This window comes from Takifugu rubripes, chromosome 4, assembly GCF_901000725.2.
Source record: "Takifugu rubripes chromosome 4, fTakRub1.2, whole genome shotgun sequence".
Taxonomy (NCBI): domain Eukaryota; kingdom Metazoa; phylum Chordata; class Actinopteri; order Tetraodontiformes; family Tetraodontidae; genus Takifugu; species Takifugu rubripes.
Window position 1 is genome coordinate 9,547,108 of NC_042288.1, and position 120,815 is coordinate 9,667,922.

Sequence of the window (120,815 nt, forward strand, 5' to 3'; positions counted from 1 at the left end):
ACGTCCACCGGCGTTCACATAGCAGCCCGCCTTTCTTGAAATATTTAATTTGGCTGTCAGAGTTGAAGCTAATGCTCCCTTTTATGCCCCGTCAAAGTGACCTCCTCAAACCTAATTCAGCTCCCATGGGTTCAAGACGAAGTGGAGAATCTTCACTCTCCTCTTGCCTGACGTCCGAGGCCATTAAGGTCAAATGTCAGCGCCATTACCGGCCTAACGCTCTCTCCTGTCCACACATCTGATCACGAGTTTCACAGGTCGCTCTTTTCACTCAGTTTGGGAACTGTTTCGTGAGTCGGGCGCTTCAGACTAGCGGAGAAATGTGGGATGAACACGTGGTGATGATTTCCATTTGGAGCTGATCCCGTCCCTCTGGGGCTCGGCTCTGGGATTATGGTTCTGGCATCTGCATAAACCCAGAGTCCTGAGCTTCCGGATCCGACAACAGACAGAATAATGGATGCGGCTAACATGAGGGATGTGGCTAACATGAGGGATGCGGCTAACATGAGGGATGTTCAGGGTGACTCGTCCGAGGGTTGCTGGAGGTGTTGCTGTCTCGACCCACGTCTCCCCCGTCTCCCCTGTTACCTGGACGTCTTGGCGGACACAAAGCTCCATCTGATCCAGTTTAAGAACCCAATCATGCCATCGTCATAGCAACATGCTAGTGCGATTGTACGTCACTCTGGAAGCGTGCGTGGCTCGGCATGTTCTTGATTTTCGCTCATATTCCTTAGCTCCGCCCCCTCCACGCTTCACTAACCACTGCTGGTTACTCTGCACCTCCGTTATTACCTTTAACAGGTTAAACACATTCATTCAAAGACAGGTTAATTGTCCTGCGTCAAAATATCCGGCTCAAAATAACCAGCACGTTTTCACGCTGCAGAGCTTCCAGCTTGTTCTTCAATATTGTCTTTTAAACATCTTATTCGCTGAGCAAGACTGCAGATAATACAGACATCACATTGAGTCAATTCCAACTAGTGACTCATTCAGTGGAGTCGAGCTTCTCTTCCTGCGTCCTGGCGTCACATGCCTGAGGAGCGAGTGGGGGAGCCCACCTCCAAACGTAGAAAAACAAATGGATTCTGAAGGGAAATGGATAAGGGGGGGGTTGGGAAACTTTCTTTTTAAATTCCAGCCTCGGGACACAAACGTGCCACGATGATAAAAGCATTTTACTCAAAGAGGCGTAAAGAATCGGGGAGAGGACTCCTGAGCAGGTCCTGAGCCTCGGGGCCCAGAAGCAGCCGCACAATTTAAAACTGTGGAAATGTCACAATTTATTAACCAGTAATAGCACTTTATTGGCCATGTCTCATTAATGATGCATGTGTGTGTGTGTGTGTGCGTGCGTGTGTGTGTGTGTACCAAACAGTTTTTATACGGTTGAGGTGCAGCTGAGGCCTGAAATCAACCTTATTTTGAAGCTAAATACTGAACGTTGGACACACAGGTGTGTGGCTGAGAAAGACCTGCGCTCTGTTACCGTGGTGACACCTGAATGTCAACACACCCAGATGAGATTGATCATGGTTCGATCATGGAGATGTGATTAATGCGGCCCCTCCTGTAAAGTTTTAAATGCTGGTGTTTGTACAGGAAAATCCCTGGAACGCAGGTGATCCTCATCAATTCCTCAGTGATCAGTTGTTGTGTGTTTTCAGGGCCACGAGCCGTCACACTGGCCGGGGCCGTGGAGGACTCAGGACCCCGGCTGGAGCTCCGGCGGCGGCCCCAGATGCTGCGGCACTTCCCCCAGCTGAGTTTGTTTTGCTGTTGTTCTCCAGGAGCTCAGCTGTGCAGCGTCCTGGTGCTCGCCGATGCGTCACAAACACGGCCCGTTCTGTCAGAACAAGTCGCGCTTCTGTTAAAGTGGAAATTCATTTAGGTTCCCGTCAGCTTCTCCTCACACGTCCCATCAAACAGCAGTTTATCTGGGGAGTAAACCTAGCGTGTTCCTGCGGGGGGGTTAGCTTTAGCCTGTGAAGTTGTTCAACCTCCGGCCATCAAAATTAGCTGCAAAATACCCTCGACAACCTTTATGTTGTGACCAAACGCATGCAGGCAGCTGCCAAAAATCTGTGTGTCAAGTAAATGTTTCTGCACAGACTTTCACGAAAATTATGTAAAAACCTGGAGAAAAGAATCAAGAGAAGAGATGAAACATTTGTATGGAGACCAAAACGCCATCTGTCACGTGAAGACTCAACAGAACCACAGGCTGTCAATCACCCGCACCTGTGGTTGATTATAATTAATGCAGATTTTCAGTGCATATTTATGTTTAATAACCTGTGAAAAATGACACCCAGAGTGCAGTCAGACGAGGGGGGGGGCATCAGAGAGACAGGTCACATGTTTGTCTATGTTGAGGTTTCAGAGATTTCTTTCCAAAAGTCATTGAAATAGCTCAAATCTACAGGAAAACAATGCGACTGCAGCCATCTGAGCATCCTTCCTGCCGTCAGAGGTCAGCCTGAAGAGCGTTCGTGGACCAGGTCCTGCTGGGATGGAGCTGCGCCTCTTCCGCTCGCCGTGTCCCTGCATGCCGAGAACAGACACTTCCCATTAACCTCAAATCACCTCCGGTAACTTTGTCAAACTCTTCCTGCTGTCACTTCCTGTCAGCCTCTTAAAATGTTATGATAGAAAATGTAACATGATTAAAATCTGCTTCAGTATTCAGAGGCCGTTGCTTCCCGAGACGTGTTTGGTCCCAGCGACGTCCTCCAGCCTCTCAGAAACCTCATTATGGTCACACCTGAGGGCAGGTGAGTGGACTGAACCAAGTGTGTCGGCAGAGGGACGGACAGACAAACTGCCACATTTTCACCGTTGTATAAATTGACCTTTTGTGGACCTGAGTCTGGAGCTCGGCCTTAAACAAGCTTTGTGACGTCCAGGTAACGGGGGAGACGTGGGTCGAGACAGCAAAAGGCCCTAAACAAGACAAAATAAATGATTCTCAGAGACATTGTTGGCAATGGTTAAGTGTCTCTCATGAATCATTCATCGTACCAGATCATCATAATTGGAGCTGTCGGCCTCATTTTAAACACAGAAGTGAGACGGCAACTTTGTCAACAGCTACTCCAAGAACTCGTCCTGATTGGACCCCTCAAAGGTTCCCGCAGCGACATGTCGCTTCAGTCATTTGGTTCAAAACTTGAACGTCTAAAGTGAAACTTCTGGAAGAAAAATGTCAATGAAAATGGCGGGGGAAAGAAACAAAAACAACAACGGTGCTTCAGCTCTGGAGCGATGACTTGTTTCACCGTCTGGGTGGCCACAGACAGCTAGCACCAGCAAATGTTCCATCCGCAGCCTGGACTGTGTTCACTCACACACATCATCCACTTCAGAAGCTGCAAAAGAATCTTTTCCCTCCATGTTTCTGGTTTTGGTTTTGCAAATTGACTCACAAATGGAGAAAAAAAAGGAGATCAAACAAGTTTTATTATTCAGATTAGGTCACCCTTTTCGATCAGCTTCCAGCAGCTCCGTGTGCTGGTTGGTCAAATCCATCAGGGTCACACTTTCATCTGCTTGCAGGGATTTATTTCTCCTGAAGGAAACCTCGTTAGAATGGATTTGGGTGTCACAGGAGTTTGGAAAAAGGAATATTTTAGCTGTCAAATTTAATAATGATGTAATAGACACAGACACGAAACCTGCAGTTGTAAAGTCAAATATCTGAGACCATCATTGAAATATTTAGATTCTATTCTCTTAAGAATGAGGGGCTGAAGGAGCTTTACCACGCTCGGCCACTAGAGGGCGATTTTAAAACCATCCACTCAGCTTTGCTTCTCTGGACCCAAGATAAATGGAAGGAGCGACAAATGCTTCAAATTTATGTCCACAAAAACCAAGTAATTGTGGTAAACATGCAAAAACCAAAACAGCAAACGCAACAACCACCAGCTGTCTCCATTCCCACCATCCGATTTCAGTATAAAAAAGGTACCAAGACCTTAACCCTGGTGCAACGCTCTCCACACACACTCAAAAATAACGTTTTGTTCTTTATTTCTATTAATGTCTTGTGTTTTGAAGAAGTGTTGCTCTGCTGCCGCAGGAGGAAGATTTGAATGCCCTGACTGACTCGACTCTGGAGTCAGTCAGGGCATTAAAATGTTCCTCCTCCCAAATATTAATGGATTTAAGCTGGCAGTTCTTGACATACACCCCCCCACCACCACCACCACCACCTTCTCTCTGTCTCATGATGCAAGAAATTTAAATTCCTCTGAGTGCCGCAGACATGACAGTCGGATTCCCTGTAAAGAGAAATGATACAAAAGGAGCGCGAGCGAGAGCAGCCTGCTGATCACCGCCGCTGGTACGTGGAGCCGTTGCTCCCTCCACGGTGGAGGCCACAAGTTTTGCAGGCTCAACACTAAATTTGATTAAATCCACTTTGCGGCGCTACATTTACCCTCTCAAACGCGGAGGGTTTGACTCTTACAGCCTGACCCGGGTCATTAACCACCAACACCACTTTGGCGCCATTATCAGAAACACAAAGAAACATTTTAGTCTGTTATCAAGTGTTGATGTCATTTTTCCCCCTCGGACTAAATGAGTGTTTAATGCAGCATCACAGACCTTTGATACTAGTGCGAAACACTTTGTATTTGCTAGATTTGATATCATCCAATGTGGATTTCACAAAGAACGTGCACTGGAACATCCCAGCAGCCGTGAATGATGATGGACTCACATCTGTTGGACTTCCAGAAGTCAGATGGTAAAAACATTAGTGTTTGGAGTGTGAATCCTTGCTGGGTTTCAATTTCTTCTGGATTATTTAGGATGAAGCCAGTCAGAAGGTCTCTGAGTCCATCTGAGATCAGAAAAGAGGATGAGGAGGCATGAATGAGGATGAGCGAAGAGGAAAATAACGAGCTAATGATGACAAAACACTATTAATTGGTTGTGGATGAAAGAGGAGGAGACGGAAGACGTCTGCACTCGTGGACTTTCCCTTCTTTACCTTCTGTCTGAGGCGATCGGTGTTATAATGGAGTTTTTTTCAATTCAAGCGAGGGAAAAAAAACCTGAAAATGTGTCCATGGATGCAGTTTATCTCCTTAAATCACTGCAGGAGCGAAAAAGTTTCAGCTGCCTGAGAAATATTCGTCTTGTCTGATTGTTCGCATTATTGAGTCAATTTTCAGGATTGACTCAGAGAAAAGTGAGTCAACCCTGAGAATTCTCCACACACGCAGACGTGTCCTGGCCTCCAGTGGAGGCAGGGCTGCTCCTGATAGAAATCTGCAGGTAATTGCAAGTTGTTTTCTGTCCACAGCCCCTCTGACTTTCACACCTCTGGAAGAATGAAGTTAGGTGTGAAGTGTGCAAACAGGATTTGGACGCGCGGGCGACAGTAACCACAACAGTAGGAGCTCAGGGTGGGGGTCAGGCGCAGCTGATCCGGGGGGGGGGGGGGGGAACAGGAAACAGGACAATTTCAAACTGAAGACATGGACACATGAGAGAACATCCGAAGGTTTCTCCAAGTTCATCAGGATAATAATGCTAACATCACCTGGCTAACGTTAAGCAGCACAAACAACCTTTAAACCACAAAGTCAAAGGAAGAAATGAAGTTTAACTGCAAGAAGCTGCGCCAGCAACAGGTTTGTAGATACATTTCAAGCTGATCTGAAACAGGTGGGATGTGTCCGGTCTGGTGCTGGAGCCACTCTGACCTCCAACCCGGCAACAGGTCGACAGCTGCCAATCATTAAGGACAGCATCATGGTATTATACATTATAGCATAATGTAGAGAGCACGAGCATTTTGATATCATACAACTCCAGAAATGCTGAGGTTAACATCTATTTATGGCCTAAAAAGGCATCCAGGAAAAGCACAAAGCCTTCAAATAAGTCACCCACTTTTGTTAAAACACAGCAGATGCAGATCCGGTCACACTGTCATTCCGTCTTCTGACCTCAGATCCTCTCGTGTTCAGGTTTGTGTCCAAGTTGGACTCACTTTGGTCTCATGAGAGCTAATTTATTTGGGCTTCAAAGAATCCGGACCGGCTGGTGTCAGAGGTCCACAGCGCTAATTCTGCCTCCAACAACGGCTGAATCTGAGGGAACAAAAATCAGGGGGAACCCAATCCCCCCGTTTGTTTCTTCTTTGAGTCATCTGTCCAACTGTGTCCACATCAGCGGGTTTCACTGGCACCGGCTACCAGGAGTCATCTGACCTCGGCTCTAATTGCCAGAGGAGACCAAGCAGGTCCCCCCCACCACTGAGGCTCCAGCAGCAGGAAAATGCAAAATGAAAGTATCGATTTCATGGTCGGGTCGACAAATAAATAAACTAGTTTAAAACTCTGCTGGAATTGAGAGTGAATCTCTCACTCCCCCCCCCCGACAGATTGGACGAGCCGATGCCCGAGGCCGATCCAGTTGTGTCTCTTCCTGCAGCTGATGTAAGCTAACGCTGAGGTGAGGACACGACACATCCAAATCTGTCCCTAACGATGAATCGAGTCTTGTGTCCCAGTGCTCCCAGTGTCACATGGGGGCCCTGAGAGGGGATTTTAGCGCTCTCCCAAATTCACTTTAAAAACCACGCAGATAAATTGGCACCGAGCTCGAACTGCAGCTTCTGTGTGACTCAGTTGTGAGTCGGCGCTTCATCCCGTCATCAGATGAGTCATGCGAGGATTTTTAGAGGGAACCGGAAGCATCTCCATCAACAGGTCCAGCTGCTGCGGCTCAGTGCAGCCAAAACAGAACCCCCCCAGCCCCCCAGATCCCCCCCCCCCTTCCCCCCCACCGCTGCCACCTCCGAGCTCACGCTGGTATCTCAGCAGTGTCTCTGGTCTTTGAAAGGTCTTCAGGACCGTTCAGAGCAGGACACCCCCGCCAGGGCCCTGAATGGCACTGCCCCCCCCCATCTCTCAGTTGGACTACCTCTATATTCTTCCCACTGACTGGATCACACGCCGAGATCCTGCAACAAATAACCTGGATTCCTATTCCTGTGATTGAGAAGGAAAGCATAAAAAAACAGATTAAATCACCCAAATTCTGTAGAAATAAGACAGCGAGAGTTACCAGGAAACCACTTCTGAAATTAAGAACAGAGAAATCAGGAACCTATACCAAATATCATATGTTTGAACATATAGGTTCTCCGGTTTGGGTGTTTAAGTGAGTTCAGTGAGAATCAGAGATGTAAATGCCGTTCAGTCTTCACCACTTTTCCTGACAGTAACTCCCAGACTATTCAATTAGTCGTCCCTGGAACAGTCCCAGGAAGGGCCCACTCACTCCTCTAATTGAGAATTATTGATCTTTTAATTTTCCTACACGTCTCCCATCCTGTGAACCAGCAGTGATGGGTGCTGCTCTGATCTCGCTTTGACTTCAGCAAAAAACAGAAAAAGGAGATTTTTTGAACGTTGAATGTTAAGTTGGATGTTATCAAAGTGCTGCTCATCAGAAAAGTGCTGCTTTGCATTTAATTTGGTTAAACTTTGTCAGACACGAGTGATCTCAGCTCTGATTTTAGCTGTTTGCAACCTCCCCCTGCTGAGACTTCATCTTCTGCTGGACTTTTAATCTTGAGCTCCAGTTTTCAAATTAAAACCACTTTGTTTCCCTTTTTTATCAGCGCGGAATAAACCAGACCAGACGTTTCCTCCTGGCCCTTCGGCTCCTCTGTAGCTCCATGTGACACAGGTTGGTGTGCACCTCAGCACGATGGACCTTCATCGTGCACGTGCTTCAGCTGGAGCTTCGTACTAGTGAACAGGTCGGCCACAAATGGTTGTTCTGTCGAGGCGCCCGTTCAAACACCCCAGACAACCTTCTGTATTTGTGTTTGATGGTGAATGAAGGAGATTACGCTCCCCTAATCCACCTCAAAGAGACGTGGGGGGGGGGGGGGGGGCAGCGTGGCTTTTGGTGTGTGCATCTAAACCAGCTGGCCAGGGAGTAGCTGTGAGAACAGGAAGTATGAAAGGGAAATGTTTCTGAAGGGTTGTCTCATGAACTTCCTAAATGTCTTAAATATTAATGACACCTAAGCCCCGCCCCTTCACGCATTGAACACCTGAGTGACCCATTTTCAAATGACCTCGAGCAAACAGTGAAAAATAAGCACAGATAGTTATAATGGCATCATTTACATCACATTAGCCTTCTCACTGTTTAAAGTAACACAAAATGAGCCAGATTGTATTTGCGGATTCAAACTGATTGTAATTTTGCAAAGAATCCGGAACAGGAAGTCAGTTTCCAGAAAAACAAATGAGGAGGAAAAGGAAAACGGTGAGGAAAAAAGCCAAGAAAAATGAGACGGAGCAACAAAGGGGGATAAAAGGAGCTGTGGAAGACTGGCCCATGCAAGAAAATGAGGATAATTCCACAGCACTCATTCAAAAATGAGCTGTAAAAAAGATAAAATGCGCCCAAACTCTCAGGAACCGTCTGAGGGACGCTCACCAGCTCGTCATCCCCGGGGTGTCGACCAGGCTGCAGTTCGTGCTCGTAACCAACTTGAGTGGGTGCTCACATCAATGGCATCTGGTACTTGGGAGAGGTGTTCTCCTCGTGGGTGAATCCCGGGTTTCTCTATGGAAGGCAGATGGCATCATGTGGGTGAGCGGTCTGCTGATGTCAGCGTTGTGGGTCAGGTGGCCCAGGGTGGGGGGGGGGTTATGGTATGGGCAGCTCATGCAGCGGCGTCATCATCCCCGGCCCCATCTTGCAAGAACCCGCTCACATCCCAGCCTCCCCAGACATGTCACTCATGATAAATGCAGTAAAAATGGTGTTTTGTGAGCAGGATTTAAAATCTACCCGCTGAACGTGTAAGTAAAACTATTAATCTACCTTTGGCCAGAGATTGTGACCTTGTCTAAGGAACAGAAATAGCACGAAGGTGTTTCCAGCAGGTTTTCACCCAGTTTCATTTCTTTCATTTCATTTTGGGTTGGGGTTTTTTTTGGCTCATGTGGACAACCAAGCGTCTGGGGGTAGGGGGCGCTGCAGCCCTCAAATGGACCCCGGCCATCAAAACCCCGCCTCAGTCGTCCTCCGCTGTCGCTGCTAATCACAGATGCAAATGGGGTACGAAGGACTGGAGGAATCCTAATTACCTCTATCCAGGACAGACGTGGCGCCGAGCTGTCAGCCAACCTGCACTCAGGCGTCACCCAGGCTCAAAGTGTGCGGCTAATTCATTCTTTGATCCAGACCGCAGAGCTTTAAAGGATGGCTTTCATATGACGTTTGGACATGTCCAGACCTTTAGCAGCAGCCTCAAATGAATTTGTGACATTGGAGCCGTTTTCACAGCACATCACACATCACATTTAATTGTGGCTTAAATATTCCCGCAGCAGACGTGAAAGGAATCTCAAAGTAATAAACATCTAAGGAGATAAAATGACAAAGAGGCTGTAGTTTCCTCCATGTCTGAAAGAAGCTGATTAGACTTCTGTCAGCCTAAATACCAAATTATCCCATTCAGTTTTTCTCTGGCAGCAGGAAGCAGCAGGATGTTGAGATGTGACAACATCTGGGCTGACTGTGTTGAAAAGCAGCAACCTTGTCAGGGTAAATAGTGGCTAACATGATAGCAAAGATCAGCTCAAACATTAGAAAACGTTTCAATTTATTTTCAGAAAACTGAGCTTAAAAGCAGCTTTTTTTCCTGCGCTTGCTTCCTGTGATCTTCCAAGTTCATCCGCAGGAGGGTTGCGAATGTGGCCCCGTGATGATTGGTGTGTTTCCATGTCAGTAAAAGTGCAGAAAACACGCAACAAGACGGATGGGACGAGCCCGTCTGTTGAGAACCGCAACACTTCTGAGTGGCACCGACAGGAACAAACGTCGAGATGTGACTCAGCTCTGCACTCACGTCCTGTTCCATGTTAGACTGAGGTGCCTCTCTCCTTGTCTGACACACACACACACACACACACACACACGCACACACGCACACACACACGCACACACACACACACACACGCACACACACACGCACACACACACACACACACACACACACACACACACTCATACGTACCGCATTTTTCTATTTTTACCCATAATTAATTCATGATGGACAATGTGTCTCACGTCTCTGTGGCGGTGCCGCTGGTCATGTGACCTGATGGCACAGAAGGGAAATGTTGGGGACTAAAGCAGGCGTGCGTGTGGATTTGCAGCATTGTGGACTTTTCTGCGTGGTCACACGTGTTCGTACTTCTGCACGTTGCAGATTTGCATTTTAAATGTGCGTGTGTGTGTGTGTGTGTGTGTGTGTGTGTGTGTGTGTGTGTGTGTATTTCAATGTGTGAGACAAACAACAGGAACTCACTTGATTATGTAACTTCAGACGGAAGGATGAAGATGAAGGGAGGGACGGAGAGTCTGCAAGGAGAAGATTTAATTTAAGAAAGCAATATCCTCTAAGTGTTTCCCACTCTGCAGTTTTACACAAGATGACCTCCATGTAATTACACAAATTTATATTAAGACCCCCAGAGTGAAAAAGCAGGACTTGATCCGATGGATTAATCCTGCAAATGAAATCTGTGAAGTCACAACGCATCAGTATAAATGATCTGGTTCCAAACTGTACTCATCACAAGACTCCCAACTCTCAAGCTTCGTCATTCAGCATCATGGAAGTTGTGTTTTACAAACGTGGGACCAACTTCGGCATCTCTGGAATCCTCTCACTCGCCTCTCAAAGACTTCCAGGCTGTGAGCGATGAGGTCATTGTGAGCGGTGAGTGAACATTTAAAGAACATTTATTGTGAAAGGAGATTTTCCCTCGGAGACAAACAGCTGAGCGGAGATGAAACAGAGAGCGACGACTCAAAAACCGGGAAGGAGGGCAGCAAAAAAGAGGTTTTCTGAAATGTCATCTTCAAGGGCGATACAAATGTTGGGGGTGTGGCTTTTCAAGATGAATCATCCAGATGCGATTTATTGTCTCAATGGAATTATTGTCTCAATCTGACTGTAACCGGACAACCGAAATGGGCGTAGACGCGTTCGTCTGACTGATATTGGGGCTCGCCGTGTATGACGTGTGTGCACGTGTGTGCATGATCCACAACCCCCATTTAACACAAATATTCATAAACATTGAGTACGAAATGGAAAAAAGCTGTGATTATCCAGTTACCTGTTGTTGCTGATCCGCAACATGAGGAGAAGGTCAACCAGAACCGGGACCCAATGACCTTAGAAGCTGCACGTCACCACCTAGTGTTGGGGAGGACACGCTCCCGTCAGTTACTCAATTTTTCTCCTTAACGACCAAATTATGGGGAGAAGTTAAAGTCCGATTCTGAGCTTCCAGCTCATTTAGGCTGACACAGGGATACGGTCTGACGGCTGTTCCTGAGCACCACAGAGGTCTTGTTCTCCTCCGAGGTCAGGAGACGCTGAGCTTGTTAATACGTTCTGTTGACGCGAAAGACGGCGTCTGATGTTTGAGCAGCAGAACTGTGTGATGCTCAAATTTCTCGGTCGGGGTGACACAAGAACAGAGGAATCTTGGTTTGGGGTTCTCACAGCTTGTTCTTGACCTGTGGACCGGGAGGATGTTTTCTCCTTTTTGTCCCACAACTGATGGGAGTTTGGTGATGCACAAAGATTATACAGCAACAATTAAACTGAGGAACAGCTGACCAAGGCAGTGACAGCGTTGATCACGAGAGATGGTGGTGCCTTCAGGGTGGGTTGAAGAGCGAGCTTGGCTCTGTTTTATCATCACGTCTGGAAAACCGTACGGTGCATTAGCACTGAGGTACGAGCCACAAAAGCGTTTCTCCACCGTACCCACGTGTTTTGGTTTAAATCGTTAATCAGGCATGAGAGGGTTTAAGATGCCGTGCACGTGTTGGCGATATTAACATCAGGTCACATTCTTATTTGAAAATGGCCACTAATGAGCAGCGTAAAGGAAAATAGAGGTCATTAAATGCACCTTCTGCTCCTGCAGAAGCTTTCAACCATTGAATAAATACTTTGTTTGTTTGGAGAGTCTGTTCATATGTAAACGAGGTTGTTTATGGCCTTGTTTTCAGTCAGTGATGATCTTCTTCATCTCCTTCTTAATCTCCTTCTTCATTTCCTTCTTCATCTCCTTCTTCATTTCCTTCTTCATCTCCTTCATTTCCTTCTTCATCTCCTTCTTCATCTCCTTCTTCATCTTCTTCTTCGTCTCCTTCTTCATCTCCTTCTTCATCTCCTTCTTCATCTTCTTCTTCGTCTCCTTCTTCATCTCCTTCTTCATCTCTTATGGGTGTTCCTCAAATCTTTCCAGTAAACATTTGAATGTTGCACAAAACACTTCTAAAATGCTTTGCTCTACCACAGGGTGGTGGTGTAATTCTTGCATGTCAACTATGAGATTCTGCCTCCTTAATTAAAAGTGTTCAGGTTACAGCACGATATGAAGCTGCTGCTGCTGCTGCTGTTGCTGCTGCTGCTGCTGCTGCTGCTGCTGCTGCTGCTGCTGCTGCTGCTGTTGCTGCTGCTGCTGCTGCTGTTGCTGCTCCTGCTGCTGCTGCTGCTGCTGCTGTTGCTGCTGCTGCTGCTGCTGCTGTTGCTGCTGCTGCTGCTGCTGCTGCTGCTGTTGCTGCTGCTGTTGCTGCTGCTGTTGCTGCTCCTGCTGCTGCTGCTGCTGCTGCTGCTGCTGCTGCTGTTGCTGCTGCTGTTGCTGCTGCTGCTGCTGCTGTTGCTGCTGCTGCTGCTGTTGCTGCTGCTGCTGCTGCTGCTGCTGTTGTTGCTGCTGCTGCTGCTGCTGCTGCTGCTGTTGCTGCTGCTGTTGCTGCTGCTGCTGCTGTTGCTGCTGCTGCTGCTGCAGCTGTTGCTGCTGCTGCTGCTGCTGCTGCTGTTGCTGTTGCTGCTGCTGCTGCTGCTGCTGTTGCTGTTGCTGCTGCTGTTGCTGCTGCTGTTGCTGCTGCTGTTGTTGCTGCTGCTGTTGTTGCTGCTGCTGCTGCTGCTGCTGTTGCTGCTGTTGCTGTTGCTGCTGCTGTTGTTGCTGCTGCTGTTGTTGCTGCTGCTGCTGCTGCTGCTGCTGTTGCTGTTGCTGCTGCTGCTGCTGCTGCTGTTGCTGTTGCTGCTGCTGCTGCTGCTGCTGCTGCTGCTGCTGCTGTTGCTGCTGCTGCTGCTGCTGCTGCTGCTGCTGTTGCTGCTGTTGCTGCTGTTGCTGCTGCTGCTGCTGCTGCTTTAGCAGTTTTTGGGGAGTTTTGGGGAGCAACCCAATGGTAATTTTGGGATGTCAAACAAAGGCCATGAGTCATGAAGGCAACATTCAGGTTTCCCAGCCCTCCTGAACATTTGGTACTGTGCAAGTTCTCTCCCAGGGTGATGTCTTAATTTATGTTTATGTTTTTTAAAAAATTACAACAGCTGATGGGATTAGCAGGACTGAATCCACCACACCAACGCTTCTGACAACGCCTGGCAGTGATGAGGAGGAGGCACGTGTGGAGGAAGGCGTAAAGAATGTGGAGGAAAAGCACATGCGTGACTTTGGAGACAAACCGGAGGTTATTACAGCTGAAAAAGGCTTTTTTCAGAGCCATTTAAATGACAGGGAAAAAGACGTACGGCGTGAATGAAACCTAGAGCAGCCGGTAGAAATGGGGAATACAGGAAACGGGGTTCAGATTGTGCAACTGGAAGAAAATCAGGCAGGCACAGACAGATGAAAACAGGTCACCAATGACAGCGGCAGAGAGACCGAGGAGGAATACAAATGGGAGATTTTGTGAATGTGACAGAGAACAAGATATTAATTAAGATGCATTTGTGAATGGCAGAGAAGAAAAAACACACACACGATCCAACAAAAGAACCATGGGTGGTGGAGGGCGAATTTCCTGGATGAATCTAGCTCACGTCTCTCATCTCATGATCGTCGCGCTAAGTGGGCGAATATTTTCCTGCTAATCCACAAGCTCTTAGCCAAGTTAAATTCTACAAATATTGTTAAGTGGTAAATATATTTTAATCTGCTTTTAAGGGAATGTGGATAATTTTGCATGCTGCATTATTGACTAACACATTAAAACAGAACAGAATGATATTTTGTCCATTTGTTGTGGTGCAAGACAAATATAATCTGTTAGTTCTAAGGTGCCGCTCTGCATCTGTGAGAATAACATCTTAAATAACAGTGTGTGTGTGTGTGTGGGTGGGTGTGTTCAGCCAGAGTGTGCCTGTAAAGCTCTTGAGATGTACAGTCATACACGTCAGTAAAGCTCTGAGTAAGACCTCTGTAATGGCCGTGTGTCAAATGTTTCATCGGGACGGCAGCATTGAGAAGGTGAGAGGTGAGATTAAACATTTAGAAATGGCTTCAGGAGCCTTTGCTGCTGCTGCTGCCGCTCCAAATGGGCTTTTGACAACATTCAGTAAATGCGAAGCTCCATCAGGATGCTTGTAGAAGGTCATTTTGCACGTTACATCAAGGCAGAAAACACTTCAGTGGTTGTTTTTAAATTGAAATTTGGTCTATAAATTTAGACAAAAGTCTGTGTATTATAAAAGCACAAACAGAAAAGTCAGGAACTATGACTTCTGGAGACTTTGTTTTGACCTGTGTTTGTCACGAACATGAGGGAGAGGCTCTGGATCGATACCTCCCACCACAGGCTGGCTCAGATGAGTTCCTAGGAGTCCTGAGAGACTCCCTGGATGCTATCGGTTGCCTTGTTTAACAACATTAGCCAGCAGTAAATGAAACACGCTCTTCCTGCTCTGGGTGCGTGACCGTTCAGTGGCGTGTGATCAATTGTCAGTGTCAGAGCTAACGGATCTCTCTCCGCCTTTCATAAAGGAACGATTTATGGGGCCTCCCTCATATGCTGGTGACCTCGAACAGCACAGGCACCACCCATATGAAGTCACCACCCTTTGTCTGCCGCCTACTCAAACTTAATGACCCGCCATCGGCTCGGTGTCTTCGACTCATCTTGTTAATATGGCTAGCGTCATTGTATTGTCACAATAAGTCAATTATTTAGAAGGGAGCGATTCTGACGTCGTAACAATTATCTTCCAGCTTCACCTTCATCCTCTCATCTTCATCTGCTCAAGTAAACATATTGTGCGGTAAATTTTTACTTGCTCGTTCGTCAGATCATCTTTAAATATGAATGTAGTCAGTTTATTTATATCATCTATGTTGAAGCAAAAACAAGTTTCTTCTTTTCTTCTTCTGCCCACTCATTTTCTGCTTGGTCACATGATCCAGGTGAGTGGGCTTTGATTTCATTTCTCCATAAATTTCAACCTTTTTTTATGGATGCACACAAACATCAGCAGCTTTTGCTTCTCTCTCCTCAAGGCCGTGTCTTATTCTTCGACGTTGCACTGAAAATCAGTTTTTTGGGACAAACGGACTTGCTGCTCGTGCACTCCTGACCAAGGACAAACGTCCCACCAGGTGTGGTTTTGTCTGCTCCTCCTCCCAGGATCCAGGTGAATTCTAACACTCACTTGAGAAGCTTTTGATCCACTCCAGAGAACTCTTTCCTGACGCTCCCTGACAGGAACTGAGGTTCTGACACAACTGCACTGGGCTCAGGCCCAACACACTTTACTGGTTTTGATGTTTTTCCTCCCGATGGCTCCCAAAATTAATTCCTTTAGCTACAAAGTGGAGACGGGAAGAACCTGAGGAACCATGAAGTGTGACAGATTTACTTTATTTTGCACTTCAGAATAAATTACTTCAGGCAAATTCACAAGGTGAACTCTAAAAGAACTTTAAAAAAAAACACACGCACACACACATTGTTTAACAGCTATCCCAAAAGCTGAGCTGCAACTTTTTTACCAAGTTTAATCCAGTTTTCATTGACCAAGTTGTGCCCAGCTTCACAGATCGGAGCAATAAATGTGTAAAGATTTTCTGATGTTCAGTCTGAATAAATAATATCCAGAATATGATTGAGGCCCAGATGCTTGATGTATTTTAGGAGTTTTAATTAATTATACAGGCGACGGTGGTGAAGATGGCACACTTAAAATGAATCACTGATTTTACTGACCTCTTACCACAGCAAAAATTCACATTACACTATTTTATCAGCACTGACCCAGCTCATAAAAGTTATCTTTCATTCAAAGACACAAAACTAAGACTACAATCATATGAGAATTAGCTTTGCTACAAATCTGGCAGGAAGAGCGACAAGCTGTCCGAACCAAAAACATCGAACGAAACAGTTTCAATGTGCATTTACAGTTTCAACCCATTCCTTCTAAAATGAGTTTCAGCCAAAAAAAAAAACCAACAATGAAATAATCACCTGCCATCCCAGAATATGTCCCGATCAGACACCTCTGTGGAGCATCAAACTTTATTGTGACTCATATACTTGGGTGTTATTTACGTATGAAATGATTCTGAAGACAAAAAACAAATACACGAACTAATTGGTGTAATTACTCACAGGACCGGAAGGGGGAGACAGTTCCAGTTCATTTAAAGCGAAAACTATTTGTTGACTTTAGAGAGAAATGTTTCCAACACCACTGTAAAACTCTAACGTGCTTCTGCTAAATGTCACTAAATAGATATGGATACTTTTATTCTGCATCCCAACAACAGTCACATTTGTGCGTTCAGTTGTCACAATCTGATCTGTTTTCAGCAGCTCTGTGATTGACAGGGATCATTTCAAATTTAGAGTCAGAAATGTTCTTGATGCTAAATGTCTGGGTTTGAAATTTGTTTTAGATCCAAAACGGCACAAAATGCAACTCTGGTGAACAGCTTGGGACAATGTGCACCGTTTTTGCATTTACATTTTGTCAGCTTTGGTACAAGTCTTCAGTCCCCAAATTCAACAAATCGCATAGTCCAACTCACTTTTCTGTAATGTTGTGTGTGTGTAATGTGTTAAGAGTGATTATATCTCAAAAATGTGATTTCTTCAACTAATCAAATCCTTTAAAAGCATAAATTTGCCACAGATATATTACAGTGCTAAGACAACTGCCAAGAGTTCCACTATGATGTTTACCGTACCAGATTTCAGAATGCTTAAAAATGCAAACAATTCATCCAATTCCCATGAGACTAAGTCCTAAAGTCTTGCCTTCCTGGTTTTTCCATACTCTCCACTTTGGTTAGTTTACCAGTATTGTGTAACTGGTAGAACTGGTCTTCACAGCATATAAGGTTTGGGGCATGAATTCAAAAACAAGGACTACAGTAGAACAAACTCAGCTCCAAGAACTCATTTGGTGTTCCAGTTTTTATTGTTTTTCCTTAAAAGTAGGAAACCTCTGTGTGTTACACAGTACAAAGCCAGAGTGAAACTCGTCCGAATCTTCGGTTGGCAGCCAAACTGCTAGGAATGTTTAAATCAGCTGGACCTCACTCTTTATGACCTGGCTGGCCTCTGTTGTCACTGGCAGGTTTTGCCTCCGAAGGGGCATTTTACACATCAGGGTCTGGCTTCTCCACCAGCTTCAGGGCCTCGTGCATGCCAGCCGCCGACAGCTTCCTGTTGATGTTCCTGTAGCGGCAACGCAGCAGGTTGCTGTAGGTGGTCCGCAGATCCCGGTTAAAAAAGGCATAAATGAAGGGATTGATGAGGGAGTTCGCATAACCCAGCCACAACAGGGTCCTTTCTAGCCACAACGGAACGCAGCTGCATTCCACGCCGCAGATGAAAGGCCTGGCAGTGGAGACCAGGAAGAACGGCAGCCAGCAGAAGGTGAAGGCACCGACCACGATGCCCAGCGTGGCTGCCGCCTTCTGCTCCCGTTTAAAGATGGACTGGTTCTTCCTCTTGCGCCTCTGATGGTACTCGCCAGTCTTGAGGAGGCGGGACACTCGGGTGCTGCACTCCTCCTCCACCTCACGCTGGAGCTTCAGAGCAGCCGCCACACAGTCCAAGCTCTCGTGCCCTTCCTCAAGCTCTTCCTCCTGTTCCTGCTCCAGCTCAGTACCCTCCACACTGCCGGATTCTTCTGACACGGCGGAATGCGGAATCGCAGGTGCTGTCGGGGCGCTGTGCTCTCCTTGGCGGGGGAATCCGGTGATAGTGTGCTTGGCGGCGCTGAGTTTTGCCGCCCGGTAGATCCGGTAGTACATGATAAGCATCACCGACATGGGGATGTAGAAGGCCACCGCCGTGGAGTAGACCGTGTAGCCAAAGTCCTGGCTGATGAGGCAGACTCTGCCATCGTTGACATTCTGTGCCCAACCAAAGAGCGGAGGGAGGGTGATGGAAGCTGACAGCAGCCACACAGAGAGGATCATCTTGGCCATGCAGCAGCCATTTTGCCGGACAGGATATGTCAGTGGATTTGTAATACCCAAGTACCTGTGCAAAGAAACATGTTAAAGGCTGTTTACAACGACTCCAGAAACAGGCGGAAACTTTAACTAGCCAACATTCAACGATATGGTGTGTGGACAGTCGGCGCTGGGTGGATGTGGCTTTTAAAACCATCCATTGACTGTTCCACTCGTAGCAGAGCCGAGTCCTCACAGCTGCCGTCCTGCCCAGAGGACACACTTGTGTTTCTTGGGCGGTGCGGATCAGGTTGTGGTGGAGGGGTGGGAAGTTGATAGGGGGCAGCATGACGTAATGAACAAACGTGTTGAGGTCAAGCCTTCAGCCATCTTGAACATGCACAATCATGACGAAGCAGAGTACACATACGAATAACAGTGTGTACTGATGAAAAATATTCTAGTGTAACATCACAACACCAACAAGGTGCCCTTGCTCAAAGTCGTCTCTGTGGCTGCAAAGTACAAACATTCGCATCTAAATTGGAAAAAAAAATTCTTCCATTTCAAGATAACGTTAATATCTTGGATTTCTAGCATCCATTATACAGATTAAATCCTCTCTAACAGAGCAAAATAAACTGGAAATCAAATATTTTGTCAGTGCTTTATTGCTTCTGGGTGCTTTCAAGTTTGTGAAAATCAAGTGCGTGATTAGAAGAGATAATATTGTCTATTAAAAGCTGGAAGGTCACAGGTTTATTCGCCCTTGAGGGATCCGCGCATCTTTACCCTGTTCCAGCGGTGCGGAGGATGAGCGACAAAACACCGGCGTTTTGAGAGAGACACAGGGTGTGTGTGTGTGTGTGTGTGTGTGTGTGTGTGTGTGTGTGTGTGTGTGTGTGTGTGTGAATACTTCTATAGCCTACGTGTGTTCCATCTGCGGTGCGTAAAGTTGATCCAATCAATAAAATAGGGACCAAATGTAATATTTAATTGTTTTTCCTACTACATATTGTCAACAAGTCTCAAATATTGTGATTTGTAATTTTTGTTTGACATTCTGCGGACTTTTGGATACCTGAAGGCACAGTGTTCCGCTCACCTGTCGATGCTGATTACGCACAGGCTCATTATGGACGCGGTGCAGCACATCACATCCATGGCGATGAAAACGTTGCAGAAGAACTGTCCGAAAATCCACTGACCCCCGATCAGGTCCGTGATGCTGACGAACGGCATTACGGCCAGAGCCACCGACAGGTCAGCCATGGCCAGCGATACGATCAAGTAGTTGGACGGCTGACGCAGCTTCTTGACGAAGCACACTGAGATGACCACCAGAAGGTTCCCACAGATGGTGGACAGCGTGAGCATGGTGAGGACGCCACCGATCAGGACCTTCTCCACGCGGCCGTAGCTGAAGATCTCCTCGCCACAACGCGTCCCGTTCGGTTCCATGACCTGATGCTGACTGCTGGTGGACGGAGACGTCGTCGCCGCCGCCGCGGCAGCCTCCGCGGCGCCCTGCGCGATCATCAGCAGCCGTGGCGCGAGCGCCTCCGAGATCATCATGTTGGTCGACCCCCCGGGGTCTTCACCACCGACTCTGTCCTCGATCATGAACGATGACCTAATGTTGCCACCGGTGAAGCTTCCGTTACTCGCACCCACAGCAACCATTCTGCTGCCCGTGGTTCCTTTTTATCCATGGACACGAAAACCCGCCCGGTGGTGACATACACGCGCACAGTTGTGCCGCTCTTGGTGAGGTGTGAGCAATCCCCTATCCACCGACCAGTCCAAATGTCCCAAGTCAAAACTATAGTCTTCTGTTTGGATGCGCACCCGCAGTTGCGCGCGTGCTGCGCTCGAGCGTATTCCCAAAATGCCTGACCTATAAAGGATTTTATCCCTGGCGTCGATCCCGCGCACCCCGTCCCGAGCGCACACACGGAGTTCATGTGAGACGCAGAGTTCACGCGCCTTTTCTTCCCCTCCAAAATTTGGCACGTGATGTCAAGGATAGACTAATGTTTTTACAATGACGACACTTTGGAGGCCGTCCCACGCAGACAGTGTCGTCCCGCAAGGCGACCCGCACGCGTAATTACGCGCTACATGTTCCAGGTACATTTTGGCCAATGTCAGGTTTACTACGCGCACGCACACGCAAACACGTAAAGACATACACGGGAAGAGGGAGAGTGAGAGTTTTCAAAGATTGCTGCATTCATTTTTGGATGTGTGGGCATCGAGGGCACCATCCGTGTTCACGTAATTCTTCAGACGCGTTTAATTTCAATGATCGGGTCTCAGGTATCCATCCTATTCACCTGGTGAGATTCTCAAGCAGCTTCTTCCTCACTCGAACACACGCGCCGCAAATTCCGGCTGCCATTTACCTTCAGTCGTAGCGCCACCAAGCGATCAAAACTCGTACTGCACCAAGTTGGAGCACAAGTCAAAATTTGTGAAATTTTGAAATTTTAGAACGTTTTATTCTGAGAAAACAGAATAAAACGTTTCTTTAGTCCACGTCACCTGCCGTGAAGCCAACTACCTCGTCCTTTCACATTAATAAAGGGGTAATTTGTAATCATTTGTTTTGTCCTTTATTGAGGCAATATGGCATCTAAAATGCTAATGCAAATTGTCCTTATCTTGTCACGTTGTGAGTTTCTTTAAAAACGGTACTATTGTTGTTTTAAACGTTCCATATGACCAATATGTATACTCTCATCTTGTGCTAGTTATCATCATTTGGAGCTTATGTTTTACAGCAAAATAAGTAAATTGAAGTAGAATTACAGATAATTCTAAAATTACTCCACTTATGCCCAATTTGTTACGTTTAGCGTGGAGGGAGATGGAAGCAATTAAATATGCAGCAACTTTTTTCATCTTTAATCGTGTCACGGGCGTTTCTTTTTAATTGCGACGGCTGAATCCCGGCTTCCTGCACCTGTCGCTGTGATGACGCAGAAACCCCGAATCCAACGTTTCTAATAATCCGCTCCACAGTTTCCAGCCATTCCTCGGGAACGCGGTGAAAATTCCGGGTTGCCAGTTTGGAGAGGAATCCCCGCCTGTCCGCTGTGCGCTGCGCCTACTGCGACCAAGAAAAGGAGATCAAAAACCTGGAGCCCCAGAGGATCAGCAGTATCCACCGGAACGGATTTTAAATCAGGTTCAGAGAAATAAATGACGGACGTGTCAGTAGGGCGTTTATTGAGCCGCTTTACCTACGCAGCTCTAGAGATTATTTCTATTTGTTGGTTGATTTAGCCCCCTTTTCTCTGGGAGTTACAGCGGCGGATTTTTGTAGAAACCTAACACACAAACACACCAGCTTCCTGTTTCCACCAGAGGACTGACGGCCGGGGCCCGATATCATTGGCCGCTCGGTGGGAATGAATCATCGCTCTCATCTCAACCATCGCGTTCGGGGATGTTGTCACTGTTTCACTACCCTTAAAATAACCACCGAGCACCACGCGCAAGACCGCCCAGACACACCCAGATTTGCCTGACGTTCGGAGGCGGCCATGGAGGAGATCCTGCGTAAACTGCAGAAAGACGCGTCCGGCCACAAACACAAAGCGATCCGCGACGCCTGCGTCTACGCCCGCGGTGAGTGTGCGCCAGCCTCCGGGCTGCCCGGCGGGGCAGAGGGGGTGTCCGGGTCTGGGCTGGGGCGGGCATTTGTTGCAATTAATCCGAACCTTTCCTGCGAACTCGGATCAAATCTGAGTTGAGGTGGAAGTTCCATCATTCCGACCTCGAACAGACCCAGAGAATAGCATTTACCACGCACCTGTTTAAGGTTGTTTTCCTATAATAGTTTTTTGTTTTTTAAAATAATGGATTTATCTACAAATACAGTAAAAACAGATTGATGGACGATGATTGTCACAGAACCCGTCTGTACGACTGATCCCGGTGCTTTTCAAATGTGTTATGCCTTGTTTTTGAAGTGTATCCTACTAATTCATAAAATCTGGCATTATTTAAGTAATTATTTTTAACATCAATTGCAATTAGATACGTTTTTCAGAACAAAAAGTTTAATCTAAGGGTAATGAAGTTATTCATGTTTTTAAACCCATTATTCATTGTGTGTATATGCTAACTCATATACTAACAACTTAGGGTTGTCATGGACTGTTGATATGGGCTTTTCTATTAACTTAATTTAATTTTTTTTTTTAACTTTTTTGTCAGTCTTTTTTTCTCTCTCTTTTTCTTTTAAACCACAGAAACTCTCCAGTCCCAGAATGGAGCTGCAAAAATGTCTGCATCCCAGCTTCGGTGAGCAAGCTATTCAATGACACCGTTATTTCTTGTCTTTGTGTTTGAAAAGTCTGCGATCTTGTTCTTGTTCTTGTTTTTGCTTTTCCTGCATTTAAACTAGTCCCGGCCCGGCTCTGATGGCCCAGCAACAATGTGATAGTTGTGATTGGTAACCTTGTCTTCTAGGCCAGGGTGACTCTGCAGACAGAGAACAGATCTACATCATGTAAATTAAGTTGTTGCTATTTTTGAATTTGGGAATCCATAAATAAATGTTTTTGGGCAGCGGTCAAAGCCAGTGTAACATTTGCAGCTGCCTCCTGGTTTTCAAACTGGGACTTCGCCAGTCAGGTTGCGTTTCTCCAGACTCAAATCTGAGCAGAGCGAACTCGACCATGGAGACACTTGTGCTGGCGTCCCATCGATGCTGCCAGCTGCTGCTCAGGTTGTCCCAGCGCTGGCAGAGTCCTGGACCTGTGTTGGACCAGGACTGGCGCTTTGGCTGAGCCTGTGTATGTGCTGGTCCTCCTGCAGGGAGCGCTGTTTGCTGCCCCTGCAGATGGCTCTGGAGTCCAAAAACACCAAACTGGGACAGACGGCACTCACTGGAATGCAGGTAGACCAACGGGATGGTTCCATTTTGTGGGTGTTGAATGATTTTTCCATTAAAAAAAAAAAAAAAAAGTGCATTATTTATAATTTATCCTCCCTCTGCTTTTTATTCAATCAGAAGTTGCTGTGTGAGGACAGGTTCATGGGCCAGGAGACAGAGCTCCTGGACAAGCAGCTGCTCAGCCAGATGTTGGAGGCCATCAGGGTGACGCCGTCGCTACATGAAGACCTGCAGGTCGAAGTGATGAAGGTGAGAAGTCCAGACAGCAGTATGTAACCGTGGCGGCAACCACGAAAAAGTGTTTTGGGCCAGATCAAGAAAATGTCACTAAAACATAAAGTGAACCTCAGTTTTAATTGAGCTAGTTTGCATCTTTAGAGATAAACTGCAGCACCAACAATGGCCACTAATCCAGGAGTTAGAGGAGACGCTAGGCTAAGAGACTGTTTCTGTCGGTAGGTGCTGCTCTGCATCACATACTCGCCAAACTTTGACATCAACGGAGACTCCATCCTGCGGATTGCTGAGGTACGGCATCATAAACAGCGTCAACCAACATTATTAATGCTTGGCTGAACAGATTTTTATCTGTTTGCATAATAAAGCAGATTTGCTAATTTTCATAGTGCATTCTTATCTGATTTGTTAATTATAATCACTAGTAAAATTAATGTGTTTTTGACCCTTCACAGATTCTCAGTGTTGACTTTGTGGTTCAGTTTTAGGCCCCGTTCACACGATGTTTTCGGGTCAAAAGGCACAACTTTAGTTATGTTTTGCCCTGAAAACAGGCTCCGGAGTGGAGCATTTAAAAATGCTACGTTGTCATGTAAAGCAGAGTCTTCATATTGTTGTGACTCACACTAGGTCAGATGACACACATAGACTGATTGTTGTGTGTGTGTGCGCGTGTGCGTGTGTGTGTGTGTGTGTGTGTAGATGTGCATTGAAACATATGTGTCCAGCTGTCACCAGCGCAGCATCAACACAGCTGTCAGAGCAACTCTGAGCCAAATACTGGGAGACCTGACTCTGCAACTGCATCACAGACAAGAGGTCACACACACACACACACACACACACACACACACACACACATGTTTGAACAGTCCAACCTGCAGCACACACACCTCACCTGCTGCTGCGCTCTCGTCCACAGGGCGCCGATGGGGATGAGGTGACTGTTGCTCCGCTAAATAGAAGAGGCAAGTTGGGTCAGAAAGGTGTCAGAACCTCAGTTCTGCTTCAGTGCAGGTCCTCACGTGCACATGCAGCACTGAGGTTCAGACTGGTTTTTCCTGTTTGGTTGTTACACATACCAGTAATGCCGTCGTGTCCTTGTTACCATCAGTGCTAAGCCACCAGCTGGCCAGTCAGGAATGAATCCAGATGTTCTGATTACAGATTTCCATGTGTTTGCAGATGTTTCCCCCACCAGCCAGGCACTGTGTGATGAAGTGGTGACAGTTCTCACTGTTTTCTGCGAAAAGCTGGAGTCTGTGGACAGGTAACGCTCACATTTTATTTATCCTGTCATTTTTCTGTTTCAATAAAATTCGAAGGGATTCAGTCTGAACTCACGTTTGCTGGAACAGTAAATATTTAGTTTGAAATAGTCTCAGTGCTGACTGCTATGAATAAGCGTCTCATAAATGTGTGTTCGTTTGGACTCCAGGGGGCATCAGCTCCTGCAGCTCCTCTACCTCGAGTGCATCCTGTCTATGTTGAGTAGCTGCCCACCCACAATGCACCTGTCCAGAGGGTTCACCGATCTCGTGTGGTAAGATGCTAACGTTGTCAGTGGATGGCAGGGATTTCTTCAGAATTTGTTTGAACACTTTATTAATAATGTTGGTTAATTTTTCTGTTTTATTATCATAAGAGTTAGAACTTTACTGTCTGTACACATGGAGACAATCAAAGCATTTTATTTGTTTTCTTTATTTTTATCTGATTTATGTTTATTTATACAAATTTCTCATCTCAACGTGTATTCTTTTTAAATCCTTTTTTTGTAATTCTTTCATGACATTTTGTTGATTCCTTCCTCAGGAAGCAGCTTTGTCCTTCCCTTGTTGCGATTATGGGAAATCCCATTAGCGATAAAACCATCACTTCCCATCACAGCCAAACAGGGCCTCAAGAAAGGGATCGCCTCATGGAAAAACTCAATTTAGGTACCAAATGTTAAAGGTTTTCTATCCATCCATCTTCTAGCTGTTCACGGGTCTGGACGCTCCACCGACTGAGCTGTCTGTGCTCCCAATATTCACACAGGTGTGAGCCAGGAAGTGGACTCTCTTGGAGGTGGGGTGTCCGATCAGGGTCGGGGCTCTGGCTGTTCTTCCAGCGCCCCCGCCAGGATCGTGCCAGTGGTGCGCACCGTGTGCTACATTGCTGCTGAACTGGTGAGGCTGGTGAGCTGTGTGGAGTCCATGAAACCGGTGCTGCAGTCGCTGTACCACCGGATCCTCCTTTACCCGCCCCCTCAGCATCGCACGGAGGCCATCCGCATCATGAAGGAGGTGGGAGGAGGGACGGGAGGCGCAATATCAATTGACTTTTTTTTGTGTGTGTTCTAAAACTTTGTTTGACTGTGTGTTTTTCAGATTCTGGGCAGTCCGCAGCGTCTGTACGACCTGGCCGGTCCGTGTTTGGCTGAGCCGGAAACGAGGAAGCGCTCGTTCTCAAAGAGGAAGTCCCACCTGGACCTGCTGAAGCTGTGAGTGCAGCCTTCGTGCATCGGTGTAGCTTTCGTGTTTTGACTTGTTACGGTCTGAGTTTTGTATTTGTCTGTAGCGTGATGGACGGGATGACAGAGGCATGCGTGAAGGGCGGCATTGAAGCGTGCTACACGTCGGTCTCCTGTGCGTGCGCTCTCCTCAGTGCGCTGGACGAGCTGTTGAAGGGCCGCGGCATCCAACCCGAGCAGGTCCGCACTCTGCTGTTGGAGCTGTCCACGTGTTTTATGTTTGCCTATTGTTTCCAGGTGTTCTGCCCTCTTTTGTTATGGTTTGATGTGGCAGAAAACAACTTTCTTTTCCTGTCATCATTGCACGTACTGTCAACAGGCTCAGCTTCTGCTCCGACGCCGGGACGACCTGAAGGACGGGTCTGAGTCCACGCGGGAGTCCATGGAGATCAACGAGGCTGATTTCAGGTGGCAGCGACACATCCTGTCGTCCGAACAAGCGCCGTGTGGCCCCGACCCTTCCTCCGCCAACATGGCCCCCAGCGAGCGCAGCCCTGATATCAGCATCAGCATCACCACGGAAACGGGCCAAACCACCACAGACCTAGAGGTGGAGGAGCATGTTCTGGGTCGCACCACCCCTGATGACTTTGGGGAGGAGCCCCAGCTCCCTATCTCATCATTCTGCAGAAACCAGCAGGGAGGAAAGTACACAGAGCCAGGACATCGGGAGGAGGGGGGCAAGATTGGGCATGGTGAGCATGAAAGGGAGAAACGGAGAGCATCTGGAGGGGGGGGAGAATGTGGAGGAGGAGTAGACAGAGGAATTGTGGTTCCTCCTGATGTAGTGCAGAGAAGCCACGCCCTCGTCTATCCTGACATCACCAACTTCCTGTCAGTGGAGTCTCGAACCAGAAACCATCATGGGGGAGGGTCCCGATACAGCGAGAGCAACTTCAGGTGAACGTTTGTTGTCCCTTTAAAAAAAATAGAGATTGGTCGAGCAGATTGGATGATCTTTAATTCAATGTATAAAAACTGTCTGTTTTTCCTCGCTGTCCGTCCTTCAGTATGGAGGAGCAGGACGTGTCTCGGACCGAGTTCGACTCCTGTGACCAGTATTCCATGGCAGCCGAGAAAGACTCGGGCCGCTCCGACGTATCCGACATCGGCTCTGACAACGTGTCCCTGATTGACGAGGAGCAACAGACGCCACGCGACTGTCCTGGTCACCGCTCGCTGCGCGCCGCAGCCCTGTCGCTCAAACTGCTTCACAGCCAGAAGGCCGAACAGCAGAGCGCCAGGCTGTTCATACAGTCACTGTCAGCGCTGCTGCCGCGTCTGCTGAGGCTGGCCAGCGCCGCGGACGTGGACGTCTCGCTGCAGAACTTCTCCTCCACCTTCTGCTCCGGACTGCAGACAGGTATGAAAGCAGCATCTTGTCAGTTAGACGCGTACAGCGACCCTCGAGTGTCTCACAGGGCACAGACTCGGTTCTAAAAGTGCGCGTTGACTGTGAAGATGGATGAGAGTTTGCTAACCTCTACTCATTTTTTTTTTGCCCCATGGTATCTCCCCCCGCACCACCCCCCAGGTGGGATCCACTCTCCAGGGTTTGAGTCATGTGACTCTCTGAGCTGTCAGTCACTGATGAACGCTGATGGACTCTACCTGGTGTCTTACTACGCTCTGCTTCTCAACCTCAAACTGTGCTGCTCTGACTTCTACAGACGGCGAACCCTCAGCCCTGCTGTCAGCCTGGTGAGAAGTTTGCGAACACACATCACAAACATTTGTATAAATGTGACTTTTGACATAAAAGTCAATGACTCCGCATCTCTCTTTCCTCCAACTGTTTGTATTGTTTTTAATATGCTCCCTTGAAATGGGAGGGGTTGTTCCTCAGTCCCCCACTAGGGGGCAGGCCAACACTCTCTTTTGTTAAAATGGATTATGTTTATTAAGAAATCAAGGCAAAAGTATAGAAAACTTATTGTAACTGCAGATTTATGTCATCTGTTTAATGGATGCAAATGTATTTTTGCTTGCTTTTTCAGAAAGAGTTTGTGCGTCTTATCCAAGGCAGCGGAGTCCTCGTGGTTCTGTCTCAGCCCTGGATAGAAGAACTCTACTACCAGGTGCTGGAGCGCAACCTGCTGGGTGAGGCTGGTTACTGGGGCTCACCAGAGGACCAGACAATGCCGCTTATCACCATGTTGACAGGTAACGGGATCAAACCCGAGAATGCCTAAAGTCCCAGCCAGACCTGGAAGAGCCGCCGTGCCGGGTGAACATCTGCTCTGTCCAGTTAGAAAGTTTCTACTATCTTCTGTCAGATATCGATGGCCTGGGCAGCAGTGGGATTGGAGCTCAGCTGATCAGCAAGGCGCCCAGTCAGTCACCTCCCAGCTGTGTCAAGATCAACAGTGACACTGCGATGGCAGGTCTGTCACATGATCAGCATTTTTATGGATCTTTATATGATAACCTGCGTTTTGGAAATGAAATCCACAGACTGATATTACTGTGGCTCTTTCAACGCCTCAGACAGTGATTTTTTTTTTTTGACAATGTGCGTCTTGTTGCTTCTTTTGTATTAATTCTGCATTAAAAGTGTAAACATTTCCCTTCTTCTCTCCTCCAGGGGCCGTGTTCTCCCGCTTCATCCTCACAGGCGTGTGGAAGAACCTGATTGATGTGCTGTCTACACCGCTGACTGGCCGCATGGTGGGCAGCTCCAAGGGCCTGGCGTTCATCTTGGGGGCAGAGGGCACCAAAGAGCAGAGCCAGAGGGAGAGAGACACCATCTGTCTGAGCCTGGATGGACTTCGCAAGGCTGCCGCACTCAGCTGCACTTTGGGTGGGTAAAAACATCCAACTGTCAGCGTGCCATTCATTTTTTATTACATTCAACATTCATGAGCGGACAGATGTGAGAGTACCTCTGAGTGTGAAATTGTATCTCACAGGATGAAAAAGGGAAAAAAAAGAAACACAAAATCTTTATTTTTACTTTACGTTATTGTTCAGGTGTAGCTGCTAATTGCGCCTCGGCGTTGGCACAGATGGCAGCAGCCTCCTGCATTCAGGAAGACAGAGAGGTTGGAGAAACCGGAGACGCCATCTCACAAGGTACCAGAAGCCGTGCAAACATCGTACATGGAAATAAGAAGCTTTTTAAGCTTTGGACTTAACAAAGACTGTATCTGGTCTGTGTTTCTCCAGTCAAGCAGCGTGTGGAACACCGCCTAGAGCAGATCGGTCGTCCTCCGGGGCCGCGTCTTCATACGGCTCACGTCTTATGTATGGACGCCATATTGAACGTGGGACTGGAGATGGGCAGCCACAACCACGAATGTTGGCCACACGTGTTCAGGTGACAGTCCTCCCTTACCTGTGGGGTTCCTCGTGATTCTGTTTCTGGCCACATCCCTCTAACTAGTTAGCCTCTTCACGCTGTCTCGCCCTCGGTGTCTCCCCACGCAGGGTGACAGAGTACATCAGCTCTCTGGAACACACTCATTTCAGTGACGGCTCCCTGCACCAACCCTCGCTCACCCCCATCACCCAGCAGGGAGATGCCGTGGACCTGGGCCTGGAGCTGAGTGGCGAGTACTCGTCAGAGATCCTCGATATGGGCTCGACTCAGCCCGTGATCCAGCCCTTGTCCATTCAGGAGCTGCTTAGGGAGGGGGGCCGGGGGGGGCGCAGCGTGGTGGACCTAAAAAGCGGCAGTCTCATGAGTGGGACCAGCGCCGCCAAGGCCGTGTGCATGCTGTCCACGCAGACCGACAGGTACATCTGATAACGCCGCCGTTTATTTCAATAATAGTTCAGTGACGCTGGTTTGGGTCACATGATCAGTTTTCATTAGAAACAAATAAAACATCCAGAAATGAATGACAAATAAAATCTTTGTTTGTGTGTGTGTGTGTGTGTGTGTGTGTGTGTGTTTCAGACTGTTTGAGGAAGCAGCCACCAAACTGAATCTGGTCGGTCTGATCGGCTTCTTCCAGCAGCTCAGAAAAGCTTCTCAGTCTCAGCTGTTTGACTCTGTCACCGAGAGCGGAGAATATTCTCTGGCCATGCCGGGTTGGTGCTAAAAGTTTCAGTGTTTCAGTGAGTGCAACGGATGCGAGTCTGACCTCAGATGTTTGTACCTTCTGGGTTTCCGTAGGAGAGGCGAAGTCGACACTGGAGCGCCGCAGCTCGCTCCATCTCTTCCGTCTGGGTGAGGCCATGCTGCGGATCATACGGAATAAGAACCGCCCTCTGCTGCATGTGATGCGGGCCTGGAGTGTTGTGGCCCCCCATCTGGTGGAGGTATAGACTTCCCACCTTTCCGCCTACAGCAGAGCACCGCCTTCACGTTTTAGCGCTGGTCACGGGGCAATCTTTTAAACGTTTCTCCAGGCAGCGTGTCACAAAGAGCGGCACGTTTCCCAGAAGGCCGTTTCCTTCATCCACGATGTTCTGACAGAGGTGCTGACCAGCTGGGTGGAGCTCCCGCACTTCCACTTTAACGAGGCGCTCTTCAGGCCCTTTGAACACGTCATGCAGCTGGAGCTCTGCGACGAGGACGTGCAGGACCAGGTGACGTCTCAGGCAATGTCCCCATTTGTGGACCCGTCTGAAGCCCTGGTTTATGTCCCCTTCGTGTGCAGGTTGTGACATCAATTGGCGAGCTGGTGGAGATGTGTTCTCCTCAGATCCTGTCGGGGTGGCGGCCTCTGTTCAGCGCTCTGAGGACTGTCCACAGCAGCAAGAGTGACACCAAAGACTACCTGCTGGGGGAATACTCCATGGGTACAACGGGCACACACATAATCCACATAGATTTAATCTGCATTAATCTTAAAGAGCTCTCCTCCTCCTCCTCCTCCTCCTCCTCCTCCTCCTCCTCCTCCTCTCCTTCAGGGAAGTCTCAGGCTCCCGTCTTCGATGTGTTCGAGGCGTTCATCACCACCGACAACATCCAGGTTTTCGCCAACGCCGCCACCGACTACATCATGTGTCTGATGAAGTTCGTCAAAGGTTTAGGTTGGTCTCAGTGTGACATTAATCCCGAGGTTTGAGGATTAAAAATGGAGATGACTAATCCACACTTTCACTGTGTGATCTGATCAATTTGGGGCCGTGTGGATCTGCAGGAGAGGTCGATTATAAAGAGATCGGCGACTGCGTCCACATGTCAGGTTACAGCTCCACTGACCTCTGCCTGCCCGCCCTTGATTACCTGCGCAGATGTTCTCAGGTAGGACAGAAGGTTGGAATTAAAGTAAATGGCATTGATGAATCAAATTCCGATGTAAGTGAATTAAACATAAGGATAATCTCCAGCAAAAATGGGGTTCGCTCTTCAAACTCTTCAAAAATGCCTTCAATTAAGAATCTCTGTAGTAACAAAGCTGCATCTGAACCACAGCTGCTCGCAAAGATCTACAAGATGCCATCCAAACCCGTGTTTCTGGTTCCGCGGCTCGCGAGCCTGCCGGTGGAGACGCAGGAACGCTCCATGAGCACCGAGGACGGTGTGGACTGTGTCCTTCAGGAGTTCGATGACGGCACAGGTGAGTCCTCTTTGGGCGTTTTTACATCCGTCCTGGCATGTTTGACTGTATTTTCCATCCTTCAGGTCTGATCCAGGTCTGGATTTTGTTGCTGGAGCAGCTCACCGCCGCGGTTTCAAACTGTCCTCGCCAACATCAGCCTCCGACGCTGGAGCTGCTCTTCACTCTGCTGAGGGAGGTCACAGTGGTACCAGGTCAGACATGGCAGAATCCTGTTAGTTCATTAACCTGTGTAGTCACAAGTGAAACACTCAAGCAGGACGTTGACACCAGCATAAAGGTCACAGCGCCCCTAGAGGCCCCTAGAGGCCTTTACAGTTTAGACTTACTGGGTTTGGTTAAGTCTAGTTTACTCTTCTCATTTAGTTCCTCAATATGTCGACAACACTCTGCTCTTCAGCCTTGTCTTATGTTAAACACATATCTCTCAACACTGTAATCAGCCGCAGCCTTCTGACTCCTCCCTCAAGGTCCAGGTTTTGGCATCTTCTCTGTCATCCAGCTGCTGCTTCCTGTGATGTCACTGTGGCTGCAGCGTAGCCAAGGCGACCACTCCTACTGGGACATGGCAGCTGCAAACTTTAAACACGCCATCGGCCTGTGCTGCGAGCTGGTGGTGGAACACGTCAACAGCTTCATACACTCAGGTGTGAGGAGGAAGTGGACTGGTTATACTGGGATAGAGGAGATAAATGGACTGGTAATAACAACTTGTATGTGTAAAATCAGTCTGATTCTTTTTTTTTTTTTTTTTTTTTTTTTTTTTTTGGTAATCAGATATCGGTTATGAGTCCCTGATCAACCTCATGTTGAAGGATCTGTTCAAGCTGCTGGTCTCCTGTGTGTCTGAACCAGCAGAGACCATCTCCAGGGTCGGCTGTTCCTGCATCAGGTCAGAAGCAAAAGTTATGATTTTCTTGAGGGGAAAAGAATGAATAAGTATAGTCCCCATTTCTCACTGAAAGAAAACCTGACAAAGTTGGTCACTTACTCCTTAGCCATGCAGTAAAAATGGACTTTTAAACACAGAAGTAAACAAGCAGAACTTTATTTCTGTTACACCAGTGGATGTATCCTTGTTCTAATGTTATCTATTAGTCAGCTAATCAGTGCTGTGCTATGCATTTTTATTCTTAAATATATGTAAAAAAAAAAATTATTAAAATATTTAGTATAGTAATATTTATGTGATGAATTTACATGGTTTGCGGGTCGTTTCCTCTCAGATACGTTTTGGTCACAGTGGGTCCGGTGTTCACAGAGGAAATGTGGCGGTTAGCTTGCTGCGCTCTACAGGATGCCTTTTCTGCCACGCTGGAGCCAGTGAAGGTATAAAGCTTTTTAAGATACCTCGCATATGTGCAGATATACAGTAAGGGCATGAATACACAGGTGGCCCATGTTAACCTTCAGGAGGGCTGCTCGTGGTAATGTTCCCAATAACTGCCAACGTTTCTCTTTTTGCAGAACCTGTTGGCCTGTTTTCACAGCGGCTCTGACAGTTTTGCTGGAGATGCCTGCGAGGTAAAGGTGGCGGCTCCGTCCCATTCCCCCGCAGCCGAGGCCGAGTACTGGCGGATCAAAGCCATGGCACAGCAGGTCAGAACCACCCACCAGTACTGCATCGTAACTGAACTGAACCGAACACAAGCATTCCCAAGATAGTGTGTCGCTTATATTCCTCTCTGCTGAAAATGGAGAGTGACAAATGGACAAATGCTAATGTCCAGGTGCTGTTGAATATATGTGTTATTGAAGGGTTTTTACAACTGCATATATTACATCTCCAGTTAGCTAGCTCAGAAAGGTTGAAAACATCAAATTTAGATTGTGTTTGCAGCATCACCGTCTTTGAAAATTGTTATTGGCCTTTTTGCATTGCAGGTCTTTATGTTGGATACGCAATGTTCACCAAAGACGCCAAACAACAAGGATGGCTTTGAGCACGCTCAGTCCTGCGTTCTCATTATTGAACTGCCGTCCAACCAGGCAGCCAATGGACACACTCAGAAACGGTAAAACACAACCACAAACGGGAAGCTTGACTTCTTTCACATAAGATAGCAACTAGAACTAACTAATCAAAAAAAACTCTAAATCTGTCACTTTCTATCTTTCTGCTGCCGTGGTAACAGGAAAATTGGGTAAGGCATCAAGAGACATTTGTCCGTTTAACAGTAAATATGTTGGCGTGTATGGTAATGTTTTTTAGCTATTATTGATTAATAGCTAAAATAAAAACAGGCAGAACTTGGCATTGAGGGTAGATTAAAGACTCCTGTATTTATTAGATCAAAGAATAAAGATTTGCACCTAGTGCCACTTGTTGGAACCTGTTTTAAATTGTTAGCACTAGCCTGGTTAGCCACTGTAGCAAACCTTGCAAGAAAACCACCAGAAAATGCACCAGCTACCGGCTTCACTGTGGCCATCCTGCACTTTGACAAGTTGACCCATGAGCCCACATGAGCTGCTCAACATTTGGCACAGACGCTAGCAGCTACTGTCCCACTCAGAAAATCCGTGATGAGAGTTTATCCTGAATGCAATTTGGTGTTTGGTTTCTACAGGATCCCCTTCAGGACCATTGTGGTGAGTTTGCTGTCCCACCAGGTCCTCCTACAGAACCTGTATGACATCCTTCTGGAAGAATTTGTCAAGCAGCCTGAAGGTCATGACAGGGTCACGCCAGTGACCTCTGACCCGAGCAGAAACACAGCAGGCTTTCTGCGCTATATCTCCATGGCCAATTTAGCCATAATCCTGGACCTGCTGCTGGACTCTTACAGGTTAGTGTAGCTCAGGGACCTGTGGAACTCTGGGTTTCAGGATGCTAGACTAACCTGCTCCTCCACAGGACTGCCCGGGAATTTGACACGCGTCCTGGTCTGAAGTACCTTCTGATGAAGGTGTCGGGTGTTTGTGGAGCAGCTAATCTGTACCGCCAGTCAGCCATGAGCTTCAACCTTTACTTCCAGACGCTGCTGTGTGCCACGCTGAGTCAGGCCGACACCATGACGGCACAGCAGGTAGAAGCCACACCCCCTTCGAGCAGCGTCACGTAATATATGTGTATATATAGAGAGAGGCTATCACAAATGTACATCAGCACAAACCTACAAATATGTATGGACGTGTTTTTGGGTATTATTGTGTGCCGGCTCTTAGGTGATTTCGACATTTTTTTGTTCAGATGTTTGTTGTAGCTCAGTTTTTACTGAGCGTTGCAGATGTACGTCATTTTAAAAATCTATTTTCTGTTTGGAAAGGTGTAATGGAAGAAGTTCTGACCAGGTATTTTCATCTGTTGACAGTAATACTTAAACCAATACTAATAATCTAACATCGTCCCTATTTTAGCAGCATCCACAAACTAAAGCGGTTTAATTAACATGTTGGCGACAGCAGATTAACCTACATAGCTTTGAGTTAACTAGCGTCATGCTGATGTCACAGCTCAGTTTCACAGTTGCACCGCCTCTTGTGTTCAGGTGAAGAAGATCCTGTATGAGGAAGAGGAAGGCAGCTCCGACTCCTCTCATCCGGGCTCGGCATCTTCGGAGGATGAAGATATCTTTGAGGAAACAGCCCAGGTGATTCCGGACTGAATTCTGATCTGTCTCTCTTTTTAACTTTTACCCATTTATGTAATTTGTACCTTTATTTAAATTTGATTGCCCCAGGTAAGTCCTCCCCGAGGCCGAGACAAAAGGAGTCAGTGGCGAGCATCCGTCCCATCGCTGAGCGTGCAGCCACTGGGAGGAGCGGACTGGGCGTGGCTGGTCAAACGGCTCTACAAGCTGTGCATGGATCTGTGCAACAGCTACATTCAGATGCACCGTGACCTGAAGAGCTCGCTGGAGGAGGCGGCGCCACTTTCAGGAGGAGCCGGCGGAAGTGATCACATCTTTTTTCTCCCTCTCTTCCAATCGGAGACATCCACCCCGACATCAGTGGGGGGACTCTCTGTGAAAGGGACGCCAATGGAGGACAGCGGGTACAGGTGTCACACAGGTTCACTGTCGCCGCCCACACCGAGTCCAGGATTCAGGTCCTTCAAGTCTCTTCTAACGTCCAAACATCTGTTTTAGTTTCAACTTAAGTCAAGAGCTCTAAAAATGTTCAAATCTGTCTGCACAGCTGCACCAGCAGTCTGCCTCATCACTTTGGGACCAGCGGCGAGAGGAGGGACTCGGGCGTGGTGGAAAGTACGGTGGGAGCAGCTTCTGACAGTGCTGCACCTGCACGGAGGAAGGAATGGTGGGAACACGCCAGCAACAAGCTGTACACCATCACCACGGACAAAACCATCAGCAAGCTGATGATGGAGTACAAGCGCAGGAAGCAGCAGCAGCCGACATCTCAGAGTCACATCAACCTCTTCATGAAGGAGCAGGGTCGGGTAGTGGTGGAGGTGGCGGGTGGCAGCGAGCAGAGGACCCCCGTGGAGCCACAGAGGCCCCCACAGAGACCTCAGCACCTGGTGGACCAGAAGGGCCCCCTTTTGAGGCACTCGGTCAGCGCAGGACCTGAAGTCCTGAGGCAGGAAAAGAGACCACGATCGGGGTCTACCATCAGCTCCCACAACATCTCTTTGAGGGATTCGGAGGCTCAGATACAGGTACAGAAACACAGCGGACGGTCAAAATTAGAACATTTCACCAACCATGTTTTTAGTGTTTGGAGTTAAATTATTAAGTCTCATAAAATTCTGTAAATGACTGCAGCTGTTTTGACAGGTAACGACGAATGTCTTGAGCACTCCAACTGATCCCTAAGACAAAGGAAAATGACAGCGTATGTGTTTTTGTCCCTGCAGGCTTGGACCAACATGGTCCTGACTGTCCTCAATCAGGTCCTCATCCTCTCAGACTCCGCCTTCCTGGCCCTCCAGCCAGCACTCTACCCATGCCTCAGCCAGCTTTCCTGTCATGTGACCGATGTGCGCGTCCGCCAGGCCTTGTGCGAGTGGCTAGGCCGCATTGGAAGACTCTATGACATCATCCTCTGATTCTTTGGGTGAAAAACAGAGGAACTGAACATTGGAAGAGGAGTTAAGCTGGTTAAATGGTGGTAGGAGTCCAAAAATTCTGGTCGTTTCCTCACTCACACTTAGGTAATCAATGCCTGTCCATTTTAAATGAATGGTTTTCAAAGTTGTCATTACATTCAGAAATTCTGTCAGCCAACTGTGTAAATGGATCCTTTCCATAAGACTAATGAGCATTTACACATGCTTCATGCCCCCTCCAGAGTTTTCAACAATTTTGGCTGTTTTCTTTTCCTAAATATTAACTTTTTCTGGCTGTGGTTTGTTTCTGACCACTAGAGGCAGAGGTTTCTCATTCTGACTGGAATTCCGTGGCTTGAAGTTCACTACACCTACCTAGTTCCTTCCTCTTCTATTTTACAATACACAAGGACCAAATGATCTCATTTAATAAAGCTGAGCTTTAAAAGGCTGAGCTTCTGGTTAAATTTTCATATTGGACTAAAAAAGTATTCTAGTTGCTTCATAACAGATTACCGCAGCCTGCATACTGACTTGTTAGAGCTTGTTTTGAAGCAACTTTGAATTATGAGAAAACTACCGTGTTGATTTGTTGTAGTGGCGGTGTTTGACCACTGTGTTTAATTGGCGCTGTTCTGGCAGATTGGGCTGATTTTGTCGAGGCAGGTCCATTTCCCTTTTTTAAAATGTAAAGAAGCGTTTCGTCCACATGCTGATACAACATCAATAACTCTGCAAAACATGCTAGCGTGATGCTTTTGGTCATGTGTGTGTCAACAATTGCATCTTTGATTTTGTTAATTGAACGTTTGTTTCTATAATTGACTATAATTTTCGCTCACCTGCTGGAATGTGATCAAATATTTATTTAAACCAAAACTATATTTAATATTGCTGATATTCTGCATACAGGTTCTGGTGGTTATGTGTAAACGTATACGTGTAAATGTGTTATTATTTAAAATATATCATATTAGCATGTTTGTTTTTGAGGGGTTCCATAGTTAATTCGTGTTTGTTCACTGAGCTTTCCTGTTGTTTCTCATTGGCTTGAGCACAGCGCCATCGTTGATCAGAGGTTTGATTCCCACAGAGCGTCATAACGAAAGGGATTGCATTTTAATGTCTTGGTTTAACTTGATCAAAACAAAGGTGGCTGCTGGTTGCTCCTCGTGTTGATTTAAAAAAAAAAAAAAGCCAAAATACCCACGATGTCTTATCTGAAATTACCATCTGTCGGCTGCTCTGAAATCTACCGAAAAATTTAACAACAGTTTAGTTTCATAATATCATTGAGTCAAGTTTCAAATAAAAAGTTCTTTCTAGTCCCCTCAAGTCATTTTCTGGTTTGGTCTTTATGATGTATCATTATAACATCATCATTTGCATCGTGATTGTGAACCCAGTAAAATGGATCAATGCTCCCCTTTCAACTCATTGTAAGTTTTGAAATATGGTCTGTTCTGTATCAAATAAGGAAACTTGGGAGCAGATGATGGAAACTAGTTTTGTCAGTATGACATAATCAGTTTTGTTTTTTCAGGACTCGTTAGAAATCCAATGTTTGCGATCAAAGTAGACAAAATATGCTGATGTTGTTGAGTGTTAGCCAGTCAGTGACCAGTGGGTCAGAACGCAGTTCAAACAGTCCTTCAGACATGAGTCAGGTAGGAGGAGCTTCTGTCCACAGAGCTGTTATCACTCACTCACACACACACACACACACACACACACGCACACACACACACACACACAGACCAATCAGAAGAGGCTTCAGGTCTTTCATGACTTTGCTAAATTTCAGACAAACAACCCATTTCCCATTTGTGTGTGTGTTTGTGTGTGTGTGTGTGTGTGTGTGTGTGTGTGAGGACAAGATAAAAGTCCAGCTACATTTCCTTGGCCTCAGTTTTTTGCAGTCTGCCGAGTCGACTCTCAAACGATGAAGGTGTTCTTGGTGCTGTTATTGGTGCTGCTGCCGCTCTGCTCAGGTAAAACCTACTACTAAAAACTACTAAGAACCCTTTAAAAATGTTGCCTATTTGTGAGAAAACTGAAGTTATTTTGGACGTTTTAGAGTAAAGAGGACTGTTACACATGTCTGCAGGTGATTTTATTTAGAAAAGTAAAATCATGGCTGGGCTTTAGCCTCATCACCTTCATTGTGCTCTTTATCCCATTTTCACAAATTCCTTCACACCCTTTGTGTCGCCCGCCTGTACCCTCCCCTCGGGGACAGTGACCCTCAGTGGAAACAGAAGCCAGCCATTGATTCATGTGCCTACTGGTTCCCAATGTGGAAAACATTGAACACAGAATTCTCTCTTTACTCAGCTGAACTTTACCCGAGGTGTTAAAGTTGATTGACTGACGACAGATGGAATTATCCTCCCAGAGATTCTGAATCTAGTCGTACATGAAACATGAAAAAACAGTTTCAAAACAGAAGAGAAAAGCATGCCAGGTATGATCGTGTGTTTGTGTTGCAGCTGCCAAATTTAGAATCCGCTGTCAGGGCGAGGACTTCCTGATGGTCAGGGACATGCAGCTGGACTGCAGAAGTGACACCAAACAGGCCTGCTACACCCGAGGTGAGGCATCCGCAAATTAGGCACAAAAAACAATAATCACCTTCCACTGTGCCGTGTTTCCTGCATATTGGAACACCGGAGCTTTCTCCCTCCTGTCACTATTTTGAAAGCCAGTCCTCTGGTTGGTTCCTCCAGCCTTTTCCACCTATTTTGGGGACAGCAGGCCTGACCCTGGGGTCACCGGGAAACTCAAATGGAGTTTGTTTCTTCTTCTATGGTTTCTACATCTTATCTGTTGTCTTCTTCTACAGACAATGGAGAGAAAGGCTGCACGACACTGGACAACTGCGCTCGAGCCGGCTGGAACTGCTGCTTCACAGACTTCTGTAACGCCTGAACCCACCACAGCCCTCCAAAATTATCATGAGGGAGAGTTCCCATAATTCAGCGTGGCTGAGCCCCACTCAGGAGTTTTTAGTTGTCTTGAGTTTAAATCATATTTTGAGCAAAAATAAAGTCTAAAGAGTTTGTTCTATTTTTTAAAAAAAAATTAAATAAACTCTTTCACCTGATTTGTATCAAATGGTTGGGTTTTTAGATCAAAAAGAGCCTTTTCAGGTGGCGGTAGCACAGTCTGTAAGGAACTGGGCTGAGAAGCAGAGGGCTCTTGGTTCGAGCCCCGGTGCAGGCAAAACATGGAAGGTGTTCTGGTAGCAGGGGAAGTTGCCAGAGCAGCCCTGCATGAGTTGCTAGTTCATCAGAACACCTTCACTGCCAAGGTACTAAACCCACCCCTGTGATGAACTAGCAACTCATGCAGGGGTGGACCCTCCCCATGACCCCAAAGGGAATAAAGCAACTTGCCTCAGTCTTCACTGCCTTTAGCTTCCAGCTATAAGAACCATAACTACCTGGTGATGATGCTTGAGAAAATAAAAAGGACCGTTTCCTTGGCAACAGCAAAATTTTAAAACAGTTTTATTTCAGTTGAAATCTTCAGTACAGTCTGTCATCTGACAGGAATGCATGAGAAAACAAGATTGGCTCAAAACAGTCACATGAATATTATCAACATAGGTATCGATGTCTTGAATCCTCTAAAAAGACAAAACAAAAACCCGCCCTTAACCTTAACCCGAATATTGCCCCATTTACCCCCACCCTGAACTCCCTGAACTGTGAAAAAAGCCCTTCAGAGTTGAGCATACAAAAAAATGAAGATATTCATTAGAAGTAATTTTAAAACGACCCGCCCCCTCATTGATAAGGCCCCCGCCCCCTGAAATGACAATCACATTCAAACATTTTGAAGAGAAATGGTCCAGAACAGACAAAAGTATCAGCAGTTAATGAGTCACTGAAACCAGCCAATCAGAAGAGTAGCTCGGGTTTTCCTGTGATCTGATTGGTTGAGAGATGTGTGAATTCTTTACAGTGTAGCTAAGAGTTGCTGCCCCCTGGTGGTGAACAAAATATACACACAGACATCTGCAGTATACACAAACACAGATCCTCTGTGAAGAGAGACATCTCACGCCAATCCACTGCCTGGTCACAGTAATTACTCTGGAGGCTGACTTCCCATTTACACCAACATTTATTTACTTTTTCTTAAGTCCAGAAGTGATCAGTTTAACTGTGTGCATTTCACAACACAAGATCACTATCCCACAATTTTTTGGCTCAATGACCACACTCAAATTCAAACCGACTTTCTCACACACTTCCAATTTCCTGCACATTTCACATTAGAAGTATTTCATACAGAAGTCCCTTCCCTGTAGGGCTTTTGTTGAGAGTAAACTTTTAAATATACAAAGTTAACAGTGAAGCAGCATCATGAGACCGTTAAGAAAAAATGTGATAAAAACCAAATGTCGCCACTAATCATATCTCTTTGAGCACAATTTCAAAACACTCTTAAAACACACTTTATGCTTCTTTATGCTCTAATCTTTTTTCCCAACACTTTCTGTTTTACTGCAACGGACTGACAAGTACGCCAGATGATGCCAACTCCCAATACCTGCTCAGGTAAATCACACTCTCCAGATGTTTTACACTGTGACCTCATTTCATTTAAACTGATGATGAAAAAAAACGACAAAGTTCTGCAGACACGTGCGTGTACACATACACTCACTCTCACAAACACATGTTCTTTCTATAATGGGGGGGTCAGGGGGGGCAGCCCCTCATCGCTAGGTGTGGCTGTATCATCGCTTGGCTCAAGGCTGTCCTTCAGACTCACTGTGCTGTCTGAGGGAGGCGGGGTTGACTCAGAGGAAGGCGGGGTTAACTCTGTCGGAGGCGGAGTGTCCGGGGAGGGTCCATCTTGGGTCCCATTGGTTGTTGCAGGAGGAGCAGGTTCCTGTGTGGGCGTGGCAGCAGCGCGAGACGGAGGAGTTAAGAGAGACTCAGGCTGCGGTGGGGCGGGGTTAGAGAGAAGGCCATCGGTAAGAGACAGCGAGGTTTTCTCAACCAAACGCCACTGCATGATGCTCATGTCCTTCCCCCCCGTGGAGATCAGGTGGCTGTCTCTATACAGGAAGCTGACATTGGTCACATGACTGCTGTGGGCACTGTACTTATGACTGGGAGCCTGTGAACACACACACACACACACACACACACAAATGCATGTCGATCTTTGAAGACCCACAAGACAGAGCAAGACTGAATTGTGTGCCTCACCTTGGCCCTGGAGGACGGGTAGGCAAACAGGTGAACTTTACAGAAATCGTCGGCAAGAGCGATGACCTTTCTGTTGTGAGATCGGATCAGAGCATTGATGTCGGTTCCATCAGAACCCTCTGGCCACACGCCTGAAACACACACCTGTGTCATCTCACCTCTAATACCATCAGTACAAAAAAGTACACTACAGTAAATGAACTATCCACATGTTTTTGGACACGTGATGAGGTTTACTGACCAAACACGTGGTAACCCAGCACGCAGGTGTAGGTTGCCCAATCGATGTCTTTACACTCTGAACGATTCCTGATCAAGTTGCATCCATTTGGAATGTCCCCTGAAAACAAAACTCTTACCACACAGCACTTGAAGCACACGGTACTAGATTAATATCAGTACTCACAGTACAGGATCTCATAATCTCCAGAGTTGGACATGATGTTGTTGTTATCAGGTGACCAGTCCAGGTGTGTGATGTAGCTGGAATGTCCCTGTGAAAACCATCAGAACATTTTCATCAGCTGACACATCTGAGTCTGGCAGCTAATGTGTCTGCTAGCGACACGTGGCGTGCTTACAGCTGCCAGATGGATTTAAACCTTTTTAAAACTGATGAATCTCCTGGTGTCAGGAGCAGCGAGGAGCAAAAGGAAGAAGGGAAACATAAGAAGAAAAGAGGAGCAGACTTACTGAGCACTTCCCATATCTGCTGTACTTGCGCCCTCGCTCAGAGACGGTGTACAGATAGATAAAGTTGTCATGGGAGCCAATGGCCAGCAGGCTGCCATCTGCACAACCACAGAGGAATTGTGGGACATGTAGTCCAACTATTTACTGATACGCAGAATGCTTTGACTGGACTCCACCCACCTACAGAGAAGCGCATCACAGACAGCTGCTCGTTGCCATCGGTGTGTATTGCCACCAGGTCAGTGGTCTCGGCGTCCAGAACGTACCATCTGACAGACAGACCAATTCAGTCCACTGAGAGGCACCATTCACGAAACCACTTGAAGCCATGTGTCACCGTTCTGTGTATCGTTAGCGGCTGACTCCAACAACAAACTGACAGGTTGCCTAAAAAGCCATACTTACTTTCCTGAGTGCGTTCCTATGGCAACCACAGCTCCACTGGGATGAAAGTCTGCACAGTGTCCATGTTCCTGAGGGAGGGACAACGCTGTCAATGACATATCAATCATTCATAAACCATCAACCAGCTGTCTGCTGACCTCCAGCGTGCGACTCCACTGCAGACTGTGATCCACAGAGTTCCAGAGACAGACCAGACGGTCCTGAGCACATGTCAGAAACATGTCCCTGAACGGATGAGAGGCCAAACCCCACAGCTCATCTGTGTGACCCTGAACACATCACAAATAGCACTTAGTGCTCAAACACATCACCATCTGGAGGCAAACTACCTCATGTGCCGACGACATCACAGCAACATCACTAATCCTCACCTGGACCACCACCCGGAAGCCGTCATTGAACGTTCCCCTCAGGATAAAATTTCGAGATGTTCCGACCAGGAATTCATCTCCCTTCCCCTCTGATACAGCTCTGATGGTCCCATACTGATCTGGGACCTGTCGAGACCCACAAACACGCGTGACTTCACACATGATACCAGACTCAGAATGATGTCATCCTCTAATCAAACAGCAGCGGTGTGACCAACCTCGATGTCACGGTCAGCTCGTAGTTCGTGGTCCCACAGGATGATTTTTCTGTCTTTCCCTCCTCCAGTCAGCACACTTCCGCTCCTCATCTCACACATGCAGAACACACTGCCCTCGTGACCCTTGATCTGGCGAATGATCTGAAATGCTGGACACACAAGTGTACAGGTGAATCACAGTACTGAATTTATTTTATACCCAGACAGCATTACTGTGTTGATAAACTGTCTCCATATTTTATGAATACTGCAGCAGGCAGGAGGCAGGTTCTACCTCGGGGGCCCTTCCCAGTAGGGGCCTCGGCAGAGTTCCGGGTCCATACCAGCAGGACTCCTCCAGAGTCTCCAGTCAGAATGTCTCCAGTGCTCAGAAAGACCAGGCACTGGACAAATTTTGGCTTCTCATATTTCTACAACACAAGAAACAGGGTCAGGAAGCTGCTGAGACTCATGGGACCAGTGACCTGCAGTACCAATTATAATCAGCTGTTAAATTTAAATGTGCTCATTAGTGGTTGTGCGGGCTCCGGCCCACCAGGGGGAACTATATACCTGCAGGGAAGCCCTCTGTGCCAGGCAGGAACATGGTCACCGGTCACCTCTTGATGACTATTTTAACTTTCAAGGGAAAAACAAAGATTAAAAATGTGAACTCACCCCAAAGATTCCTTGTTTACGAGCCAGTGAATTCCCAGTCCAAGTCCAGAAGAAAATGTGGGACTTCCCACAGGTCACAATAGTGTTTGGGTCAGTGGGGTGGAACTCCACAGTCAGGACCACCTCATTAGTGGTCTGAAACAGCACCAGTCAGAACCAGTAAACACTCACCATCAACTCCTGTGTCATTATTATTATTATTATTATTGTTGTTGAACTTCATTTATCTTGTGTCATTTTTCTATATCATTACATTTAATGTGAAAATATGGAGGAAAACAAAGGAAATTAAAAACTTGATCACCTTAATCTCAGCAATCTTTGACTTCTTTTGCCAATCCCACACTGTCAACATGTGATCGTTACAGTCATCAATAACACTCAGGTGGTGACCGGAGTCCTGAAAGAGGGTCAGACAAAAACAGAACCTCGGTGAATTGCAGAGTTTCTGTCATTTTTTAGCGAAAAATATAAAACCAGTGTACTTCAGTTCCCAGGATGCACCTGGATACTCACAGCTTTAGAGAAAGACAGAGAGCCAACACCTCGCTCAAATGTACCGATGCCAATAACCTGCAGAGTGGAGAGAGAAACGCTGTCCCAGATCCGAACGTGAGGCTGCAGCGGCTGAAATCACCATAGACATTATTGATTATTGTGAACCTTCAGGTGCAATTTTCATCAATATTTATAACATCTTATATACTCCTTTTGTTTTTGCCATGTGCAGAAGATGAAAGTGAAGACATCATCTTTTTAAGTCCGTACCCTTCCATCTTTGTCCACTCCTGCAATCTGTCCCGTGGCGATCCGGATCTTATCAGGATGGATGGCCAAACTGGCAGGCAGACAGAGTCAACACAGACCAGCCAACCGCACAGCAGTGCAACTGTCATGTGATTGTTTTCTCACCACTTGACGCAGTCGGTGTGTCCGAGATAATGTCTCTGAGTCCGCTCTTCATAGTTAAACAAAATGACAACGGAGGCGATGAAGTAAACAATCTCTCCGGTTGGAAGGAGGTAAACATTGGTTCTGCAGTCTCTGCCACGGTAGCCATAGCTACAGAGGGTCAAGGAGCATCATGGATACACCCATTTTGAAATGTTATTGGCACCAGCAAAATAGCTCATTCTGATCAGTTAGCCTTCTCACAGAGGAAAAAGTGAGGAATACGAGCTGAAAATGACATGTTTACAGTGCGTCTGCTTCCAGACATAAACATCCAACATTTCTGTTCAAACATTTGTGAATCTCCCATCATTTGAAGAGCCACAAACGGGTTTGTCAAAGTGTTTCCACCTCTGCCGCCTCCCCTTTGTAACTGGCAGTTAGTGTACAAACCAGGTTAGATGGCTCACTGCTCTCATTGTTTTCCATGGGTGGGAAAGATCGTTACTCCGATTCAGCGTATAATTCAAGGATACACCCACTCCAGCTTCAGCCTCTCTGGAGGAAGTTCGGTCCGAACTTCATCATAGTTTTCTACGTCTGATGGGATGAACATGGTAATTGGACGACCACGCATGAACATTTTAATGTGGTTCCCCTCTGCAGAGACACACACGCACACACACACATTGAGAGGATAAAAAACACAATCTGTACTTTATTGGAAGTAATCTTTCCAAGAGATTTGGTCTGGATGACAATCAGTTATAATTATTATCATAAACTATTATTTTCTGCTCAGAGAGGCTTGATTGTGAACTAATGGTCTGAGAAAACATCCTTGTGAAAATCTGATAGTGATCAATAAAACCAACACTAAAGCCTGTAATTTATTTGGAAACAAATAAATCATTATATGATAATAAAATACACCCTGACAGTTTTGTTTCACCCCAGCTGAGAGGCCAGAAACAAAGCTGACACTAAGGGAGGCGTGACAGACGAGGGTGACGATCATCAAAAACTACTGCAACAACGTGAAACCTGGAAGTTCATCCAGAAACGATGAGAGACACAACACAAAAAAGTGAGGCTCAGGTGAAAATGAGGGTGAGGATAAAGCGGAGGACGGGTTTCAAGTGAAGAGTAGTGGCTAACATGCAGGCAAAGAAGATTAGACAGACACACCAGCTGTGTCAGCGTTTACCTCCACAGATTCACACCTGGAAACAATCATGTACATCCAGGATTGGCTGAATGGCCTGTCAATCAATGAGAGGTTGATCACAGCATCCAATCACAGGCTTCACATTTAGATGTTGGTTTGCATCTGGAAGATTACAATTTCAGGTAGTGCTGGCAAAAAAATCAAATGGTTCTATGGAGGTAGTTAAAGAAAAAGGGAGGAGGCACAGACAGGTGTGCTATCACCTGATCAGGCTGAAGAAGAGAGCAGGTGAACAAGCAAGGCTGACAATAAAGCAGAGAGATGCATTTGGTCCAGGGCAGAAGCAAAACACTACATCAGCTGCTGTTAGGATGTTAGCATGGTTTTAGCCTACTCGCTTGTTCACGCCTCTCCTCGGGACTTACCAGCTTGACTGTTTTTCTCTCGTGTTGACATTTTGGCTGGTTTAAGACAAAGACATCATCATTCAACATAAAAAAAACAATGAATGACGACAAATGTACAACACAAAAAAAAGACAAACTATAAATTTGCAAAGAAAACAACATTAATGCGCATCCTCAATAACACAAACAGAAAAAACACTAACAAAAATCACACTCATTAACATAAAGACATCTTAATCGGCAACAGTGGCTTCCTATTGGCTGTTGAAAACATGATGATGTTAATGACAATGATTATACTGATGACCTCACCGATAATCAATAACATACATAAAATCAGATTTACCTTGACTGACAACTGTGTCTTTGTGTCTGAAACAGGCAGAAAAATATTTTGATGTTAATTTTTTTTGTTCCAAGTGCATTTTAAGGGAAAAAGTAGTGAGCTAACTTAAGCATAAGTAAAAGTATATGCAGATCTTTCGGGTGTGTTTCTGGTACGTGTGTCAGTGGCTTCCCGTCTGTTAGTTCAGTTAACTTTAAACCTAGTTTGATTTGATCGAAGCTGTATTTTGACTTTTGACTAATTCAGCATAGCGTGTGCACATACCGCTCGGCGTTCTTCACCACTTTGGCCAGCAGCTTGGAGGTGGATGCAGCTTTCACCAGTTTATTCTTGTTCTCATCTGAAGTGTCCCAGTTGCTGCTGCGAGAACGTTCCATACCTGAGGACCGCTTCACACTGGGCCCCCTGAACACACACACACACACACACACAGTGTCACAGTAGTGCTCTAGAAGAAACACTCCAAGTCACTGAGCTTCATCAACAGAGGATCTGGTTGCTAGAGAGACGCCATCAGAGCAACAGGTCAGAAGTGCCCCAGTTTGTGACCACATAAACTTCAGTGACTCAGAGTGAAACAACATCCAGGATGGTAGCAGCAACTTTACAACCATCAGAGGGTGAAAGCCAGCTGCAGCAGGAAGTCCTCAGCGGAACCCTCATTAGAAGCTTTAGTAACCTCAAGCAGCAAACAGCATAGAAGATTTGGAGTCAGAGAAGCTTAAGAGACAGAAGATAGTGCAGAACGTTAGTTGTACTGGGAGGTCTCCGGGATTACTGCAAGGAGGCTTTGGGGGTTGAAGCACAGTTAGAGGAACTGCTGCAGAGAAGGTCCAAAAGGAAAAGTGGGAGGGGCAAACATTAGTATTTGGGAGCAGAGACTCAGATCTACAAAAGCCTGTTAACCTGATCTCCAGGAGAACCCATGAGGCCCCATACCTGCACCTGAGGACCCACAGCCCTCTTTCTGCTCCCTCACCAAACCCTGAATGATCAGTTGTGTTTGGCCCATCTAGACTCTACCTGAGCTGGAGAGGATACTCAGGTGAGGGCGGACTCTGGGTCTTCAGGGGCGGGGTTAGTAACCACACAGAGCAAGAACTTCAGAAGAGTTGACAGAACAGAGTGGAACCTTTTGGGAAGAGCATGGCCTTTACTGCTGTCAGCAGACTGAGCTGGCCTCTGGGGGGTCTGAGGGGTCTGGGGGGTTTGGGGGGTCTGAGGAGAAGAGGGGGGCAGGTCCTCCTTCTCATTGATCTCCTCCATCTGAGACCGCTCGCTGCTGGTCTCCTTCTTCCTGTCTGCTCCACTGTGGATGAAATCAGGATGGTGAGAGACCACAAACATGTGCTTCTACTGGTTCTAACCTACACCATCTGATTCTACTCAGGTTCTACTGACTCTAACTACGGGAGTTCAAACCACAAAGGTCCTTTTGCGACTGCTGGACGCCGACCTCCTCCTTCCTGTCTGTTCCACTGTGGATGAAACCGGGACTGTAAGAGACCGGCCGGACCGGATGTACTGAACAGTAAATGAAAACCTTCCACCGTGATCAGGACCAGGACCAGAAAAATGTCAACAGTCTCACTAAAAACAGCAGAGCCGACTGTCCTGATAGCATGGAAACGCAACGCAGAGTCCAACTGGGGAAAAAGAGTTCAGGCACCACTTCAATTTATGGTGTTACATCCTTTTAAAGAGTGTGTGTGTGTGTGTGTGTGTACCAATAGCATCTACTGATCTTAGTTTAGCGGCTAACAGAATTAAATCCAGCTCCAACTTCTAATGATCCGTTTTTTCAGCTCAATCCTGCCATTGTGGGAGACGTTGAGCAATAATACTGAAACAGGATGTTTCCAGTCTGTATCTACGCTGATGCTTGTTTTGACTTGACCGACTGGGTGAATTTGAATATTACTGGTAAGATACTGAAGATTCAAGGAAGAGCTGTAGTCCTAGAAGTTAGTTATTGTTGCTGAAACACCAAATGTTGTCCTCTAGGTTTTAGCTTTGATTTACTTCTCTCTCTTTTCTTTCTCAGTTTTTGGTGACCCTGCACTGAAACTGGATTAATTACACCCGAACATACAAAATGTTGTTGTTTTGTTGTTTTTTTTAATCGAGGTTCTCATTCCTTAAAACCATAGCAATGCAGGACTCTCATCTCTCTGTCCTCATTAGCAGTCAGAGTAGAAAGTTCAGCATTTATGGCCGCCAAAAGACATTTATTAAGTATTGTCACAGACACTGAAATATCTTGAAAGATCTTTTTTACTTGGTTAATGATTTTTTTCCTCCAATTTGTCGAAGAGAAAAATTACTTTTTTAATGTGATGCTTAATATGATGTAAAGTGGATCAGATTAATCTCACTTCTATAAAGATAAAGAAATCCAACTTAATATTCAATATTAACTGAAGTCAGTGAAGCATTTGTTCAGAGTAATGAGGATCTGGGCTGACAGTTTGTTCTGTCAAATATGAGACACCACATCAAGACGAGAGGCCAAATCGTCTATCTATCTAAGATTTATTGTCATGTTGAAACTGCAGTGTTTTTAGATAATGACCTGGTGTGTGCGTGTCAGGTTTTTTTATACCTCTTTGCTGCAGATGAAAGAGTTTCCTTCCTGGTAACGGATGTGGATTCTCGCTTTCGTGCAGATGTTCCTCCGTTAGTGATGCAGGACATCGAGTGAGCTTCACGCAGGGCAGTGCCACCTACAGAAGGAAGCAAATCTCCATTACTGGAATAACAGCTTCATTGTGCTGTTTCAGCCTGTGACTGATTAACTGGCCAGGAGCCATTGCAGCAGTCGTATTGCAGCAGGGAAAACAACAACGATCGCGTCGCAAACTGGACAGTTCAAGCTGCAGACAAACACAGCTCTCTCAATGTCTATGTTGACTGTTTACTTTTGCTTCCATGTTGTTTCTTGCTTGAAGAAGCAGCTGAAATTTCCGATGCGTCGAGGCGGCGAAGGACATCGGCGAGGGCAGCTTTCATCACCGTCAACTCGTCCTCCTGCTGCTGAACACGAAGCTCCAGAGCGGCGAGGCGGTCGTTGACGTCCGAGACGCTCGCACCAGACATGCTGTCATCTGTGACGAGACGGACAGAGATGTAAAGGTCGCGCCTCTAAGGTGAGATGGGTTTGTCTTTCATGACCAGCTGACGCAGTCTCCCCGTGGGGTTAGCATGTAGCAATGGAGCTAGCTCAGCTAACTCAATAACATCTGGCCGAGTTTGTTTGACAATCAAAAGTGCTGTTGCAGGGTGAAGATGCTGCATGTTGTTGCATGTCCGCATGCATGTGGGCGGGCAGGCAAGCAGACACACAGACACACACCTGACTGCATTCCTCAACGTTGGTCCTTAAACCACAGTGCATCCAGAACGTTTAACATCGGTCCAAAACTTTTAATGATTCTGCATCAATAAAATCTGTTGTGATGGTTCAGAAACTTCCTCTGGCCACATACTGGTGGTCTGTGACTGGTAAAGGTCCCAAATCTGAATGAATGCCCGTTATCAACACATTACCTGCCTCATAGTTTCAGTGCTGCAGCTGACCCTACAGACATCCCTGGACAACAAATAACAGTTGTCCGACTTCCAGTAATGCCAAAATTATGAACTGAGATTTCAACGACAGAAAGGAGGAAGTGGACCAGGGAAAGAGGGGAAGAGAAATCAACTGGTAACACCCCACATAAACTGGCTGCGTTTTCATATGTAAAAAGTTTAGTTGAGCAGAAAGGAAAGCGGTTCTGGCTACTTCCGGAAACACTGCAAAATACAAACATTCAATACATTTAATACAGCTTTTATTTTCTCTGTCCAATACTGGTCTTGAGCTTTTTAGTTTCCAGCTGATCCTGATCTTGAGGGTTTCTATCTAATTCCGGCCTTTTCTGATCCCAGTGATGATATTTGGGGTCTGTCTGATTCGGGTCTTGGTCTTTTGGAGTTCAAACTATTATGCGTCTCCAGGAGATGTTGGTTTTGTTTCCCTGCAGCCGCCGGAGGGGCGGTGCGATCTTTGATAAATACAGCAGTGACACGTGTAAAGCCGCCAAAGACGTGTGCGGATTTCTGAGTCCCACTGCTGCGCGTCTACGTGACCGGGTGATCTTGAGTGCGAAAGCGGCGTCTTGCACTTACCTAAACTACCGGTGAATCCGTCCATTTTCCTGGAGAACGCAGGGAGTCCGGGCTGGAGGCCTGCGGGAAGCTATGCACGTACTGCGGGCCTCCGTCTATTTTTTTCCACCGCGGCAAATGAAAAAAGAGCAGAGGCCAACTGAAGCGGGTCTGCCCGCCGGGTCCGTCTGTCCAGGTAACCAGAGATCTGTTGTCCTGTGCCGCCTAAAGAAGACGCCGCTTCCCGGTGATCCGACAGCCGAGAAACAGAGCGAGAAAATCCGAGAGCGAGACGAGACACTACGGAGCGGCGCTGCTGCCCGTTTCCGGCTCCGCCCCCTTAGAGAGTAGTGGAGGAGAGGGAGGAGCGGATCCAGACTGTTTCTGTGCGGATCAGGTTTCACGTCTTTCTGGGAAGGTTTAATAGTGGCGCCACCCACCGGTCACTGTCCAGCATTACACCAACCGGAAGTGACGCGATACAGTTCAAAGTTTAGATATTCCAAAAGTTTGTTGTTTAAAATATCAAATGTAAAAATATCACAGAAGACAAGTTCCTGACGATTTATTCTGTAAATACAAACTATAAAACTTTGTATAAAATAAACAATGCACCAAGACAAAATTAAAGGGTTTTTTTCCCCCCATCGGCTCAAACATTTTAACAACTTTTCCAACTGTCTGTGGATAAAGACTCACAAAATCAATCCAGTGTCGATAAAAGTTCTTCATATTCAACATGTTATCACATGACCTGGGGCTTTAACTCTCTCATTTAGTACTTTCATACATTCTGCATTTTGTGATGGTTCCGATTAAAATATTATAATAATAAAGAAAAATTTCTAACAGTGCCCACTGTAGTTTGAGAGCTATTCATATTTTGAATGTGACTGTTATACCCTCTTCTTATGAATGTTAAATATTGATTTGTACTAACAAGGACCGCTAAACAAATCATCAATAACTTTTGTTGGGTTCACTTCCAATCTGATACAGATGTGATCAGATACGAATAATCTGATCTATCATTGCAGAATAGAGGAACTGATCTTAACCAGCCAATCAGGTCAAAGATCACAATGAGTCTATAAACACACCTGCAGGAAGCAAGCAAACAGCGTCAATAGAGCAATCTGAAATTACTCCATGGCTGAAATGTAATAGAACAAGAAAGAGAAAAAGGAATAGAAGGCACTCTGAAGTGATTTGGTCCAGGGTCTCTTGGTAGAGACCAGGCTTAGACTCCGCCTCTGTCCGACCTCCTTAGTAACTGAACTTGACCTTCTCGATGTCAGAGATCAGAGTCCTCGCAAGGTAAATTCCCACCATCTGGTTAAATAAAACACAACTGTCTTTTACCTTTAAGACATCACTGATGGTAACACCTGTAGTCCCCCCCCCTTGATATCAATATGAAAACACAAATGACAGATGACTTAACTACAACTAATTCCTTCAATCACTAAAATTATTTTCAGGATGCTTCATCATCAATTTTCTAGCCTGACCACATCTGTACATGTATGACAGTTTTTAATCAGCTAATGGCTAATCTGGTTCTAAAGTTTAGGTGGGTGTTCCCTCTGTCAGATGACACACATTAAAATTTGGATGTGGCAGGTACCTGCAGCAGTGAGATGATAATAAAAACGACGGCAAGCATGTAGAGATTTCTCGGTAGCCAGTCCTCCAATGCTGCAATGCAACCTTTCATGTAGATGTGTTTTTCCCAGTCCGGCTGAACAGAACAGGACAGAATGTGTTCACTGTATCATCAGTCTTCCAACTTTAACTGTTTAACTGTTCCAACTTTAACAAATTAATGTGAACCATATAGTCTGATAACATCATCACAAAAATATCAGAAAGCTTGAACTCACCTTCAGTTTTTTTCTGATGTCATAGCCACACTGGGTGTTCACCACAGTGTCCTAAACACACACGCACACACACACACAATCACTATCTAATCAGTGCTCTAATCAGAGAATCATTTAATATTCATTCTTGGCGAACTTACAGCAGGATCAGGGATGCAACAGGAAAATGGAACCCCACATTTTTCTCTGCTAAGATGGGTTTCATTACACCTGAAGTACACATTCTGGTTCCAGTCATCTGGTTCCTGAGCACCACAGCAGTGGTTCTGTAAGAGAACATAATATTTCTTAATCAAAAAGGGGTAATATACAGAATATTTAGATTTAAAATGAATGTTTATCTATTTTAATGTTCTGCAGTCAAGCAAAGGAGGTGGAGCCAAAGGGATTCATTCATTTACTGGAGCCAAAGGGATTCATTCATTCATGGTTACCATCTTCTGCAGGGAGTCGATGAGGTTCTGCAGGTCAATGTCATCTCGGTAGGCTCTAATGTTGACAATGAAGAACTCATTGATCCACTCTCTGACCTGACTCTGGAAAACTATCGCCAGAACTGCCACAGTCATCTCCAGGACAAAGATGAGTCCAATCAAGCCAGAAAACTGGTGATAGAAAGAGACCAGTATAAGCCCAAAGTTTATGATTAAAGGTTTTAATTAGAACCAAATGACCATGGTTCTAAGACAATAACTGACTTTCTAAAAATACATGAAACACCTGAATCCAGCAAATTTGTCAGGAGTACCCCTTTATCTTTTAACTTGATGGAGAATTCCATTAAGGTCCTAACACATAGAGCATGTTGACATTATAATATTTTAATGATCGAGTATGGCATTGGAACTAAATGAAGAAACACAAATACTTGAATGGGGCCTTTTGCCATCACTAGTTCTTAAACGTACAAACTTCAGCAGGCAGATGTTTTCCCTGAGAGCTCCCACACAGCCAGCAAAGCCCAGCGTAAACGTGACTCCGCCGACCAACAGCACCAACCAGACTGGATCAAAACCATGGAGTTGTGTCACTTGAGTCAGATCCCTCAGAATGCCCTTTAAACATAAATAACCAGCAGAGAGCAATAATCAATATCCTGTCCTCCAGCAAGATAACATTCATATTGATAATATCCTGATGTTCACACACCTTTTCACTCCATGCCCAAAACCCAATAGCAATGAAGGCTGCCCCTGCCAGCTGCAGAATGTGAAGAGGTAAAAAGTAATCAGATGAAACAACAGGTTGCTTTTTGCAGGCTGCAGCATGGACCTCAACCTTGAGAAATGATATATTGGTGCCGATAACATCACAGTAAGTAGCACTGACGTTTCACGAGAAACATTTTTTCCATTTCCTGCCCAATGACGCACTTTATGTCCCAACAACACTTCCTGGTAATTTGATTTCAAATTGTTGACTTTGAAGAAACTAAAGTGCAGTTTCACACCGCAACACTTCAACAAGTACAGATCGTCGTAGGTCTCCTTTTAAACATTCATGGGAACTTAGACATGTGCAAATTCATATTCATATATGGGCACATGGCCACGTAAACACACGAACATATAGATATAGGTGTGTGTTTTATCTTACCCAAAATATGATGTTGTAGCTGAACATCAGGTACTTGTAGCAGCAGCTGACTTCGGTAGTTCCATATCGATAGTAGTACATCTAGAACACAGTAAACTGTGTAAAAATACACCTTTTATATACTCCGCGCGTGTCTCCGAAGTGCTTGTGAACGACTTAAAGTAACAACAGGTTTGCTCAATATTTTCCTCAAAGATAAAGAGGATCGGTAGTTCTGATCCACTGACCGTAGCCGCAGTCCGTTAACATGAGCGCTGCTCTACGGTGTTGGAAGCTAACGGCTAAAGCTAACTACAAAGCTAAAGAGATTAAAACTGTCAAGTTATCGGAAAGAAAAGTTCAGACTTACTTCAGAACAGTAGTCACTTTAACTTCCTACCAAATGTAACCTTCCCCTCCTCGTCTCCTCTTCTTCTCTTATTTCTTCTTCTTCCTTTGCTTCTTTGTTTTTATGAAACCTTCTCCCTTCTCGCTTCGGGGCGTGGATTGTCGAGTTCTACTTTCAAGGATGAACGTTTAACCACAAATTAGGTTAGATTTTGGAAGCACGTGGAACTACTACTATTCTAAGACGTAAACCTTATTTTTTTAATTGTTTTGTTTTGTTTTGTAACAAAGACGTAGAATATTGTGTCATCGGTTTCCTCATGAAATAGTTAAAAAGGTGTATATGTTGGTGCAATGCTTTATTTGACCTGTGGGTGGCAGCAGTCCCAAATTCCACTGCCAATGCGCTATTTGGGAATGTTTTTGTTTTTGTTTTTTGTTTTAACTTCCACCGTATATAATACTATTATGTAATCTTATGGTATAGTCCTCTTTTCTATACGCTAGTAATCAGTATATTTTTATACGTTTTATGAATGACAGTTAAGATCTCGAGCAGGTCTAGACCAAATTGGTGCAACGGTGGAAAAGATGAGCATTGGGCCTGCATTTATACTATTATAGAATCATTCTTCTCTCAGCTTTAAAGACGAACAAAAAACAGTGACCTTATCTGACTGAAAGGCCTTTTGTCTCCAGAGGATTGGGCACGTGTGTTAATGGAATATGTTTTGCATTATGGGTTTGTATTTCTGACATTGAGTTAACTTTGTGCTGTCATCATACATTTTAAAACACCCTCTTGTCTAAAGTTATTCTGTCCTTTTCTTGTCTCTGGACATTTCCCTTGCCTTCACTAGCATTTGCTGCAATTTTAAATATAATGTTTCTTGGAGTTTCTACAAAGAAACAGCAACAAAACAATCAAACTAAAAAAAAACCTCCCTAATTTTGGTGTCTTAGCAAGTGAGTCACTAATGCAGGGTTATTTATTTATTTATTTGGAGCTCTCCAGACAACTGGGTCATCAGCTAATGGGGCTGGCTAATCACATCAGCTAACGACTTCCATTCTTCCATTTCCTCTAAAACATCAAATAATCACTCACCAAAAGAGCAGAAAAGACAATAATAGTAACACATTAGGGAAGAGAGGAAGAGACAGATGCTAGAGGCTGAAAGAACTAAAATTCATTAATATAATTAAACTCTTTTTGGTTGAGTATACTTGTACAGAGATTTTTTGAGGCAAACCATTTACCATCATCACAGTGTGTGTGTGCGTGCGCATGCATGAGTGTTCTCCATTCCTCAGTGACTGTGCAGAGACAACCGGGCCCCCGACACACACGCATTAACACAGACCCCTATATTGTGTAATGTGTCATATTACTGGGTTGTTGCTATGGAGACTTTGACAGGAAGCTGGAAGTGGGGTGTCATTGTGAACAAGCAATCTTGCTCACTTTGCTTGTGTGTGAGAGAGAGAGAGAGTGAGGACCTCACATGTCAAAGGACAGTGATTTAGCCACCAGATGGCGTTTGCGTGACTAAGCATCATCATGCATGTTGATTAACGCAACAGATTGATGCTAATAACAAGCTAAAAAAAGCAAGAATTACATCATTCGTTATTGATGGCATCACAGACAATCTGCTGTTCATCAATGAAAAACTATAAAGATATATCATAGTGCATTAAGGGCAGGTATCAATGTTAATTTAACATTACCTGATAAACTGAAACTGAAGTTTCAGTGAACTGTGCATGATTCTGTAGCCATGGTTACAGGCAACCTATTCATATTGCATGATCTTTTTTTCTCATGAGGATAGATGCAAAACTGGTTCAAACAGGTAATCCTCAGTAATCCAGTAATGATGAGACAAGGCTCAGAACTCATAAAAACAGGATCATTCATGATCTTAAGGGAACATCACAGGAGACAAACAGGTCTGCAAATAAAACTTTATTATCATCCTTCTGTGAAAGCTGCTTCTTTAAACACCTGAGTGCTCTCTCATTATTCTGTTCCAATCAGAGCGCAGCAGCTGTGCAGTGTTACGTTTTTATGACACACTGGGAATACAGCAACACAACCAGCCACCCTTGTTTCCAGTGGTTGGTTTAATTGACCTGTCTCAGTCCTCACCTTCGGGGGAGTCAATGTCCGTCAAAACAGGAGAACCAGCCATCAATATGAAGGGAAACTGATGCCATCGAAGGACAGGTTCACCTAACAGAACCATGTGTTTGTGCAGCAGGAATATAGAAACATATTTGATACCAACCTTACTCAAAAAAAATCCTTCATCCCTGCTGTTTGTTTGCACATGAGGGGGCAACTCAGTCCCCAACTGATGGATCTGCACCATTTTCTGTGGTCCAACATGCAAAATGTCCCCTTGTGTACTAACACGATCACTTTAAAAAGTGTCACACAGACATCACACATTTATTATGATCGTTTTTATTTGATATTTCTTTTCTTACACTTTTCACTGATTGGTTTTAGCACAAATACAACCATTAACTAGCAAATGAAACATAATTATCAGCTATTAATTCAATTTCCTCACGGGGATGAATAAAGTACATCTTAATCTTAATCTTAACAAGGCACTGAGAAAAAAAAGGATGGGGGAGGCTCGGAGTCTGCGAGGTGGTATTTAGTTCAGACCCTCTAGTGTTTCACACCACAGAAGAAGAAACTGTAATAATTCACACTCTGCAGTGCCACTGTCCTGACATTCAAACCAAATGATTCCAACACTTCCTGCCTGAGTCTGTTGTTGCCATGGGAACAGAGGTCACACCAGAGTCCTATTTAACTTCTCAGAGTTCAGTGTCAATTTGAAACAGGCACAATCAGCTATGAGGATCACCAATGAGACTCTGTTTAGTATGAAGTGGGACTGGTTGAGGATCTCAGCTGTGCTGAAATCTGCTGGGTGTCAGTTGATGAACTCGGTGGAAAGGCTGTGGGTGCAGCGGGCAGAGCGCACTTTGAGCTCATGGTAACACTGGACAAAGCTATGATAGATGAAGGTGATGGGCAGTGCCAACAGCACAATCCCACTCACCACGCACAGACCACCTAACACACGGCCTGCCACAGTCACAGGGTACATGTCCCCATAACCCACGGTCGTCATGGAGATGATGACCCACCAACATGCTGCGGGGATGCTGGCGTAGTCCTGGTTTCCTGCCTCCAGGTCAAGGCCATGCTCCAACAGCTGTGCCAGTGCACTGAAGATTGCCATGGCAACACAGATGAAGACCAGGAGCATCATCATCTCACGGTAGCAACGCCGAAGTGTCAGGCCAAGTGTCTGCAGACCCAGGAAGTGACGCGCTAGCTTGATGACCCAGAAGATCCTCATGATCCGTAGAACTCGCAGGGTCACGCCGGCCCTCTGCAGCTGGGAGTTTTCCCCCGTCAGCGATGTGACAGTGACGGAGACGTAGTACGGTGTGATGGCCAGCAGGTCGATGATGTTCAGAGGGCGGCGGACAAACTCACATTTATCCCGCGACACAAGGAATCGGAAAATACACTCTGCTGTGAACCAGCTGATGCACACTGTCTCGATGATTCTGGAGGAGAGACAATCAGAGAGAGCTCAGACACCAGTTAATGGAAAGTCTCACACATGTTCTCTCATCACACCCACCTGTGCTGGTCAAGTGTCTCGGCAGTCTTCCAGTCTGGTAAGGTGCTGGCACACAGCATCACCATGGAGATGACCACAAACAATACAGACACTGAAGCCAGAATCTGTGCTGCCAGTGATGAGGTGGGCTCTTCAAAGGTCAGCCTCACCCTCTCCAGCCAGCGGCTCCTCGGCTCCTCAGGACCCCGCGGCTCCTCCTCTGGAAAGAAGTGGACGAAGCAGTCAGACAGGCGGTCATCCAGGCGGCGCTGGCAGCAAGGCTGCAGGTCGGCGCTCTCCAAACCCCAGTAGAGCATCTCGTTATAGAAGGACAGCTCGCACATATGAGGCACAAAGCGCAGCTTGCCGTGCTGCAAGTACAGCATGATGAAACTGAAGGCTTCAGAGTGCCGATCAAAGAAGAATTCGTTTCTGTCAAGGTCGTAGTCGTCACACAGCTCCAGCAGCTCGCTCTCTGAGCCGCAGCGATGCAACTTGCTGAGTCTGCTGAGAGGGAGGCGCTTCATCAGCTCCGTCGAGAAGGAGAACCTGCGGCCGCCAACGTTAAGGATGCAAAGGCTGCTTCCAAACTTCATGTTAATAATTTGTTAAAAAAACAAAAACAAATAAAAGTTGGTTATGAGGAATAAATAATCCTCATAATCAAAAGCTCTGCAACTTCCAACTTTAAGCTCATGCCAGAAACAGTTTGATCCTCCCAAACTTAATGAAAGATGTGGTTTGTTGAGGATAAATGACTGCTTCCAGTTCGCTTGGAAGCCTTTTTTCTCTCAGCAGCTTCTTGTTTGATCATCATCATCATCAATTTTCTTGAATAGAATAAGTCAGATTTTTTTGTTGTTTGTCCCAGGAATCAGCCCATTTTTTTTTTTTTTAAAAAAAACCTCAATAGAGTTAATCAAGTATCCATGACTTTCTGTGTCAACTGGTCTCTTCTTGAATCTGAAGCTGAAGAACCTCAGATCAAACTCCTCCTCCTCCTCCTCCTCCTTTTTCTCCTCCTATCTGAGAGGAAGTGAATCAGTCAATGTGAGCTGCAGGAAACACTGTTTCATCATCCCATCCATCCTTTTATGTTCCCTCCTTTGAAGATTACATCTCCTAGAATTCATATTATCAGAGTAATTAAAGGATTTTGGGAAAGTAAACATCAGTTTTTAATTCAAGACTTCATTGTGGGTCATCAGCTCCCCCTAGTGGATAACCTTGGAAGTGCATACAAATGTAAACTGCAAAAACTCAAAAATAATGAAAATATTATGCTTTTTATCTTTATTAGGAACATAACCCCGTCTCCTCAACTGAGGACCAAAGAGTCAAGAGGTTCTCTAAAATTGTCATGAACAACCTGAACGAGTGTTACATGATAACTGTACTCAAAAGCAAAACTATAGAACGACCGGTTCTCTTTGATACAAACAGACTCATCGGCCAATCGCTGTTGTCAGCTCATCCTCCAGAAAGATGCTACTTTCACATTTGAACCAATATTTATTCAATTTTTTAAAAATGGACTCAACATGGATACAAATAACAAGTGCAAGAACAACACGACAGATCTGTAAACTGAAAGTACGAAATCATCGAGGACACAAAGACACGAGTGAGCATTTGTCGTCAGTATCAGGCGTTGTCGTCATCCTCTGGGGTTGTTGTTAGGGATCCATTTCAGAAGTGAAGCTCAACAAATTCTGGATTTCAAAATTGAACTCAGAAACTGGATCTGGCCATTTCCATGGCAACGGCAGCTTAGAAAAGGAGAGGAATCTTCATGCAGTTCAAACACCACACAACAGCTAAAAGCCAGTACAACAGAGGGTATGATAAGGACAATTAATAATCACTTAACAGGTCTTCTAACTGTAGTTCTGTAGAAACCATTTTCTTTGTTATTTTCTAACGAAGGTTTGGTTGTCACCTTGTTTTCATTACAGGGGGTCAGACATTTAAATTATTCCATTATTATTTACAGCACATAATAATTTTTATGCAGTATTTTATTTTAGAGTGAGTAACCATGATAACTGACTCCACTCACTTTCTGAAATGGGGTACGGTTATCCCTCTTTCCCAGGTTCCCTATTTACTTCATTTATAAAACAAACATGGAGTTTCTCAGCTCAGGAGGAACTTCAGAAACGGTTCTGAAACAACTGCGAGTGTTGCCAGTCTCACAGACTGGTGTCAACAAACCGTTGAGTTTAGTGTCAATAGTTGCAGAGTCGACAGTCTCTCGGGTTGTTAGCAGTCTTACCAGGTTGATGACAGTATCTCGGAGTTGCGTTCTGTTTTAGCTGTAGTCACACTGGATTACACTATGTGCAGCTGTTCTCAGTCTCTCTGAGAATTGTTGGTCCGTCTTTAATGTCTGTGAGGTCATTTTGGAGGCAGTTACTGGGTTTACAGCTTTCCATCAGGTTTCTATGGCGACTTGTTCACCGCCGTTAAAACCAGCTTTAAACTGAAACAGAAGTTTATAAATTTCTCACTGGTCCAACAAGGCTACATTTCATTGGATTGTGTTTGGTGGTAGAGGAATAATGCAGCCGTCCATCAGAGAAATCTGGGGTCTCTGTTGGCTCTTCGAGAGCGGAATCGGATCTCTGACAGTTTGGAGTTAATTCCGGAGCCAATGACTCCTTTCTTTGCGAGAGGAAACCGAGCCAAGATGGCATCTAAGAAACAGGAAGGATGAACAGGCGTTCAGACGGACCTCAGATCAAAAGAACACGTGGATGAATCTGCAGAACTCACTGAAAATGGCGTTGATCTTGTGCGGATCGAGTGCGCTGCGTTGAGGCTGGAAGGCAGGTCGGCGGCTTCTTCCACCTCGCAGGTTGCTGTTCATCAGCGTGTTCATATCAAACACGCCCATCAGCAGCGTCCGTGCCATTGCCGTGGGAGATTGTGCCTGATTAGCTGCCTGCCAGGAGCGGATGTCACAGAGAACACCAGAACCCGGATATACCTCCACCTGGCTCACCTGGACGGATGGAAACCAGGTGAAATCATTTCAAAGTTTAGTCTCTGATAAAATGGTGAATTAAAGTGTTTCGATGAGAAACATTGATCGGTTCAGTTCTGCTGCCAACCCTTTTACTCACATGTCCATTAATGTTCCCTGCTGTGCACTGGCTCTCAGAGCAGCTCCTCCTCAGTTCCTCCATGTTGGTTTGACTACAGAGTGGCGCCTCCTCTCCCATGTTGCTTCCGAGCCCGAGGTCCCCTGGCATCTCCTCGTCCTCGGAGCCCAGCGGGCCCCAAGACTCAAAAATGTCCCCGCTCAGATCCTCCTGGAGCTGCTGGCTGTTGACCTGAGGGCGTAGCTCAACGTCCTGATTGGTGGAGTGCTGCTGATGCAAGTATAGGGGATAGTTGTCACTCCTGCTGGTTGGTGCTGGGATGGAATGGTGGCTGTTGGCCTGGCCCAGTGTCTGCCACATGGTGGACAGGAGTCCAGGGATTTCTGAGAAACACAGACACAAAGTAAAAAACAAAAAACAACCCAAACCCAAAAAGAAAATTAACACAAATAATCTGAGACTCGTTTGTGAAAATGAAGTGTGAAATCAAACAAAGTTAGACAGAAGAGCAAACCTCATTCTTTTAGTGTTACAGTCAGGAGGCTGGACTCTAAGACATTGTGAGCAGCCTGGACTTCAGTGTTACTTTAACTTCAGCTTTACCTTTCCTTCGGTGACACAGCAGCGAACTGAATGGTACCAGACTGCGGAAACTGGATCTGGACTCACCGTGGACCAGCATGGTCTTCAGTCTCTGGTTCTCTGCCGACAGCTCAGCCTTCTCTCTCTCCAGCTCCCGAACCCGCGATCGCAAGAAGTAAAGCTCACTGGTGTGAGTTGGGGACAGAGATGACACGCCCGACTCCACCTTCACCACCTGCAAGGAAAGGGGTCAGCATCAGAGATGTTTGATGCAAAACTAATTAATTTAATAGAAGATACAGGACTGATTCTGGCAACATGGAGATGACAGAATGGTTTAAGAGGGAATGGACATCAGACACAAACAGCCTACAGATCCCATTCATCCATCCATCATCCCTCCATCCATGTGTCATTAACCTATCCCTAATTGTCTTTGGACTGGGGGAGGTTGCTGGAGAAATGGAGAGGACATGCAAAGTTCATACAGATGAGCCCCTGCCCCCAGGGAGATTCTGCCCCACCGCCCGTAGCCAATTCAGAAGTTTGACGTCAATGATTCTATAGCGCCTCCTACGGGCTACACTGCAACAATACACCAGTAGAAAATGTGGGTTCTGTTTGATGGGCACCATCATCAGTTTTTTCATTATACTTAGTTGTCTTCATGCCAAGACTAAATTTGCGATTGTTGTAAGTGTAAATTCTTGGAATCCAACGTATAACTACCGGTAGTTGGAAAGAAATGGAATTGGAATAACTGGTTTATTTTAATCCCCTCATAAATATAGAAATGAGCAAATCAAGATTGGCTTGATATGTGGCGGACCAAGCAGGAACTCGACTGATCAATTGTAGTGCCCTGACTGTTTCATGTAAAATTTGCAACGAGTATGTCCTAATTAAAAGCCACTTTTAATCATCCTATATTTAATGATTAACAGTTTAGTGGGACGTCAGCTTGTTGACATTAGAAGTGCATGTTAAGCGTTTCATTTAGTGCTAGTTCTGATCATTGACGTTAATCAATAACACCGTGATGGGATCCGCGATTGGCTGTGGATCATTAAGGTGTGTATCTGCTGGACGTCTCACCACCGGCGGCCCAACGCTGCCGCTTGTTGTCCGCTGCAAGCCGCTGCTGTCCGGACTGTCCGCCATCTGTAGCCTCGAAAAGATACCGATAGCCGAGAAAAACGGCGTCCGTCAGGTTTCGCTCGGCTGTCCCTCACAAAAACACACAAAGACGGGGAGAAAAAAGAAAACAAATTTATTAAAATTCATAGGGGTATCCACTTCCGGTGCTGAAACTACGTAATGTCTACGCGACTAAATTGTAGTTTTCTTGAAAACGTAGTTGTTTCGTTTGTAGTCTGATTGTGACTACAGTACCCATTATGCATCGGTACAGGCCGACTGTAAACACGTTTGGAGCCACGAAGGTCGACGGGGCTGATGATCGGTGAGTTTTAGGTGTTTATAACCTCACAGGTGTTTAGTTATTTTTGGTTATGCTAACCAGCTCACTGGTTGTTAGTACTATACTTGCCTCAAATCCGCTTTTACTGTAAAACAGACACCATACATAACCTGGTTCTACTGGTACTGATTTTACTTAGTTGTACTTGTACCTGTCTTGAACTCTTAACTGGTAGTAACCACTTTAGTATGTTGGTCTCTAACTCGGTTTTGCCTAGTACTTATGAATCTGTGATCCTTGGGTTTATGGGCCTGACACATATGCATATTCTGATCTTTAAACCGTTTTGCACGACTATACTTACTATTAATCGGATATTGCTGGATTTAACGTGGCTATAATGTGGTTCCTATAGAGTCCACTGACCTGATATTTCTGAGTTTATATACCTGTAATTTGGACCTGTGAGGTTCTATTTGCTGGGGCCCTGGTTGTCCTGGGTGAGGAGTGGTTCTGTTTAATATGTGCCCTTGTAATTGTCTTTAACTTGGCTTAACTAGATGTTATTTCCCCATAATGTCAGTAAAATCAGGTAGCAGTTCAGTATATATTAAAAATAAAATAGATTGTGGGTCAGGATAATTGGGTTTTAGGCCTGTAAATAAGTGAAAATATGTGTCCTCAGTGTTTGTGAGGTATAACCTGGGACCAGAAGTGGTCGTAGAGCTGCAGGAAGAGGCCACTGTAGCTGAGTTGAAGGAGGTGGTGGGTCAGCAGCAGGGAGTTCAGCCAGATCTTCTGCGGGTTCTTTTTGCTGGGAGAGAGCTGAAAAGCACCTCTACACTGCAGGTAACCTAATCCCAACCTCACTCTTTCATAACTCTGTACCTTTACTTTAACATCACTTTTTCTTTTCAGGGCTGTGACCTCCCAGAACAAAGCACCGTGCACATTATTGTCCCTTCTCCAGCTTCCTCTTCCTACAAGACCCTCCTTTTGCCAGAGCATCTGTCCCAAGGAGAGGAAGAGAATCATGACAGCCTGACTAGATTGGACCTTAGCGCTTCACGACTTCCCACAACCTCTTCTACATTGGGTGTGATCCTAGAGAGGAATGATTCAGAAGGAGTGGGAGCAACAGCTGGAGGAGGAGGAGCAGAAGCAGCACTGGGAGGAGACAGTGCAGATGATAGAGCAGTACTGCAGTCTGCAGGTGCAAAAGACCACAGTAAGTGGTGGAAGATGAATTACTATTAATTGTGCTGCAACAGTCTTCATTGGTCTATCAGTTGTGTAGGTTGAAGTAGCATTTTGACGGTGTTTGAACTTGTGTTAATAGGCGTGCGTCCTCGCAGCACATTCTTTGTCTACTGTAAAAGCTGCAAGTTGGTCCAACCTGGAAAATTGAGAGTTCGCTGCCGAAGCTGTAGACAGGCAACACTGACGCTCAGCAGGGTACTTCTACTCACACAAAATAGTGCTTATACTCTGATGATCTGCTGCCACAGTATAAATATACTGCAGTATTGCAGGTTTTTACAAACGCTGGAAGATACAAGACGATGATGATGATCGTGATGTATCCTCTCTCTGTCAGGGTCCATCCTGCTGGGATGATGTTCTCCTCCAAAGTCGTGTTCACGGTGTGTGTCATTCAGATGGTTGTCATGGCACTGAAGCTGTAAGTGGGTGGAGATACAAATGTGTGGCAGCAAAATAAGAAATGAAAATGATTGGAACATGTGTTTGTGTGAGAAAAACAAAGAGGGTGTGAGTCACAGATAATATCTCATGTTTTCTATATTCACATAGGAGTTCTACATGAAGTGTGCATCACACCCGACCTCAGATAATGATCACTCTGTGGCCCTCGACCTCATTATGACCAACAGCAGAGATGTTCCATGCATTGCCTGCACTGATGTCATGTAACATTCACACACTGTCAATATTACACTGTACAATATTAACTATAAACAATCTGCAAAAGCAAATTTAGAATTGTCAAAAAATTCTGTTCTCAATTTAATTTTATGCTGAGTACACACTAACTATTCTCTCTCTTTCAGGGATGTGGTCTTGGTCTTTGAGTGTTTAGAGCGTCATGTGATCTGTCTGGAATGTTTCCGTCATTACTGTCAGGTCCGACTAAATGAGAGACAGTTTGTTTATGATCCTGATGTTGGCTACTCGCTGCCATGTGCTGGTAACATAGACCATTACATGTTGTTAAATGTATCACACTTCTACATGTTTATATCGCTTATATGCTGCAGGGGGCTGAAAAAATTATATGAGGTTTCCTTTTTATGTGTCTACAGCTGGCTGCATCAACTCTCTCATTAAAGAAGTTCATCACTTTAGGATCCTGGGAGAACATCAGGTCGGGTTTCTACTTTTCTGCAGACATAGTAAATCTGTGAAATATTTGAACTAGTCTGATGACAGCTTCTTTTCACTGATAGCTCCCTCTCCTGACTCATGTCAGATGTGTTTGTGTCTCAGTATGATCGGTACCTCCAGTATGGTGCTGAGGAATGCCTGCTGAGGAGCGGGGGACTCATGTGTCCCTCACCTGGGTGTGGGGCGGGGCTTGTCCCACCTGATGACAGCAGGAGGGTGGAGTGTGACAGACAGATCGGCTGTGGTTTTGTCTTCTGCAGAATCTGCAGGGAGGGCTACCATGAGGGGGGGTGTCTCGCAACACAGTCCCAAACCACTGCTGAAGGCTCACAGGTGAGTTTATTTAACCAGTCAGGAAGGATATTAGTGGATCATTAATGGAGCTATTTGTAAGTTTGTGGCCAAAACTGCAATCACATTTGAGTCATCTTTCAAAGGCATCTTCATTAAAGAGCCTTGATTTTACCCTTTGTCATGACATATTTGGGAATGATAACGACACCTTTTAGGTTAAGTATTGTCACACATTTGGTAACTATCAAACTGGTTCCCAAAACACCACTGACTTTGTGATTGGGAAACACAAAATGTAAACATTGACATGTCTTGTGTGCTGCAAATCTTTGCTTTTGAAATGAGAATTTCAAAATATATTCTGGCCGGACTACTGTTGTCAGTGATACCCTTACATATAATATTCAAAATTAAAAAATTTTTTATTCTATCTTAGAGATAACATTTTTGTAATACGGTTTAACACATAATATACTTTTTCCTCCCTCTCCTTAGGATTTTGTAGTGGATGAAGGGGCATCTCTCAGAGGGAGATGGGATCGAGCCTCATTGCTCCTCCTGCAGGAATCAACTAAACCTTGCCCAAAGTGTTCAGCGCCTGTGGAGAGAAATGGTATAAACACAGTTTCTTCCAACAGTTTTCAACCAGAATGGTTCTGCCTGGTGTATTCATGTGTTGCCTCCCCTTGCAGGTGGCTGTATGCACATGCTGTGTCCTCTGTGCAAGGCAGAATGGTGCTGGCTGTGTGGAGTCTTCTGGAACAGGGAGTGTATGGGAGATCACTGGTTTGGTTGACAGACCCAGCATCTTTGGGAAGATTTGGAGACAATGTATCATTTTCAAATGTATCCATGATAAGTAAATGAGAGATGTAGAGGATTGGTGGTGGTGGTGGGGGGGGGCGGTGTCAACATATCAACATATCACGACTCTATAGCTATTTCAGCTAGCTAAGGCTTTATCTACTGTCATCTGATCCTTGATCATAATTGCACTAATATGTAATAAAATGTTTAATAAACGTTTTGATGCATTGAAATTTTGTTATGGTTTTCATATTATTTGTTGTTATGGTGTTATTTTAAAATCTATTTTTAAAAAGAATTTATCTTGCTAACAATCCATAATTGTATTCGGATCAATGTTGAAGGTTAGCATGATGCTAATAGACTATTACCAAGGTTTGACCGCAAAAATGCGGAAATGGTTGAAAGTCAAAGCTCATTAAAATTTTGCATTAAACGATAAGGAATTAACACTTTCAAAGTAGCCAAGGGTGAAGAAGCAGAACTTATAAAAGACCAACCAGTCTGGCCGCTGCGACCGCCCAGCTGTTGATCATTTCCGGTTCCGAGTTCTTCTTCCTGCAACAACCGTAGAGCAGAAGGAGGGAAGATGGCGGCCGCAGAGTCGGACAGAGATTCACCGTCCACTTTAAGTGCTGAATTCCTGAATTTTTCAGCCAAAGACACCTCGGCGGTAAGTGGCTCACCGAACTATCCTTCTTATCAGCCGTCGGCCGTGCTGTCATCCCGGCAAAACGACCCGTCATGGCGCTCTAAGCTGCTTCTGGTTCGGCTTCTTTTCCCCAGCCCAGCTCAGCTACACAGCTAATGTTAAAGCTAAACGCGCTATTCGGATTGAAAAATCCGCACGTCATGCCCAGATGTTGTGTGTGACAGTGCGAGCCACCTTGACAACGGCAGGTTATTCACGTGATAACCGGAAATCTCCTGTTAATCGGCCCTGGAAATGTTTTCCTCCAACTTCACTTTATCGTCATGAAACGAGCCAGGAGCACGCTTATTTCGACTTCGCGACATAACATGTAAGAAGTGTTACAGCTGTTGACACGTGAAATACGGACACATTTGTCCACCGGCTGGTGTCCCCGGACGATGATTCTGCTGTAAAATAAAGTTGGGATACACCAACTTTATTTTAACATCAACCGGCACTTGTGCTCCGCTTGTGTGCAAACGTTGTGCTCAAACTGCTTGTTTATTTTAGCCCAAATCGGACACCACTCTGGTCCTAAAACTCCTAATGAGAAACTTACCCAGCATTAATTATTCAGCCTCTTTAGTATGCAGGTGCCATCGGGAGGATAAACCTGGTCATTGAATCCGTGACCTATTTTTCAGACATGTGCTAATGCTAATATTAATTTTAGGTCACAGCTAGGTGTATGCTTTCAGTAAGAGGGATGGCAATTTTAAATTTACTTTACATTGTTGCGTGTTTTATATATGGTACCAGCTTATAGTTCCCCTTTTGTTGGGTGGAACTTAGATAATTCTATGTCTTACCCTGTTGTTGGCAGTGTTGGCAGCCTACTGCTCTCATTGTCAGGTGCCACCCAAGTTAGTGTTTCACAGTGGGCCAAAGGAAACATCAGAAAGCTGATTAATGGGCCCATGACCTCTGAGGTTTAGCAAAGGCAGCACAGGTATTGTATAATACAGTTTAATAAGGTACAATGTGGTAATAGTGACGTATGCAGTATTGCACAGAGGTGAAGCGCAGTACGTTGAATGATGGTTGAATGGTATTATGAATTCTTCTTATTTCCTCTCCTCAGCGATGGCAGTTGGCAGCTGACCTACAACAGGTGGTGTACGCTCACCTGGCTGTTTATGTACCGAGAATCTTCTGTTTGGGCCCAAGTGCAAGCAGCAGCAGCAGAGAGGAGCAGAGGGAGGATCTGGCCTGTCAACTGCTTCTCCTGGCACCTTTGGAGTGGCTCCTTCTGGGGGAAGAGCCAGCCTCGGGACTGGCCCTCCTGCAAGAGAAGAACCAACCATCACCCTTGTGTGGACATGTGTTTAAAGTGGGCGAACCCACCTACTCTTGCAGGTAACGCACCACAGATCCGTTTTATCTTTATTCTATACAGTGGTGCAGAATAAAGGTGGGGCTCTCATAGAAAAATAAAACATTTTTTGTTCTACTTTTTATGACTCAAAATTTGGTGCACACAATTGTCCTGGTTTGTTTTTGCCCACAGACCATTTTAACATCAATGACAATACATTAGACTGTGGACCCACTTCTATACACCTATATGAATATAATCTGTTTGTCTGTCTGTGTGTGTGTGTGTGTGTGTGTGTGTGTTAGGGAGTGTGCAGCTGATCCAACTTGTGTTCTGTGCATGCAGTGTTTCTTGGGCAGCGTTCACAAAACGCATAGATACAGAGTGAGTACAAACACACCCACAAAACAATGCTTCGTCATGTCACTTGAACAAGTCGGGTAACAAAATAACTTTTATATTCTCTCCATGATTTTAGATCACTATTTACTTTTGTTAAAAAGCCAGTTAAACTAAGTCTTATTTGGCTGTAAACTGTTCTGTAATATTTACATACAATATTTAGCAGTAGTTGCCATGATGATTTATTGACTATACAACATTAAACCTGCATCTAATTTGCAGCAGGTTTTAGTCTGTAGTATGCCCTTTTTCTCCTTTTGTCATTGTGATGGTGCTGGTTACCTGTCAGCCGCATGTGATGCGTTGTTGATGTGCACGTTTGTGTTGTAGATGACCACGTCGGGAGGTGGAGGCTTTTGTGACTGTGGAGATTCTGAAGCATGGAAGAAGGGTCCTTACTGTCAGAAACACACACCGACAGCACAGAACAGAGACACTGAGGAGGTTAGCCACAGACCTAACGTGTGTGTGCATGTGTGTGCGTGTCTCACACTGTTCTTTCTGTCCTCATCAGGACCCTGTAGCTCAGCTTCCCGCTGACCTGGTGACCCGTGCTTACAGTATTTTCGCCATCATCCTGAAGTACGCGGTGGACATGCTGACCTGGGAACAAGCAGACAAGCTACCTGCCGGCCTGGAGCCCCCGTATGAACAAATGCACACAGCTGCCTTCACAGCTGTCGGGTCATTATTCTCATTATGACTTCTTTTTGTGTTCAGGGACAGAGGAGACACGTATTACTGCATGTTGTTCAATGATGAAGTCCACACTTATGAGCAGGTGATCTACACTCTGCAGAAAGCTGTCAACTGCAGCCAGAAAGAAGCTGTGAGCTTCGCCACCACCGTGGACAGAGACGTCAGTACAACCTTTATCTGTATTCCTGCCACAGTGTCCTCTTACATACAGTGGGGGCCAAAATTATTGGAGCATCTGACTGAGCTGCTCGAAGGGTTTGAGATCATGTTTTTGAGGAGGCCACTCTATTATTTTCAGTGTGCCAGCAGATTCCTCCTGTCAGAGGTTCTTCTGGAAATGGCTAGAAGAACGCTTCTTTTAATGGGCAAATAACAAAAAGCTCAGACCTCCTAAATAATGCAAGTGTTCCGTTAATTTTGTCCACCACTGTACATTGAAAAGGGTGTCCTAATATGTCAGATATGCAAAATATGATGTCTGTCATACAGCAACAAGAGCATAACACTGCAGGTTTGTTGAACAATAAATGCATGTATGTGCAGGGAAGGAAGTCTGTTCGATACGGAGACTTCCAGTTCTGTGAACAGGCCAAGTCTGTCATTGTGGTGAGCATCACTTTTTTTAAACCTGCAACTTGTATTAACTGCTCGCTGGGGGGAAAAAAGCATGTCTGTCTATGTCTCTGCGATAGAGGAACACCAGTCGTCAGTCGAAGCCTCTCCGGGTGGAGGTGATGCACTCATCTGTGGTTGCTCATCAGTGTTTCGCGCTTAAGACCCTCAGCTGGTTGGGACAGATCATCCAGTACTCTGGTACATCTGGACTTTATTACCCAGCACGCATCTCTCTCTTTGTGTAATGGCCTAGACCAAGTCTAGGATTCGATGCGGGTCCTTGTATCAGGTTCTCTCTGTGTTGAACATTCTAGATGGTCTGCGTAGGATTCTGTGTCAGGTTGGTCTGCAGAGTGGACCTCAGGGTGGCAGCTCCTCACTGGTCGATCAGCTGATGCTCAATGACTCCAAGATGTGGAAAGGTATACACAAACTGTTACAGTTTTGAACCCTTCTTCTCTCTAATTTGAGTAACTGTGATAAATTTGTTGCTGCAGGAGCAAGAAACATCTACCACCAACTGTTGATGAATAGCCTCCTCATGGACCTGAAATACAAGAAGATCTTTGCTGTTCAGTTCGCCAAGGTAACACACCTGATCAATACTTACATTTGTTTTATATGCCTCCAGTTTTAGCCACAAAGTTGGTTCATCGCCCCCTGTGTGCCGGCCAGTATCCCTGCTCAGTAACCAGTAAATCTGATCAACGCAATAACCAACATGCCTGGTTGATGCCCTGACAAGTGTTCCCGTGTATGACAGTTGGTGATCGACTGACAAATACACCTGATCGATGGCACCCGAGATTGACTGAGTGCTGCACTGATCAGTGATGCCATCTGCCAAAGCTGTCATTAGTGAGGTCACTTGTCATGTGTATCAGCTCTATCACTCACCATCAGACAATAATGCCACCTGGTCAGTAGCCACTCAGGTGATTCATTTTCACCATGACCACCATAGTGGTGGACGTACTGGTTTACGTACTGGCTTGTTTTACTGGATTTGATGTACTGGGAGATGAGGGGAGACTGCGATTGGTTGGGTTGGGGGGGGCATCGGCCTTCCAGCAGTGACCTCTGACCCAGAGGTGAAATTTTGCCCCCCCCCCAGAACTACAGACACCTACAGACAGATTTTATGGAGGACGACCACGAGAGAGTGGTGTCTGTGACGTCATTGTCAGTTCAGCTCTTCACTGTCCCAACCCTGGTGAGTACTCCTCATCCTCCTCTGCACCTCCCCACACACCTGTCTCTCTCTCTCCCTCTCTCTTTCTCTCTTCCTCTCGCTCTCTCTTTCTCCTGCTGGTAGAGTTATGAGCGCTTGCAGAATGACTACGTGCGAGACGACCACGACCGTGAGTTCTCCATCACTGACCTGTCAGTACAAATATTCACCGTTCCATCCCTGGTGAGTTCAGTGCATTTGTCTTCGGGGATTAGGTAATTTCCCATCATGCCACAGCTGAGCTGCATCGGCACTCATCACAGCATGCGTTCAGTGCAATGAAGTTTGCTTTTTACCCATCAACTGCATTCAAGTTTAAACTGCCACAACAGTAATTTATCAACAATTTATGTGGTGTGTGTGTGTGTGTGTGTGAAGTCGATGACATGTTTTCCAGGACTTCACCTCTTTAATCTTCTGTAATGCAACAAGAGTACAATTAAGCAACAACTGCGTTGGTATCTAAATCAATCGATAACGTTGCATATTAATGTGTGTTTAGGCTCGGATGCTCATGGTGGAGGAGAATTTGATGAAGACAATCATAAGGACGTTTGTCGATCATCTGCGTCACAGAGACTTGCATGGATGCTTCCAGTTTGACCGCTACACCGCCCAGCAGGCGTTTAAATTTGGACGAGTCCAGAGTCTGATTGGTGACCTGAAGTGAGGAACAGCACACATCAGCACGTCTTTTTTGTTCTGCGTGATATTGCAGCTACATTTGGAAATTTGTATATCGTGTTCAGGTACGTCCTGATCAGTCGTCCATCTGATTGGACCGATCAGCTCAGAATCAAGTTTCTAGAAGGTCTCGATGCTTTTCTGGAGCTGCTCAAGTGTATGCAGGTAACAGAGCAGAAGACCCGCTTCCCTGCACAGGTAGACGGGGAGAGTTTGAGTGCATCCATCTCACAGATGTGTCTTGTCTCTCAGGGGATGGACCCGGTGTTGAGGCAGGTGGGACAGCACATAGAAATGGAACCTGAGTGGGAGGCAGCATTTACTCTGCAGATGAAGCTCACTAATATCATCTCCATGATCCAGGACTGGTGCTCTACTGATGTGAGTAAATTAACAATATATTAAAATGTGCCCAGCCATGAGGAAAAACCAGGGATGAGTCTCCTGAGTTGCATTTTGTTATTTATGAAGGTGTAGCTTATAAACTTTCCAGCCAGCTTAACATGTAAGAACATGTCTGAAAATAGTTGAAGAAGATATGGCCATTAGAATGGGGACGCTCCTCAAATAAGTTTAGGGAGAAATCAAGCCTAAAAGTTTCTGAAAGATTTTTACCCACTGGAAAGCCAGGCAGCAATGGCTGCTCCTTTGCATTACATTACACAAATCCAACCCCCTACAGGTCTAGCTGTCACTTACACCCGGTGTCCGTTCACCCACAGAAACTATTGTAAGTAGTTTGAACAGTGGTTATCAATTGCAGGTGTAGGGGCCTGATGGATCAGTCTTTTTCTGAACAAGCTCCTATGGCTTATCAGCACCTTGTGGCGAGGGTTTAAAGGAGAGTCCAATATTTGGTGTCACACCCGCATCCTCTTCTGTGCTGTGACCCTTGGCACTGGGCATGTGAGGTCTTTTGCCTCATCGGCACAGAAAGCAATACTGCTACTGTCCACTAGTAAAATTACAAGTACCCTTTCTCTTTTGTGTGTGTTAGGAGCGCGTGCTGATCGAAGCTTATAAGAGGTGTCTGAGCACGCTCAGTCACTGTCTGAGTGGCCTTCTAGATGGTGAGCAGCCAATCAGCTTGACTTTAGCAGGTCACAGTGTGGACACATTCAGGTACCAGGTGTCCCAAGACAAAGTGTCCATACACCTGCCTGTCTGCAGACTGTTAGCAGGTACACACAATGGACAGCCAAAAAAGTTGTTAATGTTTTGTTTTTGGACGGTTGAAGATAAACCATTTGATTTCCTGCAGGGCTTCACGTCCTCCTCAGCAGGACTGGGGTCACATCTCGTCTCCCAGAACAACTCCCCCTGGTCAGTTCTCTTTCTGCTCTGTCTCTTTGATCTGTATCAGAATGTGTCTTTGTATTAATTTGTTCATTTTCCTGTTAGGGAGAACTCAGCCCCCCCCTCCTGATTGAGCTTCCCCTTCGCTGCCTTGTGCTCTGCGCCCAGGTGCATGCTGGGATGTGGAGAAGAAATGGTTTCTCTCTGATCAATCAGGTACGTGACCCTGGCAGTCTGTTCTGCCGCTGTGGGCTCATCTGTTGACGGCTCTGTCACGGATGGCTGCAGTTGAGCATGATCACAATAAACTCTTACCCGTAGAGCTTTGTCAAACTGACATGTTTGTGTTTCAGATTTATTATTATCACAATGTGAAGTGCAGAGTGGAGATGTTTGACAAAGACGTCATCATGCTGCAGGTATAAATGCATTATCAATACAGTACTTAACACAGCTCTGAGTCTATGAGAATAGCTGTTAATGTACATGTTAACAGTTTATAAAAGGTAAGGTTTTTCCCTAAATCAGTTCTGGTTGTTGTCAAACAGGTGGGGGCATCCATGATGGAACCCAACCACTTCCTGATGATTGTTCTGAATCGATTTGAACTTTTTCACATCTTCAGCTCTGCAGACTGCAGAAAAAGATACAGAGAAGCAAACAAGGTTAGTGCTGACTCTTCTTTCAGCCTGCTTACATCCCAGAAGCTAGAGCTGCATGATATTTTTACCATCACAGTTTAATATTTCCATGTTTCATACATTTTAGAGTGTCATAGTGACCCAGTTTAAGATACGTGCTTGGGATTACTTGGAAATACATGTAATGATGCTTTAGACACAATAGCTGTTGGTTAATTCTGCTCAGGCTGCAGTCTGATTAAAGGTCAATGTGTGTGTCTGACAGGATGTGGTGCAGCAGAACAACACTCTGGTAGAGGAGATGTTACACCTCATCATAATGGTTATAGGTAAGCCAGGTCGTATATGATGGACCGAAAATCTATGTTCCAGATCATCTAAGTTTCTGTCTGTGCAGGTGAGCGCTATGTGTCAGGTATTGGTCAGGTGGAACCCTTTGATGAGGTCAGAAGAGAAATAATTCATCAGCTTTCAATCAGACCGATGGCTCACAGTGAGCTAGTCAAGGCCCTTCCAGAGAATGTGAGACCCCTGTCTGCCTCTTGCTTTTTTCACCTGTCTGGCTGATTGATGCTTTCAATTGGTCCATTTATCTGCCTCTTCAGGGTAACAAGGAGACAGGTCTGGAGAAAGTCATCGACACTGTGGCCTTATTCAAGTTAGTCTGACACATTGACAATTGTCAGTCCACCTTAAATACCGTAAATTCTCATGTCATACAACAGGCCTGACTAGCCACAGTTTCTACACAGTGTAGTAGAGTGTGTACTTTACTGTTTTCAGGAAACCAGGTGTGACGGGTCGAGGTCTGTATGAACTACGACCTGAGTTAAACAAACACTTTAATCTGTACTTCCATCACTACAGCAGAGCCGATCAATCCAAGGTAAGTGATGGATTCACTTATCAATGAGGTTATTGATGATAGTTGTTGATTAAGTTAGAACTGATGCTTGCACTAATATCTGCTGTGTGTTTTAGGCTGAGGACACTCAGAGAAAATTGAGGAGACAGAACAGTGAGGATTCAGGTAAACATTCTTGTCTGACCAGCACATCTTCAGATAATTTAATCAATGTGAATAAATGTGGCTTGGTGTATTTATTTTCGTTGTTTTTAATGATTGTGTGTGTTTTTTGGGTTTTTTTGTGTGTGTGAGCAGCCCTGCCCCCACCGACCCCTCCCCCACTCTGTCCTCTGTTTGGTAGCCTGGTGAACCTGCTGCAGTGTGATGTGTTGTTGGCTGTAGAGGGGGCTGTGCTGCAGTGGGCAGGTGAGCCCAGTGGGGGCAGCTGGACCGACTCTATGTTGCAGAGGGTAAGACACATTCGGGCTGGCTCTGAGGAAATAGAACCAGGTTCTATAAGTAAAACAAGCTCAGGTTTTCTACAGGTGAAAAGTGCTGTTTCACCACACCCTAAAACACTGTGCTTGTGTCTACAGGTACTGCATCTGGTGGGACTAGCTCTTCTGGAAGAGCATCAACAACTGGAGAACAGCAGCGCAGAAGATGACATTACCTTTAACTACACATGCAAGATCACACGTCAGTACACGAAAGCCATATTATCTAAATATTCTAGCGATGTTCTAACATTAAACCGGGTTTCCACCCCTGCGCAGGTCCTGGTGCAGCTCCAAGTCCATCAGGCAGTATTCTGGCTCTGTTGGAGAGTCTGCAAAATGCTCCACATCTGGAAATCCACAAAGACATGATCACATGGATCCTGAAGGTAAATACTGATGTTACAGTGAAGTGTAAGGATTTTAATACATAGGAACCTTTATCAGGGAATTGGAGATGTGAAGTTTAAGTAGCAACACAGTTTGTTTTTCTCCACTCTCGTCGTTTTTTTTATGATTGAGGAAAACGGCAAATGTCAATCGGCTGAGATCTTGAAATTCTACATTAAACCTGATTCACATTTTTGTGGTAGATGGTGTCAAATATCAAAACCACGAGAGAACGAACAGCCTCCACATCAGCCGCACCCATCAGTCAAGAACAAGGTCCAGAGGAGGTACTGTCTTTTAACTCCTCCTTACGGTAACCGGTCATTGATGACCTCTGACACTGGTCTGTTGGGGTCCCTGCAGATGGTGAGAGATAAAGACAAGGCGGAGAGGAAGAGAAAGGCAGAAATGGCTCGACTGAGGAGAGAGAAGATCATGGCTCAGATGTCAGAGATGCAGAAGCACTTCATCAACGAGAACAAAGAGCTGTTCCAGCAAAGTCTGGAGGAGCTGGAGGCCTCTACATCTGCTGCTGCGTGTGCAAGGTGAAAACACCTGTGGGGAGCAGGTGCACACAAAACCACACCTAGTCACCTGTGACCAGATCCAGTTACTTCAAGATTTTGGTGATGTCATAGCAAATGGCGGTGGCTTCATAAATAATTCTCTCTATCTCCCTTTTCTCTTCTCTCCTCCAGTGCTCCCAGTTCAGAGCCATCATCTGTTTCACAGACGTGTGTAGGTCCCAGGCGGATGGGTGGAGCTGACCGGCGAGAGCCAGTGACCTGTATTCTGTGTCAGGAGGAACAGGAGGTCAGAGGTCAAGGCAGAGCAATGGTGTTGGCAGCATTTGTCCAAAGATCAACAGTTCTGTCCAAAAACCGCCAACGCACCCTGCCTGACCCAGGTGAGTAGAGCATCTTGATGTCATCAGAGCAGCAGCCAATCAGTGTTGGTGTTGATTCAGATGTGTGTGAATATGTCTTAGAACGTCGCGATCCTCTGTTCATGCACCCTGACCTGTCTCTGGGAATTCACACTGCCAGCTGTGGACACATCATGCACGCCAGCTGCTGGCAGAGGTGAAACAGCGCAGACACTTGCACACAAACCATCCATTCAGGGACCACAAACGTAGCACTAAACAATGAGTGTGTCTGTTGTTTCAGGTACTTTGAGGCTGTGCAATTGAAGGAGCAAAGACGTCAGCAGCGTCTTCGTGGTCACACAAGCTACAATGTTGAAAATGGAGAGTTCCTGTGTCCCCTGTGTGAATGTTTGAGTAACACTGTGATCCCTCTCCTACCACACACAGAGACGCCCGACCACAGGTACACACACTCACCTACCCGATCACAGGCACGTATCTAAATCATCATAACAGACATGAGTTTAAACTGATTTTAACATTACAATCCCCTTACAAACCCTTGGCAATTCAGCCAGACCATAATACAACACACCCGCTGTTTGTAGTGGGAGTTTTACAGTTTTGATTCAGCAGATCTAAGTGTGGAGGATTCCAGCCTAACTATTTCTTTTGTTTCATAAAGTGTCAGTCATCCCAGTTTGGAGGCGTGGCTTAAAATGTCCAGTCAACAGATAGTAGCACTTCATGCTTTCCACAGGACGTCCTCTAAAGGTTGGTGCCCATCATCTCCTCCTCATTGGAAAGTGCTAATGGCTGTTCCCAATAGACAAGTGGTCAATGTCAAAGTTGTAAACTTGTTTCAGGGATCACTGAGGGGGCACAGCTCGCAGTTCCTGGATTTTGTGTGGACTTCACTCCGCAGTACGTATTGATCAGCAGCCGTGATCCCAATCAATGCTATTGGTGCAGTTAATTTAGTAAACTTTAGTCAAAAAATCCTGATTTTCTCTGTCTCCTTCAGGAACCTTTTCTCCAGCAGCATCAATGAGATGATCACAACCTTTAGCTTGTCCACCTACAAAGTGGGACTGAATGTCAACCCCAATGAACAGGACCAGAGAATCCCAGTGCTGATCTGGTCCACCTGTGCCTACACCATCCAGAGTATAGGTATTTACACACACCTGAGAGGTCACAGGTAAACAGAGAGTACACACACGACAGCTGGAGTACTGATGGTGTTTCTTTACAGAGCGCCTCCTAATGGATGAGGAGAAGCCATTGTTTGGAAGTTTACCTTGCCGACAGGTAATTCATCAATACACCAAACAGATCTGAAGGTTGTGATGCACTACTTAACTCTGTGTGTGTATGTGTGTGTGTGTTTGTGTGTGTGCGCCAGGATGACTGTCTGAGCTCCCTGACCAGGTTTAGTTCTGCCTGTTGGACTGCAGTTCCTATGAAAACAACACACACACACTTCATCAGATTGTTTGCAGGTACGCACGCAGAACATCCTTAGATGTTTCATAGCTCACTCAAACATCCTCACAATCAGAATAAAAAAGCCCATCACACTTCAACTATATATTAGTGTTTATCAGTATACCTGTGCTTGTATTTGAGTCCCTGTCATCAGAATCTGTAAGTTTCCAGACACTTAATGTCTGTTTACTGTCTGTGTCTGTTGCAGTCCTGGTTCCAGATTCCCAGGTGGATAACACTCCGTGTATCCTCGACGTTGACATGTTTCACCTCCTGGTGAGAGTCACTTTCAGAGTTTACTTTTGCACTGCCCTTCCTGGATGAGCTGATCCTGTATGTGATCACAGCAGGAGACCCTACACATTAGTGTGTCCATATGTGTACAGCTGGCAGCGTGAATCTTGTGTGACTCCAGTTTTCTGCCTCTCCAGGTTTATGGCGTGTTATCCTACAGCTCGGTTCACTGTTTGGACCAGTCGGGGAATACTGTCATAGACTCCGCCCATCTCCATCTCCTACACCTGATTACCGTGGCTCATCTGGTTCAGATCCTACTCACGTCTACCACAGGTTATACACACACATGCACATTCATGCAGTGGGTACCCAGACCAAACCTTTTCTCTTCTACCTGTGTGTCTTTAGATGAGGTGTGTATGGATCAGGACAGCATCGGTTCAGAGGAGGAGGAGCTCACGTTTCAGCTTTACAACACACTGAGGAAACACCTGGGCGGGTCAGTACACACACTTGTTATTATGTAACCAATGATTAAGAGTAATAATAAATCTGAGATTATGTCCTCCCAAAAAATGAGATTGGATGAGAACTGATGCTGAATAAGGATTTTGTATAATTCATCTTTCTCTATGATACAGACATAAATATACCCCAAAAATTATAATCGCTTCCGTACAAATACATGCACAGAAGCACAAAACCCAAAACATACAGAGTTCCAGATGGATTTATTATGCTAATCTTACACTGTCTTTTTTAGTGTCCTACGTGATGTCACCTCTGGGTGGCAGCTGCTTCACTGCATTAAAGTCGGCATGCTGCCCTTCCTCCGATCTGCTGCCCTCTTCTTCCACTATCTGAACTCCACCACTCCTCCTGCTGACTTGCTGGGTAATTGCAAACATACAATAATGAGAAAATGGTCACGTGAACGCGGTCCTCTTACCGTTCAGATGTAGTTTCAGGTCCGGTTCAGTGGGAGGCGCTCTGCAGCTACCTGTGTATGCCCTCCAACCTGCTGCAGCTGTACCACAGCCAACACACAGTGCTGGAGCCGCTCATACACCGGTACACACACACACACACACACACACACACACACACACACACACCCACCAAGTTAAAGTTTCCCAATGAATCTGTGATCAGTCATCATGCATCTGTATTTGATTGCCACAGATGGTGTTCTCATCCAGGTGTGAGACAACAATTGCAGGGGGGTGGAATCATCATCAGGTTTCCCAGAGAGTCGAACCGATTGATCCGCCTGCCGGAGGATTACAGTGTTCTGATCAACCAGGCTTCCAGTTTCACGTCAGTCTACCTGTTATTCCCTCTTACTGTAACACTTCAGCTGCACCTCGCCTGCCGCCGACCTGTGTCTCTCACCTCTGTCACCTGCCTCCGTCTGGTGTCTCATCCGTCCGTTTCTTGATCGCAGGTGCCCTCGGTCAGGTGGAGACAAGTCTCGAGCTCCGACTCTGTGTCTGGTGTGTGGTTCTCTGCTCTGTTCTCAGAGCTACTGCTGTCAGACGGAGGTGGACGGGGAGGATGTTGGCGCCTGCACCGCTCACACCTTCACTTGTGGAGCCGGCCTCGGACTCTTCCTCAGGTACCGTGTCATCCACCCCACACCCCACACAATTACCTCCCCACCCCAAAATTAATCTGTGTGCGTGTGTGTGTGTGTGTGTGTGTGTGTGTGTGTGTGCAGGGTGAGAGAATGCCAGGTGTTGTTTGTTGCAGGTAAAACCAAAGGTTGTTTCTATCCCCCTCCATATCTTGATGATTACGGAGAGACAGACCAGGGACTCAAGTGAGTTTGTTCTTCTATCTTTGTGAGAACTTTTTTGTTCGTCCCTGACACGTCCTCAGCATATATACACGAATAACCGCTATATTGGGTAGATGTTGCTTCTGAAAGTTTCAACGTTTTTGCCTTCGTCGTTGTCATGGTCCAGAAACCAGTGAACTTCCCTGTTCTTAGCTGACAGGAGAGGCCCCGTGTGGTCTCCTGCTGTTGTAGCCCAGCTTCTTCAAGGTTCCTGTTGTACCGAGTGGTTATTGATCATCTCAGACCAGTCTGACCTCTGACCTCTCACTATTCTTTCTGGAACCATTCTCTGTAAAGTGGAGATGGTTGTGTGTGAGAATCCCAGTCGATCAGCAGCTACTGAAATACTCAGACCAGCCTTTCACCCTTCCAAGTCACTTAAATCCCCTTTCTTCCCCATTTTAATGCTCGGTTTAAACTTCAGCAAGTTGTCCTGACCATGTCTACATGCCTAAATGCACTAAGCCATGTGATTGACTGATTAGCTACAAGTGTTAACAAGCAATTGATCAGGTGAGACCTAATAAAATGGCCATTGAGTGTCTATTTATCCTGATCAGTACTTTCCTTTTGAATCTGTTTCTTTGTGCAGGCGTGGGAATCCCCTCCATCTTTGTTTGGAGCGTTACCAGAAGATTGAGCGGCTGTGGCATCAGCACGGCATCGCCGAGGTTATCGGACACGCCCAGGAAGCCAACCAGACGCTGGTTACCATTGACTGGCAGCACCTGTGACGCCCCTGGTCCCCCTTATTTTAACGCCAAGTCTTTCCAGTTGGCCAATTGACTTCCTACAGCCAGGGTCTCAAGTTTGGTCACCTTTCAGGTATTTTAGCTTCATTCTAACCTTTGACCTCTGGTCAATTATTGAAACACTAAAACGAACCCTGCCGACTTCCTGTCACTCATAGCGCGATAGAGCGGTTCCACTCGGCACCAAAGGACTCTGGGATGTGGTTTAAAACCTCACAGGGTTCTCCTGAGATGAAAAGCACATATCGGGTATTGAAATATCATTTTTTTATTTTAGTTTTAAACTTTTATTTTCCCGGTGTGATGCCATTTTCTGTTAAATGAATTTTTGTTTAGCGTCATTTTTATTTATTTATTTATAGGTTTGTTGTGGATGTTTGCAGCTGCATCATTTCTTCACCTGTGAATTCTTGTACAAATGCGTATGTATGATATTGTATAAGAACAAATCAATAAAATGATTAAAACTGCTGGCACGCGTCCTCTGCTGATGTCACGCGTTCACCATCATCAGGCTGATCCGACTGATTCCAAGTGTGGCTCCGCCCACCGTCCTAGAATTAGATTCCCCCTCATCAGATCAGCTTTATACAACTTTGATCACGTACACGAGAAAGCTTTGGAAACATTCTTTAGTGGTGTTTATTGGTGTTAATCCCATTACAACCAGTAACATCTGTGTTGGAGATAAACTGGTTTAAACATCGGTGGATGATGTCATTTCTCTGAAGGACGAAGGAACACCTGGACAGGAGGTTCTGAGTTGCAGGAATAATCGATCATCTTGAGTTTCGTTCTCCAACATTGATCCTCATGACTTTGCTCCTGTGAAGAGCCCGAGCTGAGGGATCAGGGCCGGTTCTTCTGGGCTCTCTGGCGGGTTCTTCTGCTCCCTGTTGCTGTGGCACACCTGCAGAGTCGTGACAGGAAGATGATGCTTAACATCAAACCAATTAGTGTTAATTCGGGGATTAACGGCAGGAGCTGATCTCCTTTAACGAGATCTCAGATGATCGGAGAGGACCTGTGTTGTCAGTTTCTCCTGTGGAAACGGGTGGAGGAGGACGATTTGACGGCGGACCCTTTGTCCTCGGCAGAATGAACTGTCCTGACCTGCAGCAAAGCATGATGGCTGGTTCCTGTTCCACCTTTGCTTTGAGGAACACGGTCAAGTCTTGAACTGGACAGGTTCTCCCACTCTTCGTCTGTAATTGTTGAAGCTGCTGGTTTTGGACTCACTCAGGCGTTACTATGCCGTTCATGCCGGTCAAGTTCACCCTGCAGAAGCGGGTGAAGCTGGCTCAAGGACTCTGGATGCTCTACTGGATCTCCGTCATCGTGGGGATTCTCCTCTTCGCCCTCGGAATCTTTTTCAAGGTCGAGCTGCGGAAGAGGAGCGAGATGATGGACAACAACGAGAGCCACTTGGTGCCCAACCTGCTGATCCTGGTGGGCATGTTGACCTGCGGGGTCAACGCTTTCGGGGGTAAAGTTTGCCACGACTCTTTGGACCCCATAAAGTTCTCCAAGTGGAAGCCGATGCTGAAGACCTACCTGTTGCTCTGCTGCGGCTTCAACGTGCTGCTGCTGGTAACGGCCCTGTTCTGCTTCCTCATGCAGTTCGCCATGTACTTGACCTTGGCCGAGGGCCTGAAGAACAGCATCAAGTTCTACAAGGACACGGACACGCCAGGACGCTGTTTCATGAAGAGAACACTGGACTTGACGCAGATCGAGTTCCGCTGCTGCGGCAACAACAACTTCAGGGACTGGTTCGAGGTCCAGTGGATCAGCAACCGCTACCTGGACATGAGCAACGACGCCGTCAGAGAGTGAGTACGGAGCACACGGCAGGGGAACCGTTCCCAGGAGCCGACGGGTCAACGCTGCTGGTAGAAGTTTGATGTGGTTTTTATCTTTCTCTGACATTTTCTGTAGTCCAACATTAAATCCGGCTGAAGCTGATTCACAGAATAAATGCTTCCGCTCAGATCCTGGATCAGATCTCAGCAGGGGGTCTTTGGTTAAAGAGGTCAGAGGAGGATAAAGGAGAAGGTAAAGATTCCCATGAGCAGGTCCACGCACTGGATTCCTCTTATTAGCGCCTTAATCTGCAGGATCTAATCTCACATGCTAACTAACGGGACAAGGTTAAACCTGTTCAGGTTACTGACGGGAGTGTTCGACATTCTCACCTGCTGAAACACGAGCAGCGCAAGCTAACACGATCAGTTATCAGCTGATCTTTCATCAAATAAACTCTGCAGCACCTGAGCATGGGTGTATGACAACTTGGGTTTCTGTCTAAATGTTCTTAAAAGGGTCTTACTCTCTCCCTGAGATCATCCAAGATCCTGTTAACTGTGGGTCAACCCCCTAACATCCTGCTGTCAGTCACCGTGAGGCTCCGCCCCTCAGAAATGACAGCGCTGTCTGTGTGCTGCATGTGTGTTACTGCTACTTCAAAACTAACTTATTAGCTTAGGGAGGGTTGTGTCGGGACATTTGACCTTTTTCAAAGATGATTCATTGGAACTGATGAGTTGGATGTCGATTTCAGGGCATTTCTCAGCGTTCTGTAACCTCAGAAGTGAACCCAAGTTTTAGCTCTTGTGTTTATTACAGCGCTGTGTTCATTTCACAGCCGTGTCCTCAGTAACGTGGAAGGAAAATACCTGATGGACAGCGTCCCATTCAGCTGCTGTAACCCCGGGTCACCCCGGCCCTGCATCCAGCATCACCTGACCAATAACTCCGCCCACTATGACTATGACCACCGCATCGAGGAGCTCAACATCTGGACCCGAGGCTGTCATGAGGCCCTGTTCTCCTATTTTAGTGGCATGATGTCGAGCATTGGGGTGTTCATCATCTTCACCATCATCCTGGAGGTAAAGTTGCACCACCCAATTTCATTTTCAGCAAAATGTTTAGCTCCGCTTTTGCTCAGTGGCTGTTCCAGCAGCAGAATGTCAGAACTTCCTGCTTCTGTTTGGACAACCAGTGGAGCATCGCGTTTCTCCAAAACATTGTGTGTGGCGAGCTGTTGCTGGGCAGCCGGGTGATCCAGGTTCTTTATTGCCGGAGAGGTTTTGCAGATCTGGTTCTGGTTCTGCGGCGTGTTAATCTGCCTGCTGGTGGTCAGGCTCACTGAGGATCAGGAACTATTCTCGGGGGTTAATCTGGCCACAGCAGCAACAGGTTGCATTGTGGGTAAAATCAGATTGATTATGTGGGTCAAAACAACAAGTTTGGCCTCACAAGCTTTGAGAGGAACCTCCTGATCTTGATCTGAGGCTACAGGAGCTAGATCATCTTCATTAGCCCTGTGAAGAATCCAGCTGATTACTGGCCTATCAGGGTTATTGTTGTCAAATTTTATCATAAACGAATGAGACATCTGCCCCACGTAGCCTCACCCATGTTTGTGTGTGTCAGTCGGTGGACATGGCAGGTCTGAAGTACCTCTTCACGGCTCTGGAGACCATGGAGGACCCCGAGAACCCCGAGTGTGAGAGCGAAGGTTTCCTGCTGGAGAAGGGCGTCAAGGAGACGTTGAAGGACGTGTTCGCCAAGCTGAAAACGCTCGGGAAGGGCAACCAGGTGGAGGAGGGCGGGGACACAGAGGGGGCTGCTACCTGAGAGGCCCACACCCCAAAGGACTGAGGTCTCTATCCTCTGCCCTCCCCCCAAACAAACACACACACATGCCCAAACACACACACACACCATGATGTAAATATGTGCATACATTTGAAAGAGTTTATTTTTAAACCTGCTGAAATTAAATTTTAAGGTAGCCGTCCTCCATCACTGCATCCTGTCAGACATCACCGAGCCAGATGGCGAACCAAAACCCCGGGGGACCGATCGGCATCGATCCGGTTGATTCCAGAGTGTTGCGCTAAACGAGGTTCTGCCAAACACGTCTCTGTTGTTCTGGGGTTAAACCTTAGTCTCCTAAGAAAAATACGTCACAGACCAAAGCAAACGATAGCAGAGTGAACGTGCACGGAGAATAATGGAGGGACCAACAAAAAGGCTGGAGGATGTGCACAATGTGGTAAAACTTAGTGTATATAAAGGTAATTTTAAATGACACCAAAGGTGGTGCCTGTAAATGAAGCTGAGGTCACAGAACATCCAGTAGAACTCTACACCCTGACAGCAGAGAACGCTCAGGTGAGACATCAGGTGGGCGTCTAGAGGTCACTGTCGCCGCTGGCTGGTTGTCATGGAAACAGGTGGCATATACACACAGATGAGGGTTTTCTATTTTTGCTTTGGCTAATTTTTGAAAGGTTTGCCACTTTGATGTAAAGATCAAAGACGAGAGCTCCGTCAAAGAAGGTTAGTGTTGCTTTAATGCTGATGCTGCGAATGCAGCCGCCTGTCAGAACTCCACTAATTTTTATATTTGACTACCAGGCGGACACCTACTGTGATGGCCGATGCTAATTTAGTCTGTTCACGGGACAGGAAGTTGCATCACAGTGTCTGTGCAGACGTCTCAGGTCACCTGTTTAGTTTGTCGAACAAAGTCAGGAAAAAAAAAACGTTTTTCAGCAGTAATTTTGTCTGTGGTATTTTTGTTGTTGGTGCTCAGAGATTGTAGCTTCTCAGGTGTGTACGGTAAACTTATAAAGAGATTGCGACACTAAAGCGTGCGACTCATCTTTTCTTCTTTGGTCTCCAGCAAATCCTGTACACAGGTGGACGCAGACGATCAGGTGTATACAGCAATTTATACGGACATTGCGAATGTGCTAATCTAATTTTATAATATTATGATTTTCAGCATTTTAACAGGAGGTTTGACTATCTGGTTGTAGCAGGAAGGGGTTTACAATGCAGGAGCATCAGATTACCAGATTAACATAATCACATTAGTCCGTGATGTAAGCAGCAAACGTGAGGGGAGCAGGGTTGATGGCGAGCGCCTGCTAATCTGAGCCAGGTTGGGACTCTTTGATCCCACACCAGTGTGGGTAACCTGCGGTTATAGTGGGAGCAGATGCTGGTTCTGTTTGTCTAACTTTAATGAGAAATAAATTAGCAGCTCTGCTGGTGATACTCTGCACAAGCCTCCCAGTGCCGACCCACAAGAGACCAGTCACTAAGATCACGAGTGTGACTCTTGATAAGAGCGTTTGCCTTTTGCAAGGCTTAAAACTCATATTCTGCTCTTTGTTAAAATTCAAATCAAACTCTGTAGATGTATTAAAAATAAGAATATAAAAATGCGGATAAATCAAAAGTGGCTTCTGTGCTGTTCATCATTAATTAATCCTCTTATCTACCATCAATTTTATAAAACAATTAGGGAATTCTCACATTAACATACATTTTAGATACCTTATAGCCTCACATAGGACTTTAAGAATTTCTTGACGTGTAATAAATCGTAAATCTAAAAAAACTTGATTGTATAATAATTGTTAATAAAGTTCTTACAAAATAGCTTTTATTATTAGCAGCTAACATCAGCGACTGTATTTAGAATGTTTTGCTACAGAGAACTGTCTGTATGGTTCCTACGGGTTCTTCTCGATCCATCATGTTAATGATCAATAATACTGATTAATCTTCTTAAAATGATCAAGAGAGCTTCTATTTGAAATCGATCAATTATGACAACGCCCTCTGCTGGATTCGTTTCCAGGGTACCATTTTGATTGACATCTGGCTTAACCAATCATCTTTTTCTGGAGACACGCGACAATCTGTTTATGACGTCATCGTTTAGCAGATGTAATGTTGTGTGTTAGCCACTAGGGGGCGCCAAATGACCTGATAATTGTATTATTCTATTTGTTTTCACTATTATTAATCGACTCAATCGATGCACAAAAATGATCTATTATAAAATCCCATGTATACATCGTGATAGCAGTCATGTTTAGTTTTTCTAATGTATGGACATAATAACTTTTAATTTAATGTTTAAAACCTCCAGAGGATAAAATAGATCAAAAGTTGCAAGTTCTTTTTTAAATTATCAATATTTAGCTATTTCTTGATGTATCCCTGGGTGGGTAAATTTGAGTAAACAACGTAAGCAACAAATTTTGTTCCTGAAGCAACTATAAACTTTAATAACATTTTATCTTCTATACTAAAATCCAAATTTACCAGATTGATTGTGATGGACAGTTATGTGACAACAATGGTTAATCTGATTCAATAACCAGACAGACAGAAAACATTTTAAAGGTTTATTACAAAATGCAAGACTGAACATTTTAACTGTTTATTCTATTCAAACACGATACAACGTTCTTAACTGCAGCTGGAGAACCAAAGAGAATCAACACAACATGGGAGGAACCAAACTGTAGACAGAAAGTGGAGAACAGCAGCTGAAACTCAAAACACAAAAAGGAAGAGCAGGAGGAGCTTTTTTTTTTGTTTTTAAATTTACTACGGGAGCTCAATAGCGCCACCTATACACATTTATAAATATGTCACCATTAAATTAAATCAGATCCGATTCACACAGTAAAAGTCACAAACTCAAAGTGTTTTGCTGCCGTCACACGGCTTTACAAGCAGGAAACAGGAAGTGGAGGGAGAGGGCAGGAACGATGCTGCTCTTCTGTCGAGGGGAAGATGTCCTTCCACTCCTTTATTTAGAAACTTGTTAGCCAATAATCAAGTTTAATATTTTACAGTGAACATTATTTTACTTTGAGCAACTGGTTGTAGTCCGTGTGCTTCCGGTCTGGTGAAGTGACGATGCTATTGCTGAAGGTGGCGCCATCATATCACGTTTGCTATATTAATTGATAAATATGTAGTGCAGAACTTTGTCCACGTGGAGCTGAAAAACAAGAAACCTGACGAACGAGTCTTCATGCAAACAGTGCCACAGAGCGACTCTCCGACCCAACAGCTTGTCTGCTCCCACTGCACGAATAAACAGGTAACCACGCCAACCGCTGCACCAGGGGCCAAACCGCTCGAAACCAGGGCTGATGCCAGAGGAGAGGCTTGGTCAAGACAAAGGTCATCATGATTGGAAGCAAAACCAAATGCGAAAGTGGAGAATTAACTGCAACAACGACTAGTTACTCTGACAGCAATGTGACCGTTTTCGGATGCAATTTAACCCGTGAAACATTTGCATCGTGCGACTCGTTCGGCAACGCTTGATCGAACCGTGTGCGATTAGAAAAAGGGGTGTGGTTGGTTTGAAATGTATCACACTCGAACGTTTTGTCGTTAATAAACCTCTGCAGCTGAACTCAAGCTTCTGTGACTACTCGGTTTCCCACAATGCTCTCTGTGCTGACTGAAAGCTGTGTGAAAGAAGGTGGATGCGGCCGCCAGCTCATCGCTGGGGCTGATGGGAAATAGGGTTTAGAAAGGGCAGAACAAAGGAACAGTGCCTGCATTCAACCATGCAGACAGGTAGGAAGGGCAATGGGCGGGGCTCCAGGTTAATATTTCAATCATCCTAGAGCGATCAGCTGACGCTCTGTTATGACCATATATGGATCTGAACATATGTCCCGCCATACCACCATATATGGATGTCGTGCTGCTATCTACACCAGTTCAGTTCCGGACACCTGGATCTATCATCCATCTATAACTGGTCCTGAAACAGTCAGTGCTGATTCAGATGCGACCCAGGTCCAGAATCAGTCCAAAGCAGGTCCGACTTCACTCCGAGTCGGACTCAAGCGGAGCGGTCTCATCCAGGTCATCCCTCTTGTGATGTTTGATGGTGGCCTTGGCGCGCTGCTCCTCATCCATGTGGGCCTTCTTGTGGCGGGAGAAGCTGGATGAATGCATGAAGGTTTTATTGCAGGCTGAACAAGTGTAGGTCTTGGTCTTGGCACCAGGGAGTCTGGACTTTGCGTGACCGTGCTTGTGGTGCTGCTGCGTCTTGCCCCGCCCACCACCACAGCCGTCCACGCTCCTGTGGATCTGCTGGTGGCGAGCCAGGCTGGAGGCGTGGCTGAAGTGCTTCCCACACTGGCCACACCCATGGCGGTTAGCCATTCCTCTTCCCGTTCCTCCTCCCTCCTCGTCCTCGTCGTCCTCGGCGATGGAGACGCTGCGTTTGCCAGGGCGGCCCCCGCGGCGGCGGCGATTCTTCTTGCACAGAGCGTAGGAGCTGGGTTTATCATTGGAGTAGAGCTTGATGCGGATCTTGAGGTCTGACGAGGACTGGGCCAGGTTCTCCTTTCCAGGTGTGTAGTTGTCCAGCAGCTCCTTAACGTGGGTCACCTGATGTTTGGACAGCTGCGTCGACGTCCTGAAGCTCATGTCGCACTGTGGACACGCGTAGAACTTGTCGCCGCCCACGCTCTGCATGATGGCGGTGGTGGCGTGCTGCGGCAGCATCGCCTGCTGCCTCTTGCTTTTCTTGTTCTTCCCCGTGACCTTCAGCGAGTCACGGAGGGCGGCCATGTTGCCGCCCAGGGCGGCATCTTTGGAGAGACCTTTCCCCTTCTTGTGGATGAGGCGGTGGCGGGACAGGCTGGAGCTGTGGTTAAACTCTTTACCGCAGATGTTGCACGGGTGGATGCGACGCTTCCCGTGCAGCCGCAGGTGACTTCCCAGCATCCTGCACACAAACACACCGTCCATCAGAAAAACGTGGCTCTGGTTGCAGCCTGAAACAGGTCTGTCAGTCTTCAGCAGGACATATGCAAACATCTCACACACCGGTAACGCCCCTCTGAACGTCCACGTCAGCGGACAACAGCTCATCATTTAATCAGTCACAATTTCATGAGATCCATATCATTAAAGTCTCTCAACCTACCAATGTTCCCTCTGCAAAACCATCAATGGAGAACAACCATCTGACGAAGCTAGTTGGCCTTTTTTTACATTTTTATTTTCAGCAGCTAAGTGAAAAGTCTAATTCTTTACTTTTCACTATGCCGCTTTAAGTAAATGTCTCTGCTTTCTCAGCCTGACCAATCAAGTCCTGTGATCATACACAGGAGATATATATATATATATATTTAGATCTATGGAGGAAACATCCTGCGCTATCAGAGCTAAAGCTTCAATCCTGACAATGGGTTTAAAGCCAAGACAGGGATGAGTCTGGTTTTGTTCCAGGTCTACACAACACACACGTACCCAACACACACGTACCCAACACACACATACCCAACACACACATACCCAACACACACATACCCAACACACACATACCCAACACACACATACCCAACACACACGTACCCAACACACACGTACCCAACACACACGTACCCAACACACACGTACCCAACACACACGTACCCAACACACACGTACCCAACACACACGTACCTGCTTCCCTTGAAGCTCATGCCACAGTGGGGGCATGTGTAGCGCATCTCCTGAGGTGTTGACTCCAGCGCCTGCTTGGGCTGAGCCAGTCCGCTGCTTTTACCACTGTGCGTCTGCTGGTGGCGGTACAGGCTGGAGGCGTGGCTGTAACACTTCCCGCAGTAGCTGCAGCGGTACTGGCGCTCGTCTGGCTCATAGTCGGCCTGGTCCGAGTCCATGTCGCCATCCAGCTGGCTGCTCCCCGCCTCCACCAGCACCTCTTGCTCGTCCACTTCTTCCTCGTCCGAGTCCGTCTTGATCTCCACGCTTTGCTCGGTCACCTCGCAGGGGTAGACTTCTTCATAGGGTGCAAAAAACGCCTCGTCCGCCTCGATCTTCAGCTGGTCAGCAGTTAGGTCTGCCGGGTCGTCGGAGTCCTTCTTCACGCAAGAAATAGTGAATTTGGACCCAACATCGGCCCACTTGACCACATACTCGATGGGTTGTGTGTCCAACTCCACTGTGATGAAGTCAGCACCCAGAGCATCTGTTTCAGTGACCGCTAGCTCCGTCTCCACGTCCTCCATCCTGACTGAGAGCAGGTACAGCTCTGAAAAACAGTTAACAGCACGCTTCATTCGAATCACTCTTTTCAAGCGCTGTGGATTTTATGTGCGGGACAAATATTCTAATAAAACAGCAGTGCCAATAGACAAACTTTTAAATTGTCGTCAGATTCATCCACGAGGAAACGCCTGACAATACATTTTTCTAATTTGTTAATTCCTCTGAAAGCAAACGTGAGAAAATCAGTGTCGTCATTCGCGTCCACGGAACACACAGGACCAGTGACGTCACACGAGCTGCTGGAGCTCGCCCGTCATCACGGGACTGGATTTGGACCAATAAAATGGATTCCGCGTGTCAAACGGAGGCATCAGAGAGAAGTTCGAGTTCGGCTCACGGTTGAATCAGTTTTTGTTTTTTTTAAATTAGGATATATACATTAAGTAGCGAAATACTGTTGGTTTTCTTAATTTTCCCTCCCCCAAGACGTTTTTTTTCTTTATTTTCTGCCCTATCTCCCGAATATCACTCAAAACACTTTTGTGACGTCAAACGCCATAATGTATTGCCAAATCGTTTAATGAGCTCTATAAAGCGTGTATTTGTTAAATGTGCACTTTGTGAATGGAGTTACGGGGCTCGGTCAGTGATGAGGAAGGAGCGGATGAAACTGGCAATAAAGGCCCAAATGAAAGGAACACAGCGCGGCACACACGACGCGAGTAGGACCAGACGGACACCCTGGTTCGGATTCCGCTACTCACCAGAATTTTGATGGGGGCTCTGCGGTGTAAAATGTTAAAATTGCACCGGTGGACACGGTCACAATAAACAGGAAGCAGTGGATGTGGACACAAAGCATCATGGGAAAGGATTAAACGTTAGGTAAACGGAAGTGCTCCTAAGGTGTTTTCAAAATAAAACACTGGAAGTTAAAAAAAAAAGTCTCATCACTAAATATAGTTGTTTATTCAAAATGAAGTGCGATTATAATAACCGACAGAATTGAACGTACAATTTCCAAAGCATAAATTTACGATATAGAATAATGAATTTGAGGCCCAATCACAAATGTTGATTCCATTCACTGCTGCAGTGATGTTGGGCTAAATAATGACGTCTCTTCATGGTGTTAATGCTGAAAAGGGTCTACGCTACAGGCAGAATTTTATTTTAATATTAGGAATTCGAGCTATCATGTTTCTGCCTCACGGATACCGTCTGTCAACAATTGAAACCGAGATATTACAGCATTTGTAAGATATAATCGGCTTCTGTTTGAATGTGATATTAGTTAACAAGAAAAGAAAAGCATAGCAAGGAGGAGCACAATTATCGATGATTAAAATAAACGATTGAACAGAAGGAAATATTTGTGGTGGGGGGGAATGGGAGGTGGTGCAGAGGGAGGTGGTGCAGCGGATCCTCCGAATAATTCGCCTCTTCCTGCTTTGTTCCGAATTTATTGCGGTATCTTTTTTCTCTTTGCAGCTGATGTGGCTCCAGCTGATCATCGAGTCTGCAGATTTCCATCCGGATACACACGCGCGCGAGACAGCGAGCGCACACATACACACACCGTGTGTCCGCGCTTTTGCTCTTTTTACCGGTCAAAACGGAGCTGAACCTAAACGCGGGCACTTACGATTCCACCCGGATCGATTTTCTTGCTCTTTGGTTACACTCTGGTCTCTGTGGTTCGTCTGAGTTTTCCGTGCGGCCCTAGAGTCACATCCCAGGCCGGGAACAGCGTCTGGCTGTCGGATACAACGCCGAGTTGCTGACGCGGGGCGGCAATGAGCGGCAGAGCGTCGACTGTACGCGCTCTGTGATTGGTCAGGCTGGTGCGCAGGTCCCTCGGTGTCGGCCCTCTGATTGGCTGGAGGGGGAAACTTCCAACTTGTGACTAAATGTCGTGAAGTGTCGTAAAGCGGCAGAGCGAAGAGCAGCCCCATTTGGTTACAATACCTAGACTTTTACTAAAAATACTCCAATATATAGATACACCTTTAGGAAATGTATAATACAAACTAACGTTCTCACTGAGTTTACCCTACCAAGTCGCTGAATAATAAGGACAATTAAGAGTAGCCGGCACAATGTTAAAATAAACGGGTTAGTCAATACATTTATGAGTAGGCAAGATGTGTAATTGTAAATTATCTGGCAGCTTTGATAACTTAGTTTGATTTTGATTGTTTAATGTCGCTTCACTCACATTCAAGACTTATTTACAAAGAACCGACGTCTGACCTCGAGTCTCCTCCTCTTATTTGATAATTTGTTTTATATTCACACTGCACGTCCTTATCATTGGACATGTAAGATATGAGTTACAAGATTACAGAGACTTGTGATACGACATAACTGAAACATGTAAAACCCTCGCGATATGAGGGCTTTATTAACTCTTTAGTCGTTTTCATTTTATTATCAGGGTTTGGGTTGACTTAAGACGGGAACGTTGGGGGGGGGGGGGGGGTTAAAAATTTTGCCCGAAAAATCCAATAAAAGGAAAAATTTAATAGTATTGCCATTTCAGCGCAAAAGATCAGAAGTAGTCTTGGAACCAGCAGGGGTCGCCGTTCAGTCTATGCAGTACAATACAAATGTATTTATACACGCATTAAAAATGAATGCATCTTAAAGTGTTTGAAAAATACTAATTTTATGCATGTGAACTGATAAAATTGGAGCATAACATGGTTTATATTCCATATTTGTGTTAATGTATACTTCTGCTGAAAGGGACACATCAGTGATGATGTCAGCATTTTTATTATATTGTGAATCACAATAGAGTAGATTATTAGACATCACAGCTTCAATATAATGCAGTGATTACTGCTGACTTTAAAGTCTTGTGCAGGCTGCTTCCACGCATGAAAAACAGAATTATTTTGGAACTTTAAAATTCACCATGACCAACTTTGTGACCTAAACTGCACCAGATAGTGCAGCAGAAATTCATAAAACAAGTGCCTGCGGGACAGAGCAAAGGGCACAAAAAGCCTTTTGCTCACACACTTATGCTACCAACCAAGTAAAACAGATGACAGACGGACTCAAGAAATGATGTAAGCAGCCTGCAATCTAGACCATTCATCAGCAAAAGCACAGGAAAAATAATAAGCTTAAGTGGAAAATGTCATTAAAAGAGCATTGTTAAAATAGGCTAATTAAAATAAAGGCTCTCTGTAAATCCACCCATAATATCTGACACCACCCCTTTAACATCACCCTATCCACACAGACTGCCACTCTCACACTGCCAAGATCAGCTGACATGTTTTCAGGGACGGGTTCCACCACAATATGCATCATAATGGAATCTTTTAAAAAACTACAGCCATTCACCAGTCCCACACTGTTTAGTATCCCTAATCCTAACTGGGTTAGAGAGAAGATTAATCTGGTCACGTCCAAAGAAGGCGGCAAAAGATTCTTGCAATCGTGTGCGCTGATCAGCAATAAAGTGACTCCAAAGAAGGGAAGAAAGCATCATCATCATCATGGACACATCTGGATAAACCAGAGAGAGAATCAGGTTAACATTAAGCAAGTCAAAGCTGTGAAAACTGTGCAGTTCTTACAGGTGAACCAAAACTTATTTTTAAGAGAAGATCAAGTGACCCACCGGTTCAGCTCCTCTGTGCAGCCATTTCTCTTTATCTCCACTAAGCTTCATGCAAGAGAAAAGGTCACACACTATGGGCAGGACCAAACACTCCTAAACATAGGATACAGTGTCATAATCAACAAAACATAAACAGGAAGTACAAGTTCAGTGTTGTAACAAAATAGCAAGTAAATAAAGTGATAAGAGGCTGGGACTTACCTGAGCTCGACTCCTTTTTTTCAGCAGCCATTTGTCATCTTCTGCTGGTTGGTGAGGCTGATGTGCAGTTTTGCCTGGGAAGACCCAATGTTCTGTTTCTAAAGGGGTCTGGAACACAGAAGAGATGGTGCTGCTTTCCTCTCGACTGGCCTTCTCCTGTTCTGGCAGCACCCAATCAGAAAGGGAGAAGCTACTTTTGCACGAGGAGCTACTTGGCTGGAGCCACGCCTCCAGGATGGCTTTAACCTGAGAGGAGAGATAAGGTTACAACTAGAAAAAATGACAAAGCATCAGAAAAATACTGCTTACACATTGCTACGATCACACACCTTCTGCTCCTTCTCCCGGTGCTGCAGGTTCTGTGGGACATTCTTGTCTGCGGGTGGGACATTCTTGTCTGTTGGTGGGACATTCTTGTCTGCGGGTGGGGCGTTTGTTGCAATGGGTGGACATTTGTTGGCAACGGGGACTCCATTCTTGTCCCGGCCATCTTGGTGTAGCAGCCAGAGGTTGAGCGCATCTTTCCCACAGTTCTGGTCACAGACGCAGTCAGCGTAGCTTGAGCACACCTCGTTGGCCCTGCAGTTCTGCTGCACTGGCACTACCTGCTGCAGCCATGCCTCCAGGGCTTCTGAGGAGGTGGGGCCAGGGCTGGGCGAGGTCTTCAGGCACTTGAGCTGGCCCAGGTTCTCAATCTCCAGAGCATTGGTGGTCTGGCGGCAGGAGGAGCAATCAGCCGTGGGGTGTTCTGACCCCACGAGCCAATCACTGAAAGACCAGCTGTCTTCAAATGGCTTAAACACTTGGCGCCAACGCTCTACATCTGACATGGTCTCCATGGCAGCGGTGGACGGAGAGACAAGCCAGTCATCGAGGTCATCCTCCTCGTGGGCAATGGCGAACTCTGATTCATCAATGTTTTCAATGGAGAAGGAGGAGCTACAGTTGCTGCTGGTGCGCATCCTGGTTATTAGAGGTTGATCTTTCTGGAGCCACATCTCCAGGTCCTTAAGCTGACCCCAGGTCTTCATGAAGTCTGAGGCCACAACTGGACAGAAAGTCTGCAGCAGATAAACAGAAAGTCGGGTTAATGAATCATTAAGTTAAACTTTTAAATGTTCTATATTTATTGAAGATGAAGTTGAAACATGAAACTGCTGGCCAACTTTTAATGAAACTGAACAACAGAGATCCCCAAAAAGATCCATCTAGTTTTTACACTTAATCATCATAAATAATCAGCATTTAATTTTCAGTTCCAAGTAAAATGACATCTGATTTGTTGCTGTTTAAACCCCTTAATTCACCATATTCTGTGAGTCAAACCTAATAATTCTTTAAAAACTCTCAAAGTTTAAATTAGTGTGTCACCTGCTTCTCATTTGGGGAAAACAGCCAGTCCTCAGTCTTGCTACTGGCCTGAAATCCAGTTTCAGGACTGCTGGCTGGACGAGATCCCAGCAGCCACTGCTTCAGAGTTCCATCCTCCATCTTCTGAACAAACATGAACAAACACCAAAGGGTCAACAAACCACTGAAAATCTTTTTATAATCAGAGGCAATGAGTTTTCAGACATCCAGCAGCCAGACAAGCAAAGGGATCGGGTTACCTGTATTTTTGCAGCAACAGGACAACTCTGGCTTGGCTGGTGGCCGGAGTTTGGAGAGGACACACCCTCAGTAAGCTGCAGACAGAAAGTCCAGTAAACACCTCACCAAAGGTATCAAGCCCAAACATCTGCCAGCCAACAGACCTGCATGCACATTACCTGAGCGGAGATGCAGCCAAAAGAAGTGATAGCCTGTTTCAGAGAGCGGCTGTCAGCAAGGAAATGAAGGTCGGGCGTCTCTTCAGGTGTCATGTTGAGAGAGGACAACCTGCACATACAGGAGGAGTAAACAAAGGTTCAGGTTCATGGTCTTTTCCTGTAACAGATCTGCTGCGTCAGGTTCTGCACAGGAAGCATTTGTGCCGATTCATGTGTGTTAGTTGAGAATTTGTACAGCATATATGTATAACCTTCAGACAGTCTGCAGACTGATAACAGAAAACCAGTCACCACACTGGTTTGTGTGTGTGTGTGTGTGCGCGCGTGTGCTTACTTCTCCAGACAGCAGGTCAGCTGGTTGCTCAGGTCGTTGCTGTTGTTGTTTTGCAGCTGATGTGCGATGACATCAAACTGACCGCGCAGCTAAAACACACGAGAATTCATTTAATTCTGTCTGAAATTAAACGGCAGCAAGAACAACATCAGTAAAGCAATGGCAAAAAAACTTAAATATCTCAGATCACAATCATTAAGAACATTACAGTAATTACATGGTCTTCACATCATGTAGTTTAAGGTTATTTTGCAGGAATTTCTATTCAACTATTAAAGCAGAGATTAGCAGTTAAACAAGAGTAGATTAAAGAAAGAATAGATTAAAGAAAAGACGGTCCAACAGCAAAGACACTGACTGACCCAGTGTAGTTGGTGCAACTGCTGCTGGAGAGTTTCAGTCTTCAGCTGCTCTATTAGTTCAATCTGACCCAGCAGCCAAACCTCTCTGCAGCGCAGAGCCTCCTGCTGACGACTCACGCAGCTCTGCAACTGCAGGCGCACCTGAGGCACACAAGTGAGACAGGTTTACGTAAATACAAGCAGGACGTCAAGAATACCTCCAACTATGTGACCATTACACTTATAAAACATTAAAATGTTCTTTACAGTCAGTGAACAGACAAACAAAAACACTGGTGCAATTTAACCTTAAGAGAACACACACAGATCAGAGTTTATAGCTTTATATGCGGACTTCTGCCCACATCTGCTCACTGTCACATGAAGATTCAAACAACCACGTGCTCACAACTCTGACAAAACATGCTGATGAAGTGAGCCTTAGGTGCCATAGATACCGCAGGTAGAGGCCCAGGCAATAGGTTGACCTTGCAGACAGATGTGTGATGACCTCACATAAAGGAGATCAGTAAAAGATCAGACTGCTGCCAACTGGTGGGTAAGAGGCTCAGCCACTCAAAAACATGACATCTACTATCAACCAACACACAAACACAAACTAAATGTGTCACCGTGGATCGTCGGCTCAATTCGTCTTCTTTCCCCCAAAGAACACTCAAAAACATTTATTAACTTTTCAGTAGCTGGATCAGACCATTGGTGTAGATTTTAGATATATATTCAAGAATTTGACAATAAATATGGAGGTTTTGACAAATGTGCAAGAAAAGAGGGCAACATTGCTCACCTCTCGGGTATTTTCCCTCAGCTGCTGCTCTGCCTTCACCACAGTGTTGATGGCATTCTGCAGCTGATCTTGGGCTTGCTGGCACACCTTCAAGGTGCCCGTTGCGGCCTCTGCTGTTGGCATCCTGAAGGGAAAATGGTAAAAAACGCCGAGTTAAAATAAGAAAAACAGCAGCAGTTCAATGCCTTCTAGCACAGGATGAGTCTAAAGGTCAAGGTACAACAAACACAAACACTGGTCATCTGCTAAAGCTCCACCCCATTCCTGTCAGTGAGAGCACCCAAATCCTTGATCAAATCAAAGTGAGAGTCCCATAAAAATGATGCTGGTCAAGCCAAGAAAACATTTATATATGAGCAAAGACTGAGATCAACACTGAAGTATTTTCCACACACACACACACACACACACACACACAACTGGACAACAGAACACCTGAAATTCAGTATAACAGTCTGAACTATTAGTAGTGTGTGTTTCAGGTGATTTGCCAGGAGTAACAAAACTGTAGACATTTAATACAATCATTTAAAAGTGTCATCTTATCACTGTTTAAATCACATAATTTGCAATTACGCAAGAATCGTTGCATGGCCATTACGTCATACGCTCTGATATGATAAGAGCTGGTGGCATCGGTGGGCGTGGCCTCAGGGTGCGGTACAACAGCATCAGCTGGTGGACCCAGATAAGGTGTGTGTTGATGCTGCCCTCATGTTAGTGGAAATGATGCAATTTGTCATCAGATAATGACAACATTATAGGTACAATACACATGCAGACCTGTCTTTAAGCAATTATCAACCACCTTAACATTAATAAAAACTAAAATTAATAAAAGTTTGTGTAATGGTGCATAAACTTTGTAACTAAGTTTAACACACTGGAGCCCACATACTCACACCGATGGGCAATATGAAGATATACTTAACGTAAAGTTCATGTTTTCGTACTGTGAGACCAAACACCAGGAGAAAACTGGAGAGAAGGTGCAAATCCCAGACAGAAAAACCTCAAGCCAGAAATCAAATACAAGACGTGTCCCACTCCTTTAACCGCTTTCAAGCCAAAGTCCAGAGAGTTGCCACAAGACATTGCAAACCAGCAGAGCATGGAGAGTTAAATATGAGCAGACTTCTGCAGTGTTGTGCCGAATGCAACATTGTCATTGATGAAATGGCGTCGAGCGCATGTGGTAGATGGCAGCTGATCCTACCTCAGCATCAAAAAAACAAGCACCAGTCGCACGGTTTCAGCAGCGAATTAGGACGAAATCAGCACATCGAGTCGACTATTGTTCCGCGTTTGTGTGGAAGTTCCGAGGAATGAGGAAACGCTCCGCCATGACAGTCCGACGGGCTGCACGTAGGCACTTATTCCGGGGCGGGGGCCCAATCAGGGGGACGGAACCCAGCGACCCGTTCCAAGGCCTCACACACACGTGTACCGTCTGTTAGTGATTAACGGACAGGCGAATCTGATAACGCGAATCTGCAGTAAAAGTGACTGTTTATCAAACTTCCTTTAGAACGCCATGAATTTCTGCTAATGTCTCCACATTTCAAAAGGTCATAATAAACTCGGGGCACGCTGGGGCAGAATAAACATCTTTATTTTCACGGAACACCAACTTGTATGCAAGGAGCTCAACAGACAATTTCAGTCCCGACTCCTACAGAAACAAACAAAATCAAACATCTTGTTGACAGTGTGAAGCTTCTAAAGACACTGCAAATTAGCTCGGGAAAATGCCATGTAATTTAAAGTTATTCCCAATATTGAATCCTGAACGATGGAAATTTGTAATTATTCTGTCGGAATATGACATCCCACAGAACTACGCGGACAGAAAAAGAAATCTCTAACTAACTCTTCATTTTGTATGAACGTTGTCTCGATACTTTGCTTACTGGCAGCACCGTTGTCAAAAAGCACGGCTGCATTGTCAACAAAGATCGGGAAAAGGGCAATCATGGCCGCCGCACTGCAGCTAATGCCTTTACGGCTAGCTAGCATTAGCTTCAAATTTCGTGGACACTTCGATGTATGAAGGTGCGTTTGTAAAGGACACACAGCTGAACTCACCGCGAACCTTTACCGTGGACTCTCGACTTCGATGACATCTATGATCCAAAGGCGTTCGGCGTCAGACTGAAGTTAAAGCCTCTTAGGACCGGCGTTCCTACCAGCTGGCTCGGTTACCTATCAAAGTCACGATCGCTGGTTAAAATGTGCAGCACCAAAATCTCGCGATAACTGAGACCAACTTGTCCCGAGATCAGGCCATGGAATGAGATTATTGTTTGTTTAAGAGGAACGCAGCCTTATCACGTTGTCTTAAATATATCAATATGTGTTAAAATACACTCGTTTTGATATAATATGGACAGTTTCTACTCAAGGCACACATAATAAAATTATGATCAAAACAAAAGTTTCCATTCAGTTGAGTAAACTAAAGACAAAATTCTGTATCTATCTATCTATCTATCTATCTATCTATCTATCTATCTATCTATCTATCTATCTATCTATCTAGCTTCTAAAAACATCTCGCGATATCTACAGCGAGCGTGATGACGTCGACGCGTTTTTGTACGCAGCTGCGGAAGACTGTGTTTTTGTTTTCTAATGTTGATTTTAACGATCCCACTTCGGATCTGGATACGTTTTGGTTCATATTTCCATTTTTCAGTATAATAAAAAAGTTTCTACGCAAACCGTAAGGCAGGACAAGGACAGAGATTAAGAGTGGAGCCGAAAATGTCTGCGGGCTCCCGCAACACGAACACGGAACCATGGGGAGGCTTCGAAGACAACATCGTCCAGGTAAGCTAATATGCTAAACTTACTGCGAACATGCTAATAAAACTGTTTAAATTGTAACCAAACAGTGGATCAACACCTTTAATAAATTCTTCACTTATCCGTCCACATTGGTGAGCATGAGAATGACAGTGATATGCAATGCTTGTTGTTTACGCCTCACTTTCTTTCATCCCTTTGCTTTTGTTAATACCTAATTAGGTATCTTGGTGCTGTCATTATCGTGCACATGAAATTAAAAATCTCAAATCTTCAGCAGCCTGGAGACTATAACCTCTGTAATATGCTGTTCTTTAATTACCTTAGTTAAAGTACAGGGTTTTCAATCATCCAGTTCTTAGCAGCTAGGTTGTTTACTAGTGTTTTGTGCTACATGCAGCAACAGCACTTTGGCATTGTGGCAGTGCAGTGTAGCATGTGCAGGAGTAGCTATGTCCATGGTTAAGTGTGCAGTATTAAAGCAGTACCTGGATGTACTAACAGGCAGGCGGTGCTGCAGTCATCGACATGGAGAACATGGATGACACGTCAGGTTCCAGCTTCGAGGACATGGGTGAGATTCACCAGAGAATGAAGGAGGAGGAGGAGGTTGCTGCAGAGGCCGCCGCCACTGAGGACGATGGAGCTGAGGATGGAGAATTCCTGGGAATGAAGGGGCTGAAGGGGCAGCTGGGACGCCAGGTTGCTGATGAGGTGAGAGGGATGTTGTGATGGAGTGATACAGGCTGGAAATGTTCTGATTGGATGATCTGCTTGACCTGGTCAGGTGTGGCAAGCGGGAAAGCGTCAGGCCTCCAAAGCATTTAACTTGTACGCCAACATTGACATCCTGAGACCATATTTTGATGTGGAGCCTGTTCAGGTCCGCAGCAGGTAGGATGGCTGAATTCCCGTTTTCAGTCAGGTGCTTCACATCTCCCGAAGTGTTTGATGCTAAAAGATGCTGTCTTCTATCAGGCTAATCGAGTCCATGATTCCGGTCCGCATGATCAACTTTCCTCAGGTATACTCAAACCTTGTTCCAGGACCTGTTTTTTTCCACCTGGGATTTGTTTTCTTCCTGTTTTGACTGTGGTCCAGGGCTCTGACCATGAGTGTTGTCTTGCAGAAGGTGGCAGGAGAGCTGTACGGTCCTCTGATGCTGGTTTTCACCCTGGTGGCGATTCTGCTGCATGGAATGAAAACATCAGGAACTGTTATAGTGAGAAAACTGTGACACGCAGAAACAAAACACAGTGTAAAAAAAAACAAAAAACCTCAATGTATAATTGTGTGTGTGACAGAGGGAAGGGACTCTGATGGGAACAGCCATAGGGACCTGTTTTGGTTACTGGCTCGGAGTTTCCTCTTTCATCTACTTCCTGGCATATCTGGTCAATGCTCAGATCACAATGCTGCAGATGATGTCTCTACTGGTCAGTAGCAGCGCAGCACCTACAGTACACCATGTGCAGTGTTCCAGCGTTTCCATGACCACATTTCTCAATGCTTTGGTTTTGCAATGGCATAATATTCTGCTGAGGTTTGAGACATCACTTCCTGTCTTTGGTCAGGGTTACGGTCTGTTTGGTCACTGTGTGGTGCTGCTTGTTACCTACAACATCCACTTCCACTTCCTGTTCTACATTCTGTGGCTGCTGCTGGGAGGACTCTCCACTCTGCGCATGGTGAGGATTGGTTTTCCCGTCAGACCTGTGCCCCCTCAGCTCTCAGCTGATGTGTGCTCTGTGGCATTTGATCCCCCACCAGGTGGCGGTTCTACTGTCCCGCACGGTTGGTCAGACTCCTCGCCTGTTGCTCTGCGGGACTCTGGCTCTGCTGCACATGCTGTTCCTGCTCTACCTGCACTTCACCTACCACAAGATCGTCGAGGGTCCGATGCTTGCCATCACCAGCATCATGGTTATTTTCATTGTCATCGTGTGTCTGACTCTCACTCTTCCCATCTCTCTGCTTTCAGGGCTACTGGACACTTTAGAAGGACCTAATATGGCTCCCATTCAGCGTGTGCCCAGAGATGTGCCTGAAGTGATTCTGAACGCCACAGCCAGAAGCCTGGGGGCGATGTTGAGGAGTCACTGAGTCTCCTGGGGGCGACATAGTTTTGTTTCAATGGTCAACTGTCCCGTCTGATCCCATTACTTTTCTCCTTTACTTCTTTTCTTTCATGTATTTATAATTTGTCGATGATATGAGATGATCTTTCCTGTGAACAAACATGTTTGTTGTGATGCAGTAAACAAATATGTCCGTACACAATAAAAACTGGTGTTTTTATAGTACCGCTCACAAATATTCTCACCCACATTTTATTTTAGGCCAAGTTGTCATATTTTGGAATTCCTGCTGTTCAGTGTTCACAGATCAATAATTACAGGGATCAATGGGAGACTCACTGAAGCGGAAAAACACTGATAAAGCTGTCAAAGATCAATAACTCAAGCTGAATCATTTTTAGGAGGGTTTATTAGTCGCCACATCAGGATCTCATAAATATATAACGCTTGACCTGAATAAAAACTATCAGATCAAGAATTTTCAAATAAATGTACCAAAGTGGGAGACAAAACCTCTATTTCTGCCCTGACCGTGGACAGCCTGCGCTCGACAGGCCGAATCCTGCCATTTGTTTGTAAAACATACATGTTCAATAAAGCTTTTGACACTATAAAAAATAAACGTGGGCGCTACTTCCGCTCTCCGATACGTCACCGCGCTGACGCGTGCCCGGGCGCGCGGGAAAGACGCGCAGATCCAGCGGAATGAAGGTGTACTTCTGCGGGAGCATCCGCGGCGGGAGAGACGACGTCGAACTTTACCTGAGAATCGTCACCAAGCTGAAGAGCTTCGCCACCGTGCTCACCGAGCACGTGAGCCACCGTGAGCTCGGGGACGCAGGTCAGAGCACACCTGGTCCACAGTGCGGCTCGAGCTCTAATCACCGTAGTAATGTGCTGCACGTGCTAGTGTGTAGTGAGAGTGTTACGCTGCGGTACTACAGAGGAGTGTGTGACGCCTGTGTTGTGGTTGGACAGGAGAGCACGAGGCCCGGGGGGACCGATTCATTCACGACCGGGATCTGGACTGGCTGCGTCAGTCCGATGGTGAAGTACCGGCGCCTATTGATCTTTTCTCACGAGTCCTGTTCACTGGTCGGGGGTGACCTCTGACCTTTGGGTGTGTGTGTTAAGTTGTGGTTGCCGAGGTAACCCAGCCTTCTCTCGGGGTCGGCTATGAGCTGGGACGTGCCGTGGACATGAAGAAGAAGGTTTTCTGCCTTTTCAGACCGACAGGAAGACGTGAGGCCACTTCCTGTTTGGGAAAGATCAAAGGCACAGACATAAAGGATTCCGTCTCATTTGCTTTGTGATTGCAGGGCTGTCGGCGATGATTCGGGGAGCCGAGGACGGAGACTCGTTTGTGGTTCGAGACTACGCTGAAGATGACATCGAGAAGATCCTGGACGAGTTCTTCTCCAACTTGAAATTGCCTAAAATGTGACAATTTTGACCCCTTCTTGCTGATTGGGAGCCGACTGAAAGCTAAATAAAAGGTTGTAATACAACAGTGTGACTTTTAAATTGCAGTTATTGATTATTTCCAGTCAGGGGGTGTACAGACTGATTCAGGTGTTTTTATATACTGTTTATCTATATATATATACAGTATATATATATTTAACAGATCTTAATATGCTGGAGGAGAGCAGCATGCCCAGCTGTTCCACGTATAGTTGATAGACAATCAACATTTAAAATATTTTATTAATTTTAAAATATAATTTACAGTTTACAAAGTCAGAAAATAAAATCATCAGCAGCATTAACAGTCTTTTTTTTTTCTCCACCGTCTTTTTCTGTTTTTAATACTCAACAGGAAGTGATACAATCAGGTGAGAAAAAACCCAGACAATCGGCGGAAAGCAGGTCAGGTGACCCTGAAAGCACCACTGCAGGGGTCAGAGGTCAGTGATTTGAGAGCAAGGGTAGGGACAGGGCAACATTTTACGGATGGTGAAAGAATTCCTCAAATCTTCCCGTTTCCACTTTGCTGGTTCTCAACATGTCTCCGGTGAGTCAGATCCACTGCTGCCATCCAATAATATGAACCCATTATCCCCCCAATCCCAATAGTTCACCGACTACAAACATATGATTAGCACACAGGCTAACAAACATTAAATGTGTTAATGCTGTTATTTAAAGTACAGTGTTTGTTACCCTCCTGAATCTGTAAAACTAACAACACTCATGCTAATAACACTGTCCTATATTCACTGAAACGTATGTAGCACTGATTATCTCGCCAAACTGGTAAATATGTATTTACCTTGAGCACAATTCAGTAAATGAAATATGTCCAACAACAAATAAATGTATTTCCATGACCATCTTTTGTATCCAGCCAACACTGAAAAATGTATTAGCTTGTTAGCCAGTAGTGGCTATTTGAAAGGCATGAAATAATAGTATAGATCCCATTAAATCTAAACATGTCGTTACTGTATGCAACCCTTTAGCTTAGAGATGTTGTGAACTTTTATTTCTGATTAGTTAAGCAACTAAACTGAGAAGCTGAATTAATTTATGTTAGCAATTTACACTGTTTATGCTCCGTGGCTGTCAAATACTAAATAGACCAGAACACAGTATCCCTGCCTTTGCTAGGGAACATCCTCTAGTTAGCATCTCAGTCAGCATAGTAACACCAGCTACCAAGTTATCACAGTACCTGATGGTACCTGAAGTTGTTTGTAATTTAATGAAGCGCAAATGTGTCCATTTTTGAAGGACTTGGGGAATAATCCATTTTGCTAAATTCAAAACATCCTTATTTTTTAGTCTTTCAAATGCAGTAAGTGCAATAAAGTACATTTGGTACTGATCACAGTACTATCTTCAACATTTAGCAACTTTACAGAGAAAAAAAAAATCTTTCCAGTGGTGCCGATACAGGTCAATTATGGTGTGAAATGAAATTAATGTTAACAGCGTAATTTATTTTAGGTTACCATTATGGGTGATGCAGTGAGCTATTGATGTATATCAAGTTGTGCATCATCGTGTGGGATTTGTAATACAAGTTAAAATTTAGGTGAAAAGGGATAAATTTACACATTCAGTGACATTTAAGAACAGTGGGTTTGCTATCAGAACTGCATCTTAAGTGCTGTCAGGCCCCTTGTTTTCGTTTAGTTCTAAGGAGTTTTGTTCCAGAACACGTTCTCATCCAGGAACCACTCAGAAATACAGCTGATATGCAAGTTTTGAAGTTTAGGTTATTGAAATGTTTAAGTTTAGGTTATTGAAATGATCAAACAGGAGGTGAACATTTGAAATGTCACCTTGAACTATTCAGATCATTTTGAATTCGTGTGTAAATGGTTTTAAGACTGTTTTTAAATGACAAAGCAGCTTAGTTGAAAGTAACTGTCACATGATTTTCGCCACAAGGCCGTTACCGGGACAACCAGCCCTGCTCACAAAGACAAAAGAGAAGTCATTAAGAATGAATGAGACCCAGTTTTTATTCTATTTTTACCCAGACTGCACTGGTGATCCATCCGTGGCAGCAAAAACACTCACGATCCCGAATCTCTTAGATAGAACAGGCTAGCTTCCCGCTAACGCTAGCCTCCGTGCTAAACTCTACCGGAAACGCCGGGCACTGACACCTTATCGCGGTTTTAGCTTCCATCAAGGACACAATCCTCGTGCTCCGCCAACACTCGCCAGTCTTTTCGGTGCCTTTCCGTGGTCAGCTGATGAAAATCATGTGACAGTTTGCTGTTCAATACCGCGATGTCCCATCATGCAACAGGGGTTTTCAGTCGCCGCCACGTTTCCGTCGCCATCCTGCCACCAATGAAATGAACACTCTCAAAACCCCATCACTTGGAATCCATCACTTTTGATTTTAAGCATGCTGGAACACGGATCAAAGTTCAAACACGTCACATGGTGCTGATCAATATCCAATCACTTCCTGTGAAAACAGCCGACACGTGAGGAACCGATCAATCATTCAGTGGACGATCAATGGTGGAGTGAGCAACAATCAAGAGCTGTGAGGAACATTCAATCCTTATGTACAGAGGCGCCATCGTGCCAGGAACATTCAGAAATGTTCTCCAAATAGGAAAAGGTGGATTATTGATTATGGACTCTGTTGTTTGTTTTTTTTAAGACACAAAAAGTTTTCCATGGAAACATAATCAGAAGAACAAGAAGATCAAACGGAAAAACGTCTCAATAATCAACAGAAATCAACATTTTGATGGTTACATTCAAGGGAACTCCGCCCCTTTTGATGAACCAATCCGATCAGAGCACAGTGACGGACACAGGAAGTCTGAGACCCGACCTTCAGGCGTCGCACTCGCAACCTTTACGAGGGGGAGAGAGTGAGGGCGAGAGGCACTGACTGTCTATGTGTATCCTGGCGTGGCTTTTCAAATTAAAACTCCTCTAAGTGGAGGCAAAGTTGTCAATTTAAGATCTGAAATTTTGTTGTGAGTCTCTCTCTCTCTCTCACACACACACACACACACACACACACACACACGCGCGCACACACACACACACACACACACACACACACACACACACACACACACACACACACACACACACACACACACACACACCATTAGGCGGTATCATATGGCTATATCCTGGATGGGCATGGCATGCGAGCCAGTGACAGACATGTTGCCATGGAAACAGACAGTGGCTGGGTGAGCACAGTGTGGGGAGGTGGTTCTGCAGGAGGAGGGGGGGGTCAGGACTCCAGGCGGGGTCAGTCCAGCAGCGTGCCTTGCTCCTGGGCCCGGGTCAGGCTGTCCTTGCGGTGCAGGTGGTGCACACCCATCCTCTTTGGGCTCCTCTGGGGCCGCTGGAGGCCGAGGGTGGCGTCGAAGTCCAGGAGACGAGGCGAGATGAGGGGCAGCTCGTGAGGGAGCACATCTCTTTCCTCCTCCTCCTCCTCCTCTTTCACGTGGATTTCATCAGGGCTGGTTGCCAAAGCGACGGCCGCGTCCTCACGGTCGCCCTCGTCCTCCAGGTTCATCAGCAGCCGCTCGCCGCCTTCCTCGCCACAGCCGAAGTGTCCCCGCCTGCTGGGCCTGGGCTCCACGTCCGTGTCGGTGTCCAGACTGGAGCCGCGGCTCGGCGTCCAGCTGCGCACCGACGAGCCCTCCTCGCCGTCCGAGTAGGCCGCTCTGTGGCAGTCGGAGGACGGAGCCACGCCCCCTGGCGCCAGCCGCCTCCTCTGCAGCTCCTGGGCCGTGCGGCTGCTGAAGGACGTGCGGTGAACCACCGAGCCGTCGCAGGACGGCGCCATCTTTTCCACGAACATTCTCTGCCAGTTGGCCAGGAGGTCCTCCTCGGAGCTGCCGGAGCTGGCCAGAACGCTGGGCGCCTGAGGGGGCGGAGTTAAGAGAGACATTTTAGGATCTGCGGCGCCACAATCCCAGAGGAGTCGGTGTGACCGTACCTGCGGCGGGCTGCTGAACGGGCTGGACTGGCTGGACAGCGGCTCACTGGCGGCGTCGCCTTGCGGCGGCGGCGTGCGCTTGTGGGAGGAGGGGGCGGGGCTTCCGGGGACATGGCGCTCATCGTCGTTCTGGACGAGGCTCAGCGAGATCGCCTGCCGGGTGGCGTAGGTGCAGTTGGGCAGAGGCGAGTTTTTGGGGATCTTCACCTTGTCGTCGGAAGAGAACTCGATGACCTTGCGTCCTGGATACAACGGGTTCGGGGGCGGCGGGGGAGGGTACGGATTCAGCTTCTCAAAGGCGGAGACCCCGCCCACTTCCTCCTCCAGGCTGCTGTGACTGCACAGCGAGCCGTTCTGCAGCTGCTCCGCCTCCTGGTTGATCTCGCGACCGCCGCCCTCGGCGCCCGCCGAGCACGTCATGTCCACGTGCACGAACACGTCCTCGGCCAGCGGCCGGCCGCAGCTGCTGGACTGGGCCGAGTTCAGGACCAGCGGTTCTGGTTTCTCCAGGACGCGGGCGATGACGGAGGTCGGGACGACATCGGCTGGGGTCAGACTGAGGGTGTCGGGATCCTGGGCGCCGGGGGCGGAGCCTCGCTCTGGCAGGCTGCTCTTCATATGCTTGTTCAGCATATCCTGCAGCTCATAGGGCAGCTACACAGTCACAGGAAACCAGACACTTTAAAACTACACTCGGAATCTAAACACACACACACACACACACTCTCTCACACACACACACACACACACACACACACACACGTAGGAGTTTCTTACATCAGCAAACTTGTGGTTCCTGAAATGTGATTTGTTGCATTTGAGCAGCTGGACGGCGAGGTTACAGTCCTGTCTGTAGCGCTCCTGCACACACACAGAGCTTCATTAACCATAGCAACCACATGATCGACCCCGCCGACAGGGTCGGTCGGGCCGGAGCGCCAACAGACCACGGCGGGACTCACGTTGAGCTCCTCCAGGCGGTTGATGGTGTTCTTAGCGTCCAGCAGCTTGCTGGTCAGGTCCACGATTTCCTGCTCCATCGTCTTTTTGTCTCGCTCGACCTTCCGTAACTGGACGAAGAAGAAACACGACGTGAGCGTCACGGGAGAGACAGACCATCGGTAGCCCCGGTTGATAGGAGGCGGAGCTTCATTCCAACCACGTGGGAATACAGATGTTGATACCGACACTGAGATCAATTAATTTAGCGTCTGCGAGCTGATCTGTCTGCACGGCTGCAGTGTTCCCAGATCATTTGAACGCCACATCGGCTAGCAGCGTGTTACAGATGCATCATGGGACGTGGTGGTGGCAGCTGTACTGAGGAGATCAACGAGATCCCATCAGATTTTGTTTTAAGCCAAAAGCTGAAATGCTATCGCTTTGTTTAAAACAGAGCTGATAAATGGCAGCTTGGACCAGCGCAGCTAGCATGTAGCTAACGTTCTACAGCCTTTAGTTTGTTCCTCTGCTGCAGGTCAAGAACTCAAGTCATCTTAAACCTCTGAAGATTAGCTGGTAACAAATGATGAATCACGGTCAAACAACAAACCTCTGTTCCACTGCAACGTCTGAAGTTTTTAGTTTTTACCTAAACCATCTGTTAAGTCAAGGAAACAAACTTGTCTCGTAGCTCTCAGCTAATTTCTCTGCGTAGTGGGAAACTGGAGATCTCTACTTTAATCAAGCGCAGACACAAACATTAGCATCGCTAGCAGCAGCTCCAGTAACCTGAGCTTTGTTTTACACCAAGTCCTCACAGTCAAACATGTATTTGAGGAATAAAAACAACCCACCGAGATCAGAACTGGGGTGATTCAATGGGCTACCCATAGGGGGCGCTGACAGCCGGTTTAAAAAAAGAAAGCGTAAAGATGGTTTATAAATCCTAAAATATGCTTTCATTTCTGCCACAAACACTTGATTTGTGATTTTATTAAATTTATTTATTTAATAAATGTATTAAATTTGTCCTGCAGCAGCAATTAATCCAGTAAACAAGGAAAATTTGTTTGGAGGACTTGGTGTTGACACAGGAAATGGACAGCGGAGAGGATGATGAGGGTGGACAGATGAAGAGGAAGATGAACAAATGAATGAATGAATGAAACGCAACTGCATGAACCCATGTCTGACTGACGGCAGCCTGGTGAGGGGGTCATGATGAGGAGGATGAGTTGGTCCATCAAAGAGCAGCGTGAGAGAAGAAAAGAGAAGAAAAGATGAAGGATGAAAAGAGACACACTAACAGGAAGTCTGCTTTCCATTCAAACCTTCTAAATACATTCAGCTTTAAACCTCTGAAAACATTAATATGCACCATCTAGGTCTTAATCAGAACTTTTAGTGCCACACATTCATAATAATAAATAAATAAAAACTTGGGACATTTGGAAAGAAGAGCAAATATGTGATATTTCGAGAGGAAAGTTGGGTTTGGAGAATCCACAGAATGTCGATATCATATATACAGAACTATACTGTACTAACTATACTATCTAAAACACCCAGAAGAATGAAAGTCCAAATCCCAAACTTTATCTCCGAACACTGTAGAGAAATTTAAAATAATAGATACACTTGATCAACGGGATTGCCTGCGTGTGCTGCCCCCTTGTGGCAGAACTACTACACTGCTGCTACTGCGGGCTTGGCTGTAATACCATGACCGGCCTCTGGGAGGCAGCACTGCGCCATGATCCTAAACCCAGGATCAAATTTCTTCTGTCTGCGCGCATCTGGACGAAAGGGGAGCCTGAATGGGTCTGAATGAGAATAAAGGCGCGGCCCCACAGGTATTATGGCCTCATCATTCGAGTGTCGGAGGCACCAGAGTTTGAACCGATCAAATAATGCGTCAAACCAAAGCAATGATGTCACACCACAGACGGAGAACTTACCAGAGCATGAAGCTTCTCCTCCAGGTCCTGATTGGCTCGCTGAGAAGCTGTGTAGCTGTTCTGAAGTCTACAGAGAGGAAACAAAAATGTAAAAGGTTCCACTGCAGGGGCTGTCAAGTCAGCATCAGCCTTTCAGTCTGCACGTAGGTTTTTCATTTAATTGCATCAGGCAACCTTTTATTTCTGTTTGTCTTCAAAAGGGAAACAGGAAGAGTGACAGCCACGGCCACAACCTCATGTTTATCAATCGAGGCTTTATTACAGCACCTAGCATCGCGGGTCTTCACCTGCGGAACTTGTCCCTCATCTTGTCCAGGTCATCTCTGGTCCGACTCAGCTCCGCTTCCATGTAATGACGGCTGCCGTCAAACTCCGCCTCCATGGCCTCCATCCTGTGGTTGGAGAGAGAGAGGCAGCGCTGCAGGTCCTCGTTCTGCTGCTGGAGGATTCTGGGAAAAGGATAAAAGGTCAAAGGTCACAGGGGGCTGAACAACACGCCGGAATAATCCACTCCAAGTATGAGAAATACAGGACGTGAGGTGTATCACCTGATCTTGTCAGAGTCTGAGTACGCCTCCTAAAACACAAAAAGCAACGACACATGATCCCATCAGATCGGCTTTTAAACATTACATCATTGTCAGCTGCCCGACGCTGCCTGCAGGTCAATGTCCCGGGACCACATTAGCTCTGAATGCTACAGGGTTTCCACAGGCCGCATCAAATGACCACCGAACCGTCAAATCAATGACGGCAGCTAAAAGGCCAAAATAATCAAAGGGCGCGATTCATGATGGATCCATAAAATCATCGCACGGCTACGGTGAAGAGATGTTCAGGCAGGAGCTGAGGAGGTTCTCCAGGAAGCACAGGTGGAGATGTACCCAAACAGACCTGCGTTCCTCCAGGAACCTCCATCACAGCGGGGGGAGCGTGGAGGAGACCTACCTTCACGTTAGAGAGCACCGACTGATTAGAAAGAGGAAATGAGTGTTTATGTCTCTTCTGGACGTCCTTCTTCACTCCTTTCTCCCGTTTTCGTGGCGTCCTCTCTCTGCTGTTACTCCTTCGATGTCCCGCCCCCTCCAGCAGATGCAGGGCGTCGGGCCGCTGCACCGATGACACCCAGTCGTCCCAGCGGTGGCTACGTTCAGCCGGTGTCTCCTCACACTGCCACTCCCTGCTGGGCGAGCGGCGGTGTTGGACGGCGGCGTCTCCTTGTCCTCTGACAGAAGGCGTCTTGCCGAGCTGGCTAAGGTGGGCGGGGCTCATGACCCGACAGGTGATTTCATCCAGGAAGTTGGAGAAACGGACCTTCTCCTTCAGAACGTGCATCCGCTGGTTGTATCTGGTCCCGCACGGGCTGGATGGATCAGAAGATCGGCGTGCCACGCCGCAGCGCTCAGACGGGCGCAGAGAGCGGATGGGTGGCTGGGGAGCATTTGACGCTTTCCCCCTTCCATCACCTAGCAACTCTACCGACTGTGACTTCCTGATGATGTCATAAGTGTGCTTCGATTCCAAAGAACCTGGCTGCTTCAGGATGCTCCTTGGAGCAGTGGCCGATGCAGCGACGGTGTGTGGCCACCTCGTTGAGCGATGGCTGGGCGAGGCTGCGGGGCTTTGAGAACTCATAGTTCTGGATCGGTGCGTCCTCTGGCTCTGGCTAGTGAAGCGACCCGATGGTGGAACATAGACCTCGAGGCTGGAGAGACTGGAAACTTCCAGCTCACTGTCAGAGCGTGGGAGTGTCGACGTTGGCCCCCCGCGCGGCAACCCGTAACTCTGAGGGCGTTTAGCGCTGATGGAGCGGCGCAGCAGGGTGGTTGGAGGCGTGTTTACGCTGTGTTGGTTTACCTGACTGAGGTCATGCTGCGGCGCAGGTGTGGGCAGAGTAACAGGCAGGTTGTGGCGCGTCTCGCGATGCTGTGGCGGAGCTTTGCGGTAGGGCTTCCTGGCAGGAGCTGCACTCGTCATTCTGGGCCCTCCTTCGTTCTTTGCTCAGTAACTTCCTGTCAGGAGAAAACGGCTGAGATGAAACGGAGGACGGCGGCGCGTCCACCACCAAAAGCCAATCGCAAGACCAAAACCACAACTGGACTCAGCCGGTGCTGTTACGCTCGCTCACTCTGTGCAGATCAATGCTCGATCATCGCACATCAGCATCAAACACACACGCTTCGTAAATGGGTCATTACTGCATCTTTGTGGGGACCCCCAGCCAAGCTGTGGGGGAGAAACAACAATGGGCACATGCTCCTTTCTCAGTTCAATTATTTCTCCATTTTCTTTTATTTGGATCTTCATGAGGACAGAACAGCAAATATGGAGACATTCAAAGTTTCAAGCTAAAACTCCAAAAAAAGGTGAATAACAGTCCGCGCGTGTGTGTGTGTGTGTGTGTGTGAGTGTGTGTCTGCAGGCTAGTCATTGATCTGCAGTTTGTTTCCAGAACAGGAAACTCGGCTCAATAGATCCCAATGAGGCCAGTTAGCCTGTCGGCATAAAGCAGCTAATCTGACTGGCACAGTGCTAACACAGCTAACATGCTACTGGAACCCTCTGTCCTACTGATGACATCACTCTTTAGAAAATGAAATATATGCCTCAGAAGAATGAGAAGCATTTCTATAGGCGTTTGTCTGGTCATATGACCTGAGGGGACCAACGACTAACTGCGGTTAACTATTCGAAAGCATTGATCATTAGTTAATGCTCTAAAAACTTAATTACCCATCAGCCTCAGCTGTTGTTACAGATCACAGAAAGTATAGATCACAGAGGGAGGTTCTCTATGTTGCTCTTCAATGACCCACTGATCTATACATAAAATATGTACAGCACACAAAGTACTGGCTTAAAGGAAAATAAAATCCATCAATAAACAATTATCTTCCCTTCTCTTCCTGAACACCCGACAGTCCTGGTTAAGGGTGAAGCAGTTCAGAGTCGGCAGCCTCTGAATTTTACATTCAAAGTGCCCTGAGCGTGGAACCCAGCAGGCTCTGCTCTCTCAAACACGCGGTGCTTCTGCGGGACTGCGCCGCGATGGCGTCATGCTCTGCTGCAGCAGCCTGTTCCTGTTCTCATCTTTAATGCTGTCCTCTCTGTCAAACTTCTACTTTCTCTTAAATGAATTTGTACCTGATGCGCTGGTGTCTCCACACTGACTGAATCTGCAAAATCAACTGGACAACCTGGAAAGAAAAAACACAAAAAGGGGCATTACAGTTTAAAAAAGCCAACTGTGAAACCAGAGAAGACTTGATGAAAGCAGGCTGCTGTCACATGTCCAGGTTTCCACATAAACACTTTTCATTGGCAACATCTTTATAGAACCTTTTTAATACTTTGCAACTCAGCTCTAATGCTTACATGAAACTGAGCCACATTAGTTGATATGTTAGAGAACCAAAACGTATCTGTGACAGCATTAATATTAAACACATCATGGCAGTGACGTAGCATGGGAATAAGAACGTAGAAACAAACCTCATCAATTCCATCATCACTCGTCCACACGTTCACACCAAGAAGCCGACAGTCACTACGACATGGAGGAATTATCTGGTGAAACATGAAACAGTAGAAGAAACATCACTCAGCTGGAAAATAACCTGAAGTCTTCATTAATATTCAAGCACAGAGGAGCAACGATAAACTATTCAAAAGAGACCAGACTGAAAGGAGCTTTGTGTGTGTGTGTGTGTGTGTGTGTGTGTGTGTGTGTGTGTGTGTGGATATGTCCCTACATGAGTGAGTGAATGATTGAGAGAAAAGGAGACATGACTTGACTGATATTTGATTGTTAGAGTCAGCACTGATTGTGAGTAGTTCAGGAAGCGATAAAAGACATTTGGACATCAAAGTTAGTGAGATACAGGAAGTTAAAGGCATAAACACAGAGAAACACATTTTTAGACAGCAGGGGCCATCTGTGAACAGTAAGTAGAACAGAGAGTCTGTAAAACGGTGCTGCTGTACTCATCCTCACACATTTAGCCTTCCCGTTGCTCCGCTTCCTCCTTGTCTTCTACCTTTGAAGCCTCTGATAACACTGAAACATAAGACGATGGAAAAACATCAGTGAGCTGGCAAAACAGCATAGAGGGCGGGTACAGCAAACACTGAAGCAACGTTTAAGTTAAGCTGATGCCACATTTGAAAACATCCAACCCCGACAAGTAAATCTTAAAAGAAAACCTCAACACTATTATACACTGACAAAGTTAAATTACATGCTAATTACTCAAGATTTATCACATTATAAAATAACCAGAGGCTCCAAATTCATCTCCTGGTTAATTTAGCATTCTGGTAGTTGACGTTTAATTTACTAGATCCACCATAAAGAGTCATCATATCTTCTGACATTTTCTAGGCCTCGGTGGCGCCACCTTGTGGCCGCCGTGAATGTTACAGCTTATGTGACCTCAGCTGCAGGCTGCACAAAGATCAGACTGGAAGTTCCAAGATTAAAACTGCAAATCTTCTCCGTCCCTGTGGAAGAATGAATGAACTAGGGTCCCCTGAGACTTCCAGATCCAGACAGAGGGGATGCTGGGTAATCAGCCAGACTTCATGGTGGTGGATAAGGACAGAAAAGGACAGCGGCGATAGATGTGGTGAGTCCTGGTGACAACAACTTCAGGCAGACGAAACACGAGGAGCTGCAAAAGGAGCTACTAACTAAAGGAGGAGCAGAAGATTACATGGGGAGTGACAGATTCCACAGTGACATCTAAACTCCAATTTAGAGAGGCGCATCAAAACATTTTTCTGGGTACTTCTCGTATTATGACAACAACTGCATTGTGTGCGGAGGCGCCAGGAGAAGTGAGGAATCAGCTGACCACCTGCCACAGACATCATTGGTGTGTGAACAACACACTCACCTCCAGCTGAAGGTTAAGCCGGGGCAGCTGGTGTGCGAGGAGCAGGCACAATCTGTCAGTCTGCCTGATTATTCATTGAATAACTTATTAGCAACTTATATCATAACCTCCATTTATTCCTGATCAAGGTTGTACGGGACCTGAAAAATAACCTTGTTATCGCAGAACCATGACTAGGTTACCAACCTGTCACAGGACACACAGACCTCGTCTTGGTAATTAAATCTCTACTTAGCCTATATAGATACATATATATGATGCATAACCCCACCCAGATCTTAGGAAACAAATGACAATGCGATCCCTGTTGTATGCAATGCACGTACGACAATATTAGATGCAAAGATTGTTAGCCATACAAACAGCGTACTGTGCTCAACAGTGCCCTCTGCCGGGAGCCAGCGGCATCACACCGCGACACAGGGACCACCTCTGCAAAGCACAGCTCCCTGTTCAAAATAAATTTCAACAATGGAACCTTTTGTCTTAAAAAAGGTGGAGCTGGATCCAATAATCCCTCAGTTTTAGATAAAAAGATCTTATGATTCGTCTCGGGTATGTTGTCGCTCCTATAGGAGCTATAGGACTATAGGAAAAGGTTCCACTAGAAAGAAAAATGGGGGGCAGGTGGGTGGGGTGGGAAAAGCATTAAAGGCTTGAAAACAGGACATCCTTTGTCACAACACGAATGTAGTTGGTCTTCTAATGCAGCATTTGAAGTCTACAGCCACCAAAGGCACAGCTAAAGTCTGATGAAGCTTCACTTCCTGTCTGAATCAGTTGGCATTTTAAGTCAGACTGTTGCCTAGCAACAACGTAGTACAGCTCCAAAGGGCTGGTTTCCACGAGCGATAAACACCACATGAATGATGGAGATGCGGATGCTGCAAAAATCTCTCGCGCATCACACCGACTCATTAAAAAGGCGAAAAAAACGACGTGTCTGGACGAGAGACATAATTGGACAGAATCTGACAGACACGGGAACCACGTCCAACACCTGCGATGCCAACTGACACCTGAAGAACACACTGGACACACACAGTACACAATCTGAGAGTCAGGCAACCTTTGTGGACCCGTGTTTGAGAAAGCTCTCATCAATATCTGACCGTCCACCACTGGTGATGGATCAGACTGGTCTCATGTACCTGTTGCTGAGTGCAGGTGTTTTCAGGGTGACACCACGGAGTTTCCTGATCAACAGAAACATTTAACAATTCAACACACACACCAACCCATCAGTCCGAGCTCGGGTGTTCCTGAGAAGCTTTTAAATCAAATCATTTCATTACCGGTATTGTAAATTTAAACATGTTCCCAAATTGATTTTATTTTATTTCTAGACCCCCTCGTACCCAATTTTTGAAGGGAAAAGTTTGCATTTGACTGGGAATGAGGCCGTTTAAATGGACGCGTGCGCTCGCAAACGCACACGCGCGCACGCACACACAATGATCAGTTTGACGTTAGGACGCCTCTGCCCTCGGTTCTATCTGGCAGGCTGCAGGAGTCACAGCGGGGTTCTTTTGTCCGACACCGGGATAAAGTAGTGCCAAACGTCGCACCTACACCTCCTGCTACAGTCGGATGTGCCTCGGTAGGTCTGACAGTGGCCCGGTTCACCGTACCATCACCACCAACCGAACAACACCCTACTCTACCACGACCGAACCGCTGTTCCGTCGGGTCAGTTCTTACCTGTGAGTCCGATAAGTCCGGTTAGGCTCGGAGTCTCCCCAAACAAACAACAGATAAAGTTTATCAAAGCTCCGCTCTCTTTTCCTCGGCTCGGCCGCGGAGGAGGGAGGAGCCACGTACAGCGGCTGAGAACCGATCCCAAGTCGGGAAGGAGGGCCGTGGTCCGGTAGGGAAGCGGCGGTTCGGACAGCGTGCGGCCAGAATCCAAAAAGCCCGATTGCGACGCTTCAACTAACGGCTGAAAATCCAGTCAGCGTCCCTCGGATAAAGTTGGGCTACTGTCCTGCTTCGCTGTCGCCATCTTTACCCGCGGGGCATGATGGGTAATCCTGAGGAATCCCGATTCCCCCTTTCACAATTCTCTTACGTCCTGCGTGATGACGTCAAGCACACGGATTTCGTAGCATCAATTGAAGCCGCGTTAAATTATTCAGTTACTCTTAGCTTTAGTTACTCTGTACAGATTGCTTTGTCTTTTACATGAGAAAATAGGAAATGTGGTCAGTAAAGGTTAACATACTGCTAGTAGTAGCCCTACTTGCACTATTGCATTGCAATCTCATTGAATGGATCCTCAATCAAAGAATAAAAAGTATTTTTTTTAATCTTTGTGTATCATTCTGCAATCTATTTCCCAGAAGTTATTTATTCACGCATGTTCACAATACCTACGAATAAAAAACAACAACAAAAAAACGACGTAATTGATGGACCAGTAAGAACTGGGAACATGTATGTGAGAGCTACTCTTCCTGGTGTCTTTACAGCTTTTTTCACCTCAGTGTTGTTTTTAGGCATGTTGACATCTTTTTGACAACATTGGAGCATTAAAATATTTTGTAAAAAGGTATATTGATATATTTTCCCCCTCAGTTTTATCTGCAGGCAGATTCCCACATTTTATTTGCCCTGCTTCCTCGGTGTATTTACAGTTACACTGGTGGACACAGATTTACCGCATCATCCGAATTACCACAATTCAGTGTGGAAGTGTGTCTGTCTTGTTTGCCCAGTCAGACATCTCACCTCACAGGGATGCACTCACAGCAGTTGTTGAGCAAATTAACGTCTCCCCATTGAACAGAAAGACGAAGACAATGTCCAGCTGTTCTACAACAATGCAGATCCCCTCCATTGACATGGCAGTTATGGGAGCAATGGGAGATATGGTCAGCATGCACTGGTTTGAGTTCTGACAGCTGCTGGTGTCTCTCTGATGTGCGTGAATGAGAGCGACAAATATTTCTGATCAGAGCTGATCAAATATTTCACAGATTTAAAATGTAGCCTTTCTCTTCATCAATAAATCATAGATTTTTACTGATTTGACAACAGAAAATAAAACAGAATAAATGTCCAATGCAAGTCATTGATAATTTTCAAAGTTATTGTTCTGAAATGAGAATTTAAAGTTCAATATTAGTTGTTCAAATGTTGGCCAAGTAAGTGAAACATTTCGGTGCTAAATTGACATCAGACAGTGAAACTGTGATTGAACAGAAGGAGTCCCTGAAAGAAAAAAAAGAAAAAGCATTCCTGATGGAAGCAACAAGAAGTGAGGAAAGAAGGGTCTTAAAGAAATGAGGATGTAGGGAAGGACATGAAAAAACAAAGGAAGTAATAATAGAAATATGTGGACATGGGAGAAGGGGGGAGTTCAGCTGCTGTAGTGAGGGAGGGGTCAAGGCTGCCCCTTCTACTGAATAAACAGAGGGTGATTGTGAGGCAGGTGGTCCGACTCAGCTGCTCCGCAGGTTCAACCCTCATCGACCCTTCAACACCCCCGACTCCCCTGCTCACCGCCTGCGTGCTGCACGCCGCCGCTCACATTTAGGCTCTAAATGGTGTCACTGACAGATTCTGTTACAACTGAAGAGCCTCAAACTGAAAGTGAAGGACGGTGGGTCCACCAGCCATCAAACCTTGTTTTAAGAACGCTGAAGAATTACAATCTATATTATTTTAACTGGGCAAAAGTCAAGAATCAACACTGGTGTCTGATGGAGGGCATTTCAAAGGGAGGTGAGGAAGAGGAGAAGGTTTTGTTGTGAGTGCTGGTCTGCCAGCGATCATGGGAAAATTCAAGTTGTGGTACCAGTGCCACCAGTTCCAGCTCTGGGCTGACTGAAGTTTATGAACAGGAAAAGTAAGAGAAAAAGTCATCAATGTGACACCCGACTGGGGTGTGAAGGACAGTTTTTGGACAATTGGGTACGGGCAGTTACCAAAATGATGATGCCTAAATGTAATCAACACTGAGCTTTCAGTTTTCAACTGTTTGTTCTACAATTTATCCCTATAATGGCTCTTTGGAGTTCACTGGAAACAAATATTTAAACAATTTGTGCATCATATTTATGAAGATTTCCAAAAATAAGAAGCCCAAAGTCAATACCCAGGGGAACCCCGGGTGTGTCCATCTAAACTGTCGAGAATGATATGATGAGAAATGGTGTCAATGTTGGATTAAGCAATGCTTAACAGACCAGATTCACAATCATTTTTTGATTTTGCTTTGAAGACGAC

At 45.9% G+C, this 120,815-nt stretch overlaps 15 protein-coding genes and 2 long non-coding RNA genes across 29 annotated transcripts; 7 read left to right on the forward strand and 10 right to left on the reverse strand.

Annotated features, from left to right (window-relative positions):
- Window positions 1-2,826: 2,826 nt before the first annotated feature.
- On the reverse strand, window positions 2,827-4,807 carry LOC115249618 (uncharacterized). The gene is made up of 3 exons (XR_003888294.1): window positions 4,733-4,807; window positions 3,028-3,197; window positions 2,827-2,949 (listed from the first exon to the last, which is right to left on the reverse strand). It is a non-coding gene; the product is annotated as an uncharacterized lncRNA (long non-coding RNA).
- Window positions 4,808-15,709: 10,902 nt separating this feature from the next.
- LOC101074778 (5-hydroxytryptamine receptor 7-like) lies at window positions 15,710-21,914 on the reverse strand. 3 transcript variants are annotated; one of them, XM_011603207.2, is made up of 3 exons: window positions 21,789-21,914; window positions 19,375-21,378; window positions 15,710-18,357 (listed from the first exon to the last, which is right to left on the reverse strand). In XM_011603207.2, exons 2-3 carry the CDS (start codon window positions 19,950-19,952, stop codon window positions 17,466-17,468), a joined length of 1,470 nt encoding a protein of 489 aa, XP_011601509.1. In that variant the 5' UTR covers window positions 19,953-21,378; window positions 21,789-21,914; the 3' UTR covers window positions 15,710-17,465. The 3 variants fall into 3 exon arrangements, with proteins under 3 accessions (XP_011601509.1, XP_029691707.1, XP_029691706.1); XM_029835847.1 differs by having other exon boundaries at window positions 19,375-21,381; window positions 21,789-21,878; XM_029835846.1 differs by lacking the exon at window positions 21,789-21,914 and adding an exon at window positions 21,619-21,736 and having other exon boundaries at window positions 19,375-21,381.
- arfgef3 (ARFGEF family member 3) lies at window positions 21,422-37,783 on the forward strand. 2 transcript variants are annotated; one of them, XM_029835841.1, is made up of 42 exons: window positions 21,422-21,902; window positions 22,529-22,580; window positions 23,097-23,178; window positions 23,293-23,424; window positions 23,635-23,703; window positions 24,115-24,231; window positions 24,335-24,380; window positions 24,598-24,682; window positions 24,851-24,955; window positions 25,228-25,352; window positions 25,453-25,700; window positions 25,785-25,897; window positions 25,975-26,107; window positions 26,247-26,827; window positions 26,938-27,290; window positions 27,462-27,628; window positions 27,925-28,090; window positions 28,204-28,311; window positions 28,512-28,727; window positions 28,898-28,999; window positions 29,093-29,243; window positions 29,354-29,662; window positions 29,826-29,959; window positions 30,045-30,190; window positions 30,281-30,460; window positions 30,532-30,673; window positions 30,785-30,907; window positions 31,018-31,121; window positions 31,293-31,437; window positions 31,503-31,631; window positions 31,908-32,084; window positions 32,215-32,329; window positions 32,664-32,766; window positions 32,905-33,036; window positions 33,322-33,452; window positions 33,573-33,581; window positions 34,008-34,226; window positions 34,295-34,466; window positions 34,929-35,030; window positions 35,121-35,488; window positions 35,578-36,058; window positions 36,257-37,783. In XM_029835841.1, exons 1-42 carry the CDS (start codon window positions 21,818-21,820, stop codon window positions 36,446-36,448), a joined length of 6,849 nt encoding a protein of 2,282 aa, XP_029691701.1. In that variant the 5' UTR covers window positions 21,422-21,817; the 3' UTR covers window positions 36,449-37,783. The 2 variants fall into 2 exon arrangements, with proteins under 2 accessions (XP_029691701.1, XP_029691702.1); XM_029835842.1 differs by lacking the exon at window positions 33,573-33,581.
- Window positions 37,784-38,280: 497 nt separating this feature from the next.
- On the forward strand, window positions 38,281-39,555 carry LOC115249713 (uncharacterized). Its single transcript, XM_074084913.1, has 3 exons — window positions 38,281-38,439; window positions 38,938-39,039; window positions 39,291-39,555. Exons 1-3 carry the CDS (start codon window positions 38,391-38,393, stop codon window positions 39,374-39,376), a joined length of 237 nt encoding a protein of 78 aa, XP_073941014.1. The 5' UTR covers window positions 38,281-38,390; the 3' UTR covers window positions 39,377-39,555.
- Window positions 39,556-39,941: 386 nt separating this feature from the next.
- On the reverse strand, window positions 39,942-51,374 carry eml4 (EMAP like 4). 3 transcript variants are annotated; one of them, XM_011603199.2, is made up of 24 exons: window positions 50,997-51,374; window positions 49,748-49,933; window positions 49,432-49,552; window positions 47,962-48,138; window positions 47,094-47,234; window positions 46,830-46,855; window positions 46,502-46,537; window positions 45,445-45,568; window positions 44,930-45,079; window positions 44,786-44,855; window positions 44,534-44,644; window positions 44,322-44,417; window positions 44,018-44,152; window positions 43,635-43,770; window positions 43,361-43,509; window positions 43,143-43,268; window positions 42,909-43,040; window positions 42,772-42,839; window positions 42,547-42,635; window positions 42,367-42,464; window positions 42,080-42,167; window positions 41,915-42,013; window positions 41,674-41,804; window positions 39,942-41,581 (listed from the first exon to the last, which is right to left on the reverse strand). In XM_011603199.2, the coding sequence occupies exons 1-24, from the start codon at window positions 51,019-51,021 to the stop codon at window positions 41,144-41,146; spliced, it is 2,952 nt and encodes a 983-aa protein (XP_011601501.1). In that variant the 5' UTR covers window positions 51,022-51,374; the 3' UTR covers window positions 39,942-41,143. The 3 variants fall into 3 exon arrangements, with proteins under 3 accessions (XP_011601501.1, XP_029691704.1, XP_029691703.1); XM_029835844.1 differs by lacking the exon at window positions 47,962-48,138; XM_029835843.1 differs by lacking the exon at window positions 46,502-46,537.
- Window positions 51,375-51,525: 151 nt separating this feature from the next.
- tspan14 (tetraspanin 14) lies at window positions 51,526-55,135 on the reverse strand. 2 transcript variants are annotated; one of them, XM_011603200.2, is made up of 9 exons: window positions 54,682-55,135; window positions 54,455-54,535; window positions 54,008-54,058; window positions 53,767-53,913; window positions 53,293-53,463; window positions 52,999-53,124; window positions 52,859-52,909; window positions 52,603-52,716; window positions 51,526-52,307 (listed from the first exon to the last, which is right to left on the reverse strand). In XM_011603200.2, exons 2-9 carry the CDS (start codon window positions 54,533-54,535, stop codon window positions 52,242-52,244), a joined length of 807 nt encoding a protein of 268 aa, XP_011601502.1. In that variant the 5' UTR covers window positions 54,682-55,135; the 3' UTR covers window positions 51,526-52,241. The 2 variants fall into 2 exon arrangements, with proteins under 2 accessions (XP_011601502.1, XP_003963974.1); XM_003963925.3 differs by having other exon boundaries at window positions 54,804-55,134.
- A 2,120-nt stretch (window positions 55,136-57,255) lies between these two features.
- LOC101074111 (potassium voltage-gated channel subfamily G member 3-like) lies at window positions 57,256-59,236 on the reverse strand. Its single transcript, XM_003963933.2, has 2 exons — window positions 58,459-59,236; window positions 57,256-58,381 (listed from the first exon to the last, which is right to left on the reverse strand). Exons 1-2 carry the CDS (start codon window positions 59,031-59,033, stop codon window positions 57,736-57,738), a joined length of 1,221 nt encoding a protein of 406 aa, XP_003963982.1. The 5' UTR covers window positions 59,034-59,236; the 3' UTR covers window positions 57,256-57,735.
- Window positions 59,237-59,929: 693 nt separating this feature from the next.
- On the reverse strand, window positions 59,930-63,523 carry LOC105416350 (uncharacterized). Its single transcript, XM_011603198.2, has 5 exons — window positions 63,219-63,523; window positions 62,211-62,358; window positions 61,563-61,924; window positions 61,213-61,441; window positions 59,930-61,133 (listed from the first exon to the last, which is right to left on the reverse strand). The coding sequence occupies exons 1-5, from the start codon at window positions 63,282-63,284 to the stop codon at window positions 61,012-61,014; spliced, it is 927 nt and encodes a 308-aa protein (XP_011601500.1). The 5' UTR covers window positions 63,285-63,523; the 3' UTR covers window positions 59,930-61,011.
- On the forward strand, window positions 63,450-67,280 carry prkn (parkin RBR E3 ubiquitin protein ligase). The gene is made up of 11 exons (XM_003963932.3): window positions 63,450-63,585; window positions 64,229-64,392; window positions 64,462-64,771; window positions 64,883-64,998; window positions 65,141-65,224; window positions 65,356-65,471; window positions 65,613-65,749; window positions 65,865-65,926; window positions 66,049-66,279; window positions 66,736-66,853; window positions 66,933-67,280. Exons 1-11 carry the CDS (start codon window positions 63,579-63,581, stop codon window positions 67,034-67,036), a joined length of 1,449 nt encoding a protein of 482 aa, XP_003963981.2. The 5' UTR covers window positions 63,450-63,578; the 3' UTR covers window positions 67,037-67,280.
- On the reverse strand, window positions 66,875-67,939 carry LOC115249531 (uncharacterized). The gene is made up of 3 exons (XR_003888209.1): window positions 67,734-67,939; window positions 67,548-67,605; window positions 66,875-67,048 (listed from the first exon to the last, which is right to left on the reverse strand). It is a non-coding gene; the product is annotated as an uncharacterized lncRNA (long non-coding RNA).
- Window positions 67,564-82,011, forward strand: ubr2 (ubiquitin protein ligase E3 component n-recognin 2). 3 transcript variants are annotated; one of them, XM_029835072.1, is made up of 47 exons: window positions 67,564-67,720; window positions 68,823-69,097; window positions 69,362-69,440; window positions 69,789-69,902; window positions 69,973-70,103; window positions 70,179-70,317; window positions 70,701-70,763; window positions 70,850-70,970; window positions 71,087-71,194; window positions 71,270-71,358; window positions 71,887-71,985; window positions 72,088-72,186; window positions 72,506-72,669; window positions 72,753-72,852; window positions 72,940-73,068; window positions 73,685-73,868; window positions 73,949-74,010; window positions 74,089-74,199; window positions 74,337-74,402; window positions 74,532-74,648; window positions 74,890-74,953; window positions 75,022-75,146; window positions 75,230-75,282; window positions 75,408-75,510; window positions 75,606-75,654; window positions 75,787-75,941; window positions 76,068-76,170; window positions 76,248-76,357; window positions 76,562-76,645; window positions 76,722-76,903; window positions 77,057-77,265; window positions 77,347-77,440; window positions 77,528-77,689; window positions 77,912-78,000; window positions 78,093-78,150; window positions 78,251-78,399; window positions 78,482-78,537; window positions 78,632-78,728; window positions 78,923-78,990; window positions 79,146-79,284; window positions 79,360-79,450; window positions 79,715-79,845; window positions 79,914-80,022; window positions 80,134-80,268; window positions 80,396-80,566; window positions 80,669-80,770; window positions 81,381-82,011. In XM_029835072.1, exons 1-47 carry the CDS (start codon window positions 67,637-67,639, stop codon window positions 81,520-81,522), a joined length of 5,364 nt encoding a protein of 1,787 aa, XP_029690932.1. In that variant the 5' UTR covers window positions 67,564-67,636; the 3' UTR covers window positions 81,523-82,011. The 3 variants fall into 3 exon arrangements, with proteins under 3 accessions (XP_029690932.1, XP_011601497.2, XP_011601498.2); XM_011603195.2 differs by lacking the exon at window positions 72,088-72,186; XM_011603196.2 differs by lacking the exon at window positions 71,887-71,985.
- Window positions 82,012-82,447: 436 nt separating this feature from the next.
- Window positions 82,448-86,199, forward strand: prph2b (peripherin 2b (retinal degeneration, slow)). Its single transcript, XM_003963924.2, has 3 exons — window positions 82,448-83,372; window positions 84,185-84,431; window positions 84,979-86,199. Exons 1-3 carry the CDS (start codon window positions 82,792-82,794, stop codon window positions 85,180-85,182), a joined length of 1,032 nt encoding a protein of 343 aa, XP_003963973.2. The 5' UTR covers window positions 82,448-82,791; the 3' UTR covers window positions 85,183-86,199.
- A 1,541-nt stretch (window positions 86,200-87,740) lies between these two features.
- LOC115249498 (zinc finger protein 135) lies at window positions 87,741-93,353 on the reverse strand. Of its 2 annotated transcripts, none has more exons than XM_029834788.1 (3): window positions 93,029-93,353; window positions 90,838-91,426; window positions 87,741-90,115 (listed from the first exon to the last, which is right to left on the reverse strand). In XM_029834788.1, the coding sequence occupies exons 1-3, from the start codon at window positions 93,336-93,338 to the stop codon at window positions 89,206-89,208; spliced, it is 1,809 nt and encodes a 602-aa protein (XP_029690648.1). In that variant the 5' UTR covers window positions 93,339-93,353; the 3' UTR covers window positions 87,741-89,205. The 2 variants fall into 2 exon arrangements, with proteins under 2 accessions (XP_029690648.1, XP_029690649.1); XM_029834789.1 differs by lacking the exon at window positions 93,029-93,353 and adding an exon at window positions 92,148-92,457.
- A 789-nt stretch (window positions 93,354-94,142) lies between these two features.
- Window positions 94,143-100,715, reverse strand: ncoa4 (nuclear receptor coactivator 4). Of its 3 annotated transcripts, none has more exons than XM_029834791.1 (11): window positions 100,559-100,715; window positions 98,474-98,597; window positions 97,687-97,827; window positions 97,325-97,413; window positions 96,991-97,099; window positions 96,832-96,906; window positions 96,593-96,712; window positions 95,551-96,282; window positions 95,222-95,467; window positions 95,021-95,113; window positions 94,143-94,905 (listed from the first exon to the last, which is right to left on the reverse strand). In XM_029834791.1, exons 1-11 carry the CDS (start codon window positions 100,594-100,596, stop codon window positions 94,894-94,896), a joined length of 1,779 nt encoding a protein of 592 aa, XP_029690651.1. In that variant the 5' UTR covers window positions 100,597-100,715; the 3' UTR covers window positions 94,143-94,893. The 3 variants fall into 3 exon arrangements, with proteins under 3 accessions (XP_029690651.1, XP_003963979.1, XP_011601495.1); XM_003963930.3 differs by having other exon boundaries at window positions 96,593-96,715; XM_011603193.2 differs by lacking the exon at window positions 100,559-100,715 and adding an exon at window positions 99,690-99,846 and having other exon boundaries at window positions 96,593-96,715.
- Window positions 100,716-101,043: 328 nt separating this feature from the next.
- yipf3 (Yip1 domain family, member 3) lies at window positions 101,044-103,589 on the forward strand. Its single transcript, XM_011603192.2, has 9 exons — window positions 101,044-101,302; window positions 101,783-101,992; window positions 102,066-102,172; window positions 102,257-102,302; window positions 102,408-102,500; window positions 102,583-102,714; window positions 102,853-102,966; window positions 103,049-103,172; window positions 103,260-103,589. The coding sequence occupies exons 1-9, from the start codon at window positions 101,237-101,239 to the stop codon at window positions 103,379-103,381; spliced, it is 1,014 nt and encodes a 337-aa protein (XP_011601494.1). The 5' UTR covers window positions 101,044-101,236; the 3' UTR covers window positions 103,382-103,589.
- A 395-nt stretch (window positions 103,590-103,984) lies between these two features.
- Window positions 103,985-105,687, forward strand: dnph1 (2'-deoxynucleoside 5'-phosphate N-hydrolase 1). Of its 2 annotated transcripts, XR_003888204.1 has the most exons (5): window positions 103,985-104,197; window positions 104,335-104,403; window positions 104,491-104,598; window positions 104,676-104,852; window positions 105,176-105,687. XR_003888204.1 is itself a non-coding variant. In XM_011603191.2 (4 exons), exons 1-4 carry the CDS (start codon window positions 104,062-104,064, stop codon window positions 104,798-104,800), a joined length of 438 nt encoding a protein of 145 aa, XP_011601493.2. In that variant the 5' UTR covers window positions 103,986-104,061; the 3' UTR covers window positions 104,801-104,880. The 2 variants fall into 2 exon arrangements, 1 of the variants encoding a protein (XP_011601493.2); XM_011603191.2 differs by lacking the exon at window positions 105,176-105,687 and having other exon boundaries at window positions 103,986-104,197; window positions 104,676-104,880.
- A 1,114-nt stretch (window positions 105,688-106,801) lies between these two features.
- tjap1 (tight junction associated protein 1 (peripheral)) lies at window positions 106,802-118,626 on the reverse strand. The gene is made up of 12 exons (XM_011603189.2): window positions 118,290-118,626; window positions 115,688-115,750; window positions 115,186-115,260; window positions 114,838-114,890; window positions 113,551-113,705; window positions 112,242-112,270; window positions 111,981-112,142; window positions 111,694-111,760; window positions 109,756-109,863; window positions 109,571-109,654; window positions 108,794-109,447; window positions 106,802-108,718 (listed from the first exon to the last, which is right to left on the reverse strand). Exons 5-12 carry the CDS (start codon window positions 113,668-113,670, stop codon window positions 108,098-108,100), a joined length of 1,845 nt encoding a protein of 614 aa, XP_011601491.1. The 5' UTR covers window positions 113,671-113,705; window positions 114,838-114,890; window positions 115,186-115,260; window positions 115,688-115,750; window positions 118,290-118,626; the 3' UTR covers window positions 106,802-108,097.
- Between the last annotated feature and the right edge of the window lie 2,189 nt (window positions 118,627-120,815).

Excerpts from the sequence above, each read along its gene's own strand:
- LOC101074778 (XM_011603207.2), bottom strand. The coding sequence starts at position 19,952 with ATGGTTGCTGTGGGTGCGAGTAACGGAAGCTTCACCGGTGGCAACATT. Across the intron at positions 18,358-19,374 it reads TGCGTAATCAGCATCGACAG|GTACTTGGGTATTACAAATC; the intron begins GTGAGCGGAACA and ends TTCTTTGCACAG.
- arfgef3 (XM_029835841.1), top strand. The coding sequence starts at position 21,818 with ATGGAGGAGATCCTGCGTAAACTGCAGAAAGACGCGTCCGGCCACAAA. Across the intron at positions 27,629-27,924 it reads TCAGCCCTGCTGTCAGCCTG|AAAGAGTTTGTGCGTCTTAT; the intron begins GTGAGAAGTTTG and ends TTGCTTTTTCAG. Across the intron at positions 32,330-32,663 it reads GTCGGCTGTTCCTGCATCAG|ATACGTTTTGGTCACAGTGG; the intron begins GTCAGAAGCAAA and ends GTTTCCTCTCAG.
- LOC115249713 (XM_074084913.1), top strand. The coding sequence starts at position 38,391 with ATGAAGGTGTTCTTGGTGCTGTTATTGGTGCTGCTGCCGCTCTGCTCA. Across the intron at positions 38,440-38,937 it reads GCTGCTGCCGCTCTGCTCAG|CTGCCAAATTTAGAATCCGC; the intron begins GTAAAACCTACT and ends TTTGTGTTGCAG. Across the intron at positions 39,040-39,290 it reads ACAGGCCTGCTACACCCGAG|ACAATGGAGAGAAAGGCTGC; the intron begins GTGAGGCATCCG and ends CTTCTTCTACAG.
- eml4 (XM_011603199.2), bottom strand. The coding sequence starts at position 51,021 with ATGGACGGATTCACCGGTAGTTTAG. Across the intron at positions 44,153-44,321 it reads CAAAGATTGCTGAGATTAAG|ACCACTAATGAGGTGGTCCT; the intron begins GTGATCAAGTTT and ends GTGCTGTTTCAG. Across the intron at positions 43,510-43,634 it reads TACTGGGAAGGGCCCCCGAG|CATTTCAGATCATTCGCCAG; the intron begins GTAGAACCTGCC and ends TTGTGTGTCCAG.
- tspan14 (XM_011603200.2), bottom strand. The coding sequence starts at position 54,535 with ATGTACTACTATCGATATGGAACTACCGAAGTCAGCTGCTGCTACAAG. Across the intron at positions 53,914-54,007 it reads TTTGGGCATGGAGTGAAAAG|GGCATTCTGAGGGATCTGAC; the intron begins GTGTGTGAACAT and ends TTATGTTTAAAG. Across the intron at positions 53,464-53,766 it reads ACATCTGCCTGCTGAAGTTT|TTTTCTGGCTTGATTGGACT; the intron begins GTACGTTTAAGA and ends TTCTATCACCAG.
- LOC101074111 (XM_003963933.2), bottom strand. The coding sequence starts at position 59,033 with ATGAAGTTTGGAAGCAGCCTTTGCATCCTTAACGTTGGCGGCCGCAGG. Across the intron at positions 58,382-58,458 it reads GAGACACTTGACCAGCACAG|AATCATCGAGACAGTGTGCA; the intron begins GTGGGTGTGATG and ends TCTCTCCTCCAG.
- LOC105416350 (XM_011603198.2), bottom strand. The coding sequence starts at position 63,284 with ATGGCGGACAGTCCGGACAGCAGCGGCTTGCAGCGGACAACAAGCGGC. Across the intron at positions 61,925-62,210 it reads GAAGACCATGCTGGTCCACG|AAATCCCTGGACTCCTGTCC; the intron begins GTGAGTCCAGAT and ends TGTGTTTCTCAG. Across the intron at positions 61,442-61,562 it reads CAGGGAACATTAATGGACAT|GTGAGCCAGGTGGAGGTATA; the intron begins GTGAGTAAAAGG and ends CCATCCGTCCAG.
- prkn (XM_003963932.3), top strand. Across the intron at positions 64,393-64,461 it reads AAAGCACCTCTACACTGCAG|GGCTGTGACCTCCCAGAACA; the intron begins GTAACCTAATCC and ends TTTTCTTTTCAG. Across the intron at positions 65,750-65,864 it reads CTACTCGCTGCCATGTGCTG|CTGGCTGCATCAACTCTCTC; the intron begins GTAACATAGACC and ends ATGTGTCTACAG.
- ubr2 (XM_029835072.1), top strand. The coding sequence starts at position 67,637 with ATGGCGGCCGCAGAGTCGGACAGAGATTCACCGTCCACTTTAAGTGCT. Across the intron at positions 67,721-68,822 it reads CAGCCAAAGACACCTCGGCG|CGATGGCAGTTGGCAGCTGA; the intron begins GTAAGTGGCTCA and ends TCCTCTCCTCAG. Across the intron at positions 76,646-76,721 it reads AAGAACAAGGTCCAGAGGAG|ATGGTGAGAGATAAAGACAA; the intron begins GTACTGTCTTTT and ends GGGTCCCTGCAG.
- prph2b (XM_003963924.2), top strand. The coding sequence starts at position 82,792 with ATGCCGTTCATGCCGGTCAAGTTCACCCTGCAGAAGCGGGTGAAGCTG. Across the intron at positions 83,373-84,184 it reads AGCAACGACGCCGTCAGAGA|CCGTGTCCTCAGTAACGTGG; the intron begins GTGAGTACGGAG and ends TTCATTTCACAG. Across the intron at positions 84,432-84,978 it reads TCTTCACCATCATCCTGGAG|TCGGTGGACATGGCAGGTCT; the intron begins GTAAAGTTGCAC and ends TGTGTGTGTCAG.
- LOC115249498 (XM_029834788.1), bottom strand. The coding sequence starts at position 93,338 with ATGGGGCTGCTCTTCGCTCTGCCGCTTTACGACACTTCACGACATTTA. Across the intron at positions 91,427-93,028 it reads AAATCGATCCGGGTGGAATC|AGCTGTACCTGCTCTCAGTC; the intron begins GTAAGTGCCCGC and ends ACTGTTTTTCAG. Across the intron at positions 90,116-90,837 it reads ATGAGCTTCAAGGGAAGCAG|GATGCTGGGAAGTCACCTGC; the intron begins GTACGTGTGTGT and ends GTTTGTGTGCAG.
- ncoa4 (XM_003963930.3), bottom strand. The coding sequence starts at position 100,596 with ATGTCATCGAAGTCGAGAGTCCACGGTAAAGGTTCGCG. Across the intron at positions 98,598-100,558 it reads GTCCACGGTAAAGGTTCGCG|GATGCCAACAGCAGAGGCCG; the intron begins GTGAGTTCAGCT and ends TTTTCCCTTCAG. Across the intron at positions 96,716-96,831 it reads CTGTTGCTGCAAAAATACAG|AAGATGGAGGATGGAACTCT; the intron begins GTAACCCGATCC and ends ATGTTTGTTCAG.
- yipf3 (XM_011603192.2), top strand. The coding sequence starts at position 101,237 with ATGTCTGCGGGCTCCCGCAACACGAACACGGAACCATGGGGAGGCTTC. Across the intron at positions 102,501-102,582 it reads AAACATCAGGAACTGTTATA|AGGGAAGGGACTCTGATGGG; the intron begins GTGAGAAAACTG and ends TGTGTGTGACAG. Across the intron at positions 103,173-103,259 it reads CTACCACAAGATCGTCGAGG|GGCTACTGGACACTTTAGAA; the intron begins GTCCGATGCTTG and ends CTCTGCTTTCAG.
- dnph1 (XM_011603191.2), top strand. The coding sequence starts at position 104,062 with ATGAAGGTGTACTTCTGCGGGAGCATCCGCGGCGGGAGAGACGACGTC. Across the intron at positions 104,404-104,490 it reads CTGGCTGCGTCAGTCCGATG|TTGTGGTTGCCGAGGTAACC; the intron begins GTGAAGTACCGG and ends GTGTGTGTTAAG. Across the intron at positions 104,599-104,675 it reads TTTCAGACCGACAGGAAGAC|GGCTGTCGGCGATGATTCGG; the intron begins GTGAGGCCACTT and ends TTGTGATTGCAG.
- tjap1 (XM_011603189.2), bottom strand. The coding sequence starts at position 113,670 with ATGACGAGTGCAGCTCCTGCCAGGAAGCCCTACCGCAAAGCTCCGCCA. Across the intron at positions 111,761-111,980 it reads ATGAGGGACAAGTTCCGCAG|ACTTCAGAACAGCTACACAG; the intron begins GTGAAGACCCGC and ends TCCTCTCTGTAG. Across the intron at positions 108,719-108,793 it reads CGTTCAGCAGCCCGCCGCAG|GCGCCCAGCGTTCTGGCCAG; the intron begins GTACGGTCACAC and ends CCGCCCCCTCAG.